The sequence below is a fragment of the Eleutherodactylus coqui genome, chromosome 7 (genome assembly GCF_035609145.1).
Source record: "Eleutherodactylus coqui strain aEleCoq1 chromosome 7, aEleCoq1.hap1, whole genome shotgun sequence".
Classification (NCBI taxonomy): domain Eukaryota; kingdom Metazoa; phylum Chordata; class Amphibia; order Anura; family Eleutherodactylidae; genus Eleutherodactylus; species Eleutherodactylus coqui.
Window position 1 is genome coordinate 149,776,281 of NC_089843.1, and position 144,179 is coordinate 149,920,459.

At 46.1% G+C, this 144,179-nt stretch overlaps 1 protein-coding gene across 2 annotated transcripts; it reads right to left on the reverse strand.

Annotated features, from left to right (window-relative positions):
- Positions 1-7,286: 7,286 nt before the first annotated feature.
- On the reverse strand, positions 7,287-71,627 carry FAM241A (family with sequence similarity 241 member A). Of its 2 annotated transcripts, XM_066573827.1 has the most exons (3): positions 71,524-71,627; positions 69,383-69,469; positions 7,287-7,702 (listed from the first exon to the last, which is right to left on the reverse strand). In XM_066573827.1, the coding sequence occupies exons 1-3, from the start codon at positions 71,599-71,601 to the stop codon at positions 7,457-7,459; spliced, it is 411 nt and encodes a 136-aa protein (XP_066429924.1). In that variant the 5' UTR covers positions 71,602-71,627; the 3' UTR covers positions 7,287-7,456. The 2 variants fall into 2 exon arrangements, with proteins under 2 accessions (XP_066429924.1, XP_066429925.1); XM_066573828.1 differs by lacking the exons at positions 69,383-69,469; positions 71,524-71,627 and adding an exon at positions 41,678-41,991.
- Between the last annotated feature and the right edge of the window lie 72,552 nt (positions 71,628-144,179).

Below are 144,179 nucleotides of genomic sequence, written 5' to 3' on the forward strand. Positions count from 1 at the left end.
TAGATCAAATATATGAAATACTCAGGGCAAGCCAATGTGGGGGCCTCTTCTTTATCTCATTCACTCTGCTTGTGCAGCTCGACGCTTCTCATCGCTATTATATATGTGAGGACAGACCATGATTTTACGGGACTTACGTTTGGAGCACGATTGGTCAAATGTCTTTGTTTAACCCCTTCATGACATGGCCTATTTTGGCGTTGAGGACCAAGCGATTTTTTGGTATTTTTCCATCTCCATTTTTCAAAAGCCATAACTTTTTTATTTTTCCGTGGACGCGGCCGTATGAGGGCTTGTTTTTTGCGTGGCGAACTGTAGTTTTTATCGATGCCAATTTTGGGTACATAGACTATATTGTAAATTTTTATTTTTTTTTTAATGATAGAGAAAACGCATCAATTCTGCCATAGATTTTTTTATTTTTTTTTTACACCGTTAATCATGCAGCATAAATGAGACTTTCCATTTTTTCTGCAGACCGGTACGGTTACAACGATACCAAAATTCTAACATTTTTTTTAGGTTTTCCCACTTTTCTGCAATAAAAACCCTTTTTTTTGGAAATCTTTTTTCTATTCTAAATTGCTGCATTCAAAGTCACGTAACTTTTTTATTTTTTGATGTACAGAGCTCTATGAGGGCTTATTTTTTGCGAGACGAGCTGTAGATTTTATTGGTACCATTTTAGCGTACATACGACTTTTTTGATCACTTTTATTGCGTTTTTAGTGAGGCAAAATGCTAAAAATGAGCATTTTGCCTCAGTTTTTTAGCTTTTTTTTTTAGCGTTTTTTCGGTGCACAGTCAAAAGCATGTGCAACTTATTGTACGCATCGTTACGGACGCGACAATACCAAATATGTGGGGTTTTATTTTTTTTTACCTTTTTTTATGCTAATCTGAGAAAAAGCATAAAAAATGTTTTTTTTACTCTTTTTTTATTCATTTTTTAAATCTTTCTTTTTTTTACACTGTTTGTGTCCCTCTGAGGGACTTTAATCACTGCCCTGATGATCGCTGTCATAAGGCATGGCAGAGCTACTGCTCTCCCATGCCTTATCGCTCATACAGCGATCTCAGGCATAGGCAATACAGGATGCCAGTGTCTGGCGTCCTGTTGCCATGGTGACAGGCCGGGCTCTCGCGATGACATCGCGAGTTCCGGCCGGAGACACAGAGGGAGCCGTGCTCCCGCTGTGAACTCTTCCCCTGCCGCGATCTACTTAGATCGCGGCAGGGAAGGGGTTTAAAGTGGCGGGCGCATCTCCGATGTCCCCCCGCTGCTGCAGCGAGACGCCGGCTGTGACTGACAGCCGGCTCCCGCTGCGGGATAGCGCTGGATCATATGTGATCCCGCGCTATCTCCAGGACGTAAGTTTACGCCCTGTTGCGGGAAGTACCCCGCTCCCAGGACGTAAACTTATGCCCTGCAGTGGGAATGGGTTAAATATGCCTGCGGCTTGACTAATAAATCAGATGACTTCCTATCGCATTCAATGTGGTGTGTGATTTGTAAGCGTCCTCGTACTCGAGCAGTAACTTATAATTTGGCCACCTGAAAACATACCAACTAGCAAATATTTAGCCAACACATTTTTCCATGCATCACAAACAAGCACAATATAACTAAACTAATAACCCACAAATAGTTTTACCATGACTGTCTTTTATCGAGCACATTTCTATGGAATAGAAATACACATTTTTATCTCAATTAAGCTCCTTAATATGGCTTGAAGTGCAAGTAAAGACCCTATCTAATGCCTTGGAGTGGAAAACTGCAAACAGAGCTTTGGTTGGCTCCTGCAGGGGAAATTTATGTATGGTCAGCTGCACGCTCCTCCAATAATATTAGCAGTTTGCTGGTGTTTCAAACTCTCAATGATCAGTTGATCTTCTAGATAGCTTTGAGTGTAAACAAGGGTTTTTCTAATGAGACAATTTTTTTGTTTTTTTTATTAAAATATCCAATAATTAAATGTTTTTTTCCCCCAAAATATATTTAAACATCAGTAAAAGGGTTTGCGCCACACGTACATGTCTCCCAACATCCTGTATTTGTTTCATTGTTATACACTGTAGTTACAAGGCTTTCACATCCGGCTGTAGTTCCACTAATATAGCATGTGACATTTCCTGCCCGCTAGCTCAGCAGGGCCACTGCACAGATTTCCCTGCCATCTGATCCTGTGTATAATTCATGTATTTCTGGGGATTGTTCCAAAATAACAGTGTTAGGAGTTTTCCATTATTCTATAAATGGAACTGGATGATTGTGTAATGACAAGTTCTGCAACTTTTTAATATTCTTTGTATCAGTTTCTCAATATTTTCCTAATTTCTGCTTATTCTCAATGAATCAAAACATTTTTGTCCCAGTTTTGTTTATTTTTTTTTAAATCAATCAATGCAGTAACCTTATATCTATGGCCTTAACTATGCACTATGGGGAAAATACATCAAGATAGTTTTGAAATGTGTTATAGTTATGTCTCCGATGTATTGATAAATTAGAATTCATGTATTCTTTCATCTTGGCTATTTTATAGACTGACTGGCTTCTGTGTAGAAGCGGAAGCTTGCAAAAATCATTTTCATTACAACAAGCATTAAAATCATTAGGTACTTGCTGCCCATACAGTATACTGCAGTAGATGGGCTTCTGTAAGGGGATTGGAACTCGACGAGGCTTCTTTTGACTACCTTTAGATAAATATTTTTAGTGTGTTTTTAAAAAAAAGATAATATATGCGCTCCATTCAGGTATAACCAAGAACGTGGAGGTTATTCACTTGGGAGGGGGGAGAAAGGGAATAACTCCCCCCTCGACGTCCAGGAAAGCCTCAAACCTGCGATAAATCCTGTGTCCACCACAGGTAATGGTAATCCGAACGGTATCCACGTCAACTCCAGATATTGGTGGTCAGGTTTATTGACAAAATAAAAACCTCCAACGGCGGTGTAGAATCAATACAATGCGTTTCGGCTGTATATGCAGCCTTTTTAAAGTATACGTGAAAAAGGCTGCATATACAGCTAAAACGCATTGTATTGATTCTACACCTGTAGATGATTTGCGCTGCTTCATGTAATGAAACCGTTAATGTTTTTACTCTCATTAATCTGTTTCTCTTATGCTTCCTGGCACTGAATTCCACCAACTACCTCAAGCAAACAATTCTTTATAATGTTGGCAGTAAAAGTATATTTTCTTAAGACATTGTGGCTGCCTGTACTTTCCTCTGTTGCTTCTCAGGCAGGTTTTTACATTGTCCTCAAATACATTTGCAAGGTGTTGTCCAAAATCGGGAAACAAGGACACAAGAGACAGTTCATGGACAGAAGTGGACTCAGAAGAAAAAAAAAAAAAAAGACATTTTGCTAGAATCCTAGGTAAGTGCTGTAATTTAGATGTAGGCTGTACGAGATATTTATATCCAGAACATTTGTGCTTATTTGTCAACTTGTGAAGAATTTTAGGCTTTCTTCACATAAGTGATGTCATTTTGCTTTTTGTCAACATAACCTTCAAATATTAAAAGATAATGATGGCAATTTAGAACTTTCAGAGAACACACAAAAAGAGTTGTGTTCTGCTACACATAAATAGATGTAGGTTTAAACTCCAATCAGAGGGGGAGGGCTTCAACAGAGTGACTGAAGAGAGACTAATACGGTGGTGGTGGTGGGAAGGGGGGGGGGGGGTAGATCTGAAATAAGGGATCCAATCTAACTGGATTTGGGGCACTATAGGGTTCTATGGTGATAAAATTCAGTTAAGGAGAACCTCAGGAAGTATGAGAATTTGGTCTGTAGTATGCATATGAAAATGTGGACAAATCTCAAGGATCAGAAGTTTAGGCATCCAAACCAAAATGCTACCAATAACAAGATCCTTAGCTGTCCTCTTGAATCCTTCCCATTGTTCTTGACTGAACCTATGGGGACAACTTGGGAATCTGTACAGGAAATAATTCTCTACCGCTACTCCGTATCCAGGCAAAAGGCGACACATTTATTGCACTGCTTTTCCAATCCATTTTAATCAGTAGTAATCATACCTAAACTTGCTATTTAAATTTCCAGTAGTAATGAGATCACTCAGATCTAAAACCTTTAAGGCTTTTCAAAAGACGCAAGCATGCCATAAACATTAGTGACAGTCTCAGTTACATTTACCTGAAATTAGAGAGTACCCACTATACAAATAGCTGATGAAAGCTGTTAACGATTATCCACAATGTAAGCACAATGAGGGTCCTAGCATTAGTGTATCTAAACAATTCCACACCACCTATTCAAGAAGAGATGAGATTGAGGTTACAGTACCTTTCTCTCCAACAGTTATTCTTGACTGTGGGTAAGTTATGTACTGTTAACATTTCCAGTCCTGATGCTGCAGGCAAAATTGTGTCAGATTTCTTAGAAATTACACACTGCCTGCATTCTCTAATGTACATACCAAAGTTACAGTAGGTGCATTCAGATTCAGTGTCTCATGTTAGGAGTAACAAAATAATTAGCTTTTTTCCATTATCTGTCCGTGTCTGTGCATAAGACAATCTGAACTCATTGTAAGTCTCAAAAGTATTCAAACCATTTTGTGATTTCATGTAGTGTCCCATCCAAGATGGTGGAATGTAACAGGCATGCTAAGCACCTTCCTTCGCCTACAGCTGGACATGCATACACCCATAGTCAAAAAAAAAAAAAATATCCTGCACCTAGGAGTTGTCTGAATTGAATGAAATGTTCTTTGTGTGATTGTGACGTTTATATAAGTAAGTGATTACAAGATCAGAGCAAAAAGGTTCATTTATTGGAGAAAACGGAACATTTGAAAGTAGGTGCTAGTACCCTGTTGTACCACCTCTAGCTTAGATACAAGTTATGATACGGGCAGGCAAGGAGGCTCTAGTACTCCAATGCAATGCCTGCAGCTTGGATACAAGTTGTGATACTAGTGGGCCTGGAGGCTCTAGTACCCTGTTGTACCCCCTCTAGCTTGGATACAAGATGTGATTTGGGCAGATATGAAGGATCTAGAGATATTCCAGTATTCTCATGATTCTGGCTTTCAGCTATAGAAAACGGCCACTGGCCAGAAAAAAGTTTCTTAATTTGGCTTATCATCCCATACATTGCCATATAGAATTACACGATGGGCCACAGCAATATTAAAAATTAAGCTATGGTGTGATTGGTTGCTGTGGGCAACAAAGAAGTTTTCTTTTGGACAGCTTTCATTTAAGTGTGGTGCTGGGCTACTTTTCTGTGACCCACCCTGTAGATAACAGTGTAGCTTGTTTCCTTGGGTGGAAAGACTTGACAGACAGCCTGTTATGAGTTGTGGATGGTCATCTTCTCAGCTCCCTGTCCAGTGTGTATGGTTATAGTTCATCTAAAATTAAATGTTATTCTACACAAGGTAGACATAGGTCATCTTGCAGCAAAATGCATGTAGTGTGCACATCAGATGTGTTATCAAACTCAGAAAGTTCTATCAAAACCAGAAAATGTTATAGCAGATGACATTACCCCTGCCCCGTCAGCATGTGAAGTGATCAGTCTTCTCAATCACTTCACTTTGTGAGGTTTTTAATTCGGAAAAAGTACTGGAGTGACAGGAGGATCCACAAGTGGTAATCTATTTGGAAACGTGGTTTCTGCTGTCGGAGGCTTTAACCCCTTGATTTTTTCCTGCACACTTTCAAGAAATCATAACTTTATTGTTGAAGTTTTCAATTGTACCATAAAAATGTATTGAAAAACTTTTAAACATTTCTCAGTGGGGGAAATGGAAAAAAATGGAATTGTGACATATTTTGGGGGGGAGATTTGTTTTAATGGTTAACATGGTGTGGTAAAAAAATAAAAATGTGTCAACTTTATTGTGTGGGTCATTCTACTTAAGGGCTATACCAAATTAATCTAGTTTTTTTGTTGTGGTACTACTTGAATTTAAAAAAAAGTTTATCTGCCATAAAAAACCCTCTTACTATAGTCTAAGATTCATAACTCTTACCCTTTGTGCACCCGTTCAGACGGCATGGGTCCCAGCGTATATACGCCGAAGTCAACATGCCGTCGCCCCTTTCCCCTCCCTATCGCAGGCTCACCTCAGCTCTGCTCCCAGCTCGTTCTTTGCTATGGGAGTGGGCAGGACTGGGGTGGAGCCTCCTCCCATTGTTGGCTGCAGACAAGGGGTTGGGGCCTAGCTCCGCCTTCGTCTAACCCCCTCCCATTGCAAAGAGTCAGTGGGGAGGAGGGCAGAGGTGAGCCTGCAAGGGGGAAGGAGAGAAGAGGGGGAGTTTAGTAGGCTCGCTGCTAAACTCACTCCCACCTCCGGTCGCTGTCATGGGCTCCCCTAGGAGCCCATGCAGCGGCCGACATATTCCGGCCCAAAAAGACTATCTTTTGGGCCCGACTTAAAATGCCCGGCACTATATTGGCCGGCCAGGTGCTTTTACATCTCAGGAATACAGCCATGTAATCTGATGCATTGGAATCCAATGCATCAGATCACAGTGTATATCGGCCGGGCGTGAAAACAGCAGGCTGATATATGCTCGTGGGAAAGAGGCCTCAACAAGGCAAATAGTGAAATCTGTTGCAAATGTGCTTAATTTGGTAGGCTTTTCCCATTGCCTATTTTAGCAGGTCAGCAGCAGACCTGCCTCGTATGGCCATACCCCAACAGTTTACTCCAGGTATTGTAGCCGTCCAATTAGGAAAATGTAATGATTGGTTGAATTAAATTAGATTAATATTATGCCAGTTATATTGCCAGTTGCTCCTTTACAAGTAAGAGGAAACCAAGGGTGGTTTCACATCTGCATTGGGGGTTCAGCTTTCCTGCTCCCTTCGGGAAGCAGGAAAGGCGAACCCCGTGGTCGAACGGCTCTGCCTTAGTACAGAAACAAACAGCACGCATGCAGCGCTTTTCCTTTCGAAATTTTGTGCTGGATCTGCAATGGAATCTCCGACCCGAGATTCCAACGCAGATGTGAAATCACCATAACACTTTAGCAGCATTCAGCGTTATTTACAAATAGCGCAATTGCTTAGTTACTAAGGAGCAACCGATGTACTGGGTTCACATGCAGCAACACAACACCAAGGTAGATGTGGCCCGAACCTCACCAACATGGTTAATGATCGCGCAGGAAATGGTCATTTAGCTGCATGGAGACCAGCGCAGTTTCAGCAATAACGTAGGTGCGATGTGAACTCCGCCATGAAATCCTGATGTAGGACAAGCGAAGTGTTGCCGAAAAAGAATTAAATTTTTCTTTTTTTAAAAATAGCTTTTAATTATTCAATGCAATGCAAAACATTTCCAGAACAGATTACCAGATGGTCGTCTGTAGTCAAAATATTGCTTGTGCCATATTCTTTAAGATAAAAGGTCTTCTTAAATATATTACTCTTACATAATACAATCCGATGCCACATGTCATGACTGTATATGGATAATTACAAGGCAAAGTATAGACACCAGTCCTAGAGCTTGTAAGCCGAGGAACCAAAGCATGACCCCAAAAAACAACAGGAGCACGGGCTCCACAGTCCGTTCACCAAAGTACATCCGGGAGAAGCCAGTGTCAAGGAGGATTTTGTTGATTTCCCCAAAAAGTGTCCCCATTTTTTCATAGTCATCCTTCACGATCTGCTCTGGACGGTCGTTCTGGACAGTTGATGCCTAATGGGACAAATAAGATGAATTAGTTTTCATTTCACACAGTTGTGGAAATGCATGAATATTACACCGCAAGACCACCTACAATGAATTAAAAGAGCATGAGGGGGGGGGGGGGTGCGAGAGCACTCCCCCACTTTCCCCCCTGCTACACCCCGCCGCCCCCTGAATCTTTTCACCCAAGTAGGCAGCTACTGGAAAAAAGCGATGCTCGTTAGAGTAATTGCTCTACAGGAGCACGTTCGCTCATCTTTAGATATTATCTATCGAAGTATCGTTTTTCTGTAGCTCATGAGTCACTTTTTCAAAATGTCAGCAGGTGTTTTACCACCCTTAAAGGGATTGTCCGGAATCTACCATATTGTTCGCTCTACAAGATGCACCCCTGTTTTAGAGGGGAAAAAATACTTTGAACTCACCCAGGGACAGAGGAGGGGATAGTACCGGGCGACGGGGCAGAAGAGGTCTGAAAAAGTGGAGCTCCGTGTCACAGCGGTGTTGTTTCAGCAGGAGGAAGGGAAGATGCAGATTGGTGGAGGCAAGGAAGCAGCAGTTTCCGCCGGCGCTACCCACCAATCAGCGGCTCGTGTGGGCGGCAATGGGGAGGAGAGAAAACTAGTAAGGGAGCTAATGCTGATGTGACGAATTTCGGCACATTCGCTTTATAAGACGCAGCTCCCCCCCACCCACCCACACTCTGGGAGGCAGAAAAGTGTGTCTTATAAAGCCAAAAATACAGTATATAATTTTTTAAATTCCTGCTCCCTCTGTAACTGAAAATATAAAGACAAAAGTTGTATACTCACCGCTCCCATTTCCCTGTGGCTCCAGATGTCACAGACGGCTGCAGTGTGTTTGGCTGCAGCAGTCCATGAAGTCGTGTGCACATGCTGACTTTAGCCTGTAAGCACTTCTGAAGGGAGACCGGAGGATGCTGTGCTAGAGTTATGGGGGCCCAGGAGAGATTATACAGTCTCACTACTTTTTGGCATGGAGAAGAGGAATTAAAAAAAATTCTTACAACACCTCTAACCCCTTAGTGACCAAGCCAAGGTTTTCTTCGCCACATATTTTGCTTCATTTAGGAGGCAAAAATAAATTAAAAGAATTTGAGCAGATCAAAAGCACCAAAATTGGGAAGATTTTGAAAAAAATTGCACATATTTGACATAGTTGAAAATGTGAAAAGATGACAGATACTGTACAAATTTTTGGTGAGATATTTCCATCTATTTACTTTATTCTGGAAGCACATTTGAAAATCTTTTAGGAGACTTACAAATTTAACATTAATTAAAATTTTGAGGAACATTTTGTTTTCCTACACCAAGCCAAGATTGCAAAGGCTCATAGGTATCAGAATGATAGATATGACCCTAAATATATGCACAAATGACTCCATTTAAAAAAATACACCCCTTAATGTATTCACTGAGGGGTGTAATGAGTCTTTTGACTTCACAGGTTTTCCGAAGGCTTCCTACTGTTCATTTCCCCCCCTAGCGACCTAACCTGACCAGCAGCACCACACCTGACCAGGCCACTGGGAACTGGAAGCCAGGGAGCGCAGACAGTAATCAGCTTTCAGAGAAGGTGAGGGGGAGTGCCGCATAGTATGAAATCAACTGCGGATATGTGGCTGATTTCCAGTCAATCTCCACACAAATGGTCTAGATTTTGAATGTTTCTGGATGCAGGAATATTTTGGAATTTGGTCCCTGTCTTTTTTGAAAAGACCCTGTACATTTTATAATGACGGATGTAAAATTCATAGGTCGGGATAAGCCCCGCCCTGACCACACCCCTTTGTCCCATTTTGACCCTGGAAAAATCTGGTCACCTTACATATTAATATACTACATATGTAGCAGGACTGTGAGCTTTTTCTATAATTATATGCTCAACTACCTTTTGATTTAAAGTGTAAAAAAAACTGTAGAACAGCAAACTTGACCATTTTCCTAATCCCAGACACCTCTGGCCCTAGTATACAGACAGGTATTCCCATTTCAGCCATGACTGGTAAAGATGGGAAATACCCCTTAGAATAAAGCAGAAATGATAGATCCTCCATTTTCTTACTTAAATGCTGAAGTGTAATGTCTTACAAACCAATTCAGGAACTCGATTCTTATTAGCAAGGAGACAAAACCCCCTCAGTATAAATATAGAGCTGCTTTACAGGTCCTTGAATGCAGTGACTGGAGTCGGCAAACATAACCACTCATATGTGCAAAGGTTTACAAGCCTCTCCCTTATTTCCTGCTGATGACATTACATTTCTGTGGAGTAATGCTTTGTAAAGATTGTACTGAATGTTCTATGAATGCAATACTCTGCAATGAGATTATCCTTGGATTAAGAAAGTATGCAGCGCTATAAGGAATGTGAACTCTTAATGTTTGCTCTCAAGAAGGTTTAACCAAATAGTCGATTATCAGCTGCTAGTCAAAGTCTGAGTGGTGCCTGAAAGACAGTCCATTTATCTGACACAATTCCCATTTAGGGCGACTACCCACTAGTGGTTTTTTCAGCGTTTTTTTTTTTTCCAGATATCTATGGGGCTTTCTGATGTTAAAATCGCAACGCACAAAAAAACCCGCAAAAATGGCAACTTGCAGCGAAAACTATGGGACACCAGTTCTCAGAATGCATGTAACTGCGGCAAACCAGTGTTCTGTGTATGTGAAACCTCGCGCTCAATGGGGTCGGTGGCAGCAGCACTGACCCCATTGAGAACATATAGAGAAGATCGCTCTCCTCTGTCCCAGCTGAGCCACAGCTGTGCCAGAGGAGCGCGATGTTCTCCCATTGAATTCAATGGAGCCGGCAATACAGCCAGCTCCATTGAAAGCAATTGGCTGCCGGTAAGCGCTGTAGTGATTTTCAGGGAAGTGCTTCAAATAGAAGCCCTTCCCTTAAAATCAATCCAAAAAATGTGTAAAAAGCCGGCTCTTCTCCTGCACTGCTCTGAGTAGTATTCAGCAGGCGAGGATTTAAAATCCCCGTCTGCTGAATGGGCTGCCACTGATTGGCTGAGCACTGTGACCAATCAGAGGCAGCTCTCAGCTATTGAATGACAGCTGAGAGCTGCCTCTGATTGGTCACAGTGCTCAGCCAATCAGAGGCAGCACTCACCCATTCATGAATACCTCCGGCAGCCAGCAGCATGGAGCCGTCACGTCCGCAGCTTGCAGGAGGCTAGACACGCTGGACTAGATGGACATTGTCTTCATTCAGCCTTACGAACTATGTTACTATGACCTTAATCCCCACAGGAAGCGGGTTTCTACGTCCTCAGGGATTAAGGCTCAGCATGCTAGGATGTAAAAAGGCAATGAGCTGGTCACTAAAATGTTAAACAAATGACCAGATGATGGGAGTGTGGCATACACTGATAGCTGTTAATCACTGATCAGACCGCCCATTGGACTGTCCACCTCAGAATGAGCAGAGATATAAATGATTGGATACAAGTTGTACTGAATCTTTCCCAATAAAACTATATATCAATCAGCTCAGCACCTCCTGCTGTATAACATCTCACCTGCAGTTTGGACAGCAAGTTTGAACTGACCGATTTCCTTTAAAACCTGGCACAAAAATTGCATTCCAGTCTTGTTGACAACTTTCTCCATGAATAACAGCTGGGAGACACTTTAATCTGCTTATAGGGGTCTCCTGGGACATTGATGGTCTATCCTTAGGATGAACCATCAATATCAAACCAGTGAGAGTCTGAATCCTAATTGGCTGAAGAGCCCATGGCGCTTGTTGTTCACCAGGCCATACATTTAGTAGCAAGTGAAGGACACTGAGCTGCAATAACAACATGCTACCAAATGTACTGTCATATGCCTGGTGAAAAACAAAACAAAAAATCAAGGAGAGGAGGTGCTCATCAGTGCATTGTGGTCTCTTTACAGTTGATTGATGTGGGTGTCAGGAGTTGGACCTCCACCAATCTGATATCGATTGACTATTATGAGGATGCGGCTTAAAAGTCCCCCAAAAAACTTTTTAAATGTCTAGAAATCATTCTAACACACAGAAATTGCACAAAGAGGGCAACTTGAAGATAGCTTTGCTATGAAAAACACCAGGCAGGTGTTACTATCGTGTAGGCTGCTGTTCACATGTCCTGCACAAATGGAATATATTTATAGCTAGACGGATGAATATGCACTCAAAAACGGACACTGAGATCACCAAACCAGAACAAAGTAAGGGAAAGGGGAAGTCTGACCCTGCACCACAGAAGTAGGGGAAGCCTGCCTAAAAGTGGGGCGAACGTCCAGATGAGGACGGCTTCACACAGGAACCTCGGGTAAACCTAACTGGCCCTGAGTGGAATTTGGGGAAGAAGCAGAAGACTCCACTCAGGATCAGAGCAACTCCATACACAGCAAACTACCAATAGGACTTAGTTCAGACACGGGCGTCTGCACGTCTGCTTACTTGGTGCACAGTGAGCAGGCGTCTGCACACCTACAAACGGAGGGGGATACAGGCAAGCCAAAACAGAAACACAAACATGCTGACCACACGTATTCAGGCGGCCTCACACCTACAGACAATGGGGAATTCAGACATAACACCAAACACAAACATGCAGACCACAAACCAGACGGACAGAACTAAACATGAACAAAGATCTGCACAACATACATCCTAACACCTAGGCTCAGCTAGGAAATGTAAAGGCAAGGACCACCGCCCTCTAGTAGGCGGAGCTGGTATTTATGTGCAGGTGATTGGCTGGCTGCAGCAATCCCAACAATCAGCTAGCCAGATCAGCCCTACCTGCAGAGATGCAATCCTGGAAGTACATAGTACTACAAGTCCCAGGAGCACAAACTATCACGACGTGACATCTGTGGCTGATATAAGGATATCAGGGAATATGTGGCAGGTACTTTGGGAACCTCTGCTACCCCTGAGGAACACTGGGGGCAATACAAACAAGTGTGTCGCTCATATTTATTGGTGGGCATACTTTTGCTCCCATAGATGCATTGGGGGCCAGATATTCTGGGCATTGCCTTCAGGCGAAAATATCTCTGATATACAGCACTCGATACGAATCTTCCTCGGCATCCAGAAGCCCCGCTGCTCTGTAGTACGTAAGATGCAGGAGGCCGTAAGAGTAATGCTTCACTTCCCAATAATGTAGTTGCTTAGGCCACCAAAGATATCATCTACTCAGACTTCTCTGTATCCATATTAGTACTGCATTGGGGCGCTTGGGTAACAAGTAACACAAAAGAAACAGTGATGAGTCACAGCATATAGTAACGTTTTTGGGCGATTGATTCTGTATCCAGTAATAAGCAGTTTGCTACACTGTCTGCATCACACTGTGCAGCTGTTAAGCGTGCTATATTGTAGATGGCAGATCTTCAGGAAATAGCAGAAGCTGCTCGGTATATAGAAGCCACATCAAAGCAATACCACAATATCCAGAGCGATAGCTCCAGGTATACAAGGCAGGAAGGCTATGAATTTCAGAAGTTAAACAGAACTTCCTGTCATCATTAAACTGTATGTTCAGAACCAGAAGTGGGAAGAAAAGTAGGTTATGAGTGCATTAACAATCTAATGTCACTATTACTGTATGATAGCCATATCAACTCAATTTTTAAAGTAGCCTAGTTTCAAATCATAGGCTCACATTTATTTAGTGTCAATTTAGTCCATGTCTAGGTGAAAACTAGTCGAAAATATTGTCACTGTTACCATTAATGGGTTATTTCCTAGGGTAATCGCTAGGCTATGCCAAGACTTTATGAATGGTGGCGTCCAGCATGTGGAACACCCAATGATCCTGAGATTCAAGGAGCCTTGATACAGATTTAGTTTTCCCTGGCTGTGCAGGAACTCATTCAGTTGAAAAATTAGAGAAGGGGCTGGAGCAGGGGCGTAACTATAGGGGATGCAGTTGCACCCAGGCCCAGGAGCCTTAAGGGGCCAATAAGGCCTCTCTTCTCCATATAGGGAGCCCAGTACTATTAATAAAGCATTATAGTTGGGGGCCCTGTTACAGGTTTTGCATTGGGGCCCGGGAGCTTCAAGTTACGCCTCTGGGCTGGAGTAATAAAACGACACAGCAGCCCTTAATTTTGAGGATCTGAGGGGGTCCCTGTGGTCAAACTCCTAATGATCAGAAAGTGATGCCATATCCTAGTGATGGGCCATCATTTTATAGAATGGGCTTTAAACTTTTAAACTTGCTAAAACTCAGGCACTTTATTGGTACTGGTGTACCTTGACGCCACCGGAAGCTAGGGGTTTGACAAGGGGTTGTATGCTGCAACGCCCCTAGCTCCCGATTGGCTGCTGGTGCAGGACAGCTGAGAGAGGGAGACAGCAGCATGGAAGCTGTTTGTGCCCGTGCTTACCCACTTTATCTACACCAGGGTCTAAGTGGAGTAGAGATACAACTTTTTTCACCTTTGTGCTTTTTTTGTGACTTGTACACACTATATGGACCTCAAGTGAACCATTTTTCTCCTCTTATTACAGTTCACTAAGTTTACATTTACGCTTCAGTAACTCTGATAACAAAACTAATGCTTAACATCTTGGGAAAAAAATGGGGGAGAAGCCTTTTCAATGTATAGGATCAAATCCTGGATGAATCCCATCTTGGTGTGTATTATGTACCGTAGAAGTCCATTGAAATCAATGGGAATGTGTAAATACGCAAGAAACCTGCATATCTGCTGCAAATTCAGATCAAAATCATTGTGACTTTGTGCATTTTTCCCCCGTGCCCAAATACCCTGTGCATGCAGACAAGTAAAAAGGCCAACAGTGTATTTAGGCCCATGTGGAAGTGGCCTTAGGCCTCTTTCACACAAGCACATTTTTATCGTTCTTCATGGGTGATTATACGGCACGCAAATACGTCAGCACCGTGAAATATGGAACATATCCGGCGGCCAAAACAATAGTTTTGGAACTATCTTTTGTCCAATAAACGCCGGCGGCTCCCTTACACTCCTATGGGAGCTGGAAAAAGGGAGGGTGAGGCATTTTTGCAGCGGCCAACGCTGTGAAAAGCTTACAGGTGCCTCTATTTTGGCAGAGCGAGGGTTTTCCGGGGTGTGGCATATTTTTTTGCTAAAAACGGCGTTCTGTCGTGTGAATGGATGTGAAAATGCCCATTCAGGCGCCTATACGTAGCAGGCGTGAAAACGTAAAAATGCTGTATATCCGCTTGTGTAAAAGAGCCCTTAGATACAGTATTGGCACTCAAACTGTTTATCTACGGTTATAACCCATCCATGCTAAGGAGCGACGAGTTGCGTATTGTATTTGCCTACAGTTTGCTTGACTGTGCGCTGTTTGCTTCACAAAAGGATTCTTAACATCCTTTTTTTTCGATTTGTTGATATCCACAAAAACCCCTCTCTCTGGGTGTTCTTCCTCGATTACAGCATGGTGTGTAAAAACCTCACAAGGTAGGCAATTTTAGAAATCGTGGCTCTGAAAAGTTTAGCACCGATGACCATGCCTGCTCAAAGTTGTACGGATTGCTTGATTCTACCATTCAAATGTAGATTCATACTGAAAGTGATCCAGGGTCATGTGTATAATTTTCATGCATGGAAGCTCCTATCGTGAATAGGATAAGGGGTCTCTACTAAAGTGGCCATTCAGTGTATACCTCTGCAAGAATTGATCAGCACTTCATTTGGGATCCGAATCCTAAATATGGCCATTTGCTGATCATGCAGTTAAACTGGTAGCAATGCCAGGAACATCTTCATTGACCCGGTTTGCCATCATAAAACAAGGAGCTCTCCGTCTACTAATGCCCCAAAGTGTTTGTAGTAACTGATATTGATAGTTGACAGTCCAAACACTTTGTTCCATTAGCAGCAAAATGCAGTGTTTGCATATCAACTATGAGAAGGGCTAAACAAATGGATGGCGTGAGCCTAGTCTCTGCATGCTGTGCCATTTAGTCAGATGTAACAATTCACAACAGCAGAAGAATGCAAAAACAGATTTTTCAGTAAGGTACAAAGCATTACGGCTCTGCCTAGTTACTACAGCTGTCAAACTATATCCCAGAATGCAACAGAACTAGAGAGCTGCCGGGTCACCGTACCGGGCTAAACAGATAGCGAGTATGAAGAAGAGTGAGGGTGGATAGGTGTAGACCCCACAGCCTGAGCGCTCACAAAAGGCCAGATTCACATCGCTCACGCTATATGCAATGAATAGAATCCATTTATTTCAATAGGCACGTGTATTTAGTGGTGCGCAATTCCGGCGCACAAAAAAGATACACAGCATGTTCTATTTTCCTGTGCATTTGTGCAGAGAAATAGAACCTATGAAACTAATTAGACAGTTAATCCAATTCAATGTACTGGACCCTTGGCTGCGGGATTTTTTGCGTACGCAAAACATAAAATAGAGGCCGCAATAGCGCACGCAAAAATACAACATGCATATGCTCAATTGAAGATGGCGTAAGGCTGCGAAGCTTAAAGGAAACCTATCATGTCTTTATGGCACCACAAACTAAGTTATGGTGCTATTAGGGGAGGTGACAGGAAGCCGGGTGATGTATTTCTTTATACTCACTAGCTCCCGAGATCCAGCACGGTCACTGTCGGAGGGCGACAGTGCTAGATCGCAGGAGCAGAAGAGTATAAAAAAAGACAGGAATTAGGTTTACCTGTTAATTCCTTTTCTGGAGTCATCCTGACAGCATACACATGGAGGATGTCCACTGGACCCCTGTTGGGACAGGAAGCGGAAAAACATACAAAAGGCACCTCCCGCCACCAGCTCACCAGTGTGTACCAAATAACTACAGTGACCCGGCTTTGCTTAATCACTCATTTTTAATAACGAAACTTATAGTACAATACGTTACTTCACGTAGAGAAGGATAACTGAAGGGGAGGGAAAAGCCCCTATGCTGTCAGGATGACTCCAGAAAAGGAATTAACAGGTAAACCTAATTCCTGTCTTCCCCTCGTCATCCTGACAGCATACACATGGAGGAATACCAACAATCACGGGCTTTAGGGAGGGACCACTGCTTGCAGAACTTTCCGCCCAAAGGCAGTGTCCCGGCTGGCCCCCACGTCCAGACGGTAGTGTTTTACAAAAGTATGGGTGCTTGACCATGTGGCGGCTCTGCAAATCTGGTCGGTTGTCGCCTGGGCTCTCTCCGCCCAGGAACAGGCGACCGCCCTAGTAGAATGGGCTTTAACTTCGCCCGGGAGTGGGATCCCTTGGGATCTGTATGCCTCTTCTACGGCCCTCCTGACCCACCGCGCTAGGGAGTCCTTAGTAGCGGCCCCTCCTCTGCGTGGACCCTGAAATTGAATGAAGAGGTTATTAGATTTCCTAAAGGTATGTGAGACCTCTAAGTACTTCAGAACTGCTCGTCTCACGTCTAGGTTATGGAACCTCTGTTCCGTAGTGTTCCGGGGTTCCTGGCAGAAGGAGGGAAGTACTATTTTTTGCTCTCTGTGAAAGTCCGTAAGGACTTTCGGTTGAAAGAAGGGGTCGGGTCTAAACTATCTTGTCCGGGAAGATGGTCATATATGGGGTTTTTATAGAGAGAGCTTGGATTTCCCCGATCCGCCTGGCGGATGTAATGGCCACTAGGAAGGCAACCTTATATGAGAGGGTCTTAACTGAGAGTTCTTCCAGGGGCTCGAAGGGATGTGCGCAAAGGGCCTGTAAAACAAGATTCAGGTCCCATGGGGGCATGGTTCTTCTTATAAAGGGGTGAAGTCTAACTGCTCCTTTAAGGTATTTTTTGACTAGCCTATGGTCGGCTAACGGGAAGTCAAAGAAGGCTCCTAGGGCGGCCACCTGGACCTTAAGGGTACCAGGTTTTAGGCCCATGTCCAGTCCATCCTGAAGGAACTCTAGAATCTTATTAATGTCTGGTTGTTGGAGGTCGTGAATACTGTGCCCCAACCACTTAGAGAAGGTGTCCCACACCCTGGTGTATATGTTCCTGGTGGACTCTTTGAGACTCTCACATAAGGTGGTGGTCACCCTCCCTGATAGGCCCTGGTTCAGATATTTTACCCGCACAGCTTCCAGGCCGCTAGTCTGAACTGTCGGGTTTTTGGGCAAATCAGGGGACCCTGTTGTAGGAGGTCGTCTCTCCACGGCAGATGTAGGGGCTCCTGTGTTGATAGAGCGGCCAGGAGCGGGAACCAAGGTCTCTTGGGCCAGAATGGGGCTACCAGGATAACGGAGCCCGGGGACCCCTGGATCTTCTTTAGAACCCGAGGGATCAGGGGAATAGGTGGGAAGGCGTATGTCAGGTCCCATTCCCATGCTTGGGATAGTGCGTCTATTCCCAGGGAGCCCCCGTCTGCCCCCCTGGAAAAGAACCGGGGACACTTGTTGTTCTCCCGAGAGGCAAACAAATCCACCTTTGGAGTCCCCCATCTTTCTGTAATCAGTTGGAATGCCTCTGGATGTAGTGCCCACTCCCCAGGGTCTATTCTCCTGCGGCTGAGGTAGTCTGCCATGGTGTTCTCTGGGCCCCTTACGTGGAACGCTGAAACGGAAGGCATCCGCTGCTCTATCCACCCGAGCACTTTCGCCGCCAGGTCTTGTAGTCGGGGGTTCCGCGTGGATCCCTGGTGGCGAATGAGGGACACAGTTGTTATGTTATCCGAGAATATTTTAATGGGTCTACCCCCGATCTCTGTCTCGAGGTCACGGATGGCCCTCCAGACCGCGCAAAGCTCCTTGTAATTGGAGGATTGAGTGGCCTCTTTCTGGTTCCAGACCCCCTGGACATAGCGACAGCCTAAGTGGGCCCCCCAGCCAGTTGCGCTCGCGTCAGTGAAGATGGATACTGGGGATGCCGGGTCCCAACTTGTGGACCTGGCGAGGTTGGAGATAGACGTCCACCACCCCAAGGAGGACCTTACTTTGTGAGTGAGGGTGACTTCTTGATCCAGGGAAGCTGGAGATTTGTCCCAGTTGCTCAGGATAAAGTCCTGGAGAGTTCTACCATGTAACTGGGCCCACGGGACTACTCCAATACAGGCTGTCATGAGACCGAGGACCCTCATGCCTCTCCTAAGGGAAACCTGGGAGGCTAACGAAAGTGCCCGGCTTTCGTCTTGGATCGTTTTTTGCTTTTCTAGCGGGAGGGAGGAGCACTGGTGGTGTGAGTCCAGGATAACCCCTAGGAACTTTTTGCTTTGTTCGGGCTGAAGATTGGATTTGTCGAAGTTAATGAACCAACCTAGCGACTCGAACAGGCGGAGGGTGAGGTTGACCCGGTGCTGGAGTTCCGAGGGTGATCCTGCTATAAGCAGGAAATCGTCGAGGTATGGGACAATTAGTACTTTGTCCGTCCTTAGTGCTGCTACCATCTCCAATACTAGCTTGGAGAATACCCGAGGTGCGGAGGAAATCCCGAACGGCAGGCATGCGAATTGGTAATGTGAGACTGACCCTTCCATCATCAGGGCGAATCGAAGAAGCTGTTGGGAGTCTGAGTGTATAGGAATATGATAATAGGCGTCTTTTAAGTCCACCGTGGCCATGACGCTATCTGGTGTGATTAGGGGGATCGCTGATCTTACTGATTCCATTTTAAATCTTCGGTATGTTATAGATTTATTCAGGTATTTCAGGTTGATTATAACTCTGTAGGCCCCGTTAGGCTTCTTAATAAGAAACAAGGGGGAGTAGCAGCCTTTGAACCGTTCCTCTACGGGAACTGGGATAATGGCCCCCAGGGATAGCAGGTCCCGTACCCCCGACTGGAGGGCCCGGGCCGACGCGGGTGACTGGCAGGGGGTAACCACGAACCTCCGGGGAGGGGGGGCGGAAAGCTCAATTGTGTAGCCCTCTGAGACCAGGCGAAGGGCCCAGGGATTGGAGGTTATTTCGCTCCATCTATTGGCGAACCCCCTAAGTCTGCCCCCCACCTGCCGGATCCCGATGGGCGGATTCTCACCCTTTCCGCCTTTGGGGTAAGACCAGCGTCCGGTTTTCCCCTTCCCCCTGTATGTTCTCGGGGGGACAAAGGGAGGAGGGTAGGAGGAGGAAGGCCGCTTGACGGGTCTGTCTGCTGGTAGCCCCTGACTTTTGTCTGAGGCCTTCTCCAGGAGTGTATCCAGGGAAGGTCCGAAGATGCGATGTCCCTGGAAGGGCAAAGAGCAAAGCCTGTTCTTGGAGGCATTGTCCCCTGTCCAGGCTTTTACCCAGACGGCCCTCCTGGCTGTGTTCGAAAGTGCCGCCGACCGGGCCCCGAACCTTACTGACTCCAACGAGGCGTCCGCCAGGAAGCCGGTGGCCTGTTGGAGGAGGGGAAGGCAGTTGGCGATATCTTCCCTCGAACCCCTTTGCAAGACCAGGGCCTGGAGTTGGTCTAGCCAGACCGTCATGGATCTCGCTACCGACGTGGCCGTAATGTTGGTCTTCATGGTGAGGGCCGCCGACTCCCAGGCCTTCTTCATTGCCGCATCCACTCGTGAATCCAGTGGGTCCCGCAACTGGGAGATGTCCTCAAAGGGGAGGGCAGCCTTCTTCGAGACCCTGGCGACCGCCAAATCCACCTTCGGGACGGTGTCCAAGAATTCAATGTCTTCCGGGGTGAAGACCATACGCTCTCTAAACTCCTTAGACAGGAAAAACTTGCGTTCTGCCTGTTTCCACTCGGTCAAGATGAGCTGTTTTAGGATATCGTTGACCGGGAATGATGGTTTGGGCTGAGGTATGAGTCCCCGGAACAGGGTATCCTGTAGGGATGGCTGCTGTGGTGCCTGTTCCTCCACCTGCATGGTGTGACGAACCGCTGTTAGTAGCTGCCCCAGATCCGCCGATGCGAAGAAGTACTTCCTCGTTTCTTCCATGGGCGGTATGGATTCTGAGGGGGAATCCTCTAAGAACCCTTCCTCCGAGTCCGATTCTTCTATCCGTGACCGCCTTACCCTTTTCGTGGGGGGCGGAACGGAAAGAGACGAGAGAGAGGCCTCGATCTCCTCGCGGATCATAGCTCGGATGTCTGATATGCCCGAGGGGCCTTCCTCCCGGACCACCTTCTCTGTGCAGGCTGCGCATAAGGGTTTGGTGTGTCCCTCGTCCAGTCGCCGCAGGCAGACTGGGCACTTGCGCACGCGCTTCTTGGCCTCTCTGCTCTTTTGTGCTTCTCTGTCCTAAGAGACGGAGACAGCAGAAAAAAAAAAGGGGGGGTTTTCCAGCACCTGACCCTTCGTTACCCCTGGTGTGAGCCCCCGGAGGTTTACTCACCAGCGGGTTGCTCTCCGTGTCCTCTCTGGCCGACATCTTTACTTAGGTGCAGACCGAAGACATGTGGGGAATCCTGCTTTCTCCTTTTCTTCTTTTTTTTTTTTTTGATTTTCAAATTTGGCGCCTTTTTTCCCTGAGGCCCCGCCCCCCCGTGACGCGGCCGTGCTGACGTCATGCCGCCGCGCCGGACCCGGGGGATACACTCTGCGTCGGCTCTGAGGAGGGCGCATAGATGGCCGGGGACGTCGGATCGAGCGCAACCGCCGGCCCGCGCCGCGCGCTCGACCCCCCCCCCCCCCCTCGCTGGCATACCTGCTCACGCCGACAGAGGATCGCTGGAAGCCAGGGTCCCGGGCCGACGTCCAGAGCGGGTGCCTGATCCGGAGGAGGCTTCCAAGCCCTGCAGGTACGGGCTGTATCTTCCCAGTGCGACAACCCCACTGGGCAGCGTGCTAGGGAAGGGTTCCCCGCAGGGAACGTGGTGCTGGTTTTGGATCCTGCGGGTGAGGGTCCCCACGTAGGGTCTCACCCGCGCAAGCTCTGCCAGCCCGACCAGAGAGTCGTCCCCCCACGGGCGGACAGGCTGCATAGGAATTTTCTTCTTTCTTCTTGCCTCCAGCATACCCCTGGAGGCTTCCGCTTGGACTGTCCTGTAGGGACAGGAAGACACTGGTGAGCTGGTGGCGGGAGGTGCCTTTTGTATGTTTTTCCGCTTCCTGTCCCAACAGGGGTCCAGTGGACATCCTCCATGTGTATGCTGTCAGGATGACGAGGGGAAAAACAAAAAAACACACCACCCGACTCCCTCCGTCAGTTTCCCAAGCAGCACCATAACTTAGTTAATAGTACTGTGATGACATTACACTGGTCTCCATATAACACACACACACACACACACACACCTTGGGTTAAGAGTGCCTCAGCTTACAAGCTTTCTGACATGAGAGAAGGCTCTCCCCCGAATTTTTGCTCTGATTGAAGAGAAAGAACTTGGGTTACAAGTTGCCGGTGGCCCCATTGAAAGCAATGGTGCCGCCAACCCCTGCAGTGATTTTCAGGGAAGGCCTTTAAATATAAGCCCTTTCCTGAAAAATCATCCCTAGCTGTAGTAAAAAAAATATATACTCACCTGTCCGCCGCTGCCGGGCTCAGGCGTGTGTAGTCACTGCTTGTTCTCCCTGCATTTTTAATCCCCACCTTCTGAAAAGCTTCAGAGCAGTGCAGGGAGAAAAATCAGCGGCTAGACGCGCCTGAGCCCCAGCAGACAGGTGAGTTTATATATTTTTTTACTACAGCTAGGGGTGATTTCAGAGAAGGGCTTATAGTTAAAGCTCTTCCCCAAAAATCACTACAGGGGTGCCGGCGTCCTATTGCTTTCAATGGGGCAACGCCATCCTCATTGAAATCAGTGGGAGATCTTCGCGATCCGGAATGGATTAATTACTTTTCCATTCATTTCAAATGGGGAATATTGATTTGATTTAGAAGGGTGTTGGGTTAAGAGCTCTGTCAGGGAACATATTAAACTCTTAACCCAAGGCACGTGTGTGTGTGTGTGTGTGTGTGTGTAATATATATAAAAATCACAACCACTTGTTTTGTTGGATAAATTAAAGTGGGACAAATGTAAGAAAATATTAATTTGCAGACTGAGGCACATGGCCATGAACTGCAGTGATGGAGACAATGTAGCACAGCTGTTTTGATAATTCTGGCTACCTCCTTAGGCAGCGGCGGTGCCCTGGGTCAGGGCGTGGGTTGTTCTCCAAATACGTGCAGGTCTTAGAGGTGGGAATCTATCAGCCATTCGTGGCATATCAGACTCATAGCAATACCTCTCTAATTCTGTCAATTTTTTAAAACTGTTTCCACATCTGCCTCAGAGGCCGTCGTCAGGCCTTACTTACAGATTCCGTAGTCTTTGATGGGGGGGAGGAAGATATTTTTCTCATCAAAACCACCAACACCTCAACGGAACCCAACGGACTAAATTATAAATCAGAGCACTGTGGTTTCCAGTAGATACAGAAACTATAATGTAAATGTGAAAAAAGACTTTAAGCTATTCAATGAGTGACTTAGCTGGGGTCATGCAGCACTGAAAAATTGATGACCTATTGTCATCTGACACCCCGGACCCCACAGTTCAGCTGTTCACCGAGCCAGAGTCAGCATATGGAGCAGTAAGCACATAACTCAGTGGCCCGGCACAGATCCCATTTACATCAATGGAAGCAGGGTCTGCAATACCATGCTGCGTCACAGCACAATATAAGTAGCCATCTGCTTCTTGCACTGGGACAGTGACTCAGCAAACAGCCAGGGTTTGCAGTGGCTGACACCCCCACCCCTCAACTATTGATAGCCTATCCTGTAGATCGGTAAATATTAGAGCTGGGAAACCCCTTTAACCGGATTGGTCTTTTTTATACTGATCCAATTTGAACTGCATTAGAATATGGTAGAAAGCAGTTAGTAAATAAATGTCAAGTAATGAAAGTGTTAACACAAGATGTACATCCCAAGAGGAGAAGTATGAAAAGAGCTGTTGTATTATGTGCACTCTTAATTGCTTACGCCAATAAAAAAATGTAATGTTTAAAAGAAAAAAAAGAAATGGGATATTCTGAAGATAGAGCAATAAAGCAGTGCGCCATAATGGGTAACAAAGTGTACACCTTTCCTGTAAATAGGGCAATTAGGAACAACTTTCATGGGAAAAGCATGTAATCTAGTCAGTCAGTTTTCTCTTACAGGCAAAACCATTTTCAATTATTAAAGATTATGTGATTAAATTGCAGAGAAATGAGATCTGTAATTGAAGTCCCAATACAAATTAAAGTGGAAATAGAAAAAACAAAAAACACAAAACATGCAGGTATGCCATAAAGGTCTGAGATGGGAATACCCGTTTAACCACTGTTGCACCAGTGGTGCCTACCAACTAGTTTCATCAGCATTGGCTACTAATCGTGGAGTCAGGAAACCTCATCTGCTGAAATCAGAGGGTTCTGCCCATGTTTGTCGAATGAATTTCTGGCAACAGGTCAAATGAGGGCAATGAAAACCGCCTTCTACAACTCTACTGGAACTAATCAGGTCTTGGCATCATATTTACACATAATTAGAACAAGCTTTGCAACACTGGTCAGCGACATTCAGGTGCTCCATGGCTAAATTAGAGCAGGAAGAACAAAATGAGGAAGGATACAAGTTCTCCAATTGAGGTAGAATTTCTGTGCCTAGAAAGGGAAATCACTTTCCTTTTTGTAAAATGTCTTAAGCCCTATTTACGCGCAACGATTATCGCTCCAAATTCGTTCAAACAATGGCTTTTGAGCAATAATCGTTGCGTGTAAATACTTCCATCTTTCACTCTTTGGCTGAACGATGATTTTTAGGTAAGCATAAAATCCATCATTCAGCCAGAGATATATAGAAGGGACTGCGTGCTGTGTTCTCCATGGGAACAGCTGCTTACATTGTATTCAGCTGACAGCATCCCCCCCCCCCCCCCGGCAGCCCCTGCGAAGACAATGCAGCTGAATGCAAAGTCCAGAACAGATGCTGGGATTTGCAAACAGCTGCTGGAGGCTCATTTACACGCAAATGAATTGTCTTTAGTGTCCATTTAGTCAAACAATGGCTAAAACTGTCAATCTTTTAATAATTTGAAAGATTGTATTTGCGTGTAAATGGGCCTTTAAATATTCTATCCTACAACATCACAGTAGCCTTGGACAAGATGTCTCCTGGAAATAGGACTTCTGACACGTTGCTTTTGAGAGAGCTTACTTAAATTATGGCAATCTTCTCTGGCTCCCATGACAACCTACACAAGGATAATTTAGCAAGTTATTCAGCCAGCATTCATCACCCATGCTGGCTATTGTGGTTTATGCCACTTGGGGAAGGGATTTCAACAGCCAATCTTTAACGGACACAAAATAGAGTCCATCATGACATAACTGTCGGACAAACACCAATTTGTTGGACTTTACTACCATATAACCATACACAACGCCTGGTATATGTGGGCTCTTGGGCGATAACACACCTGTGACCCTACTTTTTTTTCTCATTCACCCAGTATACTATACAAAAATGCCATCAATTTCTCTGAAAACTTTGAAGGGCCATTCTGGCAAAAACGCATTTTTCATGCCTTCCTCCCATCGCCTGATTGCCTGTTACACTCTAGAGGTCTCCTCTGTGTATTCCAGCCACTTCCATGCCATTCAGTCCCCTTATCAGACACTAACTTGGGGGGTGAGATTCCCCCCCCCCCCACTTTCAATCAATCCCATGATGCATCAGACCAGGATTTGTTAAGTCTATACTATTTTGCCTGAGGGTGTGGGGGTAGTTTAATTACTATCTTCTATATTCACCTAAATAAATGAGAGCCTGTAAGTATACCGTCAGGTCGATGAGCTGTGATCTCCTCTATTATAACTGTGTGACAGGAGGTGTTTGATCATTATCAGTAACTGTGACAGGAGGTTCTTTAGCCGCCTCTAGGCAGTTTATGTGGTAGATTCATGTAACCGCATGACCGAGAAATTGACTGGAAAATGAATCCATAACCCCCAAGAGGATTGAGCTGGACAGAATTGATGTCACATGGCTATAAAAGGGAAAGACAGGTTGGTAAATTCAGTCAAAGAAATAACTATGCAAAGTAACACTAGGTCACATATATACTGAGGGGATAGCAGAATAATCACTGGAGTGGCCATTTAACTTGACTGGAGAAATAAAAAATATTTTTGCTACCTTAGGGGAATGCTTTTTTTCTACCAATAATGTCCTGAGATATATAGAGATACACACACACACACACACACACACACACACACACACACACACTATAATGCATCTGTGAATAACTGACACATTTAGGCTTCTTTCACATGCTTTCTTTTAGTGGAGTTTTTTGATTTAGGGTCGCTGTCTTTCAGGTTTGCCTGAATCAAAATCACACAGAGCTAAAGGTAGTCATTTAATGCTCAAAACCAGCACCTGCATGTCTCAATGATAGCTAATACATAGGAAAATCCCAGTAGTAAATGAGGACACAAAGCAACGCCAAGAATAACAGCCCACAATACATGTAAAATAATAACCAAATCAGTGTGGAAAATATGTTTAGGAAATTCAGTGCTTTAGGCAAACGACTGTACAGTTGGGAGCAGAAGTTGACCGTTTCCATAACTAGCCTCTGTACATCACCGTAATGGATTTTAAACAAAGACATCAATATGTAAGTGAAGTAAAGACCATTAGCTTTAATTCAAGGGGTTTATCTAAAATATTGTATAACCATTTAAGAAGGATACCCAATTTTTCATATAGTCCTTCCATCACAGGCTCAAAAGTGACACACACACACACACACACACACACACACACCAGCCTGACGTGGTGCAGTTTGTTATCAAAACGCTGCCCTCATGTGTATGTATGATGTAACTACATGCTGTGCCTCAAACTCACTCATCATCACCATAGCATCTACAGGGTCAGCCACAGAAAAGTAGTCTGGCACCACTCTTATGAAAGCGGTCTAGAAGAAAAAAAAACAAAACTATCTGTTGCCCATAATCACAGTTCAACTTTCGTTTCTAAGGCCGGCTGCACACGGCCAGGTATGAAATGTGGAATCTGCACCAATTCAAATCGATGGAGCATCCGTATGTCCGCACGTGTGCAGCGACTGCGAATTTCTGCTCATGGAGTGTGGAAAAAAAAAAAAAAAAAAAAAGGGCGCAGCATGCTCCATTTTCATGCGGGCACCACCTGGACGGCTTCCATTGAAGTCAATGGAAGCAGTCTGACTCATGGCGCTTCTGCAATTGACATTGTGGAAAGGTCGCGGGACCCACATCATCACCTAGCAGTGGCATTCCCAGCCGGTCTTCTACTGCTGAGGTAAAATGAAAGCTGCCTTAGAAGTCAATGCCACTATAAAACAAGAGTAAAACCTAAGGTCACATTTACCAATGGTTAGGAACTGGAAAAAACAAAAAAGCACTTTATGGAAATAGTGATCTGAAACTAAGGTAAGTCACTTAAAGAGAGCCTCTACAGAAATCACAGAAAGCCATTTACCGCTTGCCACGTGCCACTGCAGCATATGCAGATAATCGAATTCTGCAACACTAGCATTATTCACCTGTTACATAGTACCTATTTGCCACTATGAACTACTTCCCAAGCAGAACATGCTGCTAGGCCAATTTTCTTAGCTTTCATGTGTTAATCTATAACTTTCCTTTGAGATAAAGTTTGTCACTCCTACTGTTCTCAAACACCCACACACAACTTCTGAAGCAGGTTACTGTTGGGGCCGCAGACTTCCCTTGTAAAGAGAGAAGTGCTCCTCTCACACTGCTGTATGGCTTGCACTAATGTATAACTGTAGGTTATGTATATCCATGTAAGGCTGGCTGCACACGGGCAAGCTGGATCCAGCATTGGAAACCGGCCGTGACCCTGGGTTGGCGACGATGACGCAGGTACCCGCATATGGGTCGGACGGCCTTCACTAACTTCAATGGACGCCGTCCGTCCGGAGCCTGCACCAAAATAGAGCATGCTCCGATTTATCCTTAACTTACGGCATACGCAATCCGTGTCTGTGAGTGTGAAGGAAAATATGATCCATACCTTTCAATGCATGCGATTTGCTGCAGATCCTCCATGCGGATGCCGATTCCACAATAGGAATCTGGTCGTATGAAGCCGGCCTAAGACCGTGCTCAGAGGAGCGTTTTGTAAAACACTGCGCGTATAATGCTGCGTTTTAACACTGCATGATCCCACATGACTGCGTATATCACGCACGCCGCCATGTGCGTTTCTTTTTTTAGAATTTCCAGCTCTGTGGCCTAGCAACATTGCGTATAAACATAGCAGATATGAAATGTAATTGCGTATGTACAGTATTTATTTTACACGCCTATAGAGAATAGGGCTCTATTGTGCGTAATATGCATTAAAATAGAGCATGCTGTGTTCTTTTTCGTGTGTATTATATGCAATGTATTGGGCAAGTGTGAATGGATCAATGTAACGCAATATACTTTCATTGACTCCATTTACTGCGTAATACACCATTGAATTATGCTCGTATGAACCTGCCCTAACTAGCATGTAAAAAAACCAAAAACTTCTGCAACCAAAGTTAAACTAGAAAACCACCCAAGGATTACATACGCATACAGACATTTTCCATCTGTGTGCAGTTCCATGTGGCCTCCTTATTACTGGATGCAAATCAGTTTCCCCATGTACACTGAAGCAGGCCCAATTCTTTTTTTCAACGTCTCTTAAGAAAAATGGACAACACTCAAACTGCACACAAATGGCGAACTTTTTTTTTGCATCTCCATTACATTGAATGGGTGAGTCACATCCGCAAGTGGAATCAAAAAATAGTGCAGGTCATGCTTTTTTTTATTGCAATCTGTGTGTCCACATTAAAAAATAAATAAAAAAATCTGATGTTCGCCAATGTGACAAGATGCACGTGGGCTGTATGCTGTCCGAGCCTAGCCCGTTTTGAAAAATGGACAGCACAAGGATTGGCAAAAACAAACAAAAACCATGCCAATGTGCCAGAGGCCTTAATCTTCTCCTTTCCTTTAACTACTATTAAAACTGAGCAATATAAACATAAAGCTCAACCATGTCCTCCTTACAAGCATTTAATGGACTATAAGTAAACTGGTTGCAGCAGGAGCCTCTCCCCTCTGCCCTGCCTGCAGTAGGACAAGGACTGGCAGGAGAGTCACTGCTTGCTCTCTGTAGGAGTTAAACATGACTGTTTCAGGAGTTATTGCTCTCAGAAAGATATTCTTGCCGATATACATTTTCTTAAATGCAAGAAGATTACTTTGTTTCTCCTTCTGAGAGCAATATCACTTTTTCAATTGGCCAAGATGATACTAAAGTCTGTTTCTATTTGTTTGAGTCAGGGTCATGCTGAAAATCTTGCAGACTGACGAAGAACTTGGACAATTGTTTGTTCCCTTTTATCATTCATTTCTAGGTTTAGTGCTCCTCGATGCGTTCGATCACAGGCACATATTTTGCGCATGCGATTCTAGCATGCAAAAGAAAAACATACGGTATGTTCTATTTTTACTGCGCATTTATGAAGGGAAATAGAACAAATAGAAACCAATCAGCCATTTAAATGTAGGGTTCTTTATGCTTTCTTCATGTAGCAAACTGACAGATCTGCTGTTATGGTACATTCATTGTCAAAAAATAAATGAAAAAAAAAATCTAGACGTTTTCAGAATCGAATGAACTTTATATGCGTTATTGTGCTGTTAATATAAGTAACAGCAATATCAGTGTGAAAAACGGAACACTTGAAGGGGGGCTCTAGTACCCTGTTGAGCCGGCTGTAGCTTGGATACAAGATCTGATACCGGCAGGCATGGAGGCATACAGGGTTAGTCTTTAATCCTGTGGCATATCAGTCCACAATTGCTGTAACTGAGCCTCTAAATCGTGCAAACCTGTAGGCTGTTGAAGTTGGCATTCCAGATGGTCCCATATATGTTCTATTGGTGATAAAGCTGGCAATAGGGCAGGCCACAGAAGTGTGGTAATTCCTGAGACCCTCTTGCTGGAAAATGCCTCTTGGAAGCCCTGCTATGAGACGTAGCACATATGGGCCAAGGTTGGAACCACTTTTAGGTGGCAAGACTATTTATCTAATCACGCCACAACTCTAATCATTTGCATATCTGCCTGAGATGCAACTGCATGCAGAGTTTTGCAGCGATACTCCTCCTCCTAGGTGCTGGATCTTTTTGACCAGGAGTGCATATTACTGGGATATGCCATCATATTCCTACTGCCTGGAGTTTGACCTCTGGGAACACACTTATGACAACGAGGGGACCAAGAGCACTTCAGTATTTTTCTTGCATAATAGCGCTCCTAACTACATGCAGTACAGAAAACTGCAAATAATGTCTAAACCAAGCAGGGAATGGTGGAGACCTGTAGCAGGAGAATCCATAAGCTTGTTTTACCATTTTAGTCTTCATCACATAAACCTTTATGTACAAGGTTAAGGGTGAATCTAGATCCAGTATATAGTCTGTAAAGGCATGTAATTCTATTACAATATGGACACAGTTACTGCATTGGGGTAGGGATTTAATCATCCCACTGAAAGGCATAGAAAAACAAATCTAGTGCTCTTTCCCATAAAAAGGCACAAACAGGATTCTGCAGAAGTTGTAGAATGATTCTCTGGAAACTCAGGAGGTGGAAAAAGATGTAAATACTTAAACAGGCCGTGCCGATGTTTATGCACTTGCAAAGCAAAAAAATTATGCTTGCTGTACCAGCATTTTTGATTTCCAGGACCCCTTGGCATGTCTATGCAACTAGCTAAAATTCAGGAACGAGTTCTTCATAATGACACACATGAACCTAACCGCTTCCAGACCACATCATGTAACTATACATCATGCGGTCACGAAGGAGGGCTTGGGAGCTGACTCTGCTCCATATTGGGTGGCTATCAAACAACTGCCAACTTTGATTCCTGCAGTTAACCATTTAGATGCTGCAGTCAAAGCTGACTATGTCTAAACAGCCAGCCAGAGTAGGGTAGAGCCCCTCTGGTGTCCCATCGGCCCCCTCTGACACAATCACCGCATGCAGATGGGTTAGCATAGCAGGCAGGAGCCTAGTGGAGGCTCCGAGGGCTGTCATGCATGAATGCCTATTAAGCTCCTTAATAGGCAACATTAAAAATAACTATGTACTGCAATACCGAAGTACTGCAGCATATAGGACAAGCGACCACATTAATCGCAACTTCAAATCCCCTACAGGACTAAAAAAACGGAGGAAAAGGTTTAACAATTTTTAAATGAAAAAAAATAAATTCAAAATACACCCCATTCTCCCATTAAAAAAACAATAAACGAAAAAAAAAAGAATGAAAAAAAAAAAAATCAGACATGGTGAAAACCGTAAAAAAGTACATAATGTCAAAATTATATGTTTTTTTCGTTACAATGGCTTCTAAATAATTGAAAAAAGTGATCAAATAGATGTACCCTAAAATGGTACTAATAAAAACTACCACTCTGCAAAAAATAAAATAATCACACAGCCCAACTGCTGAAAAAAAAAAAAAAATTTGTTTTTTCATTTCACCCCATTTAGAATTAAAAAAAAAAAAAATTCAGTACATTATATGGTAAATTAAACTCAAGAACCACAAAAAAGAAAAAACACAAAAAACAAGGCCTTAGGGCTATTTCAGACGACCGTACATCGGCTCGGTTTTCACGCCGAGCCGATATACGTGTCCGTGTCTGCAGGGGGAGGAGGATGGAAGAGCCAGGAGCAGGAACTGAGCTCCCGCCCCCCCTCTCCACCCATCACCCCTATTTGGTGCTTAGCTCTGCCCCATCCCGCCTCTCCCATTGTAAATAGTGGCGAGGGGTGGGAGCTCAGTTCCTGCTGCTGGCTCTTCCATCCCCCCCCCCCCCCCCCTGCAGACAAGGACACAGTATATCGGCTCAGCATCAAAACCGAGCCGATATATGGTTGTCTAAATAAGTCCTTATAGAGCTATGTTAATGCAAAAAAAAAAAAAAAGTTATGGCTCTTGGAAAGTGTGTGTGTGGGGGGGGGGGGGGGGGAGGGGGAGGGGAAAAAAAAAAAGGAAAGGTAAAAAACCCTCTGGTCTTAAAGGTGTTAAACGGTTTTTTAGAGTTAACTCTTTTTAAATCTACTCGATTACAAGGCCTCATGGTCTGGTGACTTACCTCTAGTATAGTGGAAGTTACTAGAAGCCTTAATACTATTATAGGGGTTTTTAAGGCAAATGCTATTGATTCCTCAGATCCCAAGTTAATCAGTTGGGATCCACCTCTCAGGACCCAAGCTGATCGTGTGCCTGCTAGAAATGAGCGAGCATACTCTCTAAGGACAATTACTCGAGCGAGCATTGTCCTTAGCGAGTACCTGCCCGCTCGGAAGAAAAGAGTCGGGTGCCGTTGGAGGGCGGGGGAGAGCTCTCTCTCCCCCCCCCCCCCCCCCCCCCCCGCTCACTCCCGCAACTCACCGCTCACCTGCGCCGGCACCCGAATCTTTTCTTCCGAGCGGGCAGTTACTCGCTAATGACAATACTCGCTTGAGTAATTGTCCTTAGCGAGTATGCTCGCTCATCTCTATGCCTGCTGTCAGTGCCACAACACACAGGGGTACGGAGTGGAAGATGATGCTCTGACCCATGTAGTGGCTGGCACTGGTAATTGCAGGCTGGGTTCTCATTAAAATCAAATACAGCTGTGCCTGCAATTATGAACGCCAGCCATTACACAAGGGTTGGAGCTAACCGCTTTTGTTCTAGATCCCCGTGTGTTGTGGATTTGAAAGTGGATACATGATCATCTGATTGGCCGGGGCTGAGCAGTGGATTCCAGCCGATCAACCATTGATGACCCAAGGATAGGTCATCAATAGTATTTGCCTGGAAAACCCCTTTAACAAAAAACTCTGTACCCAGTTGGGATACTATCCTGTATGCAGTATTTTGGGATTCATCTTGAACAGATATATCCACATTTAGGAAAAGCTATGATGCCATGTGGGTCTGGAAAAGTATGCATCAGTAATCAGTGTATGTTTGAGAGTTTTTGACAAACAATATGCTTGACAAATATGGCAATCAGATGCGAATGAACCACATAACACAAAATGAAAGGCTCCATTAGACTGAAGAATCTGCAAAGCCGATCCTTTTTTCAGAAATGTAATCGAAGATGTAGTGAGTAGAAGAGTGCTTGTTCTCTCCATGGAATATTTCCATTATTTATATCCATTGCATTTAGATGCATTTTACATTAGGATCCATCATGACAATAGAGGGCTAAAAATGGACCTAAAGTAGCTGATTTTCTTGGAAATAGGAATATAAAAAATACTGAATCACAAAAGTTAATAGTTACCAGCTGAAAACTTCATGTGAATCAGCTGCAAACCATCCCGGACACACCTGTGCCCCGTCCACATGATGCAGGTACTAGAATGATGCCTATAAAACACAGGCTACAATTAAGGGTGTTCCTAACTGGAACACCTACTAACAATTAGAGTTACTGACCGCCTATTTTACAAAATGACGGCACCGCCTCTGTAAAAGCATCAATTATAATATTAGATTTACCGAGGTTTCCTGACATCTCATTTCAGAGTTCTCTGAAGTCCCTTAAGTATCCTTAGAGAATATATTCATGAAAACGTAGGTTTTTTACTTCGTTTTTTTTCTGGTATGACCAAGAATTCTACGTCAACACATACCCAGGACTGAAGATACGATCGGAGGTCTTTCATCCATGGTTAGAGAAGCCGTTTTGGTTCTCTTTCTGGACAATGCAAAAAATTACAATGTATTTCTATTTTTCTATGCAGCCAGGCAGACTTATGAGAGTCCCATGGAAGTGACTAGTTACATAGTAGGAGTAGTGCCGATTCCACCATACAAATGTAGTCTACCACCGAAGCTGTATTTACTGCTATTACATTAAAATGCTATCCCCTCATTTCCAGCCCTGAGGATGCCACCAATACAAAATCCATATATATGTAGGAGGGAATATCTTGGGATGCTCAGTGACACAGCGTGCTAACATAACGGGCTTCATAGTCATAATAGTTGTGTTGATATATAGAATTGGGATACGATGCCCATTGGTGCCTCCTAAGAGGCATTCTCATCACAGTTCATGACTCCAGCAATCTCTGCCAGTCCAACCCAGGGTCAGACTGGCCCACCAGGGAACTGATGGATTACCCGATGCGCCCTTGAGCCAGGAAGCGGACAGGACTTTTTAATTAATGAGGTACTATGCACTGACTGGTATCGTATCTATGCAGTAAGCTTGATTCTGATATCACATTTATGTAGCCGGCTCAGTTTTGGTACCATATCTTTGTTGTACTTTTGGTTCTGGTATCTTATCTATGCAATACGCTCACTTCTGGTACCTCATCTACATAGAACCTTGGTATTTGTAGTGTACTCAGAGTGAGATATCAGCTGTACATGACAATAGCTAACAGCAGGGACGAGATACTATAACTACCACTGTGGGCACTACCACAGTGGATGGCGTGAAACTGATGTCAAGTGTCTGTATTGTTAAAATTTTATAAAAATCATTGAAAAAAAAAGATTTACTATTCTTATTCATCCCCTCTTCACTTTTATTCAAGTCGAAAAATTATATGTACCCCCACATGGAAGTAATAAACAGTGAAGGTGGCTCATTGCGTTGTGTAGAATTTATCAGGCACAGCCATGTGTCTCTGGTGGGGGGTGTGCGTCACACTTCAACTTAGTACCACTTACTGGAATGAGAATGAGATACAGTACAAAACAGCAGCCTATAAAGGACGAGCTGCTGTGCCTGTGTAAACAATTAAGGGGATATGCAGCCCCCTACCACTTAAAGTCCTGAGAAAACCCCTTCAAGGAAAAGCTAAACTATGACATATGGTATCCCAAGTACAATGCAGTATGGTATAATGTGCGTTAGCATGTGGACTAATGAGAAAAAAAAACAGCATTTATTTGTATGCAATTGTAGGGTGGACCCCCAGATACTATTCTACTGGCAGGCCCTAGGTACCCCAGTCTGACACTGGTCCAACCATAGTGAATGGAGCAGAGACGCGCATGCATGGCCTCGACAGCCAGCATTTCGGGATGTGGACAGGCTGAAATGGTAGGATCCTATCAGTTGGATTGCCACCAAGCTATTCCTATCCTGTGGATAGGGGATAGTTTGCCATGATGGGAAACCTCTTCAAATTTGATGCATAGACTTGAGGTCCATTTACACGCAAAGATGATTGCTCAGAATTTGTCAGAAACTGACAGTTTTGAGCATTCATTTTGCATTAGGTAGTAATGGGCTAATCAGCCCATTTATAGCTAACTAGCTTCATGTGTATGTATTTAGAGAACAGCGGGTTGTCTGTTCTCTAAATACATCACTTTTGTTCAGCCGTGGGCAGCAGGATGCATACAGTGCTATCAGCACTGCCAGCGGAGAACACAATGTGCCGTCCCTCTTACCAGGGACGACGGCCTTCATGCGGAGCTGAACTTCGCGATGGATGAAGAGGGCACAGTAAGTGCACGATGGGCACACATTTACATGCAACAGCCATCGTTTGGACTAATTTAGAGCGATAATCGTTGCGTGTAAATCAGCCTTTAGAGAATATTAGAGTAATGTAGCTTAGTCATAAAGATGCAAATGTAATAAGATCGTATTGTATCTTTGTGCCATGATTACAAGGTATCCCTTATCCACAGGACAGGAGAGAAACTTGCAGAAAAGTGGGGGTCCAAGCGCTGGGAACCAGGCTGATCATGAGACCAAGACCCCAGCACAAATAGAAGAGTGGGCAGCAGTGGTCACACAGAAGCGTTGCTGCTCCTTTCGCTGCAATGGGTCCGTGGGCTAGAATTGAAAAAAGTGTGTAAAACCTTTGTTTGAGAAAAAAAAAAAAAAAGAGAAGCACTTTTATAGAAAGTTACAGGAACAGCAATGATAGCAATTTAATCATAAAGACAGAAATTCTAGAGGATGCCATGTGAATTGCGGCTTTAGACACCTGGAAGCATTGTATGAGCTGTAGCTTTGGGGGAAGAGATGTGAATGCATCTTAGGATTCATTTAGGACATAACATGGGGTTGGAAAGTAATGGAGATAAGGGGTATTTTGTGTAGATTTAAGCTCACACTGGCAGGTCATTAAATGATTTGCATGATGACTGAGACAACCATATATCATTAATAACAATGTAAGCAATGTAGATCTGGTGCAGAGCCTGGCTAGCTGTCACAAACTGCTGTAATACTCCAGCTTCTGTCTATGTAAACAAGGTATATTATATAATATTAACTACTGAGATAAGAGCATACAAAGATTAAAAAAATACTCTCCACTTAAGGATCAATTAAACCACTTAAGGTCTTTTTTTAGTGGCTCAATAGCAAGAATTACCACTAACAAAAAAATCTGCAAAAATCAAGCTAGATCATTACTCTATGCATTACAAGGGGTTAAGTCTATGGTGACAATCCGCAGATTTTCTGCAACATAAAAATGACCATGCTGCAGATTTAAAAGTCCACTGCATGCTCATATTTCCGGTAGTGTTGTATTATGTCTCCACCGGAAGTATGGGTGGCGACATGGGTTGGCCGTTGTCAGTGAGAGGGAACGCCTATGTAAATCTCTGTAGTATAGCTGTGTCGGAAGACTGTTACGGGTTACGGTTAGGTTTAGGCTTACGTTTAGGGCTAGGATTAACCCTGTGTGCGGCGCTGCAGGGATTGGAGAAGGCAGAGCGCCGCAGACACTTACAGGTGAGTGCACACGGCCGTAGATGGGAGGCCGTGGGGTACTGAAACGGTGAGTGGAGGCAGTCCAACAAGAACAACGCCGGAGCAGACCGGAGGCGGCGGTGGTGGTGTGGGGTCTTTTTCCCACCAAATTGCACAGTGTAATGCACAATTCCGCAGATTTTGGGTACGCATTTGCGAAGAGGAGCATGAATGTGCACGTGAGGCTGCCCTAAGTGGGGAACTGCAGACGGCTTATCCTCTTGATTGGGGCTGTGCTGCAGTTACCTACATAGTGGGTAGCTGGGGTTCCCCTGTCCAGGAAACAATCAGTGAAGGGAATGCATGGGAGCCCCACTGATCATAACACAAGGATATACCACCACTTTATAAGATGGGGAAACCCATTTAATAAAATTGAAATTATTTTAAAGAATTTTGTCATATCCCCATTATTGAAAATCTCACCCTGTATGAGCAACAAGTGCTGAGATAATGGAAACGTATTAGATGCCTATTAGGTATTATCTAGGACACCGAACACTAATTAATTCACCTGGGATAAGTGGATAATTGTAATGAAATTACAGTGAAGCTGATAATGTAACTTTCGTGTTCCAACCCTGCCGCGTGTTCCTACCCTAGGGTGAACTTGCACTGACAGTAAACACTTTAGCCATAATTATTTTTCTATTATCTCACAAAGCAAAAATCCCATTTTCATTCTCAAAAGAGAACGGTTAGGCAAGACTCACACTTTGTGGTTGGGGGCCAGCTTAATGCAGATTTAAAATATTAACAAAAAAACAACAAAAACAGTGCATGTTCTCTGCTGCACTCCTATGAACAGATCATGGTTCAGACCACAAACATAGCAGCTCTCTGCCCCTCTCGCAGCGAGAATTCCCAGCACAAGCTCAAGCAAGGTAACTTTTAAAAGAGAAAAAAAAAAAAAAAAGTAGGGGGTTTTGTTTTCTTTTTAAAAACAATAACTTTAACCCTTCTGTTTATACTTACAGTTGGCAGGATGTTAAGAACATTAATAATGTACGTGTTACACTGGCAAGCTGACCAGCAGTCCCTGTGCTGACGGTGACGTGAATGGAACGGGTACTGATAACATTCTTTCCCTAACAAAACAGTGACTCAAAGCAAACCCTTTGAACAAAATTTTCCTTCCATGTTCTGCTCCTTTTACACTAAACAATTCGTGCCAGTGATCGAGCTGATGATGTCATCACCAGCTAGTTGGCGCTCGTGTTTAGACAGGCAGATCCATAGTTGGGAATCATTCACTCCTCGTTCAGCGTTTCACATGCCTATGAACGATAAGTGATTAAATGCAGCAACAAATGTACGCGTCAACAATTATTGTTATGCAGTCTGACACTGAACGACAAACGAGAAGCGAACGATTCACTATTGCTCGCTTGAACGATTTTTTGGAATGGCAACCTATGCCGTCTAAATGCAGCATTAGGTTGCATTCACGGCACGTTTCACCCCATGAGTTTAGGAGTCCAGTGGGCGGTCTTAATCAGTGATCGACAGTGTAACTGGCATAACTGTGCATGCAGAGATAGTTGTCAGTTACTGATAGGACCGCCCACTGGACAGAGCAGAGCATTAAATGAATAAATTACTAGCTCTATAACAAGCCGTCTGCAGGTTGGACTGCATTTTCGAAGTGACAGATTCCCTTTAAACATACTTATCATACTTGGAATACTTATGTGAAAGCAATACACTTTCCTTGTATGGGACCATCTGGGACGCCAACTTGAACAGCCTACGGGTTTGCACAATCTAGAGGCTCAGTTACAGCAAATGTGGACCTATGAGCCGCAGGATATACAGAACCTGTATGCCTCCATACCCACCCGTATCACATCTTGTATCCAAGCTAGAGGCGGTACAACAGGGTACTAGAACCTCCATACCCACCCGTATCACATCTTGTATCCAAGCTAGAGGCGGTACAACAGGGTACTAGAGCCTCTATGCCCACCTGTATCATGTTGTATCCAAGCTAGAGGAGGTACAACAGGGTACTAGAACTTCCATGCCCGCCCATATCACATCTTGTATCCAAGCGATAAGTGGTACAACAAGGTACTAGAGCCTTATGCCCGCCCGTATCACATCTTGCATCCAAACTAGACGCAGTACAACATGGTATTAGAGCCTCCATGCCTGCCTGTATCACATCTTGTATCCAAGCTAAAGGAGGTACAACAGGGTATTAGAGCCTCCATGCCCACCCGTATCACATCTTGTATCCAAGCTAGAAGTGGTACAACAGGGTACTAGAGCATCAATGCCTCCCGTATCACATCTTGGATCAAAGCGATAGGGCGCTACAACAGGGTATTAGAGCCTCCATGCCCCCCGTATCACATCTTGTATCCAAGCTAGAGGCGGTACAAGAGGATACTAGAGCATCCTTGCCCACCCGTATCACATCTTGTATCCAAGCTAGAGGTGGTACAACATGGTACTTGAACCTCCAGGCCCACCTGTATCACATCTTGTATCCAAGCTAGAGGTGGTACAACAGGGTACTAGAGCCTCCATGCCTGCCCGTATCACATCTTGTATCCAAGCTAGAGGTGGTACAACAGGGTACTAGAGCCTCCATGCCTGCCCGTATCACATCTTGTATCCAAGCTAGAGCCGGTACAACAGGGTACTAGAGCCTCCATGTCTGCCCGTATCACATCTTGTATCCAAGCTAGAGGTGGTACAACAGGGTACTAGAGCCTCCATGCCTGAACGTATCACATCTTGTATCCAAGCTAGAGGTGGTACAACAGGGTACTAGAGCCTCCATACTGCCCGTATCACATCTTGTATCCAAGCTAGTGGCGGTACAACAGGGTACTAGAGCCTCCATACTGCCCATATCACAACTTGTATCCAAGCTAGTGGCGGTACAACAGGGTACTAGAGCCTCCATGCCTGCCCGTATCACATCTTGTATCCAAGCTAGAGGCGGTACAACAGGGTACTAGAGCCTCCATGTCTGCCCGTATCACATCTTGTATCCAAGCTAGAGGTGGTACAACAGGGTACTAGAGCCTCCATGCCTGCACGTATCACATCTTCTATCCAAGCTAGTGGCGGTACAACAGGGTACTAGAGCCTCCATGCCTGAACATATCACATCTTGTATCCAAGCTAGAGGCGGTACAACAGGGTACTAGAGCCTCCATACTGCCCATATCACAACTTGTATCCAAGCTAGTGGCGGTACAACAGGGTACTAGAGCCTCCATGCCTGCACGTATCACATCTTGTATCCAAGCTAGAGGCGGTACAACAGGGTACTAGAGCCTCCATGTCTGCCCGTATCACATCTTGTATCCAAGCTAGAGGTGGTACAACAGGGTACTAGAGCCTCCATGCCTGCACGTATCACATCTTCTATCCAAGCTAGTGGCGGTACAACAGGGTACTAGAGCCTCCATGCCTGAACGTATCACATCTTGTATCCAAGCTAGAGGCGGTACAACAGGGTACTAGAGCCTCCATACTGCCCATATCACAACTTGTATCCAAGCTAGTGGCGGTACAACAGGGTACTAGAGCCTCCATGCCTGCACGTATCACATCTTGTATCCAAGCTAGAGGCGGTACAACAGGGTACTAGAGCCTCCATGCCCGCTCGTATCACATCTTATATGCAAGCTAGAGGTGGTACAAGAGGACACTAGAGCCTCCATGCCTGCCTGTATCACATCTTGTATCCAAGCTAGAGGCGGTACAACAGGGTACTATGGTCTCTTTCAAGGGGTCAGTTCTCCACAATAAATCCTCCTTTTGCTCTGATATTCTTATCAGTTACTTATAACAACGTTACAATCTCACATAGAAAGTTTCATTTTGTACCGAAAACTCCTTCTAGGGGAGGGTCCTTTCCCCAACGTGTATGATGTGTGCCCACTACCACACCATTCATCTCGCAGCTACCAGACATACATTACCCATAGTGTGAATAGCTGATAAGTGATTATGGCACCTAGCCACCCACCAAAATCATGATAAAGCTGGGTTGGGCAGCGCTCTGTTTATGCATGCCCTTTATCACGGTTTTGGGAACTTAGCTGCCAAGAGAAAGCGCTCCTCCAACGGCTGACAACAGTGATGCTCTGGATGCTCGGCCGAGCTGAGGCACTTTTTGCTTTAGTAGTGGAGACACTTCTCCAGCCCTCGGCCTCAGTACGGGGTCATTCATAATGCCCCATCATGCTCTGTGCCAGTCAGCAAACTGAGGAATAGCAGACTACAGACATGGAGAGATCAGTCTCGGGCAGATAGCGCCCCCTTAGTCTTCTGGAGGTTTAGTGATTGTGTACCCCATCCTTTACCCTTTCAGGGCTCACACCCACGTGCGATTCTTTAACGCGATTGTCAATGGGACTTTCTAATGTTAAAAATGGATCGCAAGTTTGTGCTTAGCAATTCTTGTGTCATGCGTTTTTAACATTAGAAAGTCCCATTGACAATCGCGTAAAAGAAAAACAAAAACAAAACAAAAAAAACCCAAGTGGGTAAGAGCTCTAATACAGTAACATTGCAGAACAGATTTTAATGTGGATTCCGCGTGGACGCCTTCCACTTAAGTCGATAGATGCCATCTGATCCGCGGCCCTTCTGCAGTCACATTGCGGAAAGTCGGCGAATTCTGCGTCATCGCTGGGAGAAAAAGCAGTAGTTAAAAAAATTAAAATCTGTACTGCGCCGTGCGGACCATCCGCAGTGCAGAAGGAAAAGAAGCTAACCGGGTACCTGCAGACTCCGGATTTGCAGTCTGCAGGGGGCGTAATTGAGCACATAGTGCCACCAATTGTGCTACTTGTTACCAAAACTAAAAAAAAAAACGGATCCTTGGAACTGAATTTCTCTGCTGGAAAAACAGAAGAGATGGAAAGCTTGCGTGCAGGTGTGAACGAGCCGTACAGGGGATCCTGGCACCCTGCCCTCACCCACCCGCTGCACCCTCACCCATAATAGCCGTATGCCGCCCAGTAGTACCCCTAGTTTATGCTCATACCCTACAGAAATGCTGTGGACATTGCACGCTGTGTGACCGTTCCCCAAGGACGGCTAGGAGCCCGCAGCCCCACGAGCCGCGGTCACCGAACAGCTGGCAAGAGGCGACAAGAACTTTCTACTAAACTTCTGGGTGCCAACGTGCCAGTGACTGTGCGGCACATAGTGTACGCCAGCAGCAGAGAGCATGCTGGGACTTGTAGTCCTGCCGTGGAGGGACATGACTGCCAGCTCTTACATACAACACGTCTCTCACCTGCGCTGAGCCGGCGCTCCTGTGTCCGTTCGGCTCCGGCCGCTCGTCCTGCTGCTCCAGAGCGGACCTTCCTGCCTGCTCCATGCTGGCTGTCAGTGGCTCATTCCTCCGCCTGTACACGGAGCCGCGCCCGGCCGCAGTCAGTGGAGGCTCCCGCACGGCTGCCGGCAGTGACTCCGGGGCACACAGCGGACTGCTTCCTGCACAGGGGCGCGCCTGTCACTGAGCGCCGGCCGCCGTCACTCACGGTATATAGTGCAGGCTCGTCCTGCCGGTGACATCATCACACTGACGTCATGGCGGCCTCCTCTGCTCTCAGCTGCTGCTCAGAAGCCAAACACAGAGGCTTACTGAGCAGCTACACCTACTGTATACAGAGCAGCCCTCCCATCCCTGGTCATGCCAGCCCCTGTGCTCCCTTAGGCCAGGGCTAAACAGTGACTCCGATCACACGGGCAAGGGGCACCATTGTCATGCTACATGGCACCGACATATTCCGCCGCGCTTTACAAGTTGGGGAAAACATGCAAAAAAAATGTCATAAAACCTAGTAATAATAAATAATATAATAATATTTATTTGTATAGTGCAAATTTATTGCGCAGCGCTTTACAAGTTGGGGAAAAAATACTTAAAAAAAAAAAAAGGTGATAAGATCCAGTAATAAACCAATGCTCATCTTGTACAATAGGGGTGAGGGTCCGGCTCATAGGAGCCTGCAGACTATAAGTATACATATAGGGTGCTATACATATATAAACTATGTGAGTGGATCACCAGCCGTGTTTGTGGATAAGCAGATAAGAGGTGTGATGTGCTGTATGGGGGATACAGTGGGAAAAAGGGGGGGCAGGTTTCCAGAGAGAGTGTAAAAGCAGGGTCAATGAAGATGAGTTTAGGTTAGGGAATATGATAGGCCTCCCTAAAAAGTTGTGTTTTTAGGGCACACTTAAATTAGTGGGCCTTCGCAATTAACCTGATCGAATGGGGTAGCGCATTCCAGTGTACTGGTGCAGCTCGGGAAAAATCTTGGAGGTGAGAGAAACTTAGACTAAGGTCAATAGCAGATCGGAGTGTAGGGTACAGATTGGAGAGAGATGAAAGAGGAGATATAGGTTGGCGCAGCATTGTGGAGGGTCTTATGGATTAGAGTGATAAGTTTAAATTGTATTCTGTATTGGACGGGCAGCCAGTGTGGTGACTGGCACAGGGGGCAGAGATCAGCAACTGGACAAAAAGAAAAGCCTGGCTGCTGCGTTGACGATGGGTTGGAGAGGGGAGAATTTAGTGAGGGGAAGACTGATCAGTAGTGAGTTGGGGCAATCAAGGCGAGAGTGGATAAAGGCAACAGTAAGAGGTTTAGCTGTTTCAACAGTGAGGAAAGGGCAGATTCCGATGTTTTGGAGGTGCAGGTGACATGAGCGAGCAAGTGACTGAATATGGGGAGTGAAGGAAAGGTCAGAATAAAATATGACCCCCAAGACAGTGGACATGCTACTGAGGAGTTATGGTGGTACTACAGACTGAGGTGCAGAAACACAAGAAGTTCATTTTTCGAGAGGTTCAGTTTTAGATAGACGACGTAGTGTTAGAAACAGCGGAAAACCACTGGCGTTCTGTAGAAGCAGAGGTGTAATGTCACTGGAAGAAGTATATAACGGAGCATCGTCAGCCTAAAGATGGTATTGAAACCCAAATCTACTGATAGTTTGCCCAATAGGGGCTATGTAGATGGAAAAGAGAGGACGAGAACCGAACCCTGAGGAACCCCAACAGCAAAGGGAAGAGAAGAGGTAGAGCTGGCAAATGATACACTGAACAAGCGATCAGAAAGGTAGGAAGAAAACCATGAAAACGCCAAATCCTTAAGACCAATAGTGCATTTTGGGGAGAATTTGGTGATCTACGGTATCAATCACCGCAGAGAGATCCATGAGGATCAGTAGAGAGCGGTCGTCATTTAAGTTGTCCGTCAGAAGATCGTTTGACACTTTAGTGAGAGCAGTTTCTGTAGAATGTAAAGAATGAAAACCAGACTGTGAAGAAGTCAAAGAGAGAATTATCTGTGAGAGAGCTTATTAGATGGGAGTAGACCAGGCATTGGGAGATGTAGTGGAGATTAGAGACAGGTTGGTAGTTGGTAGCACAAGTCGAGTCAAGAGACGGTTTCTTTAGTAATGGAGACATGACAGCATTAATGGAGGAGGGAAAGATACCAGAAGAAATACAGGTTACATATTTTTGTGAGGTGACCGATGACAGCTTAGGAGAGGGACTTAAGATGGGGAGAGGAAATAGAGTCACACAGTAGGGCAAGAAGAAGAGATTAGCCTGGAGACGTCATCTGTTGTTGGGGCGAATGCTACGAGTGACCTAGAGGAGGTGCAGGAGAGATGGGGATTAAAGCTAATGGGAGACAATGAAGTTTTTCCAGCTGGATGTTGTCAATTTTCTCTTTGAAATAAGCGGCCATATCTTCAGCACTGAGATCTGTTATAGGAGGCTGTATTTTAGGGCTGAAGAAGGAGGGAAAAATATCAAAGAGTCTTTTTAGGTTATTGGATAGTGAGGAGATGACTTAGGTGAAGCAGGCTGGTTTCGCATGGTGAAGGGCAAAGTTGTATGTTCTGAGCCTGAATTTGTAGTGAGAAAATCTGCAGATATTTGCGATTTTCTCCACATGCGTCGGCACATATAGAGCACAACCAAAGGGAACGCTTTTGAGGCATGTGCCGAAGTTGCCACAGTCTGCATTAGAGGGTTGGAGCATGGTGGGGTGCTGCTCCATCCAGTAAAATTTTAAGAGTTTTATTGTAATGCTCAGCAGCTAGGGATAAGAGAAGGAAGCCACCAGGGACAGTGATGACTGTAAGGAGTCTGAAAATTGCTGGGTGTAAATAGCCTGTAGATTTCGTCATAAGTGATAGGTAGGAGTGTCCTTAGAGAGATGAGAATACTTGACAATAAAAGTGAGGAAGTTGTGATTAGAGAGGAGTTTGCAAAGTCAGAAACAAAACAAAGATGGAAGAAAATAAATCAAGCATATCACCATCTTTGTGTGGGGGGGAAGCTGTAAGCTGTGAGAGGTCTAGAGAAGAAGCTAGCAATAGGAGCTGAGAGGCAGACGAGGATATTGGGTCACCAGTAGGGTTAAAGTCACCCAGGATGAGATTTGGAATTTCACAAGTTAAGAAGTGGGGCAACATGATCCAGGAATAGGCTGTGAGGGCCTGGAGGGCGGTAGATGACCACCACTCTCATGGATAGTAGACGGAAGAGTCTAAGGGTGTGGACCTCAGGTCTGGAGGTTTGGGAGAAGTATAGTCCATCATAAGATAGAGCAGCGAGGGAGGTAGTGTCGAAGATTTGGATCCATGTTTCTGTGTGAGGCAGCAGGTTAAGAGATTCTGGAATGAAGCCATGATGGTTAGTGGGCAGTTTTCTGCAAGTTGACTCACAGTTCCAGAGTTCACATTTAAAGAAGACAGGATAGGGTGTACAGCGAATATTGACCAAATTGTGAAAGTTTCTTAGTGGGACAGAAGAAGAAGTTAAAGCTACGGGAAACAGAAGGTGGGCTGGGGTTAGGAGAGAAGTCTCCCGCAGCTAGGAGGAGGACAGAGAAGGTGAGCAGATGGTTGAGAGATTTATGGGAGCTACTTTTATGTTTAACAGTAAAGTCAGATGGTTTGAGGCAGTTTATGGAAGTAAAGAGTGCGTATGAAGTGTGCTGGGCGAGGGAAGGAGAGAGGGGCTGCTGTGGATGGAATTCACTGATGGTGGGCATTCTGGCAGAGAGCTAACAAGAACACAGTAGCTATAGTACTAGTAAAGGTGTGGAGAATTAATTTAGTAAAGAAGTGTAAGTAGAATACTTGTCTAACTGCCCCAACACTATGCCAATAAATATATCATGCCAGGTCCTCGACACAAGTGTCAACCCAAGACTACATCTACATTTTTAGAGGCTATATGCTTAGATCTAGGGCTAATTACTCTAATTAAGCAATTGATACTAAAAGTAACAACTCCAAGGGTGCCTACCCACTAGCGATATATTTTCTTGCGATGCGATAGCGAGTGCCTCGCAGCGCAGAGAAGACTCTGTGGTATTGCTCAGTGTTTTCAATGGGGCCGGTGGCAGCAGCGCCAGCCCCATTGAAAACATAGTGAGTACATCGTAGACTTCTGCCACAGCTGTGACATCGCCGCGGGGACCACTGAATGACAGCTGAGCGCTGCTTGTGATTGGTCACAGCGCTCAGCCTATCACAGGCAGCGCTCAGCCATTCATTGAATTGAATTCAATGAATGGCTGAGCCCTGCCTGTGATTGGCTGAGTGCTCAGCCAATGAGACCAGCACTTTTTCGAGGGGTGGGGACTTTTCAAATCCCGGGCCTCCAGAAGATAGAAGACGACTTCTAGGGCCAGACAGAAGAGCCGGACGGCTCTCCTAGGTGAGTATAATTTTTTTTTTACAGCTAGGATGATTTTCAGGGAAGTGCTTATATTTCAAGCCCTTCCCCGAAAAATCATCGCTGCAGGGGTTGCCTGCAATCCACTGCTTTCAATGGGGCCACAGCAATGTCGACCCCATTAAAAACAATGGGATAGCATCACAGACTGCTGCCACAGCTGTGGCAAAGGATTCCTTGGTCCCGGCGGGATGAAGGAATCCTCTGCCATAGCTGTCTCAGCTGTGGCAGAAGTTTGCGATGTACTCCCTATGTTTTCAACAGGGCCGGCAGTATCGCAGATTTTTTCTGTGTACTGCGAAGCTTAAGAGTAAAAATCGCAAATGAGTATGAAACCATTGAAAATCATTGGTTTCATAATCATCGCTCTTGCATTGCAAGAAAATATATCACTAGTGGGTAGGCATCCTAAGGACCCTTTTACACGGGACGACTTGTCGGGCACAGATGCCCGACAGGTTGTCCCAGTAATAGTTATTCCTGTTTAAACGGGCTGATCCCTCGTTCAGTTTTGTGCATGCAGAAACTGATTGACGAACAAGGAGCGAACAAATTCTTGTTCGCTGTTCAGTCGGGGAATACATTTACACTAAACGTTCAGATTCCTGCTGGTCGAATAGGCCATAGAGCACCCTCATAGTATTGCCATACAGTCCGGATAATACAATTAACCATATCATTACCCATATAAACTCTCTCTACTACCTGGCGGTGTCATGTAGAAACTGCTTTCCGGTGTGCAGAAGTATGATTTAGGCCCAGTGCTCACATTAACATCAGTGGCTGGTATCAAATACCACTCTGTATGGATTCACTTGTGAAGTTCTGTGTGGTGCAGAATCTTTCACCATTTGTTTGCTGATGGTGTTTTCTATGGGTGCCATATCAGTTTTGTGTATTTCTGTATGAGTTTACATATGGTGCTGCCTGCAGATATGTACTGTATGGTTATGCTCAGATATGATGAATTTACTATAGAGATTTCTGCAACTGTCTCAGTCATCTGCACAGGGTTTGCAAACTATGCATATGCTGCAGAAACAGCCTCACTCAGATGAATGAAATGGATTGTGGGGTGCAGAAATTTCGGCAACAAAACTGCGCATGTGACTATACCCTACGGCCTCATGTCCACGGGGAAAATCAAATCTGCTCCGGATTTGTAACGTGGATTTGGGCCGCGGATGCAGTGCGGATGGGCTAAAAATAGTATTTTATTGTATTTTATTGCATGCGGATGCGTTTTTTTTCATGCGTGTATGCACGCGGATGGCATTTTTGCATCTGCACGTGAATAAAAACGCAAGGCCACTAGAAAAAGAAGCCAAACCCCTGGCCAAGCCCCAAATAGTAGTCCAGCCCAGTGGGTCACACCTCGGAGCCATTTTACTTTGCTTTCAGCATTGTACCGTGCAGGATGGCAGTTTCTGATGCCGCAAGAAAGGCCCTTACTTCATGGCTGCTGTACTCCACATTTGTGGAGGAGGACTTATCTACAGAGGAGGAGGAAATGGTGGCGGCGCCGGTCCCAGAAAAACACCGGTTTTGGGTGCACCCACTAATCTCGCAGCGCCCTCAAAAGGGGCATTTTGTCACGCTGTATGAGGACCTGCGGATGCATGAGGACAAATTTTCAGCATTCTGCAGAATGTCAGTTGGCACATTTGATGGTCTTTTGGAGTTGCTGCGCCCCCATCTTAGGCGTCAGGACACGAACATGAGAAAGTCCATCAGTGCAGAGGAGCGTCTGCTAGTCACTCTCCGGTAAGTTTATTAAAAAAAAAAATTTTATTTCTGTAATTTTTTTCCTTAACATTATGTGTTACCCTATTTCCCCTCCCCTGAAATATTTGCGTTGCCGCAGCTAGACACGTTTACCTGCATGAACACACCTAGCTGCGGTAATGCCTAGCTGCGGTAATGCAGCTAGTCATGCCCAGCTGCGATACTGCAACTAGCCATACGTACCTGCTTTACCGCAGCTATACATGACTAGGCATAAATGCACCTTGGCATGCCTCTCTAACTGTTCCCTTTTTGCTTTTTCATTCTGCATTTTTGGCATTTCTAAAATATTATCTTTCTTCTTGTTACAGATTCCTGGCCACGGGCAACTCTTTTGCAGCCTTGCATTTTGAATTTTTGCTTGGCCAATGTACGATTGCCCGCATCGTGACGAGGATGTGCAATTTAATTTGGGAGCATTTAAAGACAACTCAATTCCCGGCTCCCTGTGAGCAGCAATGGCTCGCCATTGCTGATGGTTTTCAGCGGGCTGTGCAGTTTCCTAACTGCATTGGGGCCCTGGATGGGAAACACATCCGTGTTAAGAAGCCGCCGCGCTCAGGGTCCCGATATTTTACTTACAAACATTTTTGTTCAGTAGTCCTGTTGGCGGTCGCCAACAGCGACTACCGTTTTGTAATGGTGGATATCGGGGCCTTTGGAAGCTCTGCTGATGCTCGCATCTTCAAGGCTTCCAGAATGGGCAAGCGGCTTCTTGCCAACCAGATGGCCCTGCCAGAGCCACGGTTACTGCCTGGTTCTTCAGGTCCAACAGCCCCATTTGTAATTGTTGTGGATGAGGGCTTTGGCCTGTCAACCCATATTCTGCGACCTTTTCCCCGCAGAGGGTTGGACACCAGAAGAAGAGTCTTTAACTATCGACTCACGCGTGCTCGGCGTTTCGTCGAATGTGCTTTTGGAATCCTCTCCAGTAAATGGCGAGTTTTCCTGGGCACCATTCATATGCAACCTGAAAATGCGTGCTCAGTGGTTAAACAGCTGTGGTTCTGCTTAATTTTTGCCGGAGAAAAGACGCGGGTTGGGCGTTTGAGGATGGTCAAATACCAACAACTTCAACAGTTGACGGTGTGGACCAGAATCAAGCGATAAGGCCTGCATCTACTGGCCTTCGAATTAGAGATCATTTCGCAGACTACTTCCTGACTTCTCAGGGAGCAGTTCCGTGGCAGCTGGCCTCTATTCGTTAAGTCTGAAGGTCAGGACTTTCCAAACCGTGAAATTATTTTTTTTTTTACCGGCCCAAATTTTTTTTAGGTAGTTTTTTTTTTAAGTTAGGGACTCGCAAGACAATGAGGACCCTTGACGTGGGTTGCAAGCTCAAGTAATGTGGTCAAAATTTGCTCTAGTGACTATTGTCTTTTAGCTGACTTTGACCATATTATGAACCAATACCTCATTTTTCCTTGGGTTGGAATTTAAAAAAAATAATTAGTCCTAATAAAAACTGTTTTTTGAAAATCTGCTTCTTGTCATTTATGTTATATCTGTATGCAGCGTCTTTTGAGCGAAAATCGTTGCATGTAACTACACTGACTTTGTCCAGTTTTCTTTAAGCCGTTACGCATCATTGTCTTTCAGCATGCTGATGAGCCTTATCAGCGATTCACAGTGGGATATAGCTGATACTATTGTTTCAGCTGTATCCCGCTGCCTGATGACAGGCGGGGTATGGAGAACAGAGTGGCCCAGCTGTCTTCTGCATTCCCTGCTCGGAGCGCTCCACTGTATAACAGCTGGGTCCCTTGAGCAGACAACACCTGGATGTAGAAGAGAAGCGGTTCCCCGCTTGTCCTCTGCATCCTCCACTGGGAGCACTCGGCTGTATGATAGCCGGTTGCTTCCAGCTGGGTACCCTGAGCAGACAACACCTGGATGTAGAAGACAAGCGGTTCCCCGCTTGTCCTCTGCATCCTCCACTGGGAGCACTCGGCTGTATGACAGCCGGTTGCTTCCAGTGGGGAAAAGCCGTATACAGAAGACAAGTGGAAACGTTTGACCTCTATATCCCTTGCTACGAGTGCAAGGGTGAAGCACTAACCTGGAAAGCAGACTACAGTAAATCAAACATTATAAAAGATTACATTAAAAAATGGCTAGTGAAAAAAGGAATAGCAAAAGGTATGTGAACAAATTTTTTTTATTGCATTTGTTTTTTAACCAACTTTTTTACCAAAAAAACAAAAAAATATATGAAATTTTTCATTATAACATATAGTTCAAAGATTGTCCAAAAGCATTTTAATATTACAAGTTTTCATAACAGGGGGGATTACTTTGGGAAGTTGAGGGCCCTTTCTGGGCCCAATCTTGCATGGAGCTGCTGCTCATTTCGTATTGTGGGTAGGGTGGCTGCCAAACTGTAGAAGGAACGTGTTCCCTAGCCTGGCGCCCATAGTAGGAATACGGGCTTGGTGGTGGAGGAGTGGGTGGTGGTGGTGGTCGTGCTGGACGCCCTGAAGCAATTTGTTGTTGTCAAAATCTGAGTTTTGATTGATCAATTGAAGAAAAAACATCATATGGGCTGTTGGGAGGTGTTGACATCTCAATTATGTAAGAAAAGCATCCCTGCACGCGCATGCAAATCTCCTCTGGTAGCAACATAGTGTCCATATGTCTCCAATGTGTCGGCAGGCTCCTTGGACCCCCGCAACACTTCAAGGACCTCTCGTCAGATTTGCGTTTTTTCGGCCTCTGCTCGGGTTTTTGCTGCTGCGGCCTCAGCGGCTAAATCCGCCGCAGAGGGCCTGCCTCTTCTCCTTTTTGCTGGTGCAGCAGAAGGCTTGGCACAGGTCTCCGCCTCCTCTTCTGCTGCGACCACAGAGGCTGGGGTGTTGGGTGAGGCCACACTGCTTTCGATGGACTCCATACTTCGAAGGGCTCTGCTCTGCAGGTAAACTATCTGTTGTCCTGTGAAGAAGAAATGAAAAATTAGTAGTTGACCTCTCAGAACAACTGTTTTTAACCCCTTCTCTCCCCAAATAGAAGGGGTTAACACTAGAGATGAGCGAACATACTCGCTAAGGGCAATTGCTCGAGCGAGCATTGCCCTAGCGAGTACCTGCCCGCTCGAGAGACAAGGTTCCGGTGCTGGGGCGGGGGAGCGGTGAGTTGCGGCAGTCAGCAGGGGGGGGGGGGGAGAGGGAGAGAGACATCTCCCCTCCGTTCCTCCCCGCTCTCCCCTGCAGCTCGCTGCCCGCCGCCGTCACCTGAACCTTGTCCCTCCAGCAGGCAGGTACTCGCTAAGGGCAATGCTTGCTCGAGCAATTGCCCTTAGCGAGTATGCTCGCTCATCACTAGTTAACATGTGTCAGTGCGAATGTATACTTACGGTCTCATCCCTACAGTACAGCGTAGGTATCCCATTTTCTTGATATGTACATACTGCCGCTTGGTCTTCCCTGCTGCGCCACTCCTTGGGAAAGCCAGGTACTCCTTCCTCCACTGATCCTTGGCGCTCCTCCAACACTCTCGCATTTTATCCACTGCAACAGGGAATAAGGGGAAAATAGGTAAAAATAATTATTTCAAAGAGTAACAAAAGGCAATGTTGAAAATATGCAGCATCCTTGCAAACACGCATGCGACATGCACATGCATGAATACAAACATTCAACAACACACGCATGCACACACATGCACGCTGACATGCACACACATGCACGCTGACATGCACACACGTATGCACACTGACATGCACGCTGACATGCACACACGTATGCATGCTGACATGCACACAGACATGCACACACACATGCACGCTGACATGCACACACATGCACGCTGACATGCACACACATGCACTCTGACATGCACACACGTATGCACGCTGACATGCACACACATGCACGCTGACATGCACACACACGTATGCATGCTGACATGCACGCTGACATGCGCACACACATGCACGCTGACATGCACACACATGCACGCTGACATGCACACACGCATGCACACACACCCATGCTCAAATACTTACACATTTTTTTTTGTGGTCGACTGTCCAAGATGGCCATTCACTATTTAAGGCCGCGCCCAACTCCTCCCACGCCATGTCGCGCTTGTTGCAATCTTTATAATTGTCATGAGCGGGATCCCAGATGCAGGAGTCCTCCATGAGCGTAATCAGTTTACCGGTATCACAATTTAGAGCTGCCATTCTTCTTTTTTGCTCTCCTGTTCTGAACTCCAAAATGGCCGACACTGGAGGTGTTTTGCCCACTGTGCCACACCCCAAGCTACTTTCCCCACCTCCAATGCTTTAAATCCGCAGCGGATCTCCCGCACCCGATAATTGGCATTTAAAATCCGCAGCGGATCTCCCACACCCATAGAGGTCTATGGGGGCCATCCGCAGTGTGATCCGCACTAAAATGGAGCATGTCCATTTTTTTTCATGCTCCAGATTTTTTAAAATTCCCTTTTATTGACCATCCGCGGGTATTTATCTACCCGCGGGTGGTCAATGATCCGCTGCAGATTTTAATTCTTATTTTGCCCGTGGAAATGAGCCCTACAAGTTCTGTTGCAGGTATTAATACGGCTCCAAACAACTTGGAATGGTTGCGTGCATGAGGCCATTCACTACTGCCATCCCTCGCTTTAGAAAGTTGTGCCCATGCCAATTTTAAAGGGAATATATTACAATTTTTAAAGTTAAATCAAATAAAGAAACATTTTCCATTATTCTAATCTGTTCTCATTTTATGACTGTAGAATTCTTTATTTGGTTATCTATATATGTCTATGGGGGCTGCTGTCCTCTCTGAGCTACACTTAACAGCATTTAGAGATATGTTTTACAGCAGCTTCATGGGCCATTCACACAATGGACAGGAGCTGACTAGAGATGAGCGAACGTATTCGGATAGGCACTACTCGTCCGAGTAATGTGCCTTATCCGAGTACCGCTGTACTCGTGCTGAAAGATTCGGCACGCGCTGCGGAGCGGGGAGCTGCAGGGGAGAGCGGGGAGGAACGGAGGGGAGATCTTTCTCTCCTTCTCTCCTGGCCGCTCTGCCCCGCTCCCCGCTGCGACTCACCTGTCAGCAGCGGAGCGCCCCGAATCTTTCAGCACGAACACAGCGGTACTCGGATAAGGCACATTACTCGGACGAGTAGTGCCTATCCGAGTACGTTCGCTCATCTCTAGAGCTGACCCATTCACCTGTATGGGAGACTGTTCTGTGCAGAGGTCATTTTATGGGAAGGGAGAGTAGATAGTTATAGCTTATCACTAATTCTGAATGGTGAATCCTGTGTTATCTATGTAGAAGTGTTACCTTTCAGTGTAATCCTAGCTATGATGTTAGTGAGATGACTGCTGAAAAGTTTTCTCCACAAAGCAGGAAGTATCAGACCATTTTAAGGCTCTATGTTCAGTGTGAAAAATACAGGGTTTTAGGATTTTTTTTCAGATAGACTGAAATTTTTTAAATTAAGTTATCAATAATGCTTTAAAAAGGTTTAACTAAAAAAGGGACTTATATAATTCCCTTTATCGTCTGGGATAGCAAAGCGCATATGTACCTTTTTATTCTAGCTATATATGTAACTTGTAACAACCAGTGATCTATGTATGAAATCTGTTTACTAACTTAGAAAACTAATGATCCATGTTTACATCTAGTGATACACTACTAAGTACACTTCAGTATAATATCAGTATTAATACATCACTGATATATAATTGTTCTGAGCTTTCCTAATATCAGAATATCTGTGTATGGATGTTATCATAGAAAATAGGAAATTCCTTGTCTGAGTAGGGGGCTTCTGTGCCCCTGGCAGCTAATCTCGTGATAAAAGGACGGCTTGTATGTCATGTGGTTAAAAAACAGCAAGGAAGATTCCTGGGCTCAGAGTTCTAAAATAACGTGATATACCACCTTAGCCTTATTTGACATACATTTCTTTATTTATAACTTGTTACACATTCTGGGAAGTTGCTTTGTTTGCTTTGCATCCGCGTGGATGTCATTGGCCCCTCTGACTTGCACAACATGCTTTAGAGGTGCTTGCCTACCCCGCTGCCAGTGTGCTATCAGTAAGGGGGTTCAGCACAGCTTGGGTGTGATAACTGATTAATGTATCTGCCTGTCCACAGACAATGTGGATAGCCTGACGTTTATAAAAATGAACCAGGCTGGAATTTCACCCGACTGAGCATGGATTCATATAAAAGACCACATAGTGCCCTCAAGGTGCTGCTGTTGCTGGTGGTGCTCTTTTTCTCCTCCTGCTTCCGCCATGTTTCCTTCTCCTACTTCTCCCTAAATGAAAAATCTGTCTGTTCTTTTTAAGTCACCAATAGCTAATTGGAGGCATCTGCTGCTCCGGACCACACTGATCAAGTGATGACATGCTGCTACGGACAGATGGACTTTCAAAGCGCTATCCATAGCACAGTGGCCCAGTTTGGTATTGCAGCTCTCTTTCATTTACATTCCGAGTATAGGCATATTTGCGCAGCTTATTGCAAGCGCAACATTTGCACAATACGCAGTGAATAAAACTCATCGATTTCAATGGGTTCATGCACATAGTGGTATTTTTCAGGCGCATTTCTGTTGCCCAAAAAAACATGCAACGCGTCCTATCGTCTGCCCGTTGAAATCAAGGGCCACCGCATATAGGCACAAAATCAATGAGATTTGCACACACAAATAGACCGTCCAGCACCCGAAACATGCAGGCGTAATCGCATTTCAGACGGACAAGCACGCTGCTTGTTTGCCCGATAGAATTACGTTTACACCCTTGTTAATCCGGCCTAAGATTGAGATCACATCAACAATATTGCATTCGCATCCAAAACGAACAGCTGCCATCATGAACATAGTACTACATGCCGCGCTATTTAGCCAGGGCTTATGTGCCAAATTTGGGCTAAAGGGTCCAAATGGAGCCTCTAACACAAAGTCTAACTTAACCCCTTAATACCCGTAAGTGTTTTTGGTCTTAATGATCAGTCCTTTTTTTAGCAATTTTCTGCTCCTGGTATAATTTATTTATAATTTATGCTAGGAAATACATTTTTTCATGACATATAGGAGTTTATATTTATAGTATTTTTTATAGAAACAGGATTTTTTTTATTATAGGGATTTGTAATAAGATAATCGCATAAAGGAACCTTGACATACAAGTTATATTGGTGTCTGCTAGCAGTAAATGTTTATTTTGATGTATAACCTGACCTAGTGATCCAGCTTTGGTTAGGTATAATTAGGTATAATTGCAGTGGGTATAAAAAGCCTACACACCCCTATTAAAACGCCAGGTTTTCGTCATTAAAAGATCCAACAAAGATGAATCATTTCAGATTTACTTCCACCCTCAATGTCACCCGTTATCTGTATAATTCCACTGAAAAACAAACTAAAATAATTTAGGCTGGAAAAATTAAATTTTAATAATATGGTTGCATAAGTGTAAACACCCTCTTAGACCCCATGGACACCGGCTGATTTGAATTGCGGAATCCGCAATCGGCAACCTGCACGGACGATCTGCTATTGAAGATCCCCATTGAAAAGCATGAGCTTCCGCAGCTCCGTGCACACATGCGGAATTGAATTGCGAATTCCGGGAGCTGAAAATAAATTGCAGCTTGCTCCATTTTAGCGGAAGGGCTCCATTGATCCCTATCGAGGCGTTCGATCAGCAATGCATCCGCAATTACATTGTGGATTTTTAGGTGGATACTTCTCAAGCGGAAAGCAACATTGGGCTTGCGGATGATCCGCTGTGCATTCAAGTACATCCGCGCGGAAAAACTCTTGAATCAGTGAAACACAGGTCTTCTGCGGCGGAAATCCGCTCGCGTAATGCGTACGTGCCATGTGCAGGCGCACTTATATTTCGGTTGTGGTTGTGTCAAAATTAGCCATTTACACTTGAACTCATGATAAATAGCAATCAGTAGACAGCTGCCATTATTTACAGTGAATAGGATTTACCCCATATAAAGTTCAGCTCCGCCCCCGTCCCACCCTCCTATTGCAAGCAGTGGCGAAGTGGATAGCCTATAACCTTGTGGAACCGAGGTACCCATTTTAAACATTACAAATTAAAAAGATACATTTACCATAAAACCCACCTCCCTCCCTATCCCACAATACCCCACCACCACCCTATCCAATAAACCCCCACCTCCTCCCTCCCTATACCACAAAACCCAGCCTCCTTCCGCCCTCTCCGACAAACCCCCACCTCCTCACCCCATATGCCACAAATTCCCACCTCCTCCCTCCCTATCCCACGTCCTCCCTTTATCGAACTCCACTTCTTATTTTTAACTACCACATTTCCTATAATGCTGAATTCCTGAAAAATTGTTGTGTCAAGAATTGCCTGTCTAGCAACTGCGCTACCACAGTCAGGCTTGGTGTTGGCTACTCTGGGTAGCAGGATCTAGGGACCGCAGGTTTTCACCCTTTAAGCCCTGTACAGAGATCTGGAATTCACTGCTACGAATCCCTAGGTTGCAACTCCAGAGTAGTCGCTGACTAGTGGAGTAAACAGGCAACAAACAAAACAACAAGCTCTGCAGTCAGTACTAGATAATCAGTAGGGATAAGCATCAGGCTAAATCAAAATCAACATCTATGTCGCTCACAATGAAATGAATGGAGTGCATTGTGCTTGCCAAATCTGCACTTCCTTCATTCGGGGACTAACAGGGCCCGTATCCTTTTTAATCAGTGGGGGTCCCAGCAGTAAGACCCCCACGATCAGCTAGTTATCCTCTTGTTATGGTACTAGTGTGGTGCTTAGGTGCGCACGGCACGGGGATCCCTGATCTACACCCACGCCACTGTCCCTTCCTGGAGATAGCCCAGATGGTGGACACGTCCAGGCCGCCAACTCTGACCCTACGCTTACTAGGGGGGACAGGCAGGGACCGCAGTTTCTATGCAAGAGACAACTACCCACTAGCACCAACAGGAAAGGCAAATGACAAGAACCAACACGAAACAATACAAACAGAACAGAGGCAGATGGTAAGGCCTGGCTGATAACAGCGAGGTCTAGCGACAAACTGACAGAAACAAGATACAAACAGAGGAGGACTGGAAAACCCTGGCTGATAACAGCCAAGTCAAGCGGACAAGCTGACAGAAGCAGGATACCAAACAAGGCAGACTGGCTAGAAGACTGAAGAAATGGCACAAAGTACCAGGGCCAGATTACCAGCAAGTAAGAGTAGCTGGACTACTCAGCAGACACTGAAAACTAAAAATAAAAACATAGTCTAGTGGACAGGCCTGGCAGATAACATAAAGTAAAGCAGACAATAGCAAGGTTCAACAAACAAGCAAGTCAGAACAATAATCGGCCACCCCCAAGCAGCATGAGCTGGATTATATAGGGAGGCGGGAGGAGCCGATAGGTGGATAGACCTGTCAATCCCCAGCACACATCTCAGACACATAACGCAGGCGTAACACCTCTATCCCATGGATAGTGGCTAACCTTGTGGAATTAGAGTACCCCATTTTAAACATTACCAAATTAAAAACATCAATATACCATAAAACCCCCACCTTCTTCCGCCGTATCCCACACACCCCCACCTCCTCCCTCCCTATCCCACACACCCCCACCTCCTCCCTCCCTATCCCACCTCCCTCCCCCATTGAACTTTACTTCTAATTATTCACTACTACATTTCCTATAATGAAGAATTTCTGTAACATTGTTCGGTTGAGAATTGCCTGTCTAGCAACTGCACTACCACAGTCAGGCTTGGCGTTGGCTACTCTGGGTAGCAGGATCCAGGGACCGCAGATTTTCACCCTTTAACCCCTGTACAAGGATTTGGACTTTGCTGCTACGCATCCCTAGGTTGCATCTCCAGAGTAGTCGCTGACTAGTGGAGTAAACGGTCAACAAACAAAACAACAAGCTCTGGAATCAGTACTGGGTAATCTGTAGGGATAAGCATCAGGCCAAATCAAAATCAACATCTTTGTAGCTCTCAATGAAATGAATAGAGTGCACTGCGCTTGCCAAATCTACACTTCCTTCATTCGGGGGCTAACAAGGCCCCTATTATTTTTAATTAGTGGGGGTAACAGCTGTAAGACCTCCACGATCAGCTAGTTATCCTCTGGTCAAGGTACTAGTGTGGTGCTTAGGTGCGCACGGCACGGGGATCCCTGATGTACACCCACGCCACTGTCCCTTCCTGCAGATAGCCCAGATGGTGGACACGTCCAGGCCGCCAACTCTGACCCTACGCTTACTAGGGGGGCAGGCAGGGACCGCAGTTTCTATGCAAGAGACAACTACCCACTAGCACCGACAGGAAAGGCAAATGACAAGAACCAACACGAAACAATACAAACAGAACAGAGGCAGATGGTAAGGCCTGGCTGATAACAGCGAGGTCTAGCAGACAAACTGACAGAAACAAGATACAAACAGAGGAGGACTGGAAAACCCTGGCTGATAAAAGACAGGTCAAGTGGACAACCTGACAGAAGCAGGATACAAAACGAGGCAGACTGGCTAGAAGACTAAGGGAATGGCACAAAGTACCAGGGCCAGATTACCAGCAAGTCAGAGTAGCTGGACTAGTCAGCAGACACTGAAAACTGAAAATAAAAACACAGTTTAGCGGACAGACCTGGCAGATAACAGAAAGTAAAGCACACAATAGCAAGGTCCAACGGACCAACAAGTCAGAACAATAATTGGCCACCCCCAAGCAGCATGAGCTGGATTATATAGGGAGGCGGGAGGAGCCGAAGGGTGGATAGACCTGTCAATCCCCAGCACACATCTCAGACACATAACGCAGGCGTAACACCTCTATCCCATGGATAGTGGCTAACCTTGTGGAATCGGAGAACCCCACTTTAAACATTACCAAATTAAAAACATCAATATACCATAAAAGCCCCAACTCCGCCCTCCCTATCCCACACACCCCCACCTCCTCCCTCCCTATCCCACCTCTTTCCCCCATCGAACTTCACTTCTAATTACTTATTACTACATTTCCTATAATGAAGAATTTCTGTAACATTGTTGGGTTGAGAATTGCCTGTCCAGCAACTGCACTACGACAGTCAGGCTTGGCGTTGGCTACTCTGGGTAGCAGGATCCAGGGACTGCAGGTTTTCATCTTTTAACCCCTGTACAAGGATTTGGACTTTGCTGCTACAAATCCCTAGGTTGTATCTCCAGAGTAGTCGCTAACTAGCGGAGTAAACAGTCAACAAACAAAACAACAAGCTCTGGAATCAGTACTGGGTAATCCGTAGGGATAAGCATCAGGCCAAATCAAAATCAACATCTTTGTAGCTCTCAATGAAATGAATAGAGTGCATTGCGCTTGCCAAATCTACACTTCCTTCATTCGGGGGCTAACAAGGCCCCTATTCTTTTTAATTAGTGGGGGTACCAGCTGTAAGACCCCCACGATCAGCTAGTTATCGCATATCCCATGGATAGTGGCTAACCTTTTGGAATGGAAGTATGCAATTTTAAACATTACTAAATTAAAAATATACATTTACCATAAAAGCCCACCTTCCTTCCTATCCCACAATACCCCACCACCACCCTATCCAATAAAGCCCCACCTCCTCCCTCCCTATACCACAAAACCCAGCCTCCTTCCGCCCTCTCCGACAAACCCCCACCTCCTCACCCAATAAGCCACAAATTCCCACCTCCTCCCTCCCTATCCCAAGCCCTCCCTTCATCGAACTCCACTTCTTATTTTTTACTATCACATTTCCTATAATGCTGAATTCCTGTAAAAGTGTTGTGTCGAGAATTGCCTGTCTAGCAACTGCGCTACCACAGTCAGGCTTGGTGTTGGCTACTCTGGGTAGCAGGATCTAGGGACTGCAGTTTTTCTCCCTTTAAGCCCTGTACAGGGATCTGGAATTCACTGCTACGAATCCCTAGGTTGCAACTCCAGAGTAGTCGCTGACTAGTGGAGTAAACAGGCAACAAACAAAACAACAAGCTCTGCAGTCAGTACTAGATAATCAGTAGGGATAAGCATCAGGCTAAATCAAAATCAACATCTTTGTCGCTCGCAATGAAATGAATGGAGTGCATTGTGCTTGTCAAATCTGCACTTCCTTCATTCGGGGACTAACAGGGCCCCTATCCTTTTTAATCAGTGGGGGTCCCAGCAGTAAGACCCCACGATCAGCTAGTTATCCTCTTGTTATGGTACTAATGTGGTGCTTAGGTGCGCACGGCACGGGGATCCCTGATCTACACCCACGCCACTGTCCCTTCCTGGAGATAGCCCAAATGGTGGACACGTCCAGGCCGCCAACTCTGACCCTACGCTTACTAGGGGGGACAGGCAGGGACCGCAGTTTCTATGCAAGAGACAACTACCCACTAGCACCGACAGGAAAGGCAAATGACAAGAACCAACACGAAACAATACAAACAGAACAGAGGCAGATGGTAAGGCCTGGCTGATAACAGCGAGGTCTAGGAGACAAACTGACAGAAACAAGATACAAACAGAGGAGGACTGGAAAACCCTGGCTGATAACAGCCAGGTCAAGCAGACAAGCTGACAGAAGCAGGATACCAAACGAGGCAGACTGGCTAGAAGACTAAGGGAATGGCAAAAAGTACCAGGGCCAGATTACCAGCAAGTCAGAGTAGCTGGACTACTCAGCAGACACTGAAAACTGAAAATAAAAGCACGGTTTAGCGGACAGGCCTGGCAGATAACAGAAAGTAAAGCAGACAATAGCAAGGTCCAACGGACAAGGAAGTCAGAAGAATAATCGGCCACCCCCAAGCAGCATGAGCTTGATTATATAGGGAGGCGGGAGGAGCCGATAGGTGGATAGACCTGTCAATCCCCAGCACACATCTCAGACACATAACGCAGGCGTAACACCTCTATCCCATGGATAGTGGCTAACCTTGTGGAATCGGAGTACCCCATTTTAAACATTACCAAATTAAAAACATCAATATATCATAAAAGCCCCACCTCCTCCCTCCCTATCCCACACACCCCCACCTCCTCCCTCCCTATCCCACCTCCCTCCTCATCGAACTTCACTTCTAATTACTTATTACTACATTTCCTATAATGAAGAATTTCTGTAACATTGTTGGGTTGAGAATTGCCTGTCTAGCAACTGCACTACCACAGTAAGGCTTGGCGTTGGCTACTCTGGGTAGCAGGATCTAGGGACCGCAGGTTTTCACCCTTTAAGCCCTGTACAGAGATCTGGAATTCACTGCTACAAATCCCTAGGTTGCAACTCCAGAGTAGTCGCTGACTAGTGGAGTAAACAGGCAACAAACAAAACAACAAGCTCTGCAGTCAGTACTAGATAATCAGTAGGGATAAGCATCAGGCTAAATCAAAATCAACATCTTTGTAGCTCGCAATGAAATGAATGGAGTGTATTGTGCTTGTCAAATCTGCACTTCCTTCATTCGGGGACTAACAGGGCCCCTAACCTTTTTAATCAGTGAGGGACCCAGCAGTAAGACCCCCATGATCAGCTAGTTATCCTCTTGTTATGGTACTAATGTGGTGCTTAGGTGCGCACGGCACGGGGATCCCTGATCTACACCCACGCCACTGTCCCTTCCTGGAGATAGCCCAGATGGTGGACACGTCCAGGCCGCCAACTCTGACCCTACGCTTACTAGGGGGGACAGGCAGTGACCACAGTTTCTATGCAAGAGACAACTACCCACTAGCACCGACAGGAAAGGCAAATGACAAGAACCAACACGAAACAATACAAACAGAACAGAGGCAGATGGTAAGGCCTGGCTGATAACAGCGAGGTCTAGCAGACAAACTGACAGAAACAAGATACAAACAGAGGAGGACTGGAAAACCTCGCTGACAACAGCCAGGTGAAGCAAACAAGCTGACAGAAGCAGGATACCAAACGAGGCAGACTGGCTAGAAGACCAAGGGAATGGCACAAAGTACCAGGGCCAGATTACCAGCAAGTCAGAGTAGCTGGACTAGTCAGCAGACACTGAAAACTGAAAATAAAAACACGGTTTAGTGGACAGGCCTGGCAGATAACAGAAAGTAAAGCAGACAATAGCAACGTCCAACGGACAAGGAAGTCAGAACAATAATCGGCCACCCCCAAGCAGCATGAGCTGGATTATATAGGGAGGCGGGAGGATCCGATAGGTAGATAGACCTGTCAATCCCCAGCACACATCTCAGACACATAACGCAGGCGTAACACCTCTATCCCATGGATAGTGGCTAACCTTGTGGAATTGGAGTACCCCATTTTAAACATTACCAAATTAAAAACATCAATATATCATAAAAGCCCCACCTCCTCCCTCCCTATCCCACACACCCCCACCTCCTCCCTCCCTATCCCACCTCCTTTCCCCATCGAACTTCACTTCTAATTACTTATTACTACATTTCCTATAATGAAGAATTTCTGTAACATTGTTGGGTTGAGAATTGCCTGTCCAGCAACTGCACTACGACAGTCAGGCTTGGCATTGGCTACTCTGGCTAGCAGGATCCAGGGACTGCAGGTTTTCACCTTTTAACCCCTGTACAAGGAATTGGACTTTGCTGCTACAAATCCCTAGGTTGCATCTCCAGAGTAGTCGCTGACTAGCGGAGTAAACGGTCAACAAACAAAACAACAAGCTCTGGAATCAGTACTGGGAAATCCGTAGGGATAAGCATCAGGCCAAATCAAAATCAACATCTTTGTAGCTCTCAATGAAATGAATAGAGTGCATTGCGCTTGCCAAATCTACACTTCCTTCATTTGGGGGCTAACAAGGCCCCTATTCTTTTTAATTAGTGGGGGTACCAGCTGTAAGACCCCCACGATCAGCTAGTTATCGCATATCCCATGGATAGTGGCTAACCTTTTGGAATGGAAGTATGCAATTTTAAACATTACTAAATTAAAAATATACATTCACCATAAACCCACCTCCCTCCCTATCCCACAATACCCCACCACCACCCTATCCGATAACGCTTCACCTCCTCCCTCCCTATACCACAAAACCCAGCCTCCTTCCGCCCTCTCCGACAAACCCCCACCTCCTCACCCCATATGCCACAAATTCCCACCTCCTCCCTCCCTATTCCACGTCCTCCCTTCATCGAACTCCACTTCTTATTTTTTACTACCACATTTCCTATAATGCTGAATTCCTGTAAAAGTGTTGTGTCGAGAATTGCCTGTCTAGCAACTGCGCTACCACAGTCAGGCTTGGTGTTGGCTACTCTGGGTAGCAGGATCTAGGGACCGCAGGTTTTCACCCTTTAAGCCAGTGTTTCTCAACTCCAGTCCTCAGGACCCCAAAACAGGCCATGTCTTCAGAATTTCCTTAGTATTGCACAGATGATGTAATTATTGTCAGTGCCTCATACATTGCTACCAGTGTTCTTACTATAGGCCATCTTGAAAACATGACCTGTTGGGGGTCCTGAGGACTGGAGTTGAGAAACACTGCTTTAAGCCCTGTACAGGGATCTGGAATTCACTGCTACGAATCCCTAGGTTGCAACTCTAGAGTAGTCGCTGACTAGTGGAGTAAACAGGCAACAAACAAAACAACAAGCTCTGCAGTCAGTACTAGATAATCAGTAGGGATAAGCATCAGGCTAAATCAAAATCAACATCTTTGTCGTTCGCAATGAAATGAATGGAGTGCATTGTGCTTGCCAAATCTGCACTTCCTTCATTCGGGGACTAACAGGGCCCCTAACCTTTTTAATCAGTGGGGGTCCCAGCAGTAAGCCCACCACGATCAGCTAGTTATCCTCTTGTTATGGTACTAGTGTGGTGCTTAGGTGCGCACGGCACGGGGATCCCTGATCTACTCCCACGCCACTGTCCCTTCCTGGAGATAGCCCAGATGGTGGAAACGTCCAGGCCGCCAACTCTGACCCTACGCTTACTAGGGGGGCAGGCAGGGACCGCAGTTTCTATGCAAGAGACAACTACCCACTAGCACCGACAGGAAAGGCAAATGACAAGAACCAACACGAAACAATACAAACAGAACAGAGGCAGATGGTAAGGCCTGGCTGATAACAGCGAGGTCTAGCAGACAAACTGACAGAAACAAGATACAAACAGAGGAGGACTGGAAAACCCTGGCTGATAACAGCCAAGTCAAGCAGACAAGCTGACAGAAGCAGGATACCAAACGAGGCAGACTGGCTAGAAGACTAAGGGAATGGCACAAAGTACCAGGGCCAGATTACCAGCAAGTCTGAGTAGCTGGACTACTCAGCAGACACTGAAAACTGAAAATAAAAACACGGTTTAGCGGACAGGCCTGGCAGATAACAGAAAGTAAAGCAGACAATAGCAAGGTCCAACAGAAAAGCAAGTCAGAACAATAATCGGCCACCCCTAAGCAGCATGAGCTGGATTATATAGGGAGGAGGAGCCGATAGGTGGATAGACCTGTCAATCTCCAGCACACATCTCAGACACATAACGCAGGCGTAACACCACTATCCCATGGATAGTGGCTAACCTTGTGGAATCAGAGTACCCCATTTTAAACATTACCAAATTAAAAACATCAATATACCATAAAAGCCCCACCTCCTCCCTCCCTATCCCACATTTTGTCAAGAATCGCCTGTCTAGCAACTACACTACCGCAGTCAGACTTGGCGTTGGCTACTCTGGGTAGCAGGATCTAGGGACCGCAGGTTTTCACCCTTTAACCCCTGTACAGGGATCTAAACTTCGCTGCTACGAATCCCTAGGTTGCAACTCCAGAGTAGTCGCTGACTAGCGGAGTAATCAGGCAACAATCAAAACAACAAGCACTGGAGTCAGTACTGGGTAATCAGTAGGGATAAGCATCAGGCCAAATCAAAATCAACATCTTTGTCGCTCGCAATGAAATGAATAGAGTGCATTGCGCTTGCAAATCTACACTTCCTTCATTCGGGGACTAACAGGGCCCCTATCCTTTTTAATCAGTGGGGGTCCCAGCAGTAAGACCCCCACGATCAGATACTTATCCCCTATCCCATGGATAGTGGCTAACCTTTTGGAACTAAAGTACCCCATTTTATACATTACCAAATTGAAAACATACATATACCATAAAACCCCACCCCCCAATCCAATAAACCCCCCTCTTCCCTCCCTATCCCACAAAACCCAACCTCCTCCCACTGTATCCCACACATCCCCACCTCCTCCCTCCCTATTCCACCTACTTTCCACATTGAACTTAGCTTCTAATTATTTACTACACATTTCTTATAATGCTGAATTCCTGTAACATTATTTTGTCAAGAATCGCCTGTCTAGCAACTACACTACCGCAGTCAGACTTGGCGTTGGCTACTCTGGGTAGCAAGATCTAGGGACCGCAGGTTTTCACTCTTTAACCCCTGTACAGGGATCTGGACTTTGCTGCTACAAATCCCTAGGTTGCTTCTCCAAAGTAGTCGCTGACTAGTGGAGTAAACAGGGAAAAACAAAACAGCAAGTCCTAGAGTCAGTACTGGGTATCTCTCTCTCTCTCTACCCCTCTTCACCCACTGCCGCGCCCCCGAGCCTGCTCGGACGAGAATACAGTTACTCGAGAAGAGTGATGCTCGCTCGAGTAACTGCCTTATCCGAGGGTGCTCGCTCATCTCTATTTTAAACCCTTCGTGTCTTTTACTTCCCCGATTACACAATGCTCAATGAGCGCTGTGTACTAGAAAGTGAAAGTGGAAGGGTTTCTTCCACTACAGGAGTCGGGGGTTTCCTGCTACAGCAGAACTGGAGGGTCATACTAGACTCTGGCCAGCTCTTTTAGTGAGTAATATCACTACAGGGGTTGTTTTTTCTACCTGTAACTGGGGCTTCGATGGATGCCCCAGCTACAGTGGAAAAATGCCAAATTTAAAGAAAAATGAATATCCCCCAGAGGTCTTACATCATGGGGCACATAGCTAGTAAGAAACATAATTACATACATAAGTAAATAAAAAGTACAGAATACAACAACAATATATACATAAGAAAGAAAATAACCCAAAGCCATCACTATATGCACCCTGTAAACCAAAACCATACATAATATATAGCAAAATGTCTGAAACAAATAGAGGAACCTGTTCCTAAACTTTATTTTAGTATACATAAACTTAAGTAAAAAAAATAAATAAGTGTTAAAAAAGAATCATTTTTTTAGCTTTTTACCCCCAATAAAACTTAAAAACAGAAAAAAAGTCATTCAAAAAGATATTTTAAAAATCGCCCTATGTGTCACGGGAGAAAAAACGCAGTAAAAATAATTTTGGTAGCTAAAGTAAATAAAATAGGGCAGTAAAACCACTGCAAGGGTAAAATCCCTAAAAAGTATCTAATCCTTAAAGGGGTTGTCCCGCGCCGAAACGGGTTTTTTTTTTTTTCAATAGCCCCCCCGTTCGGCGCGAGACAAACCCTATGCAGGGGTAAAAAAAAAAAAAAGGATAGTACTTACTCGAATCCCCGCGCTGCGGCGACTTCTTACTTACCTTGCTAAGATGGCCGCCGGGATCTTCACCCACGGTGGACCGCAGGTCTTCCCCCATGGTGCACCGTGGGCTCTGTGCGTTCCACTGCCGATTCCAGCCTCCTGATTGGCTGGAATCGGCACACGTGACGGGGCGGAGCTACGCGGAGCAGCTCTCCGGCACGAGCGGCCCCATTCAGAAGGGAGAAGACCGGACTGCGCAAGCGCGTCTAATCGGGAGATTAGACGCTGAAATTAGACGGCACCATGGAGACGAGGACGCCAGCAACGGAGCAGGTAAGTGAATAACTTCTGTATGGCTCATAATTAATGCACGATGTATATTACAAAGTGCATTAATATGGCCATACAGAAGCGTATACCCCCACTTGCTTTCGCGGGACAACCCCTTTAAGGTACAAAACAGCTTGGTCCTTAAGGGGTTAAGGAGGTGCACTATTGTAACTGATGCCATTAAGGATGTGCCTTATTACTACTGGGGGCAGTAAGGAGGCACACTATTGTTGCTAGGACTATTTAGGAGGCACAATATTGCTACTCGGGCCATTTATGAGTTGCAATATTGCTATTTGAGACATTAAGGAGACACAATATTGTTACTGGGGCCATTTAGGAGGCGCACTATGGCTACTGGGGCCATTAAGGAGGTGCACTTTTGCTATTGGGGCCATTGAGTACTTGCATCTTTTGTTACTGGGGACATTAAAGGGTTTTTCTGGTCAAAAATACTATTGATCATCAGGATAGGTCATCAATAGTTGATCGGCTGGGGTCTACTGCTCGGAACCCCAACTGACCAGGTGTGCAGTCGCAAGCTGTCACCGCGAGAATAACAGAGGTTAGAGCGGAAGCCTTCCATGTCGACCTCCCTTGTAGTGGTCGGTGCTTGTAATTACAGACATGGCTCTCATTGATTTCAATGACAGCAGTACCTGTAGTTACCAGCACTACATGGGAGGTCGGCATGGGAAGCTTCCACTCTGACCTCTGTTATTTCAGCGCTGACAGCTTGCGTCTGCACACCAGATCAGTTGGGGTCCCAAGCAGCAGACCCCAGCCAATCAACTATTGATAACATATCCTGATGACCAACCCCTTTAAAGGGGTTGTCTCGCGGCAGCAAGTGGGTCTATACACTTCTGTATGGCCATATTAATGCACTTTGTAATATACATTGTGCATTAAATATGAGCCATACAGAAGTTATTCACTTACCTGCTCTGTTGCTGGCGTCCCCGTCGCCATGGATCCGTCTAATTTCGCTTTCTTCTGGTGTTTTTAGACGCGCTTGCGCTGTGCGGTCTTCTTCCTGGTGAATGGGGCCACTCGTGCCAGAGAGCTGGTCATCGTAGCTCCGCCCCGTCATGTGCGCCGATTCCAGCCAATCAGGAGGCTGGAATCGGCAATGGACCGCACAGAGCCCACGGTGCACCATGGGAAAGGACCTGCGGTGCATCGTGGGTGAAGATCCCGACGGCCATCTTGGTGAAGGAAGAAGCAGGAAGACGTCGCAGAGCGGGGATTTGGGTAAGTAATGTTTTTTGGTTTTTTTAACACATCCATTGGGGTTGTCCTGCGCCGAACGGGGGGCCTATGGAAAAAAAACAAACCTGTTTCGGCGCGAGACAACCCCTTTAAGAAGGTGCACTATTGCTATTGGAGCCATTAAAGAGGTGCACTATTGCTATTGGGTCCATTAAGGAGGTGCACCATTCCTATTGGGGCCATTAAGGAGGCGCAGTGCTGCTATTGGGGCCATTAAGGATGTGCGGTATTGCAACTGGGGCCATTAAATAGGTGCACTATTGCAATTAGGGGCCTTTAAGGATGTGCACTATTACTACTGGAGATATTAGGGAGGCACAATATTGCAACTGGGGGCATTAAAGAGGCACACAATTGTTACTAGAGCCATTTAGGAGGCACAATATTGTTACTGGGACCATTTAGGAGGCACACTATGGCTATTGGGGCCATTTAGGAAGTGCACTATTGCTACTAGGGCCATGTAGGAGGTGCGCTATTGCTATTGGGGCCATTTAGAAGGTGCATTGTTGCTATTGGGGTCATTAAGGAGGCACACTGTTGCTACTGGGGACATTAAGGAGGTGCACTATTGCTACTGCGGCCATTTAGGAGGCACAACATCGCTACTGGGGCCATTTACAAGTTGTACTATTGCTACTGGGGACATTTAGGAAGCGCACTATTGCTACTGGGGCCACTTAGGAGGCACGCTATTGCAATTGGGGCCATTTAGGATGTGCACTATTGCTACTGCGGCCATTTAGGAGGTGCACAATTGCTATTGGGGCCATTTAGGAGGTGCACTATTGCTACTGGGGCCATTAAGAAGATGCAGTATTGCTATTGGGGCCAATTAGGAGGTGCACTATTGGTACTGGGGCCATTAAGGAGGTGCACTATCGCTATTGGGACCATAAAGGAGGCACTCTATTGCTATTGGGGCAGATGACATGAACTGTTATTTTTGGGGCATTATTACCTTTAGGGTCACTGAGGAGGCGCATCATTGCTATTGGCATAATATTAGTGGGGCCACTGATGAGAGCCGCAACTTGAAGCTCCCGGGCCCCAATGCAAAACCTGTAACAGGGCCCCCAACTATAATGCTTTACTCATAGTACTGGGCTCCCTATATGGAGAAGAGAGGCCTTATGGGCCCCCTAATGCTCCTGGGCCCTGGTGCAACGGCATCCCCTGCACCCTCTATAGTTACGCCCCTGCCACTGATTACTGCTAGGGCCAATACTGAAGGGAACTATTGGTATTGGGCGTGCAGTTACTATTAGGGCCACAGCTGGGGGAGCAGTTACTATTGGAGTGACACATTGGCTATAATCTAGATACTAACAGGCAGACATGGTAATGAGCGGCAGGAAGTAGTGGCAGGCTTACCTCTTCATCTTCACAACGACCTCCATTTGTCTTCTGATACGTTCTTGCTTCCAGATGTTGTGTGTTTCTGTAGTAAATGGAAGACCCCTAAGAAGAAATATAGAAATGTTAGGAGAAAATACCCCTATAAGATATGGTGGTGGAGAATGCAGGATGCTGGGTGATCTATGAAGTACAATGTATGAGCCGCCTATATAGGGGTGACCCTTTACAGCGGAGCAGGCCATAGATTGTAAGCTCTTCTGGGCAGGGTTCTCGTGTTACTACTGTATTGTCCCGCGGTTCGGCCTCTTGTACAGCACTGTGTAGTATGTTGGCGCTTTACAATTACAGAATAATAGTAAATGTATCAGCCCCCTCATATTTCTCTCCTGTTCCCGCTGGTTTATGGGATTTGTACTAATTGTGTGACGATTTATAAAACGTCTCTCTCCATCCTCGCAGGCCGTTGTTCCTCGTTGTATTCTATCATTTCCCATGTTATCTTGTTATCCACTTTACATTTAGGTCCAGTAGCCGTGCGCCCGTTTACTAAAATGGCTGCTGCTACCATGGCAACAGTGGTGACAATGCCCATTCTGGCTCTCTGACTGTCGCTATGGATAGAACACATTTGGGGGTATGGCTGGCGGTAGCTTTGTGTCCCCCAGGGAATGGGTGTAGCAGGTGGGCTTGCATAGTATGTGTCCCTAATATTGGGTACCAGGAGGGGCACCAACAGACCTCAGGCCTGATGTGAACGAAGAAGTGGGCAGGAAATGAAATCTTTGCCCTGGGTGACACAAAGCCTAATTCGGATTCTGCCCAAGTACGAGCGTACAATACCTTCATGCCGTCAGGGCTTTGTATCCGCTGGTCCATGCGGGCTTCTTCATATTTTACCATGGCAGATAAATGGCGGGTGATCTGTTGTTTTCCATGGTTGGCAGTTGGAAATGATGCATCATGGGATATAACAGCTAACATAACACACAGGGGCGGGGCTTATCCATTGTGTATTTACCTCATATAATAAATCTCTCCTCGCCCTCCAGTTATCATGTTTTTCTTTATGTTCTGTCTTTTTCCACCTTCTGACTTATCTGCTCTCTGTCTACATTCAGGTCTAGCAGGGCAGCTCAATGACCTCTCCCTCTAACTGACTGTACTAAAATGGCTGCTGCTACCATGGCAACCGTGGTAACAATGCCCATACTGGCTGTCTGACTGTCCCTATGGATAGGGAATATAAGGAGGTATGGCTGCCATTAACTTTTGTGGCCTAATTTATTAACTCTGTCCTTGTTGCTCCTAGTAACCAATCACAGCTCAGCTCTCATTTCTTATACTGCTGAGGTAAAATGAAAGCTGTGCTGTGATTGGTTGCTAGGGGCAACAAAGAGTACCTTTTGGAATGGGTGTAGCAGGAGGCTGCAGTAAGCCTGCAGTAATGGATGTCAGGAGGGGCACCAACAGATTATGGTATTTAAACCTGAAATGGGGCAGGGAATGCAATCTTTGGCTGGGTGACAGAGAATACGTGTAAGTATGACCTTCACCTTGTCAGGAGTTCAGTCTCCATCTTCATATTTTACGGCATCAGACGGCCGGCGGACGATCTGTTCTCCTCGGGTGGCAGATGAAAATGATGCGTCATGGAATGTTAAAGGCTAATATAACATGCAGGGGGCGGGGCTTATCCATCATGACAATGGGAGGTGCCCCCCTAGCAACCAATCACAACGCAGCTTTCATTGCTGCTTTCTGCTATTGAAAAATGAAGGCTGCTTGTTCTTTCAGACGGTTTTCATAAATCTTCCCCAATAATCAATATTATCGTCACAGATGTACTAATCCTGTATATAATTACATATGTACAGCTGGTATAAATGATATATAATGATATCAACCATGCTGATATCAACTGGGCCAGGGTATACAAGCATGGTCTATATCACTATATATAGGAGATGTATAAGTTTTAACAGCTGAACATATATAATTATATACAGGAGATACCCAGGTTATAGCAGCATGCTCCATATCACTATATATAGCAGATGTACACCCCCTGTATCCCTGTATATAGTGATATGGAGCATGATGATGTAGCCTGGAGATATAACTATATATGTACATATTTGAGTATGTACAGTACTTACCACCTCCTCTGGTCTCCTGACACTCCCCGACACTGCCGGATGTGATTGGTCAGTGCCCCCCCCTACCGGACCAATCATGTGGCCGGCAGTGCACTGAGAGACTGCAGTTGTGACCAATCAAAACTATAGTCTCTTAGTGGAAGGAAGGAGCATGCTGGGGAAATCTGCAGCCTGAAATTGGCTGCCGACTCCCCGGTAACGGCCCTCCTCTCCTTGAATGCGACTGCAGCCGATCTGGGAGCTGCAGTTATGATGCAGTATCTGGCAGGGGCCCGCGGCCCCTGTTTGCTAGGGGGACCGTATTGCAATTGCTACCCCTGCAGCCCATAGCGGTACACCAGTGGAAGTTATGCAAACAGCAAGGCACAGGAAGCTATACTTTATCTGTAAATGTAAAGCTCTCAGTGCCTGTTGTTTGTGTTACTCCCATTGACTTCTATGGGAGTTATAGGAACAGCGTAGCAAAGCCCTCTAGGCTGTTTCCACAATCTGAACCATCTTGTACAGCCATGCTAGGAGCCGGTGGAGCCACAACCAGTTATACGGTAGATGTAAGTCCCTGAAGTGTGATGGGAATGTCTGAGATGGGAATACTTCTTTAAGTTCACCAGGTAGCTGTGAATAAGGTGTCATCCAGTCTTACATTCTGTTGCTTACTAGACTTATTTCTTAATACTGCTAGTGATAAGTTCTGCGCTTCACAAATAAACATTAGGGCTCATTCAGACGAGCATGTCCGACTTTGGTCCATGAGAACAGACTGACTTTAATCCTTGTGTATGTTTGTGTTGCATCTGTCCATTTTTTTTTACTTTTGTGTATGCTTGAAGCTGGCGGTCTTACACAGAAGACGCTCAACAAGCTGCTCCTGTAGGAAGGTGAGCATTCCCGGGGCTTCTTGTAAATGATGTATTACAGGTAGCGGTCTGAATAACGCCAGGCTCACGCAGCCATAGGTGGAATCCGCTTGCGGAGGCCCACAGCGGATCCCAGCTGTGAGCCCGGCTGTGACCCTGCGTACGGCCACGTAATGTACTGCGCACAACTGCCTACTCACACAGGCGGTCATGCGCAGTACCTTTTTTTTGTTTGTATTTCCCGCACCGTCGCTTAGCGATGACGCGGGTACCCGCAGCCCGTATACAACGTAGTTGCATATGGGCTGCGGGTATATCCGTGACCACGGAGCACAATAGGCTCTATGCTGCGTATATCCGCGGTAAAATAGAACCTGCTGCGTTCTCTTTTCTGCGAGTGGATACGCAATTCCGACCCGCTAAATGTGAGCAGAATTGTGTAATCCAATGCGATTGATCTGCGTATTACCGCGGATCAGACTCATGTGGAATCCGTAATTCCTATCCGGTCATGTGAGACCGGCCTAAGGTAGATCACTACCTTTTTATCACGTGACTGGCGACAGCTCAACAAGGTCACTGCTCCAGGCTCTCGGCGACCATTGGTCGCTGGGAGCAAAGAGATTTTAAATTTCCTGGGCTCCCCGCCTCCTGCGCATGTGTCCGCTGTTTTGCCGGTGGTCGCATGTGCAGAATCCGGGAAAGTTCACGGAGGAAGATCGCGTCAGGGTGTAAATACGGAGGCCTCTGGTAAAAAGTTTCATCTTGTTCTCACAGATCGCAGGAGACAAAGATGTAGTCCAGTCTTTGGAAGGACAAATGTACTTGGGAAAAAAAGGTATAGTCTCTCTTTGAAGGGTATAAAAAACGCCAGGCATCAACCAGCCCTAAATCCTGCAAACATCGATTGAGTTTTTTAAATTTCATCTGCGAGACTCGGGAGCGGCCCACAGAGGAATCCAGGAGTGGATGTAATGTTACATTCAAGTTACCCCCTAGTAGTATGTGCCCTCCGCGAAATGTTTCATTACCTCCAACTATTTGGTTATCCACATTACCTGGTCAAAGTTAGGCACATATAGGTTCGCTAAGTTTAATTTTAAGTTATTGATTAACTCCTTCAGAAATAAAACCCTACCCTCTTCATCAGAGAATTGAGCATCGCATATAAATGAGACCAATTTTTGAAAAAGGATTGACATCCCCTTAGAGGCTGAAGTGGGATGGGAATTGTGGTATTCTGGAGGAAAATGTCTGCCTGGCAAAGCAAAACTCAGTAGAAGTGCGGCGTTATGCCTTTTAAACGGAGAATTGAGGCCTCTTACATTAAATGAGGTGACGTGAAGACCCTCCACCTTCATCTCAAGCGACACAGTATTTCCTGGGCGGAAGCCGGAAATCAGGGTGGTCCAACCATAAAAACGGCAGACAAAGGAGAGAGCAAAGCATTATAATATAATAATTAGGACAACTCTTTCAAACAGCCACCCCAGCTCCACATCCCTGAAAAGGGAATAAGGGAAAGAGGGAGGGTGGGAAGGATGAGAGGAGGGAGGAAAAAAAGAGGGGGGTAAGAGGGAAAATAAGGAATTGGAAAAGTGCTTATATAAAAGATAGTACATGTAAAGCAGATCTTTTCAAAGTTGGAGCAGGCTCTATTTAGTACCTGAGCCCCCCAACTAGAAGGGCGAATCAACAGCTCTGCAAATCTGCAGTGGGCTATTAATTTCACTCAGCCTGATCTGATAGGCACGGTCAGGGACAAGATAATAACAACATGAGTAACTACATAATTTTCCTTCTCGGAGAAAAAACTCAACACAAAAAACAGCCTAGAGTTAAATTGCTATTTTAAGTAACTGTATTACTACAGACATGAGAGAGACTCCATCGTCCAACTGGGATCTAGGGAAAAGACGACAACAGCCAGATTCCCAACAGGACAAAAAGGCAGAAGTGGCACCTCCAGTGCTCACTTCTCCCCCGACCCTCAGGGAATCCTGAATTAAATTTCTTATATATTGGCATTCTTAAAGGGGTTGTCCCGCGCCGAAACGGGTTTTTTTTTTTTTTTTCAATAGCCCCCCCCGTTCGGCGCGAGACAAACCCGATGCAGGGGTTAAAAAAAAAACGGATAGTGCTTACCTGAATCCCCGCGCTCCGGTGACTTCTTATTTACCTTGCGAAGATGGCCGCCGGGATCTTCACCCTCGGTGGACCGCAGGTCTTCTGTGCGGTCCATTGCCGATTCCAGCCTCCTGATTGGCTGGAATCGGCACGTGATGGGGCGGAGCTACGAGGAGCCGCTCTCCGGCACGAGCGGCCCCATTCAGAAAAGAAGAAGACCGGACTGCGCAAGCGCGTCTAATCGGGCGATTAGACGCTGAAAATTAGACGGCACCATGGAGACGAGGACGCTAGCAACGGAACAGGTAAGTGAATAACTTCTGTATGGCTCATAATTAATGCACAATGTACATTACAAAGTGCATTAATATGGCCATACAGAAGTGTATACCCCCACTTTGTTTCGCGGGACAACCCCTTTAAGAATAGCAAACCAATGACTCATAGCCAGGGGCTAGGGACAGCCCAAAAGTCAAGTGTCACCGCTCAAGCCTTCATCTCTGTACTTCTTTTTCTTCCCTCTGGGTTACTTAGTGTTTCCTGCCAGCTGCCACTTCTCAGAGGTCACCAGTCCTGTAAATGTCGGCATTTCTGGCAGTGGCAGCGAGCAAGGTATCTCTATCGGCTCTAGGTCGAGGTGTTGCCAGCAGGACTGGAGATCTTCAGGGGAGCGAATGTTAAACCGGCATCCCCGATGGGTGAAAACCCAATTCAAAACTAAATAGCCAGGCGTATTTTATATCTTTGACTCTTAAGGCTTCCAGCAGTGGGCGCAGCATACAGCGCTTAGCCAGGGTAGTAGGTGCCAAGTCCTGAAATATTTGTGTTGGAGCATCTGCATATTTTAGCTCTCTGCGGTTTCATGCAGCCCGCAAGATGTTCACAGTGTCCAAGAAAGAAAGGAGCTTGCAAGTTGCATCTCTTGATGGCTCAGAGGTTGAAGGTTGGGGTCTAAGAGCTCTGTGGATCTGCTCAGTAGGGACAGAAGATGCCCTGTCGTGGCCAAGGAGTGTAGCGAAGATCTTTTTAGCCACTTTAAGGAGGGAGTCCCCCGACCACGATTCAGGGAGCCCCTTTATGCGCACTTTGCTCCTTCTGTTCCTATTCTCTAAATCTTCTTGCATTATAAGAGCTCTGTTGATGTAGGAATTGTGTTCTTTTAAGGCTTGTTCAACCTCCAAAGCATGAGAAGTGATGGAGGCAGAAGCAACTTCCAGCAACTCTACCCTGCATCCAACTTGTTTTACCTCCTCCTTAATTTATAATAATAATCTTTATTTGTATAGCGCCAACTTATTCCGCAGCGCTTTCAGGCATGGATAAATGCAAAATACAACAATTGCAACAATTACAATGTGAGGTACATTGGGTTAGACACAAATGGGTTGAGCGTGGTACAGGAGGTGCAGGGGTTGGGGAACACAGGCAATAGGAAATTTCATGTACAGATCATTTATTAGAAGGCAAACAGGTGGGGCACCATAGGGAGGGGCGAGGGACTAGGTCAGGAGATTTGGTATGCTTCCCTGAAGAGGTGCGTTTTTAAGGCACGTCTGAAATTTCGTGCATCGGGAATTGTCCGGATGCCTTGGGGTAGAGCATTCCAGAGGATGAGTGCTGCTCTGGTGAAGTCCTGTAGGCGGGCATGTGAGGTTCGTATTACAGGGGTGTTTAGTCTGAGTGTGTTAGCCGATCGGAGTGAGCGCGCTGGGTGGTGTACTGACAGTAGGGAGGCGATGTATGGTGGCGCAGCGCCATGCAGAGCTTTGTGAGTGAGGTAGAGGAGTTTAAATTTAGGTCTGCAGTGGATGGGCGGCCAATGCAGCGACTGGCATAATGCAGAGGCGTCTGAATAATGACTGGATAGAAAAATGAGTCTAGCTGCTGCATTTAGTATGGATTGGAGTGGAGCGAGTCTAGTGCGGGGGAGGCCAATGAGTAGCGAGTTGCAGTAGTCAAGCCGGGAGTGGATGAGCGCAACCACGAGCGTCTTTAGCGTGTCCGTGGTTAGGAACGGACGTATTTTAGCAATATTTCTGAGGTGCATGTGGCATGTTTGGGCCAGAGATTGGATATGGGGGGCAAAGGAGAGGTCAGAGTCCAGTGTGACCCCAAGGCATCGGGCATGCCTAATTTCAGTTAGATCTGCCATCACAGGGCACAGGGCGTGTGAGATTAAGTCCCTCATAAACCCTTTTGAGATGTGCTCACCACCTTCTTCTTCTGAAGAGGCCTCTTCCTCCCCCTCTTTGCTGTGGGTTGCAGAGGACTCCCAGTTCGGCGCCATCTTGGATGTCACACGAGGTGAGCGGGAGCTGCGCTCCTTTAGGTATTTCTGCATGTCAGGCTGTCCCCTACTCTGACGGGGGTACTCAGCAGTTCCCCTCCTTTCTCCTTGCTGAATTTCCCCATGTTTGGCTGCTTCTAGCTGCTGCAAGGGTCCCTGGAAGGTGCCACTGCGACGGAGCTCTCAGCTCAGGAGTCCATCGCGCTCAGCGGTCAGGCTCTGCACCCCCACTTGCATTTTTTTAACGCGATTGTCAATAGGACTTTCTAATGTTAAAAACGCATCGCAAGTTTGTGCTTAGCAATTCTTGTGCGATGCGTTTTTAACATTAAAGTCCCATTGACATTCGCGTTAAAAAAACACAGCGATATCGCAACATAAAAAACGCAAGTGTGTGGGAGCCCTTAGAGGACATGCGCAATTTGACAGTTAGGCCTCCTTCCCACGAGCGTGACGGGCTCCGCCGCGTAATATTACGCAGTGAAGCCCGTCACGGCGCCCCCCAGAGCCCCTATACTTACCTGCGGGAGATAGCGTGAAAACGCTTCCCCGCCCACCGCCGTCGCGTCGTGTGACACGCCCACCGTGTCACGTGACGCGGCCGGCAGTGTCACGTGACGCGCCGGCCGCATCAAATGACGCTGCGGCGGTAGGTGGGGAAGCGTTTTTTCACGCTATCTCCCGCTGGTTACAGCGGGAGATAGCGTGAACGGACGGCTTCCATTGACTGCAATGGAAGCCGTCAGCGTGTACAGCCCGTCCTCACCCGCAGCAAATAGAGCATGCTGCGGGTGAGGACGGGAGAAATCGCGGTGCGTAATTCCACGGTGGAATTACGCATCGTGAGCATTGTGCTATTAGGTTCAATAGAACCTAATAGCAGGGGGCCACGCAGCGGATTTTTGCCGCGAATTTGTGGGAAGGAGGCCTTACAGTCTCTGTTAGCTCATAGGGCCACTTACTTTAATTGAACTTGGCAGAGAGCCTTGGGTTAGCACTTCCATAGTTTATGGTCACAACATTGGTATTTCCCCAACATGTAGACAGCCAAACTGCTATATGGAGGAGCATTGCACAGGTGCAAGGCGCTGATGAACAAGCACTCACACCACTCAAGACCAATGGTGATTGGCTGGCTGGAGAACTCCACATCAAATCAACTGTACCTTCAGCACTGTGCTCATGGAAACCAATAGAACCACAGGTCCCAGCAGCACAACGTGACACACCTTCAAATTATCTGATAATCCTAAAGGTTCACAAACTTTTGTCACTCACAGATGTTATATTGGATCGTTTTCCTCAGTTAATAAATGACCAAGTCTAATATATTTGACTCATTTGTTTGGTTTGGTTCTCTTTATCTACTTTTAGCACTTGTATGAAAATCTGATGTCGTTTTAGGTCAAATATAAACAGAAATACGGAAAGTTCTGAAGGCTTCACAAACTCATGAACCACTGCATATACAGTAGTTAGTTTTCCCCACATATGACAGCTGGGGATTCCAGCAGAAATAACACTTGGCTTATTAGCAAGGGATCCTTTAAGGGCTTCTCAGACGACCGTATATCTGCCGATATACGGCATCCCTCCCTGCTGGGAGGGGGTGGAGCCAACTCTTGTGACTTAGCTCCACCCCACCCCGCCTCCTCTCATTGCAAATAGTGCCGAGAGGCAGAGAGGGGGCGGGAGCTCAGTGCACTGCTACCGACTCTTCTAGCCTCCTCCCCCTGCAGAGAGGGACGCCATATATCGGCCGGCGTGAATACCCGGCCGATATACATTCATCTGATTAAGCCATAACAAGGATTGTCCAAGGGCTTCTACCCACTAGTGTTCTTTTAATGTAAATGTCAATGGTATTTGCTAATGTTAAAATCACATCGCACAAAAATCCCAAGTTTGTTCTTTGCGATTTTAACATTAGAAAGTCCCATTGAAATTTGCATTAAAAAACGCAGTGATATATCTCAGCGTTAAAAAAAAAACGCTAGAGGGTAGAAGCCCTAAAGCCTCTTGTCCACGGGCGATATTTCACTGCGTTATCCGCGGCGATAATCTGGTCACGGGTAACGCAGTGAACGCTTTCCATAGGCAAACTATGGAAAGTACAGCCTGACGTCCACAAGCAGAAAACTATAGCGATTCTCCGTTTGCGGGATTATAATCGGGGCATGCTGCGATTTACCGCCATTCTCCGCGATGATCCTATCTATTAGATGGGCTCATCGCGTAGACCTGTTAGTGCTAACCCCTCATCGCCCACGTAGAATATAGCTAGTGATATTCCGCCTCGGCCGTGGATCGGCGGCCTAAAGGAGAAATCCACTTTAAGGTGGCAGTGGGACCGCTTACCTACTGGACCCCTGTACAGCTGCACATACTGCATGTTGTGTTCGCCTCTCAATTTACAGGTTACTAGTGAAGACATTTCCACATCAGTAACCAATCATGCAAAATTGGCTGCTATCTACACCTTTCTTCATCTTCACATCTGTGCAGGTTGGCTTTGCATTCCACCAGAATATTTTAACCACATTTAGTTGGTCAGCGGGGGCTTCCAGGGGTTTTCTTAACTTGACTAATATTTCACTATCTGGAGAGACACATGCAGAATGAATATGGAAGAAGTCTGCAGGAAATTAGACTATTCTGTTGTAGAAATTCATAGGGAATCCATAGAGTGCATCTGGCCTAAAAGAGGAAAAGCAGTTGCTTCTCGTACTTGGCAATCCCATCTTGACTTGAAAATCCTTCTTGTTCTACTTGGGTGACAACAGCCCATATTCCATGAATTGGAGAAAAAAGTATAATAAAACCACACACACATGTCCCAACCATACTACAACGGCTCATTAATGGTGATAACACTGAATGGCTTTATAAAAAAAAGGCTATAGACACGCCTGGCTTTAAAAAACAAGGATTTTTATTCAAGTAGTTAACAGATGTTTAATTATTTTCATAAGGCATTCCAGCAGAAATAACACTTAGCTTATGAGCTAAAAGCATTAAAAGGGTTCTGTCATTAGAAAAAAAATTATACTTACCTATTCCTCTCCCATCAGTCTTCTCACTGCAACTTCTCCTCACCGATCTTCATCTGGCTCCTCCAATCCCCAAGTCACCTCACCTCCAGCCGTCCGATTCTTCTATTTTGTGTGGGCTAGCGTACATTCTCAGCATTCCATTTCCTGCCGGTCAGTGTACCCAGTCACTAGTGACATAGCGGTCACTGCCTAGCAGAAAATACCGAATCCTCTGCAGCCTGATTTAGCACACAGGATTGGGCTATTTGGGGGAGGGGGAATGTTTAAAATGGGCTATTCAGGTTCCAGCAGGTTAGCCACTATCCATTGGATAACTACCTGATCGTGGGGGTCTGACCTCTGGGACCACCACTGATTAGAGAGTACGGAGTTGTGGTCGGTCGCCGAATGAAGGTAGCGTAGGTTAGGCAAGCATAATGCGCTCCATTCATTTCAATGAGAGCGCTTGACTCTGGGATTTCTCTCGCTCTCATAGAAATTAATGGGGTGTGTTGCGCTAGTCAATCTAAATTCAAAAAATTTGTTGGTGCACTATTATTTTTGAAGACAATATTACCATTGAGGGCACTATTGCTTGTGGAGACAGGGGAATATGGGGGATATAATTTAAAAGAACTGGGACCCGGTCGGCCTCCAAATGTAGGAAGGGCAGATTGGGCAATTGCAAAGCGCTCCATTCATTTCGATGAGAGTGCTTCATTTGGAGATCTTTGTCGCTCTCATAGAAATGAATGGAGTGCATTGTGCTTGCCAAATCTGCACTTCCTTTATTCGGGGACAAACCTTGCCCCTGTCCTTTTTAATCAGTGGGGGTTCTAGCAGTAAGACCCCCCGATCAGCTAGTTATCCCCTATCCCATGGATAGTGGCTAACCTACTGGAACCAGAGTACCCCATTTAAACATTACCAAATTAAAAATATAAATATCCCACAATCCCCCACCACCTCCCCAATATCCCAGAAACCCCGACCTCCATCTTCCCTCTCCCAGAAAGCCCCAATTCCTCTCTCCCTATCCCACCTGCCACTCCCCACACACACACACACACACCACCACCAGCACCACACCCACCAAACTTCACTTCTAATTATTTACTACCACATTTCCTATATAGCTGAATTCCTGTAACATTGTTGTGTCAGGAATTGCCTGTCCAGCAACTGCAACACCATAGTTCGGCTGGGCATTGGCTACTCTGGGCAGCAGGATTTAGGGACCACAGGTTTTCACCCTTTAACCCCTGTACAGCGATCTGGATTTTGCTGTTACGAATGCCTAGGTTGCGTCTCCAGAGTAGTCGCTGACTAGTGTAGCAATCAGGCAACAAACAAAACAACAAGCTATGCAGTCAGCACTAGATAATCAGAAGGGATAAGAATCAGGCCAAATCAAAATCAATAAACAGAATCGGAATCAGTGACAGGTCACACCAAGGCTGCTATATGTCAGAGATTGGGAGACAGAGTAGTCAATCCAAATCCCAAAATTTTCTTGGTGCACTATTATTTTTGGAGACAATAATACCATTGGGGGCCCTAATACTAGTGGAGACTTGGGAATATGGGGGATATAATTAAAAAGTACGCAGGTTAGGAAAGCGCAATGCGCTCCATTCATTTCAATTAGAGTGCTTGACTCGGGGATCTTTGTCGCTCTCATAGAAATGAATGGAGTGCATTGCGCTTGCCAAATCTACACTTCCTTTATTCGGGGACTAACCGGGCCCCTGTCCTTTTTAATCCGTGGGGGTTCCAGCGGTAAGACCCCCACGATTAGTTAGTTATCCCCTACCCCATTGATAGTGGCTAACCTATGGGAAGCAGAGTACCCCATTTTAAGCATTACCAAATTAAAAATAAGATTATCCCACAAACCCCCAACACCTCCCTCCCTATTCCACAATCCCCCACCCATTCCCCAATATCCTAGAAACCCCCACCTCCATCCCACCTATCCCAGAGACCCCCACCTCCTCCCTCCCTATCCCACCTCCGCCCCTCCCTCGATCGAACTTCACTTCTAATTATTTACTACTACATTTCCTATAATGAAGAATTTCTGTAACATTGTTGGGTTGAGAATTGGCTGTCTAGCAACTGCACTACCACAGTCAGGCTTGGCGTTGGCTACTCTGGGTAGCAGGATCTAGGGACCGCAGGTTTTCACCCTTTAACCCCTGTACAAGGATCTGGACTTTGCTGCTACGAATCCCTAGGTTGCATCTCCAGAGTAGTCGCTGACTAGCGGAGTAAACGGTCAACAAACAAAACAACAAGCTCTGGAATCAGTACTGGGTAATCCGTAGGGATAAGCAACAGGCCAAATCAAAATCAACATCTTTATAGCGCTCAATGAAATGAATAGAGTGCATTACGCTTGCCAAATCTATACTTCCTTCATTCGGGGGCTAACAAGGCCCATATCCTTTTTAATTAGTGGGGGTACCAGATGTAAGACCCCCACGATCAGTAATTTATCGCATATCCCATGGATAGTGGCTAACCTTTTGGAATGGAAGTATGCCATTTTAAACATTACTAAATTAAAAATATACATTTACCATAAAACCCCACCTCCCTCCCTATCCCACAATACCCCAGCACCACCCTATCCAATAAAGCCCCACCTCCTCCCTCCCTATACCACAAAACCCAGCCTCCTTCCGCCCTCTCCGACAAACCCCCACCTCCTCACCCCATATGCCACAAATCCCCACCTTCTCCCTCCCTATCCCACGCCCTCCCTTCATCGAACTCCACTTCTTATTTTTTACTACCACATTTCCCATAATGCTGAATTCCTGTAAAATTGTTGTGTCAAGAATTGCCTGTCTAGCAACTGTGCTACTACAGTCAGGCTTGGCTTAGGCTATTTTGGGTAGCAGGAACTAGGGACCACAGGTTTTTACCCTTTAACCCCTGTACAGGAATCTGGACTTCACTGTTACGAATCCCTAGGTTGCAACTCCAGAGTAGTCGCTGACTAGTGGAGAAAACAGGCAACAAACAAAACAACAAGCTCTGCAGTCAGTACTAGATAATCAGTAGGGATAGGCATCAGGCTAAATCAAAATCAACATCTTTGTCGATCGCAATGAAATGAATGGAGTGCATTGTGCTTGCCAAATCTGCACTTCCTTCATTCGGGGACTAAGAGGGCCCCTATCCTTTTTAATCACTGGGGGTCCCAGCAGTAAGACCCCCATGATAAGCTAGTTAAACTCTTGTTATGGTACTAGTGTGGTGCTTAGGTGCCCACGGCATGGGGATCCCTAATCTACACCCACGCCACTGTCCCTTCCTGGAGATAGCCCAGATGGTGGACACGTCCAGGCCACCAACTCTGACCCTACACTTACTAGGGGGGACAGGCAGGGACCGCAGTTTCTATGCAAGAGACAACTACCCACTAGCACCGACAGGAAAGGCAAATGACAAGAACCAACACGAAACAATACAAACAGAACAGAGGCAGATGGTAAGGCCTGGCTGATAACAGCGAGGTCTAGGAGACAAACTGACAGAAACAAGATACAAACAGAGGAAGACTGGAAAACCCTGGCTGATAACAGTGAAGTCAAGCGGACAAGCTGACAGAAGCAGGATACCAAACAAGGCAGACTGGCTAGAAGACTAAGGGAATGGCACAAAGTACCAGGGCCAGATTACCAGCAAGTCAGGGTAGCTGGACTATTCAGCAGACACTGAAAACTGAAAATAAAAACACGGTTTAGCGGACAGGCCTGGCAGATAACAGAAAATAAAGCAGACAATAGCAAGGTCCAACGGACAAGGAAGTCAGAACAATAATCGGCCACCCCCAAGCAGCATGAGCTGGATTATATAGGGAGGCGGGAGGAGCCGATAGGTGGATAGACCTGTCAATCCCCGGCACACATCTCAGACACATAACGCAGGCGTAACACCTCTATCCCATGGATAGTGGCTAACCTTGTGGAATCGGAGTACCCCATTTTAAACATTACCAAATTAAAAACATCAATATACCATAAAACCCCCAACTTCTTCCGCCGTATCCCACACACCCCCACCTCCTCCCTCCCTATCCCACCTCCTTCCCCCATCGAACTTCACTTCTAATTACTTATTACTACATTTCCTATAATGAAGAATTTCTGTAACATTGTTGGGTTGAGAATTGCCTGTCTAGCAACTGCACTACGACAGTCAGGCTTGGCGTTGGCTACTCTGGGTAGCAGGATCCAAGGACTGCAGGTTTTCACCTTTTAACCCCTGTACAAAGATTTGGACTTTGCTGCTACAAATCCCTAGGTTGCATCTCCAGAGTAGTCGCTAACTAGCGGAGTAAACGGTCAACCAACAAAACCACAAGCTCTGGATTCAGTACTGGGTAATCCGTAGGGATAAGCATCAGGCCAAATCAAAATCAACATCTTTGTAGCTCTCAATGAAATGAATAGAGTGCATTGCGCTTGCCAAATCTACACTTCCTTCATTCGGGGGCTAACAAGGCCTCTGTTCTTTTTAATTAGTGGGGGTACCAGCTGTAAGACCCCCATGATCAGCTATTTATCGCATATCCCATGGATAGTGGCTAACCTTTTGGAAGGGAAGTATGCAATTTTAAACATTACTAAATTAAAAATATACATTTACCATAAAACCCCACCTCCCGCCCTATCCCACAATACCCCACCACCACCCTATCCGATAAAGCCCCACCTCCTCCCTCCCTATACCACAAAACCCAGCCTCCTTCCGCCCTCTCCGACAAACCCCCACCTCCCCACCCCATATGCCACAAATCCCCACCTCCTCCCTCCTATCCCACGTCCTCCCTTCATCGAACTCCACTTCTTATTTTTTACTACCACATTTCCTATAATGCTGAATTCCTGTAAAAGTGTTGTGTCGAGAATTGCCTGTCTAGCAACTGCGCTACCACAGTTAGGCTTGGCGTTGGCTACTCTGGGTAGCAGGATCTAGGGACCGCAGGTTTTCACCCTTTGAGCCCTGTACAGGGATCTGGAATTCACTGCTACGAATCCCTAGGTTGCAACTCCAGAGTAGTCGCTGACTAGTGGAGTAAACAGGCAACAAACAAAACAACAAGCTCTGCAGTCAGTACTAGATAATCAGTAGGGATAAGCATCAGGCTAAATCAAAATCAACATCTTTGTCGCTCGCAATGAAATGAATGGAGTGCATTGTGCTAACCAAATCTGCACTTCCTTCATTCGGGGACTAACAGGGCCCCTATCCTTTTTAATCAGTGGGAGTCCCAGCAGTAAGACCCCCACGATCAGCTAGTTATCCTCTTGTTATGGTACTAGTGTGGTGCTTAGGTGCGCACAGCACGTGGATCCCTGATCTACACCCACGCCACTGTCCCTTCCTGGAGATAGCCCAGATGGTGGACACGTCCAGGCCGCCAACTCTGACCCTACGCTTACTAGGGGGGGCAGGCAGGGACCGCAGTTTCTATGCAAGAGACAACTACCCACTAGCACCGACAGGAAAGGCAAATGACAAGAACCAACACAAAACAATACAAACAGAACAGAGGCAGATGGTAAGGCCTGGCTGATAACAGCGAGGTCCAGCAGACAAACTGACAGAAACAAGATACAAACAGAGGAGGACTGGAAAACCCTGGCTGATAACAGCCAAGTCAAGCGGACAAGCTGACAGAAGCAGGATACCAAACGAGGCAGACTGGCTAGACGACCAAGGGAATGGCACAAAGTACCAGGGCCAGATTACCAGCAAGTCAGAGTAGCTGGACTACTCAGCAGACACTGAAAACTGAAAATAAAAACACAGTTTAGCGGACAGGCCTGGCAGATAACAGAAAGTAAAGCAGACAATAGCAAGGTCCAACGGACAAGGAAGTCAGAACAATAATCGGCCACCCCCTAAGCAGCATGAGCTGGATTATATAGGGAGGCGGGAGGAGCCGATAGGTGGATAGACCTGTCAATCCCCAGCACACATCTCAGACACATAACGCAGGCGTAACACCTCTATCCCATGGATAGTGGCTAACCTTGTGGAATTGGAGTACCCCATTTTAAACATTACCAAATTAAAAACATCAATATACCATAAAAGCCCCACCTCCTCCCTCCCTATCCCACACACCCCCACCTCCTCCCTCCCTATCCCACCTCCTTCCCCCATCGAACTTCACTTCTAATTACTTATTACTACATTTCCTATAATGAAGAATTTCTGTAACATTGTTGGGTTGAGAATTGCCTGTCTAGCAACTGCACTACCACAGTCAGGCTTGGCGTTGGCTACTCTGGGTAGCAGGATCCAGGGACTGCGGGTTTTCACCTTTTAACCCCTGTACAAGGATTTGGACTTTGCTGCTACAAATCCCTAGGTTGCATCTCCAGAGTAGTCGCTAACTAGTGGAGTAAACGGTCAACAAACAAAACAACAAGCTCTGGAATCAGTACTGGGTAATCCGTAGGGATAAGCATCAGGCCAAATCAAAATCAACATCTTTGTAGCTCTCAGTGAAATGAATAGAGTGCATTGCGCTTGCCAAATCTACACTTCCTTCATTCGGGGGCTAACAAGGCCCCTATTGTTTTTAATTAGTGGGGTACCAGCTGTAAGACCCCCACGATCAGCTAGTTATCGCATATCCCATGGATAGTGGCTAACCTTTTGGAATGGAAGTATGCAATTTTAAACATTACTAAATTAAAAATATACATTTACCATAAAACCCACCTCCCTCCCTATCCCACAATACCCCACCACCACCCTATCCGATAAAGCCCCACCTCCTCCCTCCCTATACCACAAAACCCAGCCTCCTTCCGCCCTCTCCGACAAACCCCCACCTCCTCACCCCATATGCCACAAATTCCCACCTCCTCCCTCCCTATCCCACGTCCTCCCTTCATCGAACTCCACTTCTAATTATTTACTACTACATTTCCTATAATGAAGAATCTCTGTAACATTGTTGGGTTGAGACTTGACTGTCTAGCAACTGCACTACCACAGTTAGGCTTGGCGTTGGCTACTCTGGGTAGCAGGATCTAGGGACCGCAGGTTTTCACCCTTTAACCCCTGTACAAAGATCTGGACTTTGCTGCTACGAATCCCTAGTTTGCAACTCCAGAGTAGTCGCTGACTAGCGGAGTAAACGGTCAACAAACAAAACAACAAGCACTGGAGTCAGTACTGGGTAATCCGTAGGGATAAGCATTAGGCCAAATGAAAATCAACATCTTTGTCGTTCGCAATGAAATTAATAAAGTGCATTGCGCTTGCCAAATCTACACTTCCTTCATTCGGGGACTAACAGGGCCCCTATCCTTTTTAATCAGTGGGGGTCCCAGCAGTAAGACCCCCACGATCAGATACGTATCCCCTATCCCATCGATAGTGGCTAACCTTTTGGAACTAAAGTACCCCATTTTATACATTACCAAATTGAAAACATACATATACCATAAAATCCCCACCCCCCCATCCAATAACCACCCCTCTTCCCTCCCTATCCCACAAAACCCATCCTCCTCCCACCGTATCCCACACACCCCCACCTCCTCCCTCCCTATCCCACCTCCTTTCCACATTGAACTTAGCTTCTAATTATTTACTACCACATTTCTTATAATGCTGAATTCCTGTAACATTGTTTTGTCGAGAATCGCCTGTCTAGCAACTACACTACTGCAGTCACACTTGGCGTTGGCTACTCTGGGTAGCAAGATCTAGGGACCACAGGTTTTCACCCTTTTACCCCTGTACAGGGATCTGGACTTTGCTGCTACGAATCCCTAGGTTGCATCTCCAGAGTAGTCGCTGACTAGTGGAGTAAAGAGGCAAAAACAAAACAGCAAGTCCTAGAGTCAGTACTGGGTATTTCTCTCTCTCTCTACCCCTCTTCACCCACTGCCGCGCCCCCGAGCCTGCTCGGACGAGAATACATTACTCGAGAAGAGTGATGCTCGCTCGAGTAACTGCCTTATCCAAGGTGCTCGCTCATCTCTATTTTAAACCCTTCCTGTCTGTTACTTCCCCGATACGCAGTGCTCAATGAGCGCTGTGTACTAGAAAGTGAAAGTGGAAGGGTTTCTTCCACTACGGGAGTCGGGGGTTTCCTGCTCAGCAGAACTGGAGGGTCATACTAGACTCTGGCCAGCTCTTTCAGTGAGTAATATTACTACAGGGGTTGTTTTTTCTACCTGTAACTGGGGCTTCGATGGATGCCCCCAGCTACAGTGGAAAAATGCCAAATTTAAAAAAAAAATGGATATCCCCCAGAGGTCTTATATCATGGGGCACATAGCTAGTAAGAAACATAATTACATACATGAGTAAATAAAAATTACAGAATACAACAACAATATATACATAATAAAGAAAATAACCCAAAGCCATCACTATATGCACCCTGTAAACCAAAACCATACATAATATATAGCAAAATGTCTGAAACAAATAGAGGAACCTGTTCCTATACTTTATTTTAGTATACATAAACTTAATGAAAAAAAAATAACTGAGTGTTAAAAAAAATCATTGTTTTAGCTTTTTACCCCCAATAAAACTTAAAAACGGAAAAAAAGTCATTCAAAAAGATATTTTAAAAATCGCCCTATGTGTCACGGGAGAAAAAACGCAGTAAAAATAATTTTGGTAAATAAAATAGGGCAGTAAAACCACTGCAAGGGTAAAATCCCTAAAAAGTATCTAATCCTTAAGGTACAAAACAGTTTGGTCCTTAAGGGGTTAAGGAGGTGCACGATTGTTACTGAGGCCATTAAGGATGTGCCTTATTACTACTGGGGGCAGTAAGGAGGCACACTATTGTTGCTTGGACTATTTAGGAGGCACAATATTGTTACTGGGGCCATTTACGAGTTGCAATATTGCTACTGGAGACATCAAGGAGACACAATATTGCTACTAGGGCCATGCAGGAGGCGCACTTTTGCTATTGGGGCCATTTAGGAGGTGCATTGTTGCTATTGAGGTCATTAAGGAGGCGCACTATTGCTACTGGGGACATTAAGGAGGTGCACTATTGCTACTGGGGCCATTTAGGAAGCGCACTATTGCTATTGGGGCCATTTAGGAGGCACGCTATTGCTATTGGGGCCATTTAGCAGGCGCATTGTTGCTATTGGGGTCATTAAAGGGGTTGTCCTGCGAAACAAAGTGGGTCTATACACTTCTGTATGGCCATATTAATGCACTTTGTAATGTACATTGTGCATTAATTATGAGCCATACAGAAGTTATCAAAAGTTTTATACTTACCTGCTCCGTTGCTGGCGTCCTCGTCTCCATGGTGCCGACTAATTTTCGGCCTCTAATGGCCAAATTAGCCGCGCTTGCGCAGTCCGGGTCTTCTGCTGTCTTCAATGGGGCCGCTCGTGCAGAATGCCGGCTCCGTGTAGCTCCGCCCCGTCACGTGCCGATTCCAGCCAATCAGGAGGCTGGAATCGGCAATGGACCGCACAGAAGCACTGCGGTCCACAGAGAGAGAGGATCCCGGCGGCCATCTTCAGCAGGTGAGTATGAAGACGCCGGACCGCCGGGATTCGGGTAAGTACTACCCGGTTTGTTTTTTTAACCCCTGCATCGGGGTTGTCTCGCGCCGAACGGGGGGGGGGGGGGGGGGGGGGATGTTAAAAAAAAAAAACAACCCGTTTCGGCGCGGGACAACCCCTTTAAGGAGGCGCACTGTTGCTACTGGAGACATTAAGGAGGTCACTATTGCTACTGATGCCATTTAGGAGGTCACTATTGCTACTGCGGCTATTTAGGAGGCGCACAATTGCTATTGGGGCCATTTAGGAGGTGCACTATCGCTATTGGGACCATAAAGGAGGCGCACTATTGCTATTAGGGCCATTTAGAAGGCGCTCTATTGCTATTGGGGCAGATGAGATGAACTGTTATTTTTGGGGCATTATTACCTTTAGGGTCACTGAGGGGGCGCATCATTGCTATTGGCATAATATTATTGGGGTCACTGATCAGAGGTGCAACTTGTAGCTCCCGGGCCCCAATGCATAACCTGTAACGGGCCCCCAACTATAATGCTTTACTCATAGTACTGGGCTCCCTATATGGAGAAGAGAGGCCTTATGGGCCCCCTAATGCTCCTGGGCCCTGGTGCAACGGCATCCCCTGCACCCTCTATAGTTACGCCCCTGCCACTGATTACTACTAGGGCCAATACTGAAGGGAACTATTGGTATTGGGCGTGCAGTTACTATTAGGGCCACAGCTGGGGGAGCAGTTACTATTGGAGTGACACATTGGCTATAATCTAGATACTAACAGGCAGACATGGTAATGAGCGGCAGGAAGTAGTGGCAGGCTTACCTCTTCATCTTCACAACGACCTCCATTTGTCTTCTGGTACGTTGCTGCTTCCAGATGTTGTGTGTTTCTGTAGTAAATGGAAGATCCCTAAGAAGAAATATAGAAATATTAGGAGAAAATACCCCTATAGAATATGGTGGTAGAGAATGCAGGATGCTGGGTAATCTATGAAGTACAATGTATGAGCCGCCTATATGGGGGTGACCCTTTACAGCGGCGCAGGCCATAGATTGTAAGCTTTCTGGGCAGGGTTCTCGTGTTACTACTGTATTGTCCCGCGGTTCGGCCTCTTGTACAGCGCTGTGTAGTATGTTGGCGCTTTACAATTACAGAATAATAGTAAATGTATCAGCCCCCTCATATTTCTCTCCTGTTCCCGCTGGTTTATGGGATTTGTACTAATTGTGTGACGATTTATAAAACAGATCTCTCCGTCCTCGCAGGCCGTTGTTCCTCGTTGTATTCTATCATTTCCCATGCTATCTTGTTATCCACTTTACATTTAGGCCCAGTAGCCGCATGCCCATTTACTAAAATGGCTGCTGCTACCATGCCAACAGTGGTGACAATGCCCATTCTGGCTCTCTGACTGTCGCTATGGATAGAACACATTTGGGGTTATGGCTGGCGGTAGCTTTGTGTCCCCCAGGGAATGGGTGTAGCAGGTGGGCTTGCATAGTATGTGTCCCTAATATTGGGTACCAGGAGGGGCACCAACAGACCTCAGGCCTGATGTGGACGAAGAGGTGGGGCAGGAAATGAAATCTTTGCCCTGGGTGACACAAAGCCTAATTCGGATTCTGCCCAAGTACGAGCGTACAATACCTTCATGCCGTCAGGGCTTTGTATCCGCTGGTCCATGCGGGCTTCTTCATATTTTACCATGGCAGATAAATGACGGGTGATCTGTTGTTTTCCATGGTTGGCAGTTGGAAATGATGCATCATGGGATATAACAGCTAACATAACACACAGGGGCGGGGCTTATCCATTGTGTATTTCCTTCATATAATAAATCTCTCCTCGCCCTCCAGTTATCATGTTTTTCTTTATGTTCTGTCTTTTTCCACCTTCTGACTTATCTGCTCTCTGTCTACATTCAGGTCTAGCATGGCAGTTCAATGACCTCCCCCTCTAACTGACTGTACTAAAATGGCTGCTGCTACCATGGCAACCGTGGTAACAATGCCCATACTGGCTGTCTGACTGTCCCTATGGATAGGGAATATAAGGAGGTATGGCGGCCATTAACTTTTGTGGCCTAATTTATTAAATCTGTCCTTGTTGCTCCTAGTAACCAATCACAGCTCAGCTCTCATTTCTTATACTGCTGAGGTAAAATGAAAGCTGTGCTGTGATTGGTTGCTAGGGGCAACAAAGAGTACCCTTTGTAATGGGTGTAGCAGGGGGCTGCAGTAAGCCTGCAGTAATGGATATCAGGAGGGGCACCCACAGATAATGAGATTATGGCCGGGGTATTTAAACCTGAAATGGGGCAGGGAATGCAATCTTTGGCTGGGTGACAGAGAATACGTGTAAGTATGACCTTCACCTTGTCAGGAGTTCAGTCTCCATCTTCATATTTTACGGCAACAGATGGCCGGCGGACGATCTGTTCTCCCCGGGTGGCAGATGAAAATGATGCATCATGGAATGTTAAAGGCTAATATAACATGCAGGGGGCGGGGCTTATCCATCATGACAATGGGAGGTGCCCCCTAGCAACCAATCACAACGCAGCTTTCATTGCATATTCTGCTATTGAAAAATGAAGGCTGCTTGTTCTTTCAGACGGTTTTCATAAATCTTCCCCAATAATCAATATTATCGTCACAGATGTACTAATCCTGTATATAATTATATATGTACAGCTGGTATAAATGATATATAATGATATCAGCCATGCTGATATCAACTGGGCCAGGGTATACAAGCATGGTCTATATCACTGTATATAGTAGATGTATAAGTTTTAACAGCTGGACATATATAATTATATACAGGAGATACCCAGGTTATAGCATCATGCTCCATATCACTATATACAGCAGATGTACACCCCCCTGTATCCCTGTATATAGTGATATGGAGCATGATGATGTAGCCTGGAGATATAACTATATATGTACATATTGGAGTATGTACAGTACTTACCACCTCCTCTGGTCTCCTGACACTCCCCGACACTGCTGGATGTGATTGGTCAGTGCCCCCCCAACCGGTCCGATCATGTGGCCGGCAGTGCACTGAGAGACTGCAGTTGTGACCAATCAAAACTATAGTCTCTTAGTGGAAGGAAGGAGCACGCCGGGGAAATCTGCAGCCTGAAATTGGCTGCCGACTCCCCGGTAACGGCCCTCCTCTCCTTGAATGCGACCCCAGCCGATCTGGGAGCTGCAGTTATGATGCTGTATCTGGCAGGGGCCCGCGGGCCCCTGTTTGCTAGGGGGACCGTATTGCAATTGCTACCCCTGCAGCCCATAGCGGTACACCAGTGGGAGTTATGCAAACAGCAAGGCACCAGAAGCTATACTTTATCTGTAAATGTAAAGCTCTCAGTGCCTGTTGTTTGTGTTACTCCCATTGACTTCTATGGGAGTTATAGAAACAGCGTAGCAAAGCCCTCTAGGCTGTTTCCACAATCTGAACCATCTTGTACAGCCATGCTGGGAGCTAGTGGAGCCACAACCAGTTATACGGTAGATGTAATAAGTCCCTGAAGTGTGATGGGAATGTCTGAGGTGGGAATACTTCTTTAAGTTCACCAGGTAGCTGTGAATAAGGTGTCATCCAGTCTTACATTCTGTTGCTTGACTGTACTTATTTCTTAATACTGCTAGTGATAAGTTCTGCGCTTCACAAATAAACGTTAGGGCTCATTCAGACGAGCATGTCCGACTTTGGTCCATGAGAACAGACTGATTTTAATCCTTGTGTATGTCTGTGTTGCATCTGTCCATTTTTTTGACTTTTGTGTATGCTTGAAGCTGACCCCGTTCTTTTCCTACCACGGGTTAAGGCCCAATGCCCACGGATGGATTATCACTGTGTAATTCGCGGCCAAACGACTTTCACAGTAATGTCCGTCCACAGACATGCTATGTTAAAAGATTCTTCCATGCCCACCAGTGGAAATCAACGGCGAATTTCCGCTCGCAGGGGAGAATCACGGCATGCCCTATTTGGTGTGGAAAATTGCACAGATGGCTTCCATTGCAGTCAATGGAAGCCGTCCGTCCCGCGACACTTTTGTAGTAAGCACTGCAGAAGTATCGTGGGAATCCACATCATAGCCCAGCGCCGGCGCATCATGTCCTGCTCTGCACATTCACTCCGGCCGAGACATTTTTGTAGTAAGCACTGCAGAAGTATTCTGGGAATCCACATCATAGCCCAGCGCCGGCGCATCATGTCCTGCACTGCACATTCACTCGACCGAGACACTTGCGGCGGATCCGGACAGGTGAGTAAGGAAGGGTCTCTGTGAGTCACTGCCGGGGCACCGCGTCTGATTCCGCTGCGAGATTTCGCAGTCGGAATCCGACCCAGCCGTGGGCATGAGACCTAACAATGATCAGTGAAAAATGGAACACACAGACGTGCTCAGTGCGCGCTCCGTATTTACTGCACATCCATTGACTTGATAGGGGGACTTTCATCTGAGACGTCAGACCAGAACAGGAAATGCTGAGATTACAGTGTAAGAAAATACATTTCTGCATAGTCCCACTAACTGTAATGGGTCATTGTGCCAGCTTTGTGCTGTCAGTTACAGGTATGGGGCCATTTAGGAGGTGCACTATTGGTACTGGGGCCATTAAAGGGGTTCTGACACAAAAAATGTTTTTATGCTTTAACAGCCATTGTTCCCTAGTCTGCCTTATGGACACAGGGAACCCATGATTTTTGGCTGTTAAAGCATAAAAGCATAATACTTACCTTGTGTTCTGTTGTTGTTGTCATCAGGGGGTCATCTCCCAGCAGACAGTCTTTTTCCTCTGATGAGCCAAGGACGGGCTGCCCCTGTCCGGTATTGCGTGCATGCGCAGTGGAGAGGTGCCCTCTGCCAGGAGTCAGGACGGGCCGCGTTTCCACAGTATTTCGAAGTTTAGCCAGGATGGACGGGCCGCCCGCAGCAAGTACTGCTTGTGACGTGGCGCCCGTCCGTTCACCATGGAAGTGTCTGACGAACGGAGCAGAGCAGGAAGCGGTCATTTTGACCGCTCCTGCTCTGCTTCTAGAAGCCACAGAAGAAGATGTCGGATGGAGGAAACTTGCCTGGCCAGGACCGAGTACATTTTTTTTTTCATGTCAGAACCCCTTAAAGTACTTGCTCCTTTTGTTACTGGGGACATTAAAAGGGTTTTCTGGTCAAAAATACTATTGATGACCTATCATCAGGATAGGACATCGGTAGTTGATCGGATGGGGTCTGCCGCTCAGGACCGCGACCAATCAGGTGTGCAGGAGCAAGCTGTCAGCGCCAGTATATCAGAGGTCAGAGTGGAAGCCTTTCTACGTCGACCTCCCTTGTAGTGGTCGGAGCTTGTAATTGCAGACACGGCTCTCATTGATTTCAATGACAGCCGTGCCTGCGGTTACCAGCGTCGGCTTCGGCTCTGACCTGTGTTATTTTGACAGCTTGTGCCTGTGTTTGACAGCTTGCGCCTGCACACCTGGTTTGTTGAGGTCCCAAGCAGCAGACCCCAGCCAATCAACTATTGATGACCTATCCCGATGATAGGACATCAATAGTATTTTTGACCAGAAAACCCCTTTAAGAAGGTGTACTATTGCTATTGGGGCCATTAAGGAGGTGCACTATTGCTATTGGAACCATTAAGGAGGTGTACCATTGCTATTGGGACCATTAAAGAGGTGCACTATTGCTATTAGGCCAAAAAGGAGGTGCACTGTTGCCATTGGGGCCATTAAGGAGGTGCACTGTTGCTATTGGGGCCATTAAGGAGGTGCACTATTGCTACTGGGGCCATTAAGGAGGTGCATTATTGCTATTAGGCCAAAAAGGAGGTGCACTGTTGCCATTGGGGCCATTAAGGAGGTGCACTGTTGCTATTGGGGCCATTAAGGAGGTGCACTATTGCTACTGGGGCCATTAAGGAGGTGCACTAATGATATTAGGGCCATTAAGGAGGTGCACAATTGCTACTGGGGCCATTAAGGAGGTGCACCATTGCTATTGGGGCCATTAAGGAGATGCACTATTGCTACTTGGGCCATTAAAGGGTTCTCCCGCGGCAGCAAGTGGGTCTATACACTTCTGTATGGCCATATTAATGCACTTTGTAATGTACATTGTGCATTAATTATGAGCCATACAGAAGTTATAAGAAGTTTTTCACTTACCTGCTCCGTTGCTAGCGTCCTCGTTTCCATGGAGCCGACTAATTTTCGCCGTCTAATGGCCAAATTAGCCACGCTTGCGCAGTCCGGGTCTTCTTCTTTCCTCAATGGGGCCGCTCGTGCTGGATGCTGGCTCCGTGTAGCTCCGCCCCGTCACGTGCCGATTCCAGCCAATCAGGAGGCTGGAATCGGCAATGGACCGCACAGAAGCCCTGCGGTCCACCGAGGGAGAAGATGCCGGCGGCCATCTTCAACCGGTAAGTAAGAAGTCACCGGAGCGCGGGGATTCAGGTAAGCGCTGTGCGGTGTTCTTTTTTAACCCCTGCATCGGGGTTGTCTCGCGCCGAACGGGGGGGGGGGGGGGGGGGGGGTTGAAAAAAAAAAAAACCCCGTTTCGGCGCGGGACAACCCCTTTAAGGATGTGCACTTTTACGACTGGGGATATTAAGAGGTCACACTATTGCTACTGGAGGCATTAAGGAGGCACACTATTGTTCCTTGGGCCATTTAGGAGGCACAATATTGCTATTGGAACCATTTACGAGGTGCACTATTGCTACTAGGGACATTAAGGAGACAGACTATTGCTACTGGGGCCATTTAGGAGGCGCACTATTGCTACTGGGGCCATTTAGAATGCGCACTTTTGCTACTGGGGCCATTTAGGAGCAGCATTGTTGCTATTGGAGCCATTAAGGAGGCGCAATATTGCAACTGGGGACATTAGGGAGATGCATTATTGCTACTGCGGCCATTTAGGAGGCGCACTATTGCTACTTTGGCCATTTAGGAGGCGCACTATTGCTTCTGCGGTCATTTAGTAGGTGTACTATTGCTACTGGGGCCATTTAGGAGATGTACTATTGCTATTGGGGCCATTTAGGAGGTCACTATTGCTATTGCTGCCATTAAGGAGGTGCACTATTGCTATTGGGACCAATTACGAGTTGCACTATTGCTACTGGAAACATTAAGGAGACACACTATTCCCACTGGGGCTATTTGAGAGGCACACTATTGCTACTGGGGACATTAAGGAGGTGCACTGTTGCTATTGGGAGCATAAAGGAGGTGCACTATTGCTATTGGAGCCATTTAGGAGGCGCTCTATTGGGGCCCTTGAGATGCTCTGTTATTTTTGGGGCAGTATTATCTTTTTAGGGACACTGAAGGGGTGCATCATTGGGTCTCCATGCCCACCAAAATGGCTGCTGCTACCATGGCAACTGACCGTGGTAACAATGCCCGTCCTGGCTATCTGACTGTCCTTCTGGATAGAGAATATTTGGGGGTATGGCGGCCATTAACTTTTGTGGCTTAATTTATTGAATATGTCCTTGTTGCTCCTAGTAACCAATCTCATCTCAGCTCTCATCTATATATATAAAGAGGAAAGCCCTTACTGACTCACTGAATGACTCGCCACTAATTCTCCAACTTCCTGATGCCATAGAAACTTGAAATTTGGCACGAGCATTGATTATGTCATATATAGGAAAAGTTAATGGGTCCCAACTCGATTATTCAATTTTAAGTGCAAAAGAATTAGCGTCCAAATTTTATGTCTGGTAGTGCAGTAAGCAGATCTGTAATGGCCCCCTCCAGTTATGGAGGAAATAAAGTCCTTATGCTATCTGTCACCTGCTACATAATTCCCTGCCTATATTCACAAGTCAGTGGTCTGTTTAGCAATTAGGCTCCCATAACATGAAGGGAGTAGATGACCTTCAGTAGCTTGTCACCATTTATCAATGTGCTCTAACATCGTATTAGCACATCTCTTCCATTCATCCTTGCAGTAATTTCCTACAGCACTAGCATGGGCTAGCAATAGAGTGAATAAAGCACACCCTAGCTACACTCCTAACAAGTCCTTGCCTTTCTACCTGCTTATAAGAGTCTCCGGTGTAACTGGCAGCTTTGGTAAATACAGTAAAACCTCTAATAGCATTGACATCTACCAAGGCCGATTTTAAGTAAGGCCATTTTTTAAGCCCACATTTTGTCTTTAGTAACATTGGCTGCATTTAATAACGGCGATGTGTGCCGGCCCACGTGACCTTGCTGATGAACCCACGTGATCTCCTGCTCTGCGTCTCCTCCTCGTACTACTGCTAATGAAACCCACCCTTCTCCATCATTGGTGACAGGTAATACATTAGCAGAGTACTGTACAATTGCACTCTAATGTAACAGCACAGAAAACACAGTGATAATGCTGAGGACAGATAATGATGTCACCTGCAGTTCTATGTAACAGCACAGAGAACACAGTGAAAGCGTTGAGGACAGATGATGTACTGTAGTACAGCAAATGTCACCTGCAGTCTTATGCAAGACCACAGTGAACACAGGGATAACGCTAAGGACAGATAATGATGTCACCTGCTGTCCTATATAACACCGCAGAGAACACAGTGATAACACTGAGGACAGCTAATTATGTCACCTGCTGTCCTATGTAATACCACAGAGAACACAGTGATAACGCTGAGGACAGATGATGTACTGTAGTACAGCAAATGTCACCTGCAGTCTTATGCAAGACCACAGTGAACACAGGGATAATGCTGAGGACAGATGTAAAATGCCTCTCTAAATTGTTCAGAACCATAAAAGAGACAACCCAGAATGCACCTGGTCCAAAAACATTACCCTTCTGTTTTCCCACCCTGAAAAACCCTACAATCTAACGAATTCTGGCAATTTGGGGTTTCTCCAAAGGGAAATGTAAATAGTGAATCCATCTAGTTGTAAAATATGCTTAAATGTATTCCATATCTCAATCACGTATTCCCTCTCTCACATACCAATATAGGGAGAGTATAACCTGTTATGTTAGAAAGTAATCTACCATTCAAACCCACCCCATTTCTTATCAACCTTTCCACTGTTGCATTTGTGATGCCAGAAAAAGCCGCCTGCAGACGGCCGAGTTGGATCCCGCTGCGAGAATTCTGGCAGTGGGATGCGGACCTGTGCCCATGAAGAGTCCTGCGGCTCACCCGCTCCTGGCATGTTCTGTCTCCTGCTATGCGCCGGCAGCTGGCGCATGCGCAGGGCGGAGCTGGACCGTCACTACAGACATTTCTGTGTAGACCTCTGTGAGACCCGCACAGAAATAGAACATGCAGCGATTTGTTTTCTGCATGTGTTTTCACGCTGACAAATCGCGGCTGTGTACATAGGATTGCGTTTTGCAATGCAATCCTATGCAGGCGGGCACGGGCGGACATTCTGCGGGAAATCTAACTGCAGAATTTCCGCCTGTGTGCAGGGAGCCAAATATATCCAAACATTTGGAAATTCCAGCCTTCCAAACGGTTTATCCATTTGAAGGGTCTCTTAATTTGATTCTAGCAGATTTCATATTCCACAATAGGGTTCTTAATATCCTATGAAATTTTAAAAATTAATGTAATGAAATCTAAAAAAATATTGTAATGAAATCCAAAGCAGGGAGTTATGAAGTATATAAAGGAGCTATGGCATCATTACCATTTTAGTAAGATTTCCTCTGCCAGTTATCAACAAGGGAAGACCACCCTAGACCATGACCTTTTCTCAAATTTTTGTATGAATGAAAGCAACTTAGCAAAACTAAAAAGTCCTGAGGTCTAAAAGACACCATAATTTCTAAATGTTTGAATTCCTTCACTATTTGTAATTGTGTATGTTCCTATGAAAAATCCACTGGCAAAGGGTCTAAAAGCAGAATAACAGATTTCCCCCAAGTAAGCCTCAGAATCTTACCAAATATTTCAAGACACTGTCTTACATTATTTTTTGCCCCAAAAAGGGCACAGTGTCTTACTTTCAGGGGGGGGGGGGGGGGGTTATACTCACCTGGGCTGTGGCGTCCTGATGGTGCCCGGTGGCAGCGCGGCGGCGCCCTCGTCTCACAGCTGATCTTCTGCTGGAGATGGGGCTTTGAATACCCTGCTTCCAGCAAAGCAAGCGCTGTGATTGGCTCATTGAGCGCTGGCAGCCAATCACAGCCGGCGCTCGATGAGCCAATCACAGCCATTCAGTGAATTACATCACTGAATGGTTGTGATTGGCTCATCAAGCGCCGGCTGTGATTGGCTGCCAGTGCTCAATGAGCCAATCACAGAGCTCGCGTTGCTGGAAGCGGGGTATTCAAAGCCCCGTCTCCAGCAGAAGATTAGCTGTGAGACAGGGAGGACACCGCGGCGCTGCAGTGCCGCCGCAGACCATCGTGACGCCGCGGACCAGGTGAGTTTTTTTTTTTTGTGGGGCACCTGAGCTAGGTCCTATTTTCAAGCCTCCCCCAAAACCCAATAGGTCTTACTATTGGGGTAGGACCTATTTTGGGGAAAACACAGTAGGACCCATAGATTTACTCACATTCCCTATATGGAACAAATTAACTGCATACAGTGAAACATGTTCCTCAATTTCTCCATGATGTAGTCCAACTATATCAAGTGGTTGTCTTTTCAAAGAGGGACACCTCCTGCCTTATTTTCCCCCTCTAACATTATCTGTCTAGAAATATGGTTGTTTACCCTCACTCTTGCCTCTGGCATTCAATAAAGTAATTTAACCAATAACAGAAGCTTCTCACCAAAGGGCATCCTATCAAGAATCTTTTAAGTAATCTTTTCAGAAGTGCCTTCGCTAACATTCTTATAACTGTAGTCAGAAAAAAATATTGAATGAGATGAATTTGGAAGATACAAATTCTTTACTAGAGATGAGCGAACGTACTTGGATAAGCACTACTCGTCCGAGTAATGTGCTTTATCCGAGTACCTCTCCGCTCGTCCTGAAAGATTCGGGGCGCTCCGCTGCTGACAGGTGAGTCGCAGCGGGGAACGGGGCAAAGCGGGCGGGAGAGAAGGAGAGAAAGATCTCCCCTCCGTTCCTCCCCGCTCTCCCCTGCAGCTCCCCGCTCCGCAGCGCGTCCCGAATCTTTCAGGACGAGCGGAGAGGTACTCGGATAAAGCACATTACTCGGACGAGTAGTACTTATCCGAGTACGTTCGCTCATCTCTATTCTTTACTGATTTAAAAACTAAATCAATTCTAACATTTCTCATGGATGATGGAAGTACACATGTATGCCATGATTAATTAAAAACCATTAATAAAGGCGGCAGAAGTATATCTTGATAACATTTTAACAATTCATTTGGAAGACCATCCAACCCATGTGTCTTTTCATTACAAAGTTTTGCTACTGCATCCTTTAGTTTACTTAGTGTCAAAGGAGCAACTAATATGGCTCTTTGATTATCAGACAAAATCCTTAAAATAAAGAAAAAATGGCCCCCAAAAATTATCAGGCCTTCTCAATGATGATCCCAGTGCCTTAGTTATAGAAGCAAAAAAATGACCACCGACATCCCCTTAGTCATAAATCTTCTGCTTCATAAAAAGACGCTTGTTTTTCGTGATACCTCTCACATGTTCTGCAAGGCAGGACTGTGCCTCTTTCCAATTACTTTCTGCATGATTAGTGGAAGGCTTGCTCTGCTTCTAAGACTCGTTGCTAGAGGGTCATAATAGCATCCTGAGATTTAGATTTATACAAACTAATCTTCTGAATATAATGACCATGCACAAATGCCTTTATAGCATCCCACACCGCAGACAATGAAGAGGAAGCAATATTAGTATTAAAAAATTTCAGTAAAACCTCTTCCGCCCTAGTGGTGCCATCAAGGAGATTTAACTAGAAGAGATTTAACTTCCAAATTCCATCAAAGCTAAATTCTCTACTATTTAGGGTTAACAATAGTGATGAGCGAGCATACTCGCTAAGGGGAATTACTCGAGTGCCCGCTCGGAAGAAAAGATTCGGGTGCCGGCGGGGAGAGCCGGGGGGAACGGAGGGGAGATCTCTCTCTCTTCCCCCCGCTCCCCCATGTTCACTCCCGCAACTCATAGCTCACCCGCGCCGGCAGCCGAATCTTTTCTTCCGAGAGGGCAGGTACTCGCTAAGGGCAATACTCGCTCGAGTAATTGCCCTTAGCGAGTATGCTCGCTCATCTCTAGTTTACAACAAACAAAGTGGGGAGTGATCAGACACAGTTTGCGGTAGATACTCTATTGTACAAACATAACATAGCAACATACTATGTTAGGCTGAATGAAGACAATGTCCATTTAGTTCAGCCTCTTTCAACCCCTCCCCCCAGTTGGTTCAGAGGAAGGCAAAAAAAAGGAGCCAATTGAGCTCATTTAGAGGAAAAAAATTCCTTCCACACTGCATATGGCAGTCAGAATAATCCCTAGATCAACGTTTGAGTTCCTACCTGACTCCAAGAGCCGGAACAACAACCCCGCTGGTCACCTAATGTCTACATTCTGTAATATCATAGTACTCTAAAAAGATGTTTATAAGGGCACATAGATGGAGTACTATTCTGGGAAATGTATTATGTGAGTTAGAGCTCCACAAGCCTCACAGACCTAGTTCTACAAATAAAGTGTGCAAAAGCAGTCAGGGAAGGAGAAGCCACTATAGAGCCCTTATTACATCTATCTAAATAGAGATCCAGACAATTATTAAAGTCACACAGGAACAGCAGGAGATATAGCCATAATTTCGATCCCCTTTTTAATACATTGCCATTAAAAAATTATTCTTATGTGAAATAGTACATCTAAGACAAGCAAATCTACCCTTGGAATCTATTAGGGAGGACTCACATCTAAAAGGAATAGTTTTATGAATCCGTACACTTACACCATGTGAATAATTCAAGTACACAGAATAAAAAGACTGTGCCCAATGAGAATGGTGAATCAAGTGTACAGAATCTCTTATGAAATGAGTCTCTAATAAACAAACAATGGCTGGTTGAAATAGCTGGAGAGTTAAAACAACAGCATACCTTTTACATTTATCCCCCACACCCCATTGCACATTCCATGAGATTATATTAACCTCCTGAACCATGGTAAATGATATGCATTGTCATGTTTCTTACTTATACACATATTTTGTGATGCCGGTTGCATTGCATACTGGAGGAGGCGGAAGAAGAAAAAATAGCAAAGAAACATTGGAAAAAAAACACACCACACCCAACCATGAACACATGTACCCCAATTCCTCAGGGTACTAATCACCTAGACATAATGATAATAGTCAAAAAAACAATCTCAAAGTAAGACTACTACAAACTGAGGAGCACCACCTTAAAACTTCCTACCGATCCACCTAATAATCTAATTTCAAGCGGTTATTTAATCCATAAATAGAACGGCTACTTATCACTATTATAGGAATATCGTTCGTGTTTATCAATCCAGGAGGCAGCATCCTCATAATTAATAAAAAGAGAAAGTCTCCCCTGCATCACAACTCTCTGCCGTACCAGATATAAAACCGCATAGGGCAACAGAAACCTCAGTAACCTTCTCTTAACATCCTGAAACTGCCTTCAGGTGGGTTTTTTTGGTATGTCTACTGAATAATCTGGAAAAAGAGCTATACGATGGCCATCCATAGTTATTTGCTTCGTCTCTCTTGCTATCTTTAAAATAGCAACCCGATCCTGCTATAATGCAGGAGTTTTATTAAAACTGTTCTTGGGATTGCACCAGGTGGAGGTAGTTTACCAGGGACTCTGCGGGCCCTCTCCACGGGAAAAAAAGGGCCCATATTTTCAAAAAAATTCTCTCAGCTATGGCTTTAGCAGATTTCGTGGAACTCCCACCAGTCGCAAATTGTTTCTCCTAAATAGAGATGAGCGAACCTTTTCGGCCACGCCCCTTTTTCGAGTACGGAAGGACTGGAAAATCGCGGTGCTCGATCGAGTAATTACTCGAAACGAGTAGGTTCACTCATCTCTACTCCTAAACCTATTTCCCAGATCATCTGTTTTATATTGCAGGGTACAAATAGACTGATCACATTTACCAATCATATCCTGCATAGGGACAATTTTTTCGTCCATTTCATTAATACGTATCTCTGCTTTAGACAGTCTTTAAATAACTTTCTGCCAATCATTTCTTATAAACTAAACATCCTCTTTCAAGCTACTACCAACTTGGGCAGAAAGGGAGGCCAAAACAGTTTGCTTTTTGTCACAGCTAAAATAAAATCACACAGAATAGGTTCACTTTGTATATCATTTTGTGTATTCACATTGCAAGCTTGTGCTGAAGCAGCCTGCATGATAACATTTGCAGAGGCAGATGAAGCATATAAAACAGGGCTATGCTTACCCTTCTCAGTTAAGGAGCTAGGAAACGTATTGGAAGTCTGATCAAAAGAAGTACAGCTGTAGTTGTATCATGAGCACTTCTTACTGGGTTACAGGAAGAGTTAAACAAGCAAATTCTGTAAATGTGTTCTCTGCATCCTGATATTTCTCAGTAAAGTGATCAAGTTTGCAGCAAGTGAGCCGGAAATCTGGGACCTGGGTACTCTTCCTTCTACAATTGATCAATCCAAAGTAGTGGCAAATGGATTTTGCTATATAGCACCAAATAATTTGCCGTAATTGGCTATAATGCATTGGATTCGATAGTTGATATTTCCCTTATTGTTTCAGCTGGATCCTCGCAATGCAAAGTATTCAAACCAACATTCACAGATGCCTGTGTCTGGGCACCATCCTGGAGCACACGTGCAATGCCAGCTTCTCTTTTCATCATCACAATTCAGATTAAATGGCAGACAGGTCTCACAGAAGTAAGGTGTTACCATTCCTCCACTACTCCACTCTCCTGCAACAAAAAACAGTGGCACAGCAGTTTTATTGTTTTACTACTTTTGTACAAAAAAAACACTTTTTTTTAAGGACTTTTTTTTTGTCACCACATTCCAAGATCAGAGCATTTTTATATTTCCATCAAAAGAACTGTATGAGGGCTTCTTTGTTGTGGGACAACTTGTCGTTTTTAGTCGTACTATTTTGACGTTTGTACAACTTTAATTCCTGGTTAAGGCCGCCTGCAGACGAGCGGGTCGGATCCGGCAGCGAGAAATCTCGCCGCGCGATCCGACCCGAGCGCCTGCAGGGACGAGCGCGTACTCACCCGCGCCTGGCGGCCCCGGCTCTTTGATGTGCCGGCTGCAGCGCAGCCGGCGCATGCGCAGACCGGAGCCGGCGGCCAGGTGAGTGCGTGCTCCGCACAAAATTAGAACATGCCGCGGTTTGTTTGCCGCGCGAGATTTCGCGCGGCCAAACCGCGGCCGTCTGCATAGGAGTGCGTATTGTAATGCACTCCTATGCAGACTTTCAGCGGCGGAAATCCCGCGGGAAATCCCGCGGCGGGATTTCCGCTCGTCTGCAGGCGGCCTAAGGGAAGTAAAATGAACAGAAAATGCTTATTTCGGCATTTTCTTTTTTATGTTTTTATCTTACGGAATTTACTGTGCTGGAGAAATGTTCTATTTTATAGTATGGGTTGTTATGCATGTGGCAATACCAGTTATGTGCAGGTTTTTTTTCAATATTTAAAGCCCTATGTAAGAGGAAAGAACCTTTTAAAAATTTCTATGAAAACGTTTAGGCAGCAATGACTTCAGAATCTGCAGAGTTAAATGGTATAGAAAAGGGATTGGATGATTCCTCATATTTTCACTCCCTTTCTGGAGAAACATTCCCCTATTTGTGTCAGTGAGAGAGCAAATATGTTCTCTGATTGATGAGGGGTGACAGCATGAAGAAAAGTCCATGCCACCACATCCCTGGGATGTGGAGAGACAAGAGAATCACAGATCATTCTCTGCTGCCCTCTCCCTCTCTGCTCTGCATACTGACTGACAGAAAGGGACTATAAATGCACTATTGCCGACCCCACTTCAAATGGCTGTAATGCCTGTTCTGTAAGTGTTAAGAAAAGCATTTTGGTAGCACTGATAGGACTGGACCTACAGCGGTTTCAAGTAGAACAAGCTCTGTTTGTCCAAAATTGTAATGTCCCATTCCCACAGAAGGAGCAGAATTTGTCTTAAATTTTAGCGGGCTTAAAGTACATTTACAGATTTTAAATATTTTTACCAAGATAAAGCTACTGAAGCAATTTTGTGACAAAATAGTACAAAATAGCAAATGATACAATTCTCTAATATTTCATGTAAATGGCTTCTAACATAGATGCACAATATACAGAATATCTCTGGTTTGAAGGTACTTTGGGAAAAATATCAGGGATTGTATTCAAAATCATTTCTTAATGTATCTAGCTATTAGGCAAATCACTTCCACTGCAAGTGAAAATAATGGTAACTTGGCTATCGTCATAAACACTCATTTACCACAAGCCTTTTTAGCTCAACTTCCTGTTCAATTGGGAGAGGGAGATAGACTGAAGCACTAGTGTATAGTGGAGGCCCATATAGAAGAACAAAGGATCTTACATATTAGATGGTTGGCTAGACCCATTGAAAACTGCTGTAGCATATTAGCCACTTGTCATCTCTTCCCCTTCCCCCTTCCCAATTACCACAGCAAAGCTATCACATCATTCTGGGCATTCTGGACAATTAGTATCTATTGAGACACAATTAAAGGGCAACCAGAATATAGTCTAACATACAGAATTGTCTTGCCATTTGTATGACACATGGGAGGCCTTATTGGCAGGCCATACTGGGCTTTTGCAGTTTCACAGGTTGTATCAATCAACAGACATGAAAGTAAAGATACTCATTATACACATGAAGGTAATGACATACAACATATGCTGTATAAAAACATGTAATTTCTTCTGCAGAACTTACAAATGACTTTTACTCTTAGAATAAGAAGTTCCAGCAGCTCTTCTTAAATAGCGACAATAAATATCATCATAATGAATATGGAAAATACAGCTTCAGGTCTTATGTAAAAAAAATAACTTTAAATTATGATTAAAAAAAGAAACCATCCACTCTTACCATTGTGCTCACCATTCCCTCATAGTTCGTGTCTAGTGCCATAATAACAGTCACAATGCCCCATAACAAAACCAGTGTCAGGGTTCCTTAATGAAGATTTTTAGCTCCCTTACGTGGCTGCTTTTAGGGGGCTGCTGGTCAGAGATTGTAAAGATATAGTCAGAGATAAGGCCCCCTGCACATGACTGGGTTTGAATTGCAGAATCCGCAAGGGTCTCCCTCGCTGACTATCTGCACCAATTCAAACCAATGGCGCATCCGCATGTCCTTTCACATGAGCAAACAGCGGCTATGATTTTCCACTCGTGGAGGAAAAATTTCAGCATGCTCTATTTTCATGCAGGCTCTGCACGGACAGCCTCTATTGAAGTCAATGGAATCCGTCCGACCTGCGTCCCTTCCACAATTGACATTGCGGAAAGGTCGTGGGACCTGCGTCATCACCTAGCGATTGTGTGGGAAGGATAAACATTTAATAAAAAATCTGTACTGCGTATGTTTGATGGCTCGCCAACCGGACCATCCGCAGTACAGAAAAAGACAAGAAATGACAGGTATGTGCGGATACTGGTCAGGCACAGGGTCGGATTCCACTGCGGTATTCCACGTCTGGAATCCTGCCCATTCGTGTGCAGGGGTAAATACCTATGTCTATACATGTATGTATTATATTGCTGGACTTTATGTTCTTGCTACAACCTTTAGAGAGATCACACGACTGTTATTTTTCTACTCTACCTTTGCTGCTGTTGATTAACAGGACCTGAGCTGCCTATTGATTGGCTGATGGACTAGATATAAAAGGCAGGTCCTGGATGGTGACTCAGCAGTTTTTACAGAGAGCCTTGTGAGGAGTGAGCTGCCCCAGTTTTACTGGAGAACTGAGTTTCCCTGTACCAGAAAGTGTTCAACTTGGATTCCCGGAGTGGCAATAACCAATTGTTGTAACGGAAGTGCCACAGGAAGGTCCACCAATTGTCCAAGGAAACGTCATCTTCAATACAGACCACAAGCACCAAACTGTCACCAGGAAAGACACCGCCAGTGAGGGCAGATAGACAGACAGCAGGTATCCAAATCTTCAGGTTTTGGTAATGTGTGTATGTATATTTATGTATTTTATTGCTGGACCTTATTTATGTTCTTGTTACAACCTTTGGAGTGGTCACATGACTCTGATTTTTCTACTCTAACTTTGCTACTATGGATTAACAGGACCTGAGCTGCCTATTGATTGGTTGACGGACTAGGTATAAAAGGCAGTTCCTGGATCATGTCTCAGCAGTTTTTACAGAGAGCCTTGTGAGGAGTGAGCTGCCCCAGTGCTACCGGAGAGCTGAGTTTTCCTGTACCAGAGAGGGTTCAACTCAGATTCCTGGAGTGGCAATACCCAACTGTTGTACCAGAGGAATAGGTGTTGTCAGCGGCACACCAAATAAGTCCACTCTGTGGTGAAGTAATCATTAGAGGTGCTTGAATATAGTGGAATTTTTTGATACTGCTATTAAGGGGAGAGAGTCCTGGATATATATCAATATGTCCTTATTTGGATAATGACTGATTCAACGTGTGTATATAGACCTGTGTTTAATAACATATATATTCTTAATAAGAGCTCGTGACCTTATGGAGCGGGTTATTAACATTGACAGTATGGACAGATATGTAATAATCTCCACTTGTCCCTGCTATGTATAAATTGGGCCGGTATGACAAACACAGCTCTACTTTTCCTGCAGCCGTCGGATATTTGAATATAGCAGTATCTATTGTGTATGGGTACAGAGAAGACATGCGCAGTGGAACACTATGTTTGTTGTCTTGAGTCCATGGCAACAACGTGTAGATAGTGGGGTCCCTGTACACTTGAGACGAGATTCTCCTGGTGCGTGCGCAGTGATGTGGATCAGACGCGGTGTCCATGAAAAAAAGAAATAGGCTGCAGCACACAATGTGTCACCCCAGGTGGAAGGCTTCAATACTTCTGCACGCTCTGTAACAGATCCTGACCCTGGATCCAGAAACCGATCAGCCAAAACTAGAAAGTTGAGCAGCAGACAGGTGCAAGTTTATGTCTACTTTATTAAGTCCACATAGTGACAGCGTTTCGGCTGTAATACACTTGACAAAGGCTGTGTATTACAGCCGAAACTTTGTCATTATGCAGACTTAAAAAAGAAGACGTTACTTGCACCTGTCTGCTGCTCAACTTTCTAGTTTTGGAGGATCAGACGCAGGGTGTTGAATGATGGGACGTCCTGAGTGCACAGTCGCTGTGGAGGGGTGTATCCGCAGTGGATGATGGTGGTTGTTGTATGTGGATACAAGCTTGTGCAATTAAGCTAGATGCCAGGTAGCCCTGCGTCCATGTAATTATGTAGGTGTGAGACATATGAGCTACTCTCATCCAGAAGTGGGTACACCTGCCATGAAGTTCAGAGCACCAATGAATGGATAAGACTGTCGAGAGGTGTGGTTTTTTGTGGTTTGTGATTGGTTTATGGGTTTTCTGTTAGTGCTTTTATTTGTGCTGGTTTGAATAATTCTGTATGCTTAACAAAGCCCGGTGTCTTACTGGTCGAAACGTTGCATGCATTTTATGGAGGAAGAATAAAGTTCTACAATTTTACTTACTAAACATGATGCCGGATCGAGCTCCTGAGTGCTGCACCTTGCATCTTGGTCTGAATACCCAACTGTTGTGACACAAGTGCTACAGGAAGGTCTGCCAATTGTCCAAGGAAACATTATCTGCAATTACATACCACAGGCGCCAAACCGTCACCAGGAAAGACACCACCAGTGAGGGCAGATAGATGGACAGCGGGCATCCAAATCTTCAAGTTTTGGTGGTGTGTAATTATGAGTACCATCACTCAGGCTCTTTAGTGGGTAAAACAGATTGCTTTGACTTCATCACTGTACAGCCTTCCCAAAGGTACTGTGATAATAATTGGTTCAGGAGACAGAGACTGCGTATTTCTGTTAGCAGATATAGTCATTTTGTTTACTGAAGTTCCTGGAAGACTAAGTTACTTCAGAGCAGACTTTTATTTTCAACCAGCAGGTGTGGAGCCATTTATAGGGTATGGACCGAGTTATAGCATTAATCAAACTTTAGTAAACTGCAAATAATGCTGCTGTGTGTTATTGCCATTTTATTCTTTATTGTACATTCAATAAAGCATTGTTTGTTCAACTAAACTGGTGTCACGTCTCTCCATAACTGGCGCCATACTCCGCACCTGAAACCTATTTCAAGGTATGACATTTTTACTATTACAATAATAATTACAATGCTTACAGCACATCAATAGCCACAAAGTCCAATTAGGCAGACAGCCGATGTACCCACTTAAAGGGGTTGTCCCACCGTGACAAATGGATCTATATACTTCTGTATGGCTATTACAAAGCACTTTGTAATATAATGTGCTCTTTGTAAATACGCCATACAGAAGATATATACTTACCTGATCCGGTGGACCTTCCTTCTGGGCTGGGTAAGTCAATGAGAAGGGGGTGTGGTTGGGCTGTGGGAGGGGGGTGGCCTGTCACTTGTGGCTGGGGCGGGGGGGGGGTGATCAGGAGTCGGGCTCGGGCTGTCACTTTGCTGGGGGGGGGGGGCGCTAATCGGACGCGGGCTGTCACTTTGCGGAGGAAGGGCGGTGCAGGAGTCGGGCGCGGGCTGTCACTTAGCGGTGGGGTGGGTTGTGCGGTAATCAGGCACGGGCTGTCACTTTGCGGGGGGGGGGGGGGGGGGGCTAATCGGACGCGGGCTGTCACTTTGCGGGGTGGGAGTGTGTGTGCAGGAGTCCGGCACGGGCTGTCACTTAGCAGGAGGCGGGGGGGGGGGGGGGAAGGCTGTGCGGTAATCGGGCACGGGCTGTCACATTGCGGGGGGAGGGAGGGAAGGGTTGTGTGGTAATAGGGAGCGGGCTGTCACTTTGCGGGGGGGGGGGATAGACTTCTGGCGGAGGTGGGTGTGCGGTCACATAGACTTCTGGCGGAGGTGGGTGTGCAGTCACATAGACTTCTGGCGGGGGTGGGTGTGCGGTCACATAGACTTCTGGCGGAGGTGGGCGTGCGGTCACATAGACTTCTGGCGGAGGTGGGTGTGCGGTCACATAGACTTCTGGCGGAGGTGAGTGTGCAGTCACATAGACTTCTGGCGGGGGTGGGTGTGCGGTCACATAGACTTCTTGTGGGGTGGGTGTGCGGTCACATAGACTTCTTGCGGGGTGCATGTGCGGTCACATAGACTTCTGGTGGAGGTGGGTGTGCGGTCACATAAACTTCTGGCGGAGGTGGATGTGCTTTCACATAGACTTCTGGCGGAGGTGGATGTGCTGTCACTTAGACTTCTGGCGGAGGTGGATGCAAGAGTGCACTTTGGGGAGGGACTGTGGGAGGGCATTGTGGGGGGTGACACTGGAGGGGGGAACTGTGGTAGGAGCATTGTGCGGGGTGCACTGTGGAGGGGCATGTGTGTGGTGGGGGCACTGAGAGGGTGTACTGTGGAGGGCATTGTGGGGAGGTCATTATGGGGGGGTGCACTGTGTGTGGGCACTGAAGGGGGGACTGTGGGGGTGGGGCGCACTGGGGGGGATTGTGGGGGGGCAGTGTGAGGGGGGTCATGTGTGTGGGCACTGGAGGGGGCGCTGTGTGTGGGGACTGTGAGGGGGGGGGCATGTGTGTGTGTGTCATGCTTGGTACTACTTTCACTTTCAATAAGCAGAGGATCGCGATCCTATACTTATTGAAAGTGTTTCTACAGATCAGGATCTCTTGCTACTGCGGTGACAGCTGTAGCAGGAGATTCCTTCATCTACCCAGCATGTTCCCTCGTCACTGGACACTGCTGTCACAGTGTCCATTGATAAGGGGACATGCCGGGGAGATGAAAGAATCTCCTGCTACAGCTGTCACAGCAGTAGCAGGAGATCGCACTGCCCTCTCATTGCTTTGAATGGAGCCGGCCGGCTGCCGGCTCCATTCAAAGCAGTGAAGCGTGCGTCTCCATGACGCCGATCCTCCAGTCATGTGACCGGCATCATCGGGAGCGCGCACACTGAGGAGAGAAAGGCAGCAGTGCATGATGGGAACTACCCAGCGGCGCCATCTTTAAAAAGTTCTTCAGGCAAGCTTTATAAGAGGATGAAAAGGAATAAAAAGGTGAGGAAAATATTGTTTTTTATGGGAAAGGCTGTTGTGTGTGATGCTTCTACTCTACAGGGCATTTATGGGGAGGAAAAAATTAGTTTGGGGGGCGGGACAACCCCTTTAACAATGACAGTTGTAGTGTGCCAATAACAGCCATTAGGTCCCTATAGCATGGCCAGCTACAGGGTCTCCATAGCAATCTTCCTACAAAAATTAGCTATATCATTAAAGGGTTTGTCCAGATGTGACACTGGTTTTAAAAAATGGATCCAAATCTGTTTACATAATAAAGCAGTTTTATTACCCATTGTCTTCCATGACAATCCAGCACTGCAGTTTCCAAGGTTCTCTGCTCTGGAGCTTTGTGCAGGAACAGCTACCACCTGACTACTGTAGCCAATCAGAAGCCACAGGAGTCACGTGCTACTCTCCTGGCACCACTGCTTAGATGCGGGGAGCCATGATGCACATGACCACTGTGGCCCCTAATTGGCTGCAACAGTCAGGTGGTAGCCATTTGTAAAAGTTTCATACATAAGCCCTACCTTGAGATACTCTGGAAACAGGTTGGAGGCGCAGAATATGTTTAAACACTATAAAACATGAAACTATTACTCTGCACAGTTCGCCATGTACCTTGATTTAGCGATAAAGTGCCAACACTGTTCCTCTTTATTCTAATTCTGGACAACCCAAAATTACTCATAAAGGAAATGCCTTATTTATCAGTCAGTGAGGTTTGCAAATTAAATATTTTTCATTCTTGAATGAAATCCATTCTTTTGAAAATCACAGCATGTTTTACTTTGGGCATTTCTTTGGAACACCTCACCCATTGTTTCAATGGAACCTTCAAAGATAGCACATGGCAATGCAATGTTTCCCATTGAAGTGAATAGGAAACACTAGTGATCCTTTCCAGTATGTGAAACACGTGCGTGAGAATCGCCATTTCACAGAAACGATGGGTTTTGTAATGTAAAAAAAGGCTTTGCGTCGGTGTGAAAATCGCACATTGGCAAGTGTGATATCTGCTCAATATCGCACTCGCCTGTATGAATGTAGCCTTAGTGGAAATATTGCACTTGCTATGAATTACAAGGCTGCACCTAAAATGTTACCCTAGTCAACTAGGATTATAGTGTTTCTAGAGCTGATGGCACACAAGACTGCGTTATACACCAATTATTTCCTTTACCTGTGGTGTGCAAGCATTATTTACATAGCAAACATGACAGTTTGTTTAATGTGTGTTTTATAACAGCTAAAACAGGTATAGTATAATTATGCAGGAAAACCCACGGCACTCGGCCAATGCAGGTAACAGTTAACATTTTCAAATAATAATATCCATCAATTGTTAAATAAAGAAATATGATACGTAAAGGACAATTCTCTTCTCTTAGACCCTGGTCACACATATTGATGAAAGGAACTAATGACATTTATGTAATGAGTCACGGTAAGGAGATAGATACAGAGGGAAGCAGTAATAAAGTTTCTTGTCAACTTTACTTGAATAACACAAATTGGCCACACTGGGAAAAGCCCTGAGGCCTGATTCAGCATACAAGGGGTCACTCTCTATAGTCTCTGCAACTATTGGCTGTAAGGGGTACAGCCAGTTTAACCCCTTAGTGACCACCAATATGCTTTTTAAGGCAGTCACTAAGGGGTCTTATTTCTATGTATTTTCCTTTTATGACGTATTGGGTGTCAGGGTCATGACTCCAGCTGTAATGGACAAGATCAGAGTTAACTCTGATCCTGGCAGTTTAACCCCTTAGATTGATTTTTGATATGATCATGGGGGTCCGATGGTTTGCTAAGGCATCCAGAGAATGAAAATAAGAGCAAACAGTCTATAAAGGAAACTTGATGCACACCCAAAAAATACATGTAGCAGCCTTTATTGATGATATACGAAAACACACAATTTATAAACATTCAAAAATTGCAAAAACACATTCCCAACCCCCACACAAAATAAGGAAGACGAACACAGTACCCTGTGTAAATATGCCGCTGAAAAGTTGCTAAAATACGTATGAAACCATGCTCATCAGTAAGAAAATGAAAAACTCTCATGATCAAATATGACAGCCTAAACAGCTTAATATACCATAGGCAAATAGTATGCGAATAGTGTTATTGAATAATGTTGTCACGTCTGTGCCTCTCACAAGCACCATGCTTAGCACAGACGCAGGGTGATGTTCACGACTACTATAGTAAATAGACTAATGCACTGAAGAGCAGTGCGCACCACAACTGAAATACATAGCCCAGATGAAAAGCCAGTGCGACACAAAAGTACTACACACCGCATGGCAACAGGTCGAGGTGTTGCCAGCAGGACTGGAGATCTTCAGGGGAACGAATGTTAAACCGGCATCCCCGATGGGTAAAATCCAAAACGAAATAGCCAGGTGTATTTTATGTCTTTGGCTCTTAAGGCTTCCAGCAGTGGGCGCAGCATACAGCGCTTAGCCAGGGTAGTAGGTGCCAAGTCCTGAAATATTTGTGTTGGAGCATCTGCATATTTAAGCTCTCTGCGGTTTCATGCAGACCGCAAGATGTTCACAGTGTCCAAGAAAGAAAGGAGCTTACAAGTTGCATCTCTTGATGGCTCAGAGGTTGAAGATTTGGGTCTAAGAGCCCTGTGGATCTGCTCAGTAGGGACAGAAGATGCCCTGTCGTGGCCAAGGAGTGTAGCGAAGATCTTTTTAGCCACTTTAACCCCTTCCCGCCCTATGACGTAAGGGTACGTCATGGCAGGCTGGTACTTCGTGCAACATGACGTACCCTTACGTCATCGGGATAGCGCGAGATCATGACTGACCTTGCACTATGCCGCAGCGGGAAGAGTTCACAGAGGGAGCGTGCTCCCTCTGTGTCTCCAGCCGGCTCTCAGGTCCTGTAGTGCCAATGTCTATGATCGCTGTATAAGCGATGAGGCATGGCAGAGCAGTAGCTCTGCCATGCCTTATCACAGCGATCATAGGTACAGTGTTGTAAGTCCCTCAGAGGGACTCAAATAGTGTAAAAAAAAGGAAAATGTAAAATATAAAATGTAAAAAAACCCCTTTTTGGTGCTTTTTCAAATATTAAAAAAAAAAATTAAAACCCCACATATTGGGTATTGACTAGAGATGAGCGAACGTACTCGGATAGGCACTACTCGTCCGAGTAATGTGCCTTATCCGAGTACCGCTGTACTCGTGCTGAAAGGTTCGGGTGCCGGCACGGAGCGGGGAGCTGCAGGGGAGAGCGGGGAGGAACGGAGGGGAGATCTTTCTCTCCTTCTCTCCCGCCCGCTCTGCCCCGCTCCCCGCTGCGACTCACCTGTCAGCAGCGGCAGCTCCCGAACCTTTCAGCACGAGCGGGGAGGTACTCGGATAAGGCACATTACTCGGACGAGTAGTGCCTATCCGAGTACGTTCGCTCATCTCTAGTATTGACGCATCCATAACGACGTGTACAAAAAATTGAACACGCTTTTTATTTTGTACGGCAAAAAGCGTTAAAAAAACGCTAAAAAACAGAGGCAAAATGCTAATTTTTAGCATTTTGCCTCCCAAAAAATGCAATAAAAGTGATCAAAAAAGCCGTACATTCCCCAAAATGGTACCAATAAAAACTACAGCTCGTCTCGCAAAAAATAAGCCCTTATAGAGCTCCGTACATAGAAAAATAAAAAGTTACAGGACTTTGAATGCAGCTATAGAGAAAAAAAAAAAGATTTCCAAAAAAAAAGGTTTTTTTGCAAAAAAGTGTAAAAACCTAAAAAAAAATAAGAATTTTGGTATCGTTGTAATCGTACCGACCTGCAAAAAACTTTTTGTGTGTCATTTATGCTGCATGATTAACGCTGTAAAAAAAAAATCTATGGCAGAATTGATGCGTTTTCTCTCCCGGTTATCATAAAAATATTAATAAAAGTTTTACGATATAGTCTATGTACCCAAAAGTGGAACTGATAAAAACTACAGCTCGCCACGCAAAAAACAAGTCCTTATACGGCCGCGTCGACGGAAAAATAAAAAAGTTATGGCTTTTGAAAAATGGAGATGGAAAAATACCAAAAATCGCTTGGTCCTCAATGCCAAAATAGGCCATGTCATTAAGGGGTTAAGGAGGGAGTCCCCCGACCACGATTCAGGGAGCCCCTTTATGCGCACTTTGCTCCTTCTGTTCCTATTCTCTAAATCTTCTTGCATTATAAGAGCTCTGTTGAGGTAGGAATTGTGTTCTTTTAGGTTTGTTCAACCTCCAAAGCATGAGAAGTGATGGCGGCAGAAGCAACTTCCAGCAACTCTACCCTGCGTCCAACTTGTTTTACCTCCTTCTTAATTTCAGTTAGATCTGCCATCACAGAGCACAGGGCGTGTGAGATTGAGTCCCTCATAAACTCTTTTGAGATGTGCTCACCACCTTCTTCTGAAGAGGCCTGTTCCTCCCCCTCCTTGCTGTGGGTTGCAGAGGACTCCCGGCTCGGCGCCATCTTGGATGTCACACGAGGTGAGCGGGAGCCGCGCTCCTTTAGGTATTTCTGCCTGTCAGGCTGCCCCCTACTCTGACGGGGGGTACTCAGCAGTTCCCCTCCTTTCTCCTTGCTGAATTTCCCCATGTTTGGCTGCTTCTGGCTGCTGCAAGGGTCCCTGGAAGGTGACACTGCGACGGAGCTCTCAGCTCAGGAGTCCATCGCGCTCAGCGGTCAGGCTCTGCACCCCCACTTGCATTTTTTTAACGCGATTGTCAATGGGACTTTCTAATGTTAAAAACGCATCGCAAGTTTGTGCTTAGCAATTCTTGTGCGATGCGTTTTTAACATTAAAGTCCCATTGACATTCGCGTTAAAAAAACAGCGATATCGCAATGTAAAAAACGCAAGTGTGTGGGAGCCCTTAGGGCTCATGTCCACGGGCAAAATAAGAATTAAAATCCGCAGCGGATTTTAACTCTTCTCCTGCCCGCGGATCCGCACCCCATAGGGATGCATTGACCACCCGCGGGATAGATAAATACCCGCGGATGGTCAATAAAAGGGATTTTAAAAAAAATGGAGCATGAAAAAATCTGGACCATGCTCCATTTTCATGCGGGTCTCCCGCGGGGACGGCTCCCGCGGGCTTCTATTGAAGCCTATGGAAGCCGTCCGGATCCACGGGAGACAAAATTCGGAATTTACTCACACGCTCCGGTTCTTCTCTTCGCCGCGGCGCCATCTTCTCTCCGTCGCGGCCGGATCTTTTTTCTTCGGGACAGCGCATGCGCCGGGCACGTCACCGACGTCATCATGCGCATCCGCCGAGCCGAAGAAAGAAGATCCGGCCGCGACGCAGAGAAGATGACGCCGCGGCGAAGAGAAGAAACGGAGCGGATGGGAGGTGAGTTTATTCTCATTTATTCTTATTTTCAGCACTCATGTCCGCGGGGCAGGAGGGACCCGCTGCAGATTCTCCATGGCCTCATGTCCACGGGGAAAATAAGAATTAAAATCCGAATTAAAATACCCGCGGATGGTCAATAAAAGTGATTTAAAAAAAAAATGGAGCATGAAAAAATCTGGACCATGCTCCATTTTCGTGCGGGTCTCCCGCGGATGCCCTGTGCATCCGCCGAGCCGCTGAAAGAAGATCCGGCCGCGACGGAGAGAAGATGAAGCTGCGGAAGATCCGCAGCGGGCGAGAGGTGAGTTAATTCTTATTTTTATGCCTCATGTCCGCGGGGCAGGAGGGACCCGCTACGGATTCTACATGCAGAATCCGTAGTGGGCCTGATTTTCCCTGTGGACATGAGGCTTTAGGCCTCATGTCCACGGGGAAAATAAGAATTAAAATCTGCAGCGTTTTCCACGCACGCGGATTCACGCCCCATAGGAATGCATTGACCACCCGCGGGTAGATAAATACCCGCGGATGGTCAATAAATGTGAATTAAAAAAATCATGGAGCATGAAAAAAAATGGACATGCTCCATTTAGGTGCGGATCACACTCCGGATGGCCCCCATTGATCTCTATGGTGTGCGGGAGATCTGCTGCGGATGTTAAATGCCATTTATTTGGGTGCGGGAGATCCGCATGCAGATTACAAGGCTGGGAGGTGGGCAATGTACCTGGAGGTGTGGCACAGTGGGCAATACACCTCCAGCGTCAGCCATTTTTGATTCAGAAGGGGAGAAACAAAGGAACACAATGGCAGCACTGTCCTGTGACACTGGAAAGCTAGTGACCCTAATGGAGGATCATCCATACATTTGGGATCCCGCACACGAGCACTACAAAGACATGAACAAGCGTGAGATGGCATGGGAGCATTTAGCTGCAGCCCTTAATTCTGATTGGGCAACTTGGACTGTCGACCCCCCCAAAAAATGTGTAAGTATTGCAGCATGGGTGTGTGTGCATGCAGGAGTGTATGTAAGTGTGCATGCATGTGTGCATGTCAGTGTGTGTGTGTCTATGCAAAGTGTGCTTGCGTGTCTCCAAGCGTGTGTGCATGTCAGTGTGCATGCGTGTATGTGTGTGCTAAGTGTGCTTGCATATGTCCAAGCGTGTGTGCATGTCAGTGTGCGTACATGTATGTGTGTGCTAAGTGTGCGTGCGTGTGTTCATGTCAGTGTGCATGCCTGTGTGCATGCATATACGCATGCAAATGTGTGTGCGCATGTCAGTGTGCATGCATGTGTACATGTCAGTGTACATGCGTGTGCGCGGGATTATGTGCATGCGTCTGTGCATGTCAGTGTTCGTGCGTGTGTGCGTGTCAGTGTGCATGCCAGTGTGCATGCGTTCACGGATGCATATGTGCATGCTTGTGTTTAGATGTTAGTGTGCAAGTGTGTGTGCATGTCAGTGTGCTTGCACGTGTGCATGTCAGTGTGTGTACGTGCATGCGTGTGTTCATGTCAGTATGCATGCATGTGCGCATGACCGTGTGCATGCACATGTGCATGCTCGTGCGCATGCATATGCGTGTGCGCATGTCAGCGTGCATGCATGTGTACATGTTAGTGTACATGCGCGTGATTATGTGCATGCACATGCATGTGTGCATGTCAGTGTGCATGCATGTCAGTGTGCATGCATGTGCGCGCATGCAATTGTGCATGTTAGTCTGTATGTCAGTGTGCATGCGTGTGTTGTAGAATGTTTGTATGCATGTCATGTGCATGTCGCATGCATGTTTGCAAGGAAGCTGTATATTTTCATTATTGCATTTTGTTACGCTTTGAACTAATTATTTTTTCCTTTTTTCCCCTTCATTCTCTGTTGCAGTGGATAAAATGCAAGAGCGTTGGAGAAGCACAAAAGACCAATGGCGTAAGGACTACCTCGCTGTACCTAGGAGTGGCGCAGGAGGAAAGCAGAAGCGCCAATATGTATATTTCCAAACAATGGGATACCTACGTCGTGCAGTAGGGATGAGGCCGTAAGGATACATTCGCACTGACACATGTTCACCCCTTCTATTTGGGGATTTTGGGCAGATGTCATTCTCCATTTTTCAAAAAAACATACCTTTTTGTAATTTGTAAAAAAAAAAAATTCTAAAAGTTTCTTTTTTTACTTTTTTCTTACTATTTTTAATTTTTGTACATAATTTTGATCTTTCAGTGACTACCAGCTCCCTCTGCCATATGGCGTTAGATCTGTAGTGATCTCGTGCTATCCCTATCACATAAGGATACGTTCAGTAGCAGAAAGTACCCCGCTGCCAAGACCTACCCTGACGTCAAGTGAAGAGAAGGGATTACAAACAGCTGCTCTGAGAGGTCAACTACTAATTTTTCATTACTTCTTCACAGGACAACAGATAGTTTACCTGAACCGGAGCATAGCCCTACGATTGGATCCATGGAAGGCAGTGTGGCCTCGCCGACTTCACCAGCGTCAGTGGTCGCAGCTCAAGAGCAGTCAGAGAGCTGTGGCGAATCTTCTACTTCTGCTGCTGTACCAGCTCGAAGAAAAAGAGGCAGGCCCTCTGTCGCCACGTTAGCCGCTGAAGCCGCAGCTGCAAAAGCTCAGGCAGCAGCTACTAAACAAGAAATCCGACAAGAGGTCCTAAAGGTTGTACGGCGGTCAAAGGAACCTGCAGACACCATAAAGGCATATGGACAATATTTAACCGCCTCTCTGCGCGCTATGCCGCATGACATCCGATCTAGGGTACAGGGATGCTTCACCTACATAATAGAAATGGCAACGCCACCAAACAACCCGTATGAGGTGATTGCATCCGTGGATCAGTGCAAATTAAGATTCTTGCAAGGGCAAATTGCTGCAGGGCGTCCAGCACCACTGCCACGACTCCTCCCCCACAAAGTCCTTCTCCATATTATGGGCATCAATCAAGGGATCTTGGCCCTTCAACGGTCTGGCAGCCCCCCAACCCTCATTTTGAACGCAGCGGCAGCTCCGGGCAAGAATGGGCCCAGGAATTTCCCTCAACATCGCAAATGAATGTCCCTCATTACCACAACTTATAGTCTGTTAATGTTTTTTGGCCATTTTGTTTTTGAAATGCTAATACTACAAAGTTATTTATGTTTTTTGTTTTGTCTTTGTTACAAAGGAAAAAGATTAAAGTTATATATTTTATTACAAAAAATTACAATAAAAATTTGTTAATATACATTTTGCTATTCCTTTTTTTACTAGCCATTTTTAAATGTAATCGTTTATAATGTTTGATTTAATGTAGTCTGCTTTCCATGTTAGTGTTTATCCCTTGCACTCGTAGCAGGGGATATAGAGGTCAAGCCTTTCCGCCTGTCTTCAGTATCCGGCGTTTCACCACTGGAAGCATCTGGCTGTCATACAGCCGAGTGCTCCCAGTGGAGGATGCAGAGGACAAGCGGGGAGCCGCTTGTATTCTACATGCAGGTGTTGTCTGGTCAAAGGGGACCCAGTTGGTTTACAGTGGAGCGATCCCAGCAGGGAATGCAGAAGACAGCTGGGCCACTCTGTTCTTCATACCCCGCCTTTCATCAGGCTGCGGGATACAGCTGAAACAATAGTATCAGCTGTATTCCACTGTGAATCGCTGAAAATGCTCATCTCTGTCTTTCAGCATGCTGAACGACAATGATGCGTGACGGCTTAAAGAAAACTGGACAAAGTCAGTGCAGTTACACACTATGATTGTCGCTCAAAAGACGCTGCATACAGATATAACATAAATGACAAGAAGCAGATTTTCAGAAACCAGTTTTTATTAGGACTATTTTTTTTTTCAAATTCCAACCCAAGGAAAAAATGAGGTATTGGTTCATAATATGGTCAAAGTCAGCTAAAAGACAATAGTCACTAGAGCAAATTTTGACCACATTACTTGAGCTCGCAACCCACGTCAAGGGTCCTCATTGTCTTGCGAGTCCCTAACTAAAAAAAAAACTACCTAAAAAAAATTTGGGCCGGTAAAAAAAACCAAATTCACGGTTTGGAAAGTCCTGACCTTCAGACTTAATGGATAGAGGCCAGCTGCCACGGAACTGCTCCCTGAGAAGTCAGGAAGTAATCTGTGAAGTGATCTCTAATCCGAAGGCCAGTAGATGCAGGCCTTATCGCTTGATTCTGGTCCACACCGTCAACTGTTGAAGTTGTTGGTATTTGACCATCCTCAAACGCCAAACCCGCGTCTTTGCTCCGGCAAAAATTATGCAGAACCACAGCTGCTTTAACCACTGAGCACGCATTTTCAGGTTGCATCTGAATGGTGCCCAGGAAAACTCGCCATTTACTGGAGAGGATTCCAAAAGCACATTCGACGAAACGCTGAGCACGCGTGAGTCGATAGTTAAAGACTCTTCTTCTGGTGTCCAACCCTCTGCGGGGAAATGGTCGCAGAATATGGGTTGACAGACCAAAGCCCTCATCCGCGACAATTACGAATGGGGCTGTTGGACCTGAAGAACCAGGCAGTAACCGCGGCTCTGGCAGGGCCAGCTGGTTGGCAAGAAGCCGCTTGCCTATTCTGGAAGCCTTGAAGATGCGAGCATCAGCAGAGCTTCCAAAGGCCCCGATATCCACCATTACAAAACGGTAGTCGCTGTCGGCGACCGCCAACAGGACTACTGAACAAAAATGTTTGTAAGTAAAATATCGGGACCCTGAGCGCGGCGGCTTCTTAACACAGATGTGTTTCCCATCCAGGGCCCCAATGCAGTTAGGAAACTGCGCAGCCTGCTGAAAACCATCAGCAATGGCGAGCCATTGCTGCTCACAGGGAGCCGGGAGTTGAGTTGTCTTTATATGCTCCCAAATTAAATTGCACGTCCTCGTCACGATGCGGGCAATCGTGCATTGGCCAAGCAAAAATTCAAAATGCAAGGCTGCAAAAGAGTTGCCCGTGGCCAGGAATCTGTAACAAGAAGAAAGAAAGAAAGATAATATTTTAGAAATGCCAAAAATGCTGAATGAAAAAGCAAAAAAGGGAACAGTTAGAGGCATGTCAAGGTGCATTTATGCCTAGTCATGTATAGCTGCGGTAAAGCAGGTACGTATGGCTAGTTGCAGTATCGCAGCTGGGCATGACTAGCTGCTTTACCGCAGCTAGGCATTACCGCAGCTAGGTGTGTTCATGCAGGTGAACGTGTCTAGCTGCGGCAACGCAAATATTTCAGGGGAGGGAAAATAGGGTAACACATAATGTTAAAGAAAAAAAATTACAGAAATAATTTTTTTTTTTTTAATAAACTTACCGGAGAGTGACTAGCAGACGCTCCTCTGCACTGATGGACTTTCTTATGTTAGTGTCCTGACGCCTAAGATGGGGGCGCAGCAACTCCAAAAGACCATCAAATGTGGCAACTGACATTCTGCAGAATGCTGAAAATTTGTCCTCATGCATCCGCAGGTCCTCATACAGCGTCACAAAATGCCCCTTTTGAGGGCGCTGCGAGATTAGTGGGTGCACCCAAAACCGGCGTTTTTTTGGGACCGGCGCCGCCACCACTTCCTCCTCCTCTGTAGATAAGTCCTCCTCCACAAATGTGGAGTACAGCAGCCATGAAGTAAGGGCCTTTCTTGCAGCATCAGAAACTGCCATCCTGCTTGGTACAATGCTTAAAGCAAAGTAAAATGGCTCCGAGGTGTGACCCACTGGGCTGGACTACTATTTGGGGCTTGGCCAGGGGTTTGGCTTCTTTTTCAGTGGCCTTGTGTTTTTTTTCACGCGCAGATGCAAAAATGCCATCCGCGTACATACACGCGTGAAAAAAAACGCATCCGCATGTCATCCGCATGCAATAAAATACAATAAAATACTATTTTAAGCTCATCCGCACTGCATCCGCGGCCCAAATCCGCATTACAAATCCGGAGCAGATTTGATTTTCTCCGTGGACATGAGGCCTTACAGCAGAGATCAGAGAAAACCTCCAATCTCTGCTGTGTTAACCCTTTACATGATGCAGTCTATGTGACTGCAGCATGTAAAGGGTTGTCACTGCAGCATGTAAAGGGCTGTCACCATCAGACCCCCGGAATGTGATCAGGGGTCCTGATGGGTCCCTGTGGAAGTCCCCTAAAGGGACAAAAAAATAAAAATAAAAAAAAATAAAAAGTAAAAAAATTATTTAAAAAAATTAAAAAAACACTTGTCTCCCTTTACTTTGTAAAAAAATCAAAAATACAATCACACATGTGGTATACGTGTGCGTCGTAATGACCCAGAGAAGGAAGTTAATACATTATTTAACCCCTTAATGACATGGCCCCTTTTTTTCTTTTTTCCCCATTTCTTTTTTTCCTCCCCCCTGTTTAAAAAATCACAACTTGTCCCGCAAAAAACAAGCCCTCATATGGCCATGTCAATGGAAAAATGAAAAAGTTATGGCTCTTGAGACGCAACTGCAAAACTAGTTGAAATTCAATGATTAGACCATTTTAAAAAACCTGCCCTGGTGGGCACGACAGGGTGGTAGGAAACCTGCCACTCAAGGGGTTAATGCTTCTAAATTGATGACATCACAATGGAGTGACATCAGCCTGCCATACACCCGGCTCATGACATCACAAAGGAGTGACATCATCAGCCTTCCAAACACCTGGCTCATTTGCATACAGTATGTATGTATGTGAGTCTATCTATCTATCTATCTATCTATCTATCTATCTATCTATCTATCCTATCTATCTTTATTAATTATGTAGAATATAGATATGGATTATTTCTGAATTATAGATTTTGTAGATATAGATTAAAGATAGATTTAAGATTGTTTATGTGTGTGTGCATGTGTATGTGTGTGTATATATGTATATATATATATATATATATATATATATATATATATATATATATATATATATAAATATATAATGTAAAAAAAATATAAAATCTGTAGGTATGTATGGCGGAAAAAAAAGGCCTGCTGTATGTTTTTAAGTTCTTCGGATGACCATGCCGCTCTATTATTCTCCTTACTAGGGTCTACTAATGCCGGCCCAGGGGAAGGCAATAAAGCCCTATGGGGCCGAAGCCAATTTCCCTCATTTTAGGTAAAAAGTTTCCATCCGTCCCCACTCGAAATGCGGCCGGCCGAAGAGATCCCTCCAACCGACCGGCCGCCGCACCTTCAGAGACAAACTAGTGCTTGCTTCTAGTGTTATCGCCGGCTTAACCATCCTGTGTAGGGAGCTGACGAGTCCTGCAGCAGCAGCAGCAGCAGGCTCTGCAAGCCTAGGATGCGTGAGCACGGTGCAAGAGGAAGGACTGAGGGTGTGAGGCTGGGCGCGGTTGAGAAGGCGTGGGGCAGGGCTATGCAAAGTTTTAAAACTCTCCCAGCTGCCTGGGTGCATTGTGGGTGCGCCCAGAGTGCCGGCTGAGCGTGTTGCCTCAAGCCTTGGAAGTGGAGTTGGGCGGGCCGGGCTACAGGTGAAACCCGTTTCGGGTTATGGGTGTATGTGCAGGGGGTGCGCTCGCACCTGGGGCATGGAGCCCTAGGGGGCCCATAAAGTCTCTCTTCCCCACATTGTAAACCAATGCTATCAATGAAGCTTTATAGTTTGGGGGCCCGCAGCTTCAAGTTACACCTCCGGATCAGGATAATGCGAGGCCATTCCAACCAGCCTGTGTGAGTGACCTGCAGTCGCTGGTAGTCGAAAAGTGGCCGCCCGGCCGGCCCCGGATGCGCGCTTCAGAGTGGACAGACAGCAGCGGACCCCCAATCACACAGGCCCGAGGCTTGCTATGCAGCATGGAATACCTCATTGGACTGCAGCACTTAGATAGCAGCAAACGTATAGGGAAGATGCTGAGGACTGGGGGGGGGGGGGGGGAGGGGGAGGAGAGAGAGAGGAAGCGACCACAGGAAAGGGAGGGGTTAACCGGGAGTAAAGAAGAAGGAAGTGAAGGATTTCAGTCGGGACCAGGAGAAAGAAGAGTGAAGACGTGGACCCAGACGAGCTGCAGCATGGAAGACCTGATGGAGCGGATCAAAGAAGTGGTGGCCAGCCAGGGCACTAGCTGGCTCGTGAAGATGGCCGAAGAGTTATCGAGACCGCCAGCAGCGGAGGCCGGGGAAAGCAGCAATCAACCCGTGTTGCGCAGCAGTGAGGAGCCCAGGGGAAGACATGCCCGAAGCCGACCCGTTTTGCCCAGCAGTGAGGAGCCATGGGGAAGACATGCCCGAAGCCAACCCGTTTTGCCCAGCAGCGAGGAGCCCAGGGGAAGACCCGTCCGAAGGAGGAATCCACCTGCCCGTTTGAGCCCCAGCCCGGTGGTGAAGAGAGCAGTGCCAGTGAGGAGCCCCAGAACAGAAGGAGCGGGGAGGAGCGGTGCCGCGCGGTCGCAGCGCGACATGGCGAAGCAGAGCCAGTAGGACGGATCCGGGTCAGCGACGGTGAGGTAGAAGGGAGAGACGGACTAACCTTCGGTGTGTCGGCGAGGTCAGGATCGGGTAAGTCCGGCGCGGGAGGAGGTGTCCCCGCGGCTGCCAGCAGAGCGAGGATGGCGATAATGGAGCGCTCCCCACGTGGCGCGGCAGGCGCGCGTAGGGATACGCCGGAGAGATGTAGTCCCGGCCGCGGAGCGGCGGCAGCCGTTAGGGGGGAGATGCTGGTAAGTGCATCTCCCTCATCGCGTTCAAGCAGCAGCGGGGGGGAAAGCAGGGGGAGGGAGGGGGCGAGCGGCGCACAGTGGGGGAGCAGGAGGGGGCTGAAGTCGCAGCGCCACATGTTCGGGGCGCGGGAGGGGGAGGGGGGGGGCAGCAGCAGCCATTATGAGGCGGCAGATTTCCTCTCCGGAGCGCCAGGAGCCCTAAGCCACCAAGCAACCCCCTATTATAGACACGATAGGCGCATGCAGGCCGCCGGCAGTAGTCATGAGCCGGCGGCCAGACACAGGCCCATAGCGCATGCCACCAGTCAGCGCGAGCGCTACGCTCCTGGCAGGAGGCAGGAACATAGCAGGCAGCAGGATGCAACAGAAGGGAGTCAATCGGCGAGTGAGATGGAGGAGTTTAGCAGCGCGTCATCACCGGTAGCAGGAGCAAGGAGGAGGAGGAGCAGAGTCACGCAGGCGGTGGCGCAGTTCAGTCGCTCAGAAGCGGTGTCGCAGAAAGTCAGACATGGCGGCCGAGGGGCGGCCGCCCAAACTGCACAATACCCTTGCTTACGTTCACCGGCTTTTTCCGCAGGTAGTGGTGAAGGAGCGAGATTGAGCAGATCGGGAGATGGAGTTTCGGCCTACGGGGCTGCAAAAATAAGGAGTCCGAGTGGCCGGGGTGTTACCAGCGGAGAACGACACGCGGCACACCGACCTTACAGACAATCAGCACTGCCCGCACCCAACTTTCCCTTGGCGATGCCGGAGGACAACGAGGCGGGTGAGTCGGTGCAATTAAATAGAGTTTGGGATAATGTGCCCGGCGCAGGCCGGAAGGATGAGTTTATGTCAGCTTTGAGAGCTTTGTGTGATAATTATGAGAAGGAGAAGGGACTACCGGTGTCCCATAAGCAACCGGGGAGGTTGGTCTTGCCCGAGATTGGTGGTCCTTTACAAGGACGGAAGAGTCTGCCTACGGGGGCAGGAGTGAGTGATGGTTTTAAATTAGCGGATTCGCTTTTTTGTGGAGTAGCCCCGTTGGATGCCGGGCTGGAGGACGAAGTGGTGACTAAAATAATAAATGGTGGTTACGTGGACATTTGGTCACTGTTGTCGGCTGAACATGTGTCAGTCGACAAGGAACGCTTTTCTGAACGTGGAGGCGAGAAAAAAACCAAGGTTGCTAAAACTTTTGGGAACTGGCTACAGGCATTTTTTATGCTGGCGCACGTAGTGTGCCGCCAGTATCCTCAGAAAGGGCCCGAGATGCTCGTTTACATCAACACGATCCACAGTGCATATAAGTTGCACGGGGGGTCGGCTTGGTGGAGATACGACGAAGATTTTCGTCGCAGGATCTCGGGCTCTGACAGTATCAGCTGGGCAACGAAGGCGACAGACGTGTGGATCCAGCTGATACTGGCTCAGAAACCGACGAGACCTAGCTTTCATGGAACGGCCACAGGCGCCGGCGGACAGCAGACTCCTGTGGCCCCTAAGCCATCAGGATCATGCTGGGCCTTCAACGAGGGCCACTGCCGTTTCCAGGCATCGTGCAAATTTAGACACGAATGCTCTATTTGCGGCGGGTCGCATACAGCGATGCGATGTTTTCGGCGTCAACGAGCGGCGGGAGTTCCCGGCACAGGGGCGAACGCCGGTGAGCGTTCCGTACCTGGAGCCGTGGCTCGACCGGTACCCACGGAAGCCGGAAGCAAGCCTGCTTAGGGCGGGTTTTGCTGAAGGTTTCTTCATCCCACATTCTAACGTTTCTGCAGCGTCCTTTTGCCAAAATTTAAAATCCGCTCGCGATAACAAGGAGTTAGTGCTTGAAAAGTTGTTAAAGGAGGTAGAGTTGGGACGAATGGCGGGGCCATTTCTGGAGCCGCCTTTCAGCAACTTGCGGGTTTCTCCTTTGGGTTTAGTACCAAAGAAAGAAACTGGCAAGTTTAGACTCATACACCATTTATCATACCCGTCCGGGGAATCAGTTAACGACGGGATAGCAAAGGAGCAAGCGGCGGTGTCATATGCATCATTTGATGGGGCAGTTGAGTTGGTTAGAAAGGCGGGCAGAGGCGCATGGTTAGCGAAAGCCGATATAGAGTCGGCTTTCCGCCTCTTGCCGGTGCACCCACAGTGCTTCCATCTGCTGGGGTGCAGAATTGAGGATCAGTTTTTTGTGGATATGTGCCTGCCAATGGGCTGCTCGATCTCTTGTTATTATTTTGAGGTTTTCAGCTCCTTTTTGGAGTGGATGTTAAAGGTAGAGACGGGCAGCGCATCGGTTTTGCACTATCTAGACGATTTTCTTTTTGTTGGACAAGCAAATTCGACGGTTTGCGAGTTTTTACTTTCGTCTTTTCGCTGTTTGATGCGTAAGGCAGGTGTGCCATTGTCGGTAGAGAAAACAGTGGGCCCAGTGTCAAGGCTAAGTTTTTTAGGTATTGAAATTGACACGGTGGAGATGATTTTCCGCTTGCCCGATGATAAGGTGGCGCGTTTACGGCAAGCAGTGAATTTGGTGGGCAGTTCGCGGAAAGTTACACTTCACCAGCTGCAAGTTCTGTTAGGTTTAATTAATTTCGCGTGCAAGGTCATTCCGATGGGACGGGCTTTCTCTCGGCGGTTGTCATTGGCAATAAGAGGGGCAAGAGAGCCCCATCATTTTATCAGAGTGTCGAAAGGAATGAAGTTGGACTTGCATGTATGGAGAGTGTTCCTTGTTTCTTTCAACGGCCAGGTTATATGCCCGGAGGATGAGAGGCAAAACGAAGAGATCGGTTTGGTGTCGGATGCAGCTGGATCACATGGTTTTGGAGTTCTATTTGGTAACCGGTGGTGTTGCGCTGCTTGGCCAAGTTCTTGGAAGCAGAAGCAATGGGTAAAAAATGTGGCACTTTTGGAGATATTCCCGTTAATGGTGGCAATGGAGATTTGGGGCCCGAGGTTGGCCAATAAGAATATCTGTTTCTGGTCCGATAACCAGTCGGTGGTACAGGTGGTAAACAGGCAATCGTCGTCATCAACGTTGGTGCTGGCGGCATTACGCCATTTGGTACTACGGTGTTTACAGCACAACGTAAGATTTAAAGCACGATATGTACCAGGTTATTTAAATGCTACTGCTGATGCTCTTTCTCGCTTTCAGATGTCAACATTCAGGGAGCTGCACCCGACGGCGGAGGTCGAGGGGGTATGTTGCCCTGCTTTCTTGTGGGAAATGATAGAAGAGAGCTATTAGCTCTCGTAAAGATGTCAGTTTCAAGTACCACATGGAGACGTTATAACAACGTATGGAAAGAGTGGATAGCGGCAGCGGGTGGAAAGTTTCCTTCGGAAGAAAGAGCGAAGGCGGTAACTTTAGACACATTAGCGGCAATGCGTAAAAAGGGGGCGTCGGCGGACGCGGCCAAAAAACAGTTGACGGCGGTGGCCTTTTTACTGCGGTTACACGGGTCGAGGGATGTGACTAAAGATTTCGTTTTTGGACAGATTATTAAAGGGTGGAAGAAGGACAAAGTAATGAAGGACGGAAGGAGACCGATCACGTTTGAATTGCTAAATGCTATATTGGAAGTACTGGGAGAGGTTTGCGAGGAGGGCTCCGAGGCGGAGCTGTTCCGCGTGGCCTTTGTAATTGCCTTTTTCGCAGCATTGCGGATTGGGGAATTAGTGTCAGCAAGTAAAATTAGACCTGGGGGACTGATGTACGGAGACGTGTTAGTTGACGGAGACTGCATTAAAATTGGCGTTCGAAGATCAAAAACATGTTTACGGGATTGGAGAATGGATTAGGATAGGCAAATTGGGAACAAAATGGTGCCCGGTAATTTTGATAACGGGGTTTTTGGAGCGACACTGCGGAACAGGACCGTTTTGGAAGCATGCGTCGGGCCTCCCGTTAACCAAATACCAGTTCACTGCAGTCATGCGGGGTAGCCTGAATAAATTGGGCCTCAACCCAAAAGATTTCGGATCACACTCGCTTAGGATTGGGGCTGCGACGTTCGCTTTTTCGTGCGGCATGGGTATCGAGGGCATTAAAAGAGTGGGTCGCTGGAGATCAGATGCGTACAGGTCTTATGTGCGACCGGACCTGAGAGTTTTCATATAGTTATGCATTGGTTGTGATGTTTTCTTTTCGGTGTTTGTTTTTCTTTATCTATTTACAGTTACGGATTGGTCGGTATGGGTGATAGGCCACTCATATATATACTGGGCCGAGAGGAGAGCCAGAAATAGGCCCATCGGGGGCAATTTAGGCCTCAATATTCCAGTACATTGGCAAGGGATTAGAGGTTTGCAATGGCCCAGGCTGCTCCAGGAGGTATTGAGAATCAGCAGTTGGGAGAATGATAAAGTAATACTAGTCATTCATGCAGGAGGAAATGACCTCGGAAAAATAAAAGTAGCGGAGCTCATTTCCCTGATGAAAGAGGACATTTATCGTTTTAAACAGTTCTTTAAGCGGATGATAATTGTCTGGTCAGACATAGTGGCCAGAAGAATCTGGAGAGAAGCGAGAAATAACGAGGCGATTGAGCGAGTACGGAGAACGGTCAATTTCAGGATATCTAAGCACGTGCAAGCCTTGGGCGGAATAGCCATCCGTCATTGGGAGCTGGAGAGAAGAGAGCGCGGGATGATGCGGGGTGATGGGGTTCACCTTAGTGAGATAGGGTTAGATATTTTCCTGTCTAGATTGCAGGATGGGGTGGAGTCGGCGTTATTGCTGGCATGTGGGGGGCGGAGTGCAGCATAGAAATATGCTGCATCCTTCGTGGCGGTATTTAGGACTTCCATGCCAGCTAGGAAGGGTAGGGCTTTACAGGCTGTTAAGGGCCTTCTTATGCCGCAGTATACAAGAATAAGTTTCAGTAAAAAAATGGACATTTAATTTGGCATGGAAGGTAAAGAGAAAGTTATTTACGTTTGAAATAAAGTTTACATGGTTAAATAAAGGCTGTGGCCTACCCACAGCAAGCCAGCAGATGTTGTACGTATTCTTTGTTTATTGGGGAGCTAAAGTAAGTGTTAAGTCCCCCCAGTCTAGATAGCAGCAAACGTATAGGGAAGATGCTGAGGACTGGGGGGGGGGGGGGGGGAGGGGGAGGAGAGAGAGAGGAAGCGACCACAGGAAAGGGAGGGGTTAACCGGGAGTAAAGAAGAAGGAAGTGAAGGATTTCAGTCGGGACCAGGAGAAAGAAGAGTGAAGACGCCCGCCCGCCCGCCCTTTGAGCTAAGGGGGAAGGTGAAGAAAAACAGTGGATTAATTTTAAAGTAGCTAGGAAGTTGTCACAGCCGGTAGGCGGTATTTAGGACTTCCATGCCAGCTAGGAAGGGTAGGGCTTTACAGGCCGTTAAGGGCCTTCTTATGCCGCAGTATACAAGAATAAGTTTCAGTAAAAAAATGGACATTTAATTTGGCATGGAAGGTAAAGAGAAAGTTATTTACGTTTGAAATAAAGTTTACATGGTTAAATAAAGGCTGTGGCCTACCCACAACAAGCCAGCAGATGTTGTACGTATTCTTTGTTTATTGGGGAGCTAAAGTAAGTGTTAAGTCCCCCCAGTCCCACGCGGGCTGAGATACACGCTCCACGTGGGATGGGCAGTATTCGTCCATGAAGATCCAGGCCAATGCTTAGAGATGGAGCAACACTCGGGGAGCAAAGAACTCCAACGAACGGACGCCGACATTGCAAGGATGTATTGCTTTATTCAATGCATGGACACAGAAACAGTTCAACCGCTCGATTACAGACCGCAGTCAATACAGTAAAGGAAGAAATGTGTCTGTTTAATGTAAACTTGCATGGAGCTCGTTTGTCAGCCACTGACGGACTGAATGCTGCTGCTGCCGCCACCGCCGCTACTGCTGCATGTCTGAAACGTGGTCTGACGTTACATGCACCACCAGGGATAAGGCCTTGCCTATAAGCATTCCCCAGCTGGCAAAAATGGAACCTCCCTGCCTATTCCTCACCATGGAAGAACGGAACCTACCTTTTTTTTAAAAAAAAAAGAAAGCCACAACAGCAGCAGCCAACTAGATTTTGGTAGGCCGCTGTCTCCCCCTTGTGTGCTGCCTAAAAAATGCACTCCACTAAAAATAACAATGATCCACGAAATAGAGCGTATGGAGAGAATGAGGCTTCTAGATGAGCCGTCAGGCTATGATAAATTGTATCACGCCTGGGCGATATGGATAGATGCCCGGAGCTCACCCCTATTTACTAGGTGGTTACAGACAGGGACATGTGAGTAACACGTTTAAATCACAATCGTAAAGAGAAACAACAATCCCGGAGCCCGCCCCCCCCCCCCCTTTTGTTTTATTTTCTCTTTCTCCCATGTCATAGATACCTACCCTCCCTTACCGCTCCACCTCTTACCCTCCCCTCCTTCCCCTGTTTGTAGACCTTATAAAATATCACAGACAAACATTATATAGTTCAACTCGAAACTTACTTATTAAGTTTCATTGTCAAAGTTATTTTTACATTGCTTTGAGATAAGGCAAAAGTTTCCCCCCCTCCATGAAACCAATAAAACCTATATTGAATAAAATAAAAATGATGCCGTTACCGGTAGTTCTGCAGCTTCTTGGTGGAAATAAAGACCATCTCCCGTCTCCAGGCTGCAGCAGAGACTGACTAAAATGGCTGCCAAGCCCGGTATTAATGCTTCTAAATTGATGACATCACAATGGAGTGACATCAGCCTGCCATACACCTGGCTCATGACATCACAAAGGAGTGACATCATCAGCCTTCCAAACACCTGGCTCATTTGCATACAGTATGTATGTATGTGAGTCTGTCTATCTATCTATCTATCTATCTATCTATCTATCTATCTATCTATCTATCTATCTATCTATCTTTATTGATTTTGTAGAATATAGATATGGATTATTTCTGAATTATAGATTTTGTAGATATAGATTAAAGATAGATTTAAGATTGTTTATGTGTGTGTGCATGTGTATGTGTGTGTATATATGTATATATGTATATATATATATATATATATATATATATATATATATATATATATATATATATATATATATATATATATAATGTAAAAAAAATATAAAATCTGTAGGTATGTATGGCGGAAAAAAAAGGCCTGCTGTATGTTTTTAAGTTCTTCGGATGACCATGCCGCTCTATTATTCTCCTTACTAGGGTCTACTAATGCCGGCCCAGGGGAAGGCAATAAAGCCCTACGGGGCCGAAGCCAATTTCCCTCATTTTAGGTTAAAAGTTTCCATCCGTCCCCACTCGAAATGCGGCCGGCCGAAGAGATCCCTCCAACCGACCGGCCGCCGAACCTTGAGAGACAAACTAGTACTTGCTTCTAGTGTCATCGCCGGCTTAACCATCCTGTGTAGGGAGCTGACGAGTCCTGCAGCAGCAGCAGCAGCAGCAGCAGGCTTTGCAAGCCTAGGATGCGTGAGCACGGTGCAAGAGGAAGGACTGAGGGTGTGAGGCTGGGCGCGGTTGAGAAGGCGTGGGGCGGGGCTATGCAAAGTTTTAAAACTCTTCCAGCTGCCTAAGTGCATTGTGGGTGCGCCCAGAGTGCCGGCTGAGCGTGTTGCCTCAAGCCTTGGAAGTGGAGTTGGGCGGGCCGGGCTACAGGTGAAACCCGTTTCGGGTTATGGGTGTATGTGCAGGGGGTGCGCTCGCACCTGGGGCCCGGAGCCCTAAAGGGCCCATAAAGTCTCTCTTCCCCACATTGTAAACCAATGCTATCAATGAAGCTTTATAGTTTGGGGGCCCAGTTCCAGACTTTGTACTGGGGCCCCGCAGCTTCAAGTTACGCCTCCGGATCAGGATAATGCTAGGCCATTCCAACCAGCCTGTGTGAGTGACCTGCAGTCGCTGGTAGTCGAAAAGTGGCCGCCCGGCCGGCCCCGGATGTGCGCTTCAGAGTGGACAGACAGCAGCGGACCCCCAATCACACAGGCCCGAGGCTTGCTATGCAGCATGGAATACCTCATTGGACTGCAGCACTCCACGCGGGCTGAGATACACGCTCCACGTGGGATGGGCAGTATTCGTCCATGAAGATCCAGGCCAATGCTTAGAGATGGAGCAACACTCGGGGAGCAAAGAACTCCAACGAACGGACGCCTACTTTACAAGGATGTATTGCTTTATTCAATGCATGGACACAGAAACAGTTCAACCGCTCGATTACAGACCGCAGTCAATACAGTAAAGGAAGAAATGTGTCTGTTTACTGTAAACTTGCATGGAGCTCGTTTGTCAGCCACTGACGGACTGAATGCTGCTGCTGCCGCCACCGCCGCTGCTGCTGCATGTCTGAAACGTGGTCTGACGTTACATGCACCACCAGGGATAAGGCCTTGCCTATAAGCATTCCCCAGCTGGCAAAAATGGAACCTCCCTGCCTATTCCTCACCATGGAAGAACGGAACCTACCTTTTTTTTTAAAAAAAAAAAGAAAGCCACAACAGCAGCAGCCAACTAGATTTTGGTAGGCCGCTGTCTCCCCCTTGTGTGCTGCATAAAAAATGCACTCCACTAAAAATAACAATGATCCACGAAATAGAGCGTATGGAGAGAATGAGGCTTCTAGATGAGTCGTCAGGCTATGATAAATTGTATCACGCCTGGGCGATATGGATAGATGCCCGGAGCTCACCCCTATTTACTAGGTGGTTACAGACAGGGACATGTGAGTAACACGTTTAAATCACAATCGTAAAGAGAAACAACAATCCCGGAGCCCGCCCCCCCCTTTTTGTTTTATTTTCTCTTTCTCCCATGTCATAGATGCCTACCCTCCCTTACCGCTCCCCCTCTTACCCTCCCCTCCTTCCCCTGTTTGTAGACCTTATAAAATATCACAGACAAACATTATATAGTTCAACTCGAAATTTATTTATTAACCCCTTAACGACCAGCCCATAGTGTTTTTACGTCCTCCCGAAGTGGGCTCTATTCTCTGAGGACGTAAAAACATGCTTCCTGCAGAGAATAGTGCCCCTCGGGCTGTGGACGTGACAGCTCCATGCTGTCGGTGTCCGCAGGTAGCTGACAGCATGGAGCTGTCATCCCGGGCTGTTCGGAGCCCCCCCCGGCATTGCGATCGGCGCTATGCAATGGATAGCGCCGATCGCAAAAAAAGTAAATAAAAGTACATAAAAGTTGAAGATTCAGCTGCTCTGATGGATCGGATCCATCGGAGCAGCTGAAATTACTCACCGAGGTCTGGCACGCTGCTCCCCGCTCTCCTGCCGCTCCGGGGCCCGAAGCCGGTCTTCTGCGCATGCGCGCCAGGCGGCATTACGTCAGCCGCATGCGCAGAAGGCCCGGCGGCGCGGGAGATTTAAAATCTCCTGGCTCCCGGCTCCTGTAGGTAGTCGGGAGGCAGGAGATGTCAGCGGGGACTGCGGTGAGCGGTCCCCGGTACCGCGATCGCCGTTATCCAATGGTTAGCGGCGATCGCGAAAAAGTTAAAAAAAAGTTTTAAAAAAGTCAGTTTCACCTCCCCTCATGGATCGGATCCATGAGGGGAGGTGAAAATACTCACCCCCAGTCCTCAGCGGTGTCCCGATGTCCCGGGACCCGAATCCCCGTCTGCGCATGCGCGCCCGATGATTGACATCGGGCGCGTGAACAGACGGGCTCGAGCCCCGGGAAATTTAAAATCCCTCTGCTTCTGGCTGCCATGTGTAGCTAGGAGCAGAGAGATTATACCGGGGACATGATCACTGTCATCCAATGGATGACAGTGATCATGTAAAGTGAGAAAAAAGTGTAAAAAAGTAAAAAAAAAAAAAGTAAAAAAAAGTTTTTAAAAGTTTAAAAAGCGTACGTTTCATCTCCCCTCATGGATCATATCCGTGAGGGAGGATGAAAGTACGTACCTAAGGCCCCCAGATTTATCCGCGGACCTTACCACAGCTTCTGCACACGCGCCCGTCGCCAAAATGGCGGGCGCATGCGCAAAAGCTGTGGATTGCCAGGATAATTTAAATTCTCCCTGCTCCTGGCTACAAAACGTAGCCAAGAGCATGGAGATTTAATGGGGGTCCGCGGTGAGCGGTTCCTGGTCACGTGTTCGCCATTATCCAATAATGGCGATCACGTAAAAGTTAAAAAAAAAATTTGAAGTTTCATCTCCCCTCACTGATGCGATCGGTGAGAGGAGATGAAACTTTACCGGAGGCCTGCGTATTTGAATCCCGACGCGATCTTCCTCCGTGGACCTTCCAGGATTCTGCACATGCGATTGCCGGCAAAAAGCCGGACACATGCGCAGGAGTCAGGGAGCCCAGGAAATTTAAAATCTCCTTGCTCCCAGCGACCAACGGTCACAGAGAGCCTGGAGCAGTGACGGGTGGCCTCGTTGAGCGGTCCCCGGTCACGTGATAAAAAGGTAGCGATCTACCTTAGGCCGGTCTCACATGACCAGATAGGAATGACGGATTCCGCATGCGTCTGATCCGTGGTAATACGCAGATCAATCGCATTGGATTACACAATTCCGCTCACATTAGCGGGTCGGAATTGCGTAATCCACTCGCAGAAAAGAGAACGCAGCAGGTTCTATTTTACTGCGGATATCGGCAACATAGAGCCCATTGTGCTCCATGGTCGCGGATATACCCGCAGTCCATACGCAACTACATTGTATACGGGCTGCGGGTACCCATGTCATCGCTAAGCGATGGTGCGGGAAATACAAACAAAGGTGTACTGTGCATGACCGCCTGTGTGAGTACGCAGTTATGCGCAGTACATTACACAGCCGTACGCAGGGTCACAGCCGGGCTCACAGATGGGATCCGCTGTGGGCCTCCGCAAGCGGATTCCGCCTGCACCCGCGTGAGCCCGGCGTTATTCAGACCGCTACCTGTGATACGTATTTTACAAGAAGCCCCGGGAACGCTCGCTTTCCTGCAGTTCCAGGAGCACCTTGTTGAGCGCCTTCTGTGTGAGACCGCCGCACCTCATCAAGCTTACGGAGACTCACGGAACGCCACTTTTTACACCCCATACCCGCCACTGAGGTCATGAAATACCCCCAAAAAGCATGAGAGGAGGGGGGGGGGGGATACCCGGTTTTATTGCCCCATGGGCCCATTCCAACCAGCCTCCGTAATTACCCCTGTCTTCGGAAATACCACACAGTTCACATTTTTACTTTTATCTAAGATTTGCGAACGCCAAAAAGGGCGCGGAGGGGGAGGGGGGGGAATTTTTAGGGAGTCAATCTTTATTCTGTACAAATAAGCAATGGGGCCTGGAATTTATTCAGTTGTGCCCTAAAATCCAACAGGTGTTCCGTCCTTTATAGGCCTTGCCATGCGTCCTGTAAGTAGATTAGGGCCACAATGGGTATGTTTCTGAACTCGGGACAAACGGGGGTATCCATTTTGGGGTGAACGTCTTCATTCCTATGTGCACTGTACAAAAAAACTGTTTTTAAATTGAAAAAATTGCCAAAAAAATTGAAAATCGTAACTTTTTCCTTCTGCTTTGCTTAGATTCATTCAAATACTGTGGGGTCAAAATACGCAGTACACCCCTAGATGAATTCGTTAAGGGGTCTAGTTTTCAAAATGGGGTCATTTGAGGGGGTTCTTTATAGTTTTGGCCGCTCAATGGCTCTATAAGTGGGCAATGGGGCCTGAAATGTATTCAGTGGTACCCTGAAATCCAACGGGTATTCCTTTCATTGTAGGCCTAGCCATGGGTCCTGTAAGTCTATTAGGGCCACAATGGATATGTTTCTGAACACGGGACAAACAGGGGTATCCATTTTGGGGTGAAAGCCTTCATTTATATGTGTGCTGTACAAAAAAAACTGTTTTTCAATTGACACAATAGCCCAAAAAATGAAAATCCTATTTTTTTCCTTTTGCTTTGCTTAAATTTATTCAAAAACTGTGGGGTCAAAATATGCAGTACATCCCTAGATAAATTCGTTAAGGGGTCTAGTTTTCAAAATGGGGTCATTTGTGGGGGTTCTATATGGTTTTGGGCGCTCAAGAACTCTACAAGTGGGCAATGGGGCCTAAAAGGACTTCAAGCAAAATCTATGTTCTGAAAGCCACCGATTACTCCTTTTATTTTGGGCCCCGTTGTGCATGCGGACATAAGATTAGGGCCACAATGGGTATATTTCTGAAAACAGCACAAACAGGGGTATCCATTTTGGGGTGTAAGTCTTCCTTCATATGTGTGCTGTACAAAAAAAGCTGTTTTTAAAATGACAGAATTGCCAAAAAAACAAAAATCCAAATTTTTTCCTTTTGCTTTGCTTGAATTTATTCAAAAACTGTGGGGTCAAAATGCGCAGTACACCCCTAGATAAATTCGTTAAGGAGTCTAGTTTTCAAAATGGGGTCATTTGTAGGGGTTCTCTATGGTTTTGGGCGCTCAAGAACTCTACAAGTGGGCAATGGGGCCTAAAAGGACTTCAAGCAAAATTTGTGTTCCGAAAGCCACCGGTCGCTCCTTTCATTTTGGGCTCCGTTGTGTATCCAGACATAAGATTAGGGCCACAATGGGTATGTCTCTGAACACAGGACAAACAGGGGTATCCATTTTTGGGTGCAAGTCTTCCTTCATATGTGTGCTGTACAAAAAAAGCTGTTTTTAAAATGACAGAATTGCCGAAAAAACGAAAATCACAATTTTTTCCTTTTGCTTGGTTTGAATTCATTCAAAAACTGTGGGGTCAAAATATGCAGTACACCCCTAGATAAATTCCTTAAGGGGTCTAGTTTTCAAAATGGGGTCATTTGTGGGGGTTTTCTATGGTTTTGGGCGCTCAAGAACTCTACATGTGTGCTATGGGGCCTAAAAGGACTTCAAGCAAAATTTCTGTTTTGAAAGACACTGACTACTCCTTTCATTTTGGGCCCCGTTGTGGACTCAGATATAACAATAGGGCCACAATGGGTATATTTCTGAACATGGGAGAAATAGGGGTATCCATTTTGGGGTGTAAATCCTGATTTTCATGTAAACTATAGGAAAAAAATATGTCTTTAAAATGACAGATTTGCAAAAATATGAAATTTTACTTTTTCTCCTCTAAATTGAATTAATTCCTGAAAAAAAACTGTGGGGTCAAAATACTCATGACACCCCTCAGTGAATACATTAAGGGGTGTAGTTTTTAAAATGAGGTCATTTGGGGGGGTATCTATTATTCTGACACTCATGAGCCTTTCCAATCTCGGCTTGGTATAGGAAAACAAAGTGTTCCTCAAAATGCTAAAAAGTAATGTTAAATTTGTACGTCTCCTAAATAGTTAAAAAAAAACGAAAGTTTTTCCAATGTGCGCCCAAAATAAAGTAAACGGGTGGAAATATAAATCTTAGCAAAAATTTCTATATTATGTTTGCACATATTTAAGATATTGCAGTTGGAAATGTGAAAAAATGACGATTTTTTCAAAATTTTCCCAATTTTGGCGCTTTTAATAAATAAACACAATTTCTATCGGTCTATTTTTTCCGCCTAAATGAAGCACAACATGTGGCGAAAAAACAATGTCAGAATCGCTTGGATATGCAAAACCTTTCTGGTGTTTTTCCATGTTAAAGTGACACATGTCAGATTTGCAAAATTTGGCCTGGTCATTAAGGCGCAAACAGGCTTGGTCACTAAGGGGTTAAGTTTCATTGTCAAAGTTATTTTTACATTGCTTTGAGATAAGGCAAAAGTTTCCCCCCCTCCATGAAACCAATAAAACCTATATTGAATAAAATAAAAATGATGCCGTTACCGGTAGTTCTGCAGCTTCTTGGTGGAAATAAAGACCATCTCCCGTCTCCAGGCTGCAGCAGAGACTGACTAAAATGGCTGCCAAGCCCGGTATTAATGCTTCTAAATTGATGACATCACAATGGAGTGACATCAGCCTGCCATACACCTGGCTCATGACATCACAAAGGAGTGACATCATCAGCCTTCCAAACACCTGGCTCATTTGCATACAGTATGTATGTATGTGAGTCTGTCTATCTATCTATCTATCTATCTTTATTAATTACTAGCGTACCCGTCGCGCGTTGCTGCGAAGACAGACAGACATACATACATTCGTTTTTATATATCTAGATGACGGCAGCAGCGACCACTGAGGTTTTGTAGGCCGCTGCTTCCCCCTTGCAGGCTGAATAAAATAGCCGTTGGGTGGAACATCCAATTTATCCGGCTGCTGTGGCTTCTTGGGAAGATAGCCTAGTACATGTTTGCCCACTTCCAACTCCAATGGAGACTGACTGTAAATGGCTGGCGTGCTCTAGTATTTATGGTTCCAAGCTGTACGTGTCATTGCATACAGTCTATCTATCTATCTATCTATCTATCTATCTATCTATCTATCTATCTATCTGGGTTATTGCATACAGTCTATCTATCTATCTATCTATCTATCTATCTATGACATCAGGAAATGAGAGAATTAGATTCCGTACGTAAAATTTGAACGCTAATTCTTTGGCGCTTTGAATTGAATAATCGAGTTGGGACCCATTAACTTTTCCTATTTATGACATAATCAATGCTCGAGCCAAATTTCAAGTTTCTATGACATTGGGAAATGAGAGAATTAAATTCCGTACATAAAATTTGGACGCTAATTCTTTTGCGCTTAGAATTGAATAATCGAGTTGGGATGAGACATAAGGCCTTGCCCATAAGCATTCCCCAACCTCCAAGAACTGAACCTACCTACCTGAATGAGATTTTGTAGGCTGCTGCTTCCCCCTTGCGGGCTGAATAAAATAGCCGTTGGGTGGAACATACAATTTATCCGGCTGCTGTGGCTTCTTAGGAAGATATCCTAGTACTTGTTTACCCACTTCCAACTCCAATGGTAATTGGCTGGCGTGCTCTAGTGGTTAATTATACAGAATATAGATATGGATTATTTCTGAATTATAGATTTTGTAGATATAGATTAAAGATAGATTTAAGATTGTTTATGTGTGTGTGCATGTGTATGTGTGTGTATATATGTATATATATATATATATATGTGTATATATATATATATATATATATATATATATAATGTAAAAAAAAATATAAAATCTGTAGGTATGTATGGCGGAAAAAAAAGGCCTGCTGTATGTTTTTAAGTTCTTCGGATGACCATGCCGCTCTATTATTCTCCTTACTAGGGTCTACTAATGCTGGCCCAGGGGAAGGCAATAAAGCCCTATGGGGCCGAAGCCAATTTCCCTCATTTTAGGTAAAAAGTTTCCATCCGTCCCCACTCGAAATGCGGCCGGCCGAAGAGATCCCTCCAACCGACCGGCCGCCGCACCTTCAGAGACAAACTAGTGCTTGCTTCTAGTGTCATCGCCGGCTTAACCATCCTGTGTAGGGAGCTGACGAGTCCTGCAGCAGCAGCAGCAGGCTCTGCAAGCCTAGGATGCGTGAGCACGGTGCAAGAGGAAGGACTGAGGGTGTGAGGCTGGGCGTGGTTGAGAAGGCGTGTGGCGGGGCTATGCAAAGTTTTAAAACTCTCCCAGCTGCCTGGGTGCATTGTGGGTGCGCCCAGAGTGCCGGCTGAGCGTGTTGCCTCAAGCCTTGGAAGTGGAGTTGGGCGGGCCGGGCTACAGGTGAAACCCGTTTCGGGTTATGGGTGTATGTGCAGGGGGCGCGCTCGCACCTGGGGCCCGGAGCTCTAGGGGGCCCATAAAGTCTCTCTTCCCCACATTGTAAACCAATGCTATCAATGAAGCTTTATAGTTTGGGGGCCCGCAGCTTCAAGTTACACCTCCGGATCAGGATAATGCTAGGCCATTCCAACCAGCCTGTGTGAGTGACGTGCAGTCGCTGCTAGTCGAAAAGTGGGCGCCCGGCCGGCCCCGGATGCGCGCTTCAGAGTGGACAGACAGCAGCGGACCCCCAATCACACAGGCCCGAGGCTTGCTATGCAGCATGGAATACCTCATTGGACTGCAGCACTCCACGCGGGCTGAGATACACACTCCACGTGGGATGGGCAGCATTCGTCCATGAAGATCCAGGCCAATGCTTAGAGATGGAGCAACACTCGGGGAGCAAAGAACTCCAACGAACGGACGCCTACTTTACAAGGATGTATTGCTTTATTCAATGCATGGACACAGAAACAGTTCAACCGCTCGATTACAGACTGCAGTCAATACAGTAAAGGAAGAAATGTGTCTGTTTAATGTAAACTTGCATGGAGCTCGTTTGTCAGCCACTGACGGACTGAATGCTGCTGCTGCCGTCACCGCCGCTGCTGCTGCATGTCTGAAACGTGGTCTGACGTTACATGCACCACCAGGGATAAGGCCTTGCCTATAAGCATTCCCCAGCTGGCAAAAATGGAACCTCCCTGCCTATTTCTCACCATGGAAGAACGGAACCTACCTTTTTTTAAAAAAAAAAAGAAAGCCACAACAGCAGCAGCCAACTAGATTTTGGTAGACCGCTGTCTCCCCCTTGTGTGCTGCCTAAAAAATGCACTCCACTAAAAATAACAATGATCCACGAAATAGAGCGTATGGAGAGAATGAGGTTTCTAGATGAGCCGTCAGGCTATGATAAATTGTATCACGCCTGGGCGATATGGATAGATGCCCGGAGCTCACCCCTATTTACTAGGTGGTTACAGACAGGGACATGTGAGTAACACGTTTAAATCACAATCGTAAAGAGAAACAACAATCCCGGAGCCCGCCCCCCCCCCTTTTTGCTTTATTTTCTCTTTCTCCCATGTCATAGCTACCTACCCTCCCTTACCGCTCCCCCTCTTACCCTCCCCTCCTTCCCCTGTTTGTAGACCTTATAAAATATCACAGACAAACATTATATAGTTCAACTCGAAATTTATTTATTAAGTTTCATTGTCAAAGTTATTTTTACATTGCTTTGAGATAAGGCAAAAGTTTCCCCCCCCCCCATCCATGAAACCAATAAAACCTATATTGAATAAAATAAAAATGATGCCGTTACCGGTAGTTCTGCAGCTTCTTGGTGGAAATAAAGACCATCTCCCGTCTCCAGGCTGCAGCAGAGACTGACTAAAATGGCTGCCAAGCCCGGTATTAATGCTTCTAAATTGATGACATCACAATGGAGTGACATCAGCCTGCCATACACCTGGCTCATGACATCACAAAGGAGTGACATCATCAGCCTTCCAAACACCTGGCTCATTTGCATACAGTATGTATGTATGTGAGTCTGTCTATCTATCTATCTATCTATCTATCTATCTATCCTATCTATCTTTATTAATTATATAGAATATAGATATGGATTATTTCTGAATTATAGATTTTGTAGATATAGATTAAAGATAGATTTAAGATTGTTTATGTGTGTGTGCATGTGTATGTGTGTGTATATATGTATATATATATATATATATATATATATATATATATATAATGTAAAAAAAATATAAAATCTGTAGGTATGTATGGTGGAAAAAAAAGGCCTGCTGTATGTTTTTAAGTTCTTCGGATGACCATGCCGCTCTATTATTCTGCTTACTAGGGTCTACTAATGCCGGCCCAGGGGAAGGCAATAAAGCCCTATGGGGCCGAAGCCAATTTCCCTCATTTTAGGTAAAAAGTTTCCATCCGTCCCCACTCGAAATGCGGCCGGCTGAAGAGATCCCTCCAACCGACCGGCCGCCGCACCTTCAGAGACAAACTAGTGCTTGCTTCTAGTGTCATCGCCGGCTTAACCATCCTGTGTAGGGAGCTGACGAGTCCTGCAGCAGCAGCAGCAGCAGGCTCTGCAAGCCTAGGATGCATGAGCACAGTGCAAGAGGAAGGACTGAGGGTGTGAGGCTGAGCGCGGTTGAGAAGGCGTGGGGCGGGGCTATGCAAAGTTTTAAAACTCTCCCAGCTGCCTGGGTGCATTGTTGGTGCGCCCAGAGTGCCGGCTGAGCGTGTTGCCTCAAGCCTTGGAAGTGGAGTTGGGCGGGCCGGGCTACAGGTGAAATGCGTTTCGGGTTATGGGTGTATGTGCAGGGGGTGCGCTCGCACCTGGGGCCCGGAGCCCTAGGGGGCCCATAAAGTCTCTCTTCCCCACATTGTAAACCAATGCTATCAATGAAGCTTTATAGTTTCGGGGCCCAGTTCCAGACTTTGTACTGGGGCCCCGCAGCTTCAAGTTACACCTCCGGATCAGGATAATGCTAGGCCATTCCAACCAGCCTGTGTGAGTGACCTGCAGTCGCTGGTAGTCGAAAAGTGGCCGCCCGGCTGGCCCCGGATGCGCGCTTCAGAGTGGACAGACAGCAGTGGACCCCCAATCACACAGGCCCGAGGCTTGCTATGCAGCATGGAATACTTCATTGGACTGCAGCACTCCACGCGGGCTGAGATACAGGCTCCACGTGGGATTGGCAGTATTTGTCCATGAAGATCCAGGCCAATGCTTAGAGATGGAGCAACACTCGGGGAGCAAAGAACTCCAACGAACGGACGCCTACTTTACAAGGATGTATTGCTTTATTCAATGCATGGACACAGAAACAGTTCA

What these genes read in the sequence shown, in the direction of transcription:
- FAM241A (XM_066573827.1), bottom strand. Translation starts at nt 71,601, where the DNA reads ATGATTGGTCCGGTAGGGGGGGGCACTGACCAATCACATCCGGCAGTG. An exon ending in TCAGGAGACCAGAGGAGGTG is followed by an intron (nt 69,470 to 71,523) that starts GTAAGTACTGTA and finishes ATTTCTTCTTAG; the next exon opens with GGGTCTTCCATTTACTACAG. An exon ending in GTCGTTGTGAAGATGAAGAG is followed by an intron (nt 7,703 to 69,382) that starts GTAAGCCTGCCA and finishes TTGTCCCATTAG; the next exon opens with GCATCAACTGTCCAGAACGA.